This window comes from Macrosteles quadrilineatus, unplaced genomic scaffold, assembly GCF_028750875.1.
Source record: "Macrosteles quadrilineatus isolate MER2022 unplaced genomic scaffold, UCM_ALF_1.0 Scaffold_1__1_contigs__length_201487025, whole genome shotgun sequence".
Lineage (NCBI taxonomy): Eukaryota > Metazoa > Arthropoda > Insecta > Hemiptera > Cicadellidae > Macrosteles > Macrosteles quadrilineatus.
This window is the reverse complement of record NW_026542594.1, coordinates 105,808,636-105,940,007: the sequence shown is the minus strand read 5'-3', so window position 1 is coordinate 105,940,007 and position 131,372 is coordinate 105,808,636. Positions and strand designations below refer to the sequence as shown.

The 131,372-nt window shown below is 35.0% G+C and overlaps 1 protein-coding gene across 3 annotated transcripts; it reads right to left on the bottom strand.

The window, feature by feature from the left end:
• Nucleotides 1-19,500: 19,500 nt before the first annotated feature.
• Nucleotides 19,501-126,998, bottom strand: LOC129005598 (DNA-directed RNA polymerase I subunit RPA49-like). Of its 3 annotated transcripts, none has more exons than XM_054434569.1 (7): nucleotides 126,777-126,998; nucleotides 107,369-107,565; nucleotides 100,058-100,283; nucleotides 68,234-68,432; nucleotides 38,925-39,143; nucleotides 29,544-29,669; nucleotides 19,501-19,667 (listed from the first exon to the last, which is right to left on the bottom strand). In XM_054434569.1, exons 1-7 carry the CDS (start codon nucleotides 126,859-126,861, stop codon nucleotides 19,553-19,555), a joined length of 1,167 nt encoding a protein of 388 aa, XP_054290544.1. In that variant the 5' UTR covers nucleotides 126,862-126,998; the 3' UTR covers nucleotides 19,501-19,552. The 3 variants fall into 3 exon arrangements, with proteins under 3 accessions (XP_054290544.1, XP_054290617.1, XP_054290693.1); XM_054434642.1 differs by lacking the exon at nucleotides 126,777-126,998 and adding an exon at nucleotides 126,487-126,509; XM_054434718.1 differs by lacking the exon at nucleotides 38,925-39,143.
• Nucleotides 126,999-131,372: the final 4,374 nt, after the last annotated feature.

Here is a 131,372-nt window from a genome sequence, read left to right as displayed (position 1 = left end):
GAAAATACTTTTATTTCTTACTAAACTATTATCATTTTATTAAAAAATCTTTTTTACCCTCCCTGTTGCAGCAAACCTAAGTACTCGTTAAACCAATTCTATTTAAATAGGAAATAAATGTGCTATGTTTATGGAGGCATTTTAGTGTAAATCCAATCAGGATAATGGAAATTCGCTCAGTCTGCAGGTTTGCTGCGGCGGGGGTATTTATTACAGTATTTTCTTAAGACAAATTTATTCCCAATTTAAATAACATTAGATTTAACTTGAAAGGGGTCTAAGTCATAGATAGAGGCAATATACTCTAAATGATGATGGGGAGTTAGTTTGACGAATTGACGCTTGGTGGCAGCACCGGATGGACAAATCGCCTGACTCACGTAGTCACACTTGACTTGAGTGTTGGCAAAACAACCAACCAGAGGCCAGTTCCGGGGGTCACATGACTTTGGAACTTTCACCATCCCTTCTTCTTCTTCCGGGGCGAGACGTTACACACGAGATGAACGATACCGAACTGTTTGGAGTCTAGAGACATTTTTATCTTAATTCATCGTGGTAATGTTTTGTGGAAATCCGTCTTCATAGGATACACAGTTGTGATTGATATACTATACATAAATTATCACCGAGGAATTATCAATGAAGTGAATGCAGTGCTGACAATTTAGAGATTCATAGAAATCGTCAAGACCACGAGGCCCTAGTGGACATAGTGTTTCGTATAGCCTATTTTTGGATAAGCTGCATCCCTGTGACTTTCGACAGACATCTTACTGATATGACTACAGGATCAACGATGACGTATCATCTACTTGATAACACCAGCCACACCTACTAAGACTACGATGACTGATGGGAGAATATAGACGACAGGAACACGGACTTAACCAGCTACACCACAGCGAACATACAGTACTACGGAGCTAACCTACACAGCACCCTTCGCCAAGGAAACTCAACTTAAAAGGTATGTATATTAATATTTAAGTTTCATATCTAATCAATCTTTTAATTTATCTCATTAAATATTGTATAAGTTAGGTCTGAATGAGCTCATTTGGTAGGAGGGTAATTTTGTTGTGATAGGGTATTATTTCTAAATTCATTAAATTAAGTAATTTTTTATCTATTCCATTTTATTATTTTACCATACTCTATAACTTTATCTTTATTAAAAGTAATAGTAACAGAATAGGTTCAGGCCAAATATACTAATATCTAAAAGTAATAACAAAATAAGCCGGAACTGTTACAAACTAGTGCTTAGGTTTGCTGCTATGAGGAAGGTAAAAAGTGTTTTTTGACCAAACTTTGATAGCATAGGATAAAATAAATAAATTTGCCAAATTTTATCAACATATGTCCATAAAATAGTAAACTACAACAGTTTTAATATTCTCCATTATAAAAACTTAAAGCTTCTACTTTTTTAATTTTCTCTGTAACCTTTAGGCAACCAACAGAGCTTCAGTATACTAAATTATTTCTTGGTTTGGAAAGAAAGACTTTTAAAAAACCACCTCTTTTTATGATTTTAGTACCAGTGGATCAAGCCTTGCTCGGTTGTGGTTAATTGGGTTTAGTCGTTAAAACAATATCATAAATAGATGCATTTTACAATTTACTATAAATATTTTTGTTTGTTGCACATTTAGCCTACTTCTAAAGAAATTGAGATTGTCTGCTCTTTTATAGGTGTTTAGCATACGGTAATGGTTTTATGCCAATCAAAACCACATATAAAAATGAATTTAGTTTGAATATTGTTATAATTATATGTTCAAATCTCTTTCTGATTCTGTAATATATCCGATGTAAAATTCCAGTGCTAAGTCTTTTAGTTTCGAAATTAGTTATCTTAATAATTCAAAGTTCCCTACGGTACTGATCCACAAAAAAATTTGTTAGCTCCAAAATGGTCCATTCCTAAAATTACAACCATATTCTTCCGTTAGTATTTTTAAATACATTTAGTTAGAGCACCCACAATCAGACATTGCTCATCAAAGCATGAAATAGGATACGGTATAAAATAGGACACCTGGAGATTTATGCTCTCTTCGTGAGTAATCATTAGTGTACTCAAAAATTTGTATTTTCTCAAACCAAAACCAAATCAAATCAAATCACCAAAATTAAAGATTTTATCAAGCATCAGGAATGAATAACAAATTATGTAGTAAATTACGTACTGGCTTAGGAATGAAGCACAGGCATTTGCTACGAATAAAACATCAAAGGAACTCTTTTATATCAATACTAGCTGTAACCCGCGGGCTTTGCCCCGTTTAACTTCTTAATTTTCAAGATTATCTCGTTCGCATGGCTCAATCACGTCCTGGTTGAAGTTTGTTCGCTACGCTCACTCACCTTTAGGTTGGAGCTCGTTCGCTGCGCTCACTTGCCTTCAGGTTAGCTCGTTCGCTACGCTAACTCGCCTCCAGGTTGAAGTTCGTGTACCATATTCTGATAATTTGTACCATAATGTTACCATAGCCTGACACTCATACCATCATGTAACCACAATTTCTGTTTAGGTTGGCAATATGCAAAATCAGGCGATATTTCTAATAAAAGCAGCTCATGGCTATTTCCCGTGACGTCATATCACGCCACCATCACACCACCTTTCCGAACAAGCCTAAATCCCCTCTCCTCACGTCAGTCCACACCATGTAATAGACCCGTCAACATCATACCCTTTGCGGCCCTCTGAGTGTTATTTAAAATGTAACAAGTGTATTTATTACTACACCCCATCCCTGACCCCAAACGTACAGTACGATGACGACGTACTGTACAACTGGCGACGAGGAAAACGGAATATTATCGCGTTTTAAAACTTAAATTCGCGAACAAAGTGACATTGCAAGTGAACAAAGTGACAGTGCAAGTGAACAAAGTGACAGTGCAAGTGAACAAAGTGACAAGTGAACGTGAAGAAACGGCCGACGAACGTCAAACAACCGCGAATATTGACTCAGACTCATATTCTTGGCGGAAACGTTTTCGTGAGTGTAGAAAGGTACACCTAACATAACTTTATTCTTTGTTTTATGGACGTAATATTAGACTACGGACAGTTAAATAAGTGTAAAAAAGGCACTTATGCCGTTGAATGAAAATTATTTCGAGCAATTCGGACAGTTAGCGGAAACATATTTTTCAACAAACATGGCAACAATTGGTAATATCGGTCCTTTTGACAGCGCCGAAGAAACTTGGCAATCGTATACAGAGCGATTTGAACTTTTTGTAGACTGCAACGGGATTAATGCCACAAAGAAAGCGAGCACACTACTAACGGTAATGGGAGTCAGGACGTATAAATTGTTAAAGGACTTAATCACACCGGATAAACCTTTGTCCAAGACGTACGAGGAAATTGTAGACACGGTCGGTAAACATTTACACCCGAAACCGTAATTTATTACAGAACGTTTTAAATTCAGCCGCAGACCAGTTAGAACACGAAACAGTGAGTGATTATATCGTACAACTAAAGCAGCTATCGCAACATTGTGAGTTTGGGGACAAGCTTCCAGACCATCTACGAGACAGACTGGTATCAGGCCTCAAGAACCACCACATCCAGAGACGACTGCTGGGGGAGGAGAACCTGACCTACGACAAGGCAGTACAGCTGGCAACGTCAATGGAGTTCGCCGAGAAAGGAGCAGCCCAGATGACGCTTAATCCAGGAGGACGACTTCAGCGCCTCAGCCAGACGACAAGGACAGCACCGAGCGGAAGCGGGGGAAAATTCGCAGCCAACAGAGGTTCGGCAACGTCACAGCCCCGGGAGTGCAACTGCTGTGGAAAGAACAATCACAATACTCTGCAATGTCGGTATCGTGAGTACAATTGCAATTTCTGTAAGAAGAAAGGACATCTTGAAAAAGCTTGTAGATCTAAGAGTAGAAGTGTAAATAAGCCCCATTTTAGTAAACAGTATAATGATGTATCTAAGACTAATGGACAGTCTAGGGGAGGAAATAAGTCGTATTTTAATTCAAAGTACAGTAATGCTAATGCTAGGCAACATTATGTAACAGAAAATGTCCCTGAACAAAGTGTAGACGAAGACACGGTATATGACATATCTAACTTATTTCAGGTACAGGGAGTAGAAGTTAGGAAAAAAGTAGAACCAATTAGAGTGCAATTAGAGGTAGAGAGCAAAAAGATCCTATTTGAAATTGATACCGGAGCTTGTGTGTCAGTTATATCTGAAAAAGATTACAAAGTAAAGTTAAGTCATGTAAAGTTACTACCAACAAGCTTAGTTCTTAGTTCGTACACACACGAAAAGATCGTACCTATCGGTAAACTATGTGTAAATGTAAAACATGAAGGCATTTGTAAGCAATTAGAGCTGTATGTTGTCCCTAACGGTGCAAACCCATTGTTAGGTAGGGATTGGATGAAATCACTGCAGTTAGTTGTTAGTATCCCAAATAGTAGTAAAGTAAACAATGTTCAATCAGCTGTGGATGACAGCTCAGTTGGTACACCTGTCAGCTGTTCTGCTAGCAGAATGGTCGACACTAGCGCGCCGACTGAGGTGGCCGACACCGCAGTTACCAACAACAAACAAACAAACCAACAAACGTCACAGTACATCAGCAGGGCAAGCAGCTAGTTAAACAGTTGTATGAGGAATTCCCTGATGTTTTCACAGACAAGCTAGGTTGTTTTAAGGGAGAACAAGTCAAACAAACTAAAACCTAATGCAGCCCCTAAATATCATAAGCCAAGGACCTTACCTTTCACACTTAAAAATAAAGTAGAAGCAGAACTAGCACGTTTAGAAGCTGAGAGTATTATTTCACCAGTAAATTCAAGCCAATGGGCTACCCCTGTAGTACCAGTTTTGAAAACAAATGGTCAGTTAAGATTGTGTGGAGACTATAAAGTAACGCTAAATCCTTTCTTAGAAATAGACAGACACCCTTTACCTAAGATTGAAGAATTGTTATCCATTTTGCAAAATGGAGACAGGTTTTCTAAAATAGATTTGTCACAAGCGTATCAACAACTAAGACTAGATTATGAAAGTAAAAAGTGATGTACAATTAGTACCCATAAGGGCTTGTTTGAGTACAATAGATTATGTTATGGCATATCATCTGCTCCTGGTATTTTTCAGCGCACAATGGAGCAAACCTTACAAGGAATACCAGGTGTAGCGGTATTTCTGGATGACATTCTTGTAACAGGACAAAATGACTCTGAACACATTAGTAAATTAAAGTTAGTTTGTAAACGACTACAAGACAATGGTTTCACAGTCAGTAAAAGTAAATGTAAATTTTTCTGTGAAAGTTTAGAGTATCTAGGGTTTGTCATAAGCAAACGAGGGTTGGAAACTTCACAAGACAAGGTCAAAGCCATTGTAAACGCCCCAGAACCAAAAGATGTCACCCAATTAAAAGCATTTTTAGGCTTAGTTAACTACTACGCTCGTTTCATACCTAGAATCTCAACCATACTTACTCCTATGTATATGTTATTGAGGAAAGACACTGAATTTGTATGGAATTTAGCGTGTAAGAAAGCTTTTGAAGAAGTTAAGCAAAAACTAGTATCAGCCCAAGTACTAGCTCATTTTGACCCTAAGTTAAAGTTAACGTTAGCATGTGACGCTAGTGCCTATGGTATAGGTGCAGTTCTAAGTCAAATTCAAACAGACGGTACTGAAAGACCTATTGCATTTACAAGTAGAGTGTTAAATGATACTGAAAAGCAGTATTCACAGATTGACAAAGAAGCTCTTAGTATAGTGTATGGAGTAAAAAAATTCAACCAGTACTTGTATGGTAACCATTTTTTGTTAAAAACAGACCACAAACAGCTTGTAGCTATTTTTGGACCTAAACAAGGTTTACCTGCATTTGCAGCTAGTAGGCTACAACGCAACGCATTGTTTCTATCAGGTTATCAGTACGACATTTCTTATGTTAAATCCGAATGTAACGGAAATGCTGATGGTCTATCACGTTTACCAGTAAGTAATCCTGTAAACGATGAAATCAATGACAATGACTTAAATGTAAATATTGTAGGGACCTATTTACAATGTTTAATTGAGAGTGAACTTCCTCTAAGTTATGTAGAAGTAAAACGAGAGTCAGCACTAGATCCTATACTAAGTAGAGTAATAGGTTATGTTAGATTTGGATGGCCAAATGACGTAAATGAGAGGGATCCTATGTTAAATCCATTTTTTGTGCGACAGTCACAATTAACTTTTGAACAAGGACTCCTAATGTGGGGTTACAGGATCGTCATCCCAAGCAAGTTTAGAACACATATTTTACAAGAATTACACAATGGCCATGTAGGCATAGTAAGAATGAAGGCGTTGGCAAGATCCTATGTTTGGTGGCCAAATATCGATTTAGATATTGAACAAATTGCTGGTAATTGCACATCATGCTTGAAGGAACGTGTAACTCCGCCCAAGTCGATTTTGCACACTTGGAATGTACCGGATAAGGCGTGGTCCCGGATTCATATTGATTTTTTCGGACCTTTTCAATCAAAGTTTTTTTAGTAATTAAAGATGCTTATTCAAAGTGGCCGGAAGTGTTACCCGTTCCATCAACGCAAGCAAAACACACAATATCTCATCTTAGAGAATTGTTTGCTAGATTTGGCTTAGTAGATCACATTGTCAGTGACAATGGACCACCTTTCACAAGTACAGAATTCCAAACATTTTTGCAAAAAAATGGAATCAAACACACATTTTCTCCACCATACAACCCAAAGACTAATGGCTTAGCCGAGAACGCTGTAAGAACAGTAAAACACAAACTTAGAATAGCACTACAAGACACTTCTGATTTGAACTTAGCATTATCAAATTTTTTGTTTACATACAGAAATACAGTACACTCCACAACCAATCAAACACCAGCAGAGTTAATGTTAGGCAGATCTCTGAAATCAAGGTTAGACTTAATTAGACCTAATGTGAAGGATGTCATTAGTAGTAATCAAAACAGACTAGTTTCAGCTTATGGTGGTGTCACAACTCGTAGATTATTTGTTAATCAATCTGTATTAGCTAAAGATTACAGGGGAAGGGAGAGATGGATAGAGGCTACAGTTATTGAAAAACTGGGTCCTACAACTTATTTAGTTGAACTAGAATCAGGCGTTCAGTGGAAGCGTCACATAGACCAGTTGATAGCTTTACAGTCTAAGCTAGGGCAGCAGTCAGATTTAGTAGTAGAATTTCCCAAAAACGATCTGACAACGTCGCTTCCAGACAGACAACCGGCAACATTGCAAAATTCGCCAGACCGCACACTGACAGGGAACAATAGCGAAGGTATGCGAGCTCTTCCGGGCACAGTCGGGCAGAAAACTCCGATACAGTATTGACTAGGTCACCTGACGCAAACCAAAACATTGAAAGTGCGGGGTGCTGAATTTTTATTTCAGGATTAGTGTTGCCTACAGTATTATTTTGAGGCTTCTGATTGGCTGAGGGAACATCATTACCGCGACGATACGGTTGATGCCAACGGCCTCGGTGGTATAGTGGATAGAGTGCTGGGCTGATGATCCGAAGGACCTGGGTTCAAATCCAACTAGTAGCATTATTTTTTTGTATTGGATTTTTTCATTATCAACTAGTTTGGTTGGTTTGGTTAGGTTATGACGGTTTAATTTTATAATTAAAACATTATGAAATTGAATTTGACCCATTTATAGTTTTATTTTATGAACAGAAATATTTTTTTCGGTTAAACCTTCATTTGATTTTTCATTATTAGCAAGTCTGGTTAGACATTTAAAAAAATAAATAAAAAAAATATAAAATAGGATTTGAGGAATTTATAATTTTATTTTATTAACAGAACCATTTTTTCGATTAATAAACCTTCATTAGATTTTTTCATTGTCAGCACGTTTGGTTGGTTAGGTTAGGTTATGACGGTTTAATTTCATAATAAAAAAATATAAAATTGAATTTGAGGCATTTATAATTTTATTCTATGAACAAAAATAATTTTTCAATTACTAAACCTTCGTTATAGCCAATCAGAAGCCTCTAAATGACACCGTTGGCAAAATTAATCCTGAAAAACAAATTGTGCGAGCGGGGTCATTGGCTTCGCCTCCAAATGTAAACAAATCGCCAAATGTAAACAGACAGACGCCTACTAGACGCTTTCCTGTACGGGAGCGCAAACCTGTAATAAGATTAGACCTTTAATTGAATACCCGGACATGACTTGTATATAGATTTATTTATTATATATCCTTATCAATGATTTTCAAATGTGTATTTATTGAATTGTGTGTACCATTATGTGTGTTATTATTATTTAATATCATCAAGGTTCAATGTTTAATGTTATTAAGGTTTATGATTTCAAGTGTGTTTCATTTACTTGTGTTTTTAATGTGTGATATTATCTCAATATTTTGACCATATATACATATATATATTTAGAACTGATTGATTGATTCTCATTCTCATATAATGATTGGCAAACAAAAATAATAATAAATTAATAAGATATTCTGATATTGTTATTTGTGATTGTAAGTTTTCAAGATTATAGTAACCGATAGCATCACAAAACTTAAGAGGGGAGGATTGTACCATATTCTGATAATTTGTACCATAATGTTACCATAGCCTGACACTCATACCATCATGTAACCACAATTTCTGTTTAGGTTGGCAATATGCAAAATCAGGCGATATTTCTAATAAAAGCAGCTCATGGCTATTTCCCGTGACGTCATATCACGCCACCATCACACCACCTTTCCGAACAAGCCTAAATCCCCTCTCCTCACGTCAGTCCACACCATGTAATAGACCCGTCAACATCATACCCTTTGCGGCCCTCTGAGTGTTATTTAAAATGTAACAAGTGTATTTATTACTACACCCCATCCCTGACCCCAAACGTACAGTACGATTACGACGTACTGTACAGTTCGTTCGCTACGCTCACTCACCTTTTAGTTGCAAATTAGCTGTTGTCATAAATGTAAAAGAAATAATAGTGCTGCACCCTGTTGGTAATCCTTGTAACTTTAATGCTATTGAACATCATAGAACAGAACCAACTTTAATTGAAACAGCTGTTAAGATTCAATAATTCCATTTCTCATAAGGTTAACATGGGAAACTCCAGAGCCACTGGGGCGGAGCCCGAAAGGATTTTTGAAATAAGAATATGCCTATATGTTAATCGGGAATGTGAGCTATCATCATGCCAAATTTCAGCCCAATCCGACCAGTATTTTTCGCGTTCACTTGTCACAAACATACATCCATACATCCATCCATACATCCATACATCCAAACTTTCTCATTTATAATATTAGTAGGATAAAACTAACTAAAACTAACTAAAAGAACTAAGGTTCAGCTGTCGATAAAACTATTTTTTCTGAATTCTCAAAATTGGTGGTAATTTAGGCTTAATTTGTTTTGTCATCAGTTTATAACTCATTGAAATGTTTTCATACAAAACCATCCAAACCACTGTTTTGTATTGTATTGGACACGCTTTCTTCAACTCTTTACTGCAAATGTCACTTTCCACCAAATGCCAATAATGTGACGAGATAATACGTCGTCTGAAAACAAATGCCAATCTGTTGATCTGTTTAAAAAAGTGTTCTTCGTATAAACTCTAACTTGTATCTTTAAGTTTTAAGTAATTTACAATCAGCGATGTGTTATGGAATCACTTGCAGTACAATTAATTTAGTGACCAATTTTACACATTTGTCATTGGAACAGGTTTTTAAAAAGATGTATTCTTGGTTCAAGCAGGGCCGCGTTAAGGGTCAGTGGAGCCCTAGGCAAACTCAAAAGCAGCATCCCCTTTTTTCCTAGTGCGGGCACACAGTAGTTCTACGGTTCCCGCCAGGCGCCCCTCAACCACTGGCGTCCCTGGGCATATGCCCAGTCTGCCCGTTTATAAAAGTGGGCCTGGGTTCACGGTACCAGTACAACAATGTGCAAACAAAAATATAATTTTCACCGCACTTTTAATGGGTTTTTCTTTTTATTCAGGCCATTTCAAAAACTTTTTTCTGCGAAGACTTTTCTTGCAAATGCCATTTTTACCCAGAACACCAGATTTGGTATAAAATAGCAAAGTCCCGAAAATGACCGATTTGTGGGTAAACCAAAAAATGTAATCCAACCTAACTTACTCCTAACCTAACCCCATGTAAGCATGGGTCAGCAAATTGCCGAAAATGACCGATTTTGGGTAAACCAAGTTTAGGTTCTAGGTTAGTATTAGTTAGGGTAGGTTTAGTTAGGTTAAGTTAGGCTAGATTAGGTTAGGGTTATTGACACTTACCGTTCAAATGTGTCAATATTATTTAGTGATTTTAAACGCTTTTCATGATTTTCAAACGTGTTTTTCGGGGTGAAATAAGTGTTTGCTGAAAAAGTAAAAGAAGAAACGAAGTTTTAAATGGCCCAAATAATAAGAAAAATACCATTAAAAGAAAAAAAGGTTTTTCGAGCGTCTAAAATCGCCGATTTCTAGCTCTTTTCTCGATTTTCAAACGTGATTTACAGGGTGAAATAGGCGTTTCCCCCCAAAGTGCTAAATGAAAAAAGTGCTTAAAATAGCCTAATTTTGGTAGATAAGGTAAAAAATGCAATATAACATAAGTAATATAAGCTCAGTAGGCCTATTGCTTCCTGAGGCTTTCGCCAATCACATACCAACAGTAACTCGAGGAGTAAATATGATCAAATTTAGTCCTGGTGGAGGGCAGGACTAAGGTGCGGATTAACTTAATTTTTGCTATAAGTACTCAATTTGTGAAGTTGTATCTACATAAATGTCAATTTCTTAATCGGCATAAAATTTACTTGCAATTTCATACCTTTTGATATTTTCATAACTTCAATTTCATATCAAATCAAATCAAATCATTTATTGTCCATAAACATATATATACAATGCATAGACAAAAGTCACCAATGTCAAAATAAAAGAAAAAAGAATACAATTTCAATGTATATAAAACAATATTATCAGAGAGATATTTATATCTCTCACGTCGTTCTACGACTTCCCAGTCGCCCACAATTTTGACGCAAAGAATCGGCTTACGTACGTAATTATAGATTTTGATCAAATTTGGAAAATGCGATAATTTCATACTAAACTATTAACATTAAAAAAAAACTTGTTTACCCTCCCTGTTGCAGCAAACCTAGTTACTCGTTAAACTAATGCTATTTATGTAATTAAATGTGATATTTTTATGGAGCCATTTTAGTGTAGGCCTAAATCCAATCAGGCAAATGGAAATTCGCTTAGTCTACAGGTTTGCTGTGGCGGAGGTATTTTTTTTTCATTGTAGCTATTAATTAATACTACCTATGTGAAACCTGTCGAAATCAACGGTTACTCTTAAGATTCCAAACAAATTCAGCTATAATACAGTAGACAAAGTGAAGTTATTAAAATCTTGAATATTTAAAATTTAATCAGTATAAAAATAACACAGGAAGGAAACTTAAAAGGCCACTGGGACAGAGGCCTGAGGGAATTTACCTTGTTCCTCTTTTGATGGCTCATCTAAAGACCAAGACCTTTCTTAGACCTTTTTAGACACCTCTACCAAGTTTCCATGCCAAGCCGTTTTCTCAAATTAGTGGAGCTATAATCAAACATTATGTACCTAGCGTATTAAATACGTATTTAGATTTTATAGGCCCTGCAATATTATTTTTCCTACAGTTACCTAACAATGTACATGTTCTCTCACTGATTTGAGAAAGCAAAGTGGCCAATTCGCTCATCAGTGAGACAATGTTAACATTGTCTCACTCTAATTACTTTGTCTCACTCACTCCAGATTTGCAACGTGAAGGCACGAAATAGTAAGCGCGTATGCAGTGCAGACAAGGTCGTATGCGCGCGAAATACGTTGGCAGCACTGGCTTTAAATCAGCTGGTCAGCTGTTGTACTGTTGTGTCATTGTAATATATTAAAAGTTCACTTCTGTGTAAAAATATGTCAAGTTTCTTTACAAATTTATTTGTTTTATGGTAACTGTAGGAAAAATATAATGTGCAACTCGAGTGCAAAGTGCAATTGCCTCACTCGAGAAACCATTCCTCACTCACCTACGGCTCGTAAGTGTTTCTCTCGAGTGAGTCAATTGCTCCCTTTGCTCACTAGTTGCACAAATAACTATTTCCATACAGTTAAGTTTTTCATTCTTTTATCGTTATATTATTTAAAATCTACCTTTAGTTGCATTAAAATATTAATTTTAAGGACCGTTTGGCCTATTATATAATCTTCAGCATCAATTGTAAATAAACGGGTTCCATTCAAAGATGATTTTACCTATACTTAAGAGAAAAATTAAATTTTACGAAAAAATATCAATCCCCTGCCGCAGTAAACCTGTAGACTAAACTATATTTATATTGATTATATTGATTATATCTATTGAACTAGATTATATTTAATTGATATTTTGCATTGCTTTTTGGTAATATTTTTAATATATATTTGAATATATCAAACTATTATTAAAGATATATTATTTATATATTTTATTCGAGGTTCTATCAAAATACAACTTTGAATATATAAAATATTTATAAAATACATATTTGTGCTACTAGGGCACGCATAAACTACTAGACGGAATTGGGCTGAAATTTGGCATGATGATAGCTCACATTCCCGATTAACATTTAGGCATATTCTTATCTCAAAAATCCTTTTGGACTTTGCCCCAGTGGCTCTGTAGTTCTCCATGTTAACCTAATGAAGACTTATATTTAAATGGAATTAAAGAATCTTAACAGCTGGTAAAACTAAATAATTTGATTCTGTGATGTTCAATAGCATTAAAAAGTTAATAGGTTTACCAACAGGGTGCAGCACAAATATGTTTTTTTATTTATTTATGAAAACAGCTAATTTGCAACCAAAAGGTGAGTGAGCGTAGCGAACAAACTTCAACCTGAAGGTGAGCATCCTTTACTTAAGGAGCTGAAACAAAAAAGCTGCTATTCCTGGGTATCAAAAATCGGTTTTGTTTTGGTTGCTGCAACCCAAAGAAAACGGAGAAAGAACACATTTGTTATAAAAACTATAATGGCCCGAGTACTAGAATGGTGACCAGCGTATTTGTGGAAGGGTTCAGGAGAAGTCAAGAGGACTACGGGTTAATATATAAGAATTACATAGGAGACGGTGACTCAAGCGTGTATGCAAGGATACAGGAGGGGTGTTCATATGGGCGGTATGTCCAAAAGATAGAATGTGCTAACCACGTCACCAGGGCCTTCAGCGACCACCTTCATAAGCTGGCGGAAAATACACAACTACCTCTGGCATCAAGAAAGCTTTTGAACAATCCTGCTCCGGGTGATTCTATAAGCCTGCTGGAGAGACTTGTTAAAGGAGTAAGAACTGCTACGCACCATAAAGCTTTCTATAGATCTATTTATTAACTTAGGCCTACAAAATTCCTTTGGCTGTTAAGTTAGCCCACATTGAACTCAAAGTCATTTCTTAATAAAGATAATTCCTAACTTGTGTTTATTTCTGTCTAATGAGGTAAGTCTTAATCTATACTTATAAAAGGCAAAGCCCTCACTGACACACTCACTCACTCATCACTAATTCTCCCACTTCCCATTTACCTAGGAGGCTGAAATTCGGTACACCGATTCTTTGGGCATTAAATAGGAAAACTAAGTAGTTTTTATTCTGATCGGGCTTTCGGGCTCCGCCCCAGTGGCTCTGGAGTTTCCCATGTTAACCTTATGATTTTTCATATTTAAAAGGAATTAATGAATCTTAACAGCTGTTTCAATTAAACAAATTGGTTCTGTTCTATGATGTTCAATAGCATTAAAGTTACAAGGATTACCAACAGGGTGCAGCACTATTATTTTTTTTAATTTATGACAACAGCTAATTTGCAACCAAAAGGTGAGTGAGCGTAGCGAACAAACTTCTACCTGGAGGCGAGTTAGCGTAGCGAACGAGCTAACCTGAAGGCAAGAGTGAGCGCAGCGAACGAGCTCCAACCCAAAGGTGAGTGAGCGTAGCGAACGAACTTCAACCAGGATGTGATTGAGCCATGCGAACGAGCTCATCTTGAAAATTAAGAAATTAAACGGGGCAAAGCCCGCGGGTACAGCTAGTCTTATAATATATGAATTATTTTAAGAATAAATAGATTTGGTAAGTTGCAATATGAAATTTATTAATGAAATACAAATATAAGATAATTTATTGGTTGAATTAGCTATAGGGTCTAACAATGGTAAATTTTCAAAATGGTGGGGCTTCCAAAGTGGATGAAAAGATTCTAGGCTTATATTGGGTTGGTTTCTTCTGAAATACTAATTAATATTTAAATATATGAGCTCTTAATCTCAGGGAGGGGTGGTCGTGCCAGTTCGAATGATATATTAGGCTTCTTTAAAATGCAAATAATTTATTTATTGTTCTGAAATAGGCTAGGTTCATGATGCTATAATATGATATGTTAATGTCCAAAGAAAGATTCCAAATGGTTTCACTGAATTTAATGAAATAAAATAAGATTTGAAGATTAAATTTCAAATAAAAGTTCAATTTGAAATATATCTTGATGAGTTAAATTAATTGGGCCTATTAGGCTGCTGATTAAAATGTGCAATGAAGATTTTTCCTTGGTTATTTAAACAAGATGGATGATGGTTACGAAATTTGGAGTGTCTGTCTTCACCTTTGTATCATTATGTAATAAATAAAATAAGGGTTCGTTAAAATTTGGTACTTGTCAAGGCAATTGTCCCGAATACTTTTGGATGATAAGAAATTTAAAATTTAGATTATACTTTGGGATTATGAATTTAAATTAAATCAAACACAATGTCTAATAAAATGATGTTCACACTGTGAAGAGTTGGCAGGATCTGGGGAGAGGCAATGGTAGAAGCTCAGGAAGTCCATGTCCATTGTTGAAATGATGTACAGCTGGTTAATTCACATAAATGACACTTGCCACAGTAATTTTGATTTTCTTTGGATAATTTTGAAAAGTAATACCAAAGATTACATTTTGCGTTAGCATATGTAATCTTTGATATTATATTGTAACATAAAATAGGATGATGTTTCTGTGGGGTGATGGGATATTATATAACATTGAACAAAATTGGATAAAATAACACATATAACAAGGAGAAACATATTAAATAACTGATAACACATTATCAGGGGCATTAACAGACATTATGGGAGAAAATATACAAAATAATAGAGAAATTAATGTTAATGATGAATGAATGACATGTAATATTACAGAACCGCAATAAACAATTCCAACTCCAAAGACATGGAAAAGCTTCGCCAAGAGCTCAGGAATGCTCCAGATCATGTTTTTGGTCGTCATGAGAAATGCAGCGATTTCTGTAAAAGAAAGTCAATTGAAGAAGAGAACGTGCTGGATGAAATGGACAAAGATTTTATTTGCAAGATCAGGGCTCCCGTTGGCAATTTAGAAGGGAAAGTGGCAACATTAATCCATAATGAAACCACAAACATTGCCGAACGATTTATGGGCTGCGTAGCAAAATTTACTGGGGGGAAAAGAATTAACTTCTCCACTGGGGGCTCGTTCAAAAGAAGATGCTTGGGTGCAGGCTTAGCACATGCTGCCGGGCCATCTTGGCACCTCAGTCCTTGGAAAAAATTCAAAAGCCGAAGTCCAGGATTCATTTTTAAAAGAAAAATCCTTCAAAGAGAAAAAAGGAACTATAAAAGAAAGATGAATTTTGCAAACAACCCCCCCAAAAGGAAACGGCGGGTTGGAGGAGGTCTTGACACAGAGTACGGGCCGCTTGCTGTCAAAGCAGATATTGATGAAGAAGAAATAGTTAAAAAATGTGAAGAGTTTATTACGGAGCTAAATAAGGATGTGGAGAATGGAAATTCTGCACTGGAAAGAGCCACAGTAGGCCAACACAACAACCGGTTATGGAAAGAAAAAAGGATGAATCGTCTTACGGCCTCAAAGTTCGGGGCAGTTGCAAAACGCCTTCCTCACACCCCCTGTCACAATTTGATGAAAACGGTTCTTTTCCAAAGACCTTTGTTGAATAATGCCGTAAGTTTTGGAAGGGACAATGAAGACAACGTAATAACAATGTATGAAGAGAAAACTTCCATTAAAGTACAAAAATGTGGTTTATTTATAGATATTCAAAATCCTTTTCTTGGAGCTAGCCCCAATGGCCCTATTGAAAATGAAGGCCTTATAGAAGTGAAATGCTTGTACTCTGTAAAAGAAGGTACACTACATGATCAAGTTAAATCAAGAAAGCAAATGTGCTTATAACACTGTCTTTGTGGTACTTCTAATCATCGTGTTTGCGAACTTAGGTATTGTGATTGTCACTGGCCTCTTTATTGTGATGAGTTTTGTTCCAGGTTGTATAATGTCGTTGCCTTTGATTTGAAACTGACTTGATGAGTTCGGTTTGATTACATGCACTGCAGTAGTTCTATGAGGTTGAGCTGAACTGCAATTAACCTTGGCCAAATAAGGGTTAGAACCAATTTTTGAAAGCAGCACTTTAATGTAGCTGGTGATGTGGATGAATAGTTCACTGATTTGGTCTTCATCTTCAGCTAAAGTTTCAATGTTCAAATCATCTTCACTTGATGTACTTACAATTCCATAAAAATAAGAATCAAAGTCTTCTTTCTTCTTCTGGATTTCTTGCATAAGAGTCTTTAAGGTTTCTTGTTGCACAAATGTTAATGTTTCTTCTTGTTCAACAAGTTAATCTATGATGTTTTTTATTTTGTTCATACGAACTTTAATAAAAGATGCGAGTCGTGTATAAGTCTCAATCTTAAAATCACTATTTGGAGATGCCATTGTACAAAGATGATGAGATAAATGTAAAAAATTCACAAAGTTTAAATGAGTGGGCTAAGAGTTCCAATGTGGAAATAAGAGTTCAAATGGGTAAGAGTTCAGAGACACAGAAAACAATGGGTAAAATGAGGAAATATTGATGTATGAAGAGTTTTAGTGGAAGAAAGTAATTCCAAATCGCTTAAGTAATATCCGGCTCGAAGGACCATTAAATAATGTGGAGTGTTTGTGATTATTAATGAAATATTAAGAGAGAAAAAAATAGTAAACCATGTTTATAAGAAGAACAGAAAGGAAAGTTTATTTTTACAATATTATGAATTTCAGATTTACAATGATCAGCTGTTGTTTTTTAATATTAAATTGAAGGCTAGTAGGAAAAATTATCTAAAAGAACTGAACAGGCTCATTCGAGGAATGCGAATAAGGGACCCTCTACATATACAAGAAGCGCAGCAAAAACTGCAAAAAAAAAAAAAACGCCATGCAGACGCTCAGCTGGGACAGCAAAAATTATTATAACAAGTGTATTGTTTTGCAAAATGTATATAGTTTGTTTAGTGTGTACATATTGGTTAAGTATGTATAATTATTTTTTTTATTGGATTGAATTTTGTTATTGCATTGTACATTATTGTGTTTTGTATTCTATTGAGTTTGATGCCAGACGTCCATTAAATGATGTACACAACTTTGTTTGCCACAATTATATTTGCGATTTAATGTAAATTATATAACATGTAAAATAAATTGTAGTTTCTTGTATATCTCAAAACAAAAAAATGTAAAACGACAAATTATCGGAGTCTATGCATTTTTGTAAATTTCTTCAGTAAATTATTTTAATACTATCATAACGGTCTTCCTCCTTCTTTACCTGGGGTGATCATAACATTATTTATAGATTTAGGTTGATTATTTACAGATAAAAAACTACGACAAAACTCTCTTGCATCTTGTTGGAATTACATTATATGTAGGCCTAACTACTGTTAAAACATGGTAAATTAATAAATTTCTTCTTCTTCTTCTTGGATTGAAAACTAAGGTAAACAAATTTATGAATGGGTGTTAATTATATTACTATATTATTAAAAAACAAAGCTTCATAAGCGCACTAAGGTCGCAGATTTTTAATCTTGTACTCGCAATGGGAACAGTCCCAATGAGCGTAGGAACTATCTCAGCAGGCAAGGAAAGAGAGAGAAAGCGACTCGCTCCCTCTCTGTCTCATCCCGCACGCACCCAAGGAGCCATCGATTCACACACATGCAACGGCGGGCGGGCGATACTGGTGCTGCGGCCTGGCGGATTTCACTTGCCTACAACACGGCCCGCACCACCTTAAGTGATAATGCTGCAGCCACTAGGTCTAGCCTTAAGTAATGTGAAAAACAATCCCGGGCTCGTGCCTGCGTCCTAAGACAAAAAAAAATTTAAATTTTTTTTCTCTAGAATTTAAAAAAAATAAAAAAAACAAAAAAGTTTAATCCGAAATATTCGGTAATCGGAAATGGGCCCGGTCCCAACCATTTCGGACTAACGGGACTCTACTGTATATATATTGATGTATACATATTTTATTACTGAATAAGTATTCTGTATTGAAATCTAATGTAAATTTTAGAAAAAATAATTTCAGGTCTGCCTAAAAGATTGTTATATTTTACTAGCCACTTAAATTCAGTTTTGACAATGTATATTGCAATACTTGTATTACTTTATGGTAAATAAATACTGTATCTTGATTCTTGAATCTCTCAATCACAAAAAAATTAAAAACATAACTCAAGTGAGACCGAGCAGGAAGCAAAATTCTTAACTGACTGAATTGGAGTCTACTACCGCCAATTTGAGAAACCAACAAAATGAAAATACAGGTGAAAAATGTATTTTCAAACTTGACTGAAGGTGAATGTAAAGGTCGATTCACACATATCAGTCCAGTCACAGTTCTGTTACAGCCCAGTTACAGTTGCATCCGCAATTTCTCAGTCAAACTGTCAGTCATTTGGTTTCAGTCACTCTTCCGTCACTTTATTTACAGTCAAAAATGTATAATGAAAACACAAATTCTATCAAATTTTCATCGCCCGTCTTGTTGATTAATAAAAACATTACTTAAAATATAAACTCAATCATTTAAATAAAATAAGTACTATATTTTTACCTCAAATACGTCCATCAGGCGTCCGAACAATCCAAAAATATCGGTGAAAAGGAATCTGAATTTGACTGACCAATGCAGGCAGAGCGACTGACGGGACTGCAACGGATGAGTGTAGATAGCGCAATAGAAAATCCATTAAAGAATATTTTTGTTAACTGCGACGTGACTGAAGTGACTGGGGCTGCAACTTGACTGCAAGTGACTGTAAGTGATGTGTGTTAATCGACCTGAATGGATTTTTTAGTAACTTTATAATCTGGATCTTAAGAAAATCATCATGTACAAACAAAAAGTGGCATAAGTAACCCCTTCCCCAAACATATTCAGACTCTCAGTAGGGGTGATAATGGGTTCGAGGAAGAGGATGTTTAAAGTTTTAAAATAGGATTGTAGCCCAATAAGGTTATTTCTTACAACTTAAAACAACTTTAATTCAACTTTAAAACATAAAGTTTAAAATATTAATTTTTCCTTCTTCTCATAAAGACCGATCTCTGAGGTGGCAAAGGCAGTTTGAGGAACCAAGTTATTTTGTCTTTGGTTGTCAGACTTAAGGCACGAGCAATCTCCCTTATCCTGTAAACAAAAACATTGGTTTTAACAACTGAACACAAAAGATTAGGTTGACATTTCCAATAACTTTTGGGAAACCATAAAGTCTTCAATAAAAAATTTATAAGTACTCCAATAAATTGACGGTTGCAACGCAAAGTGGTCAAAGTCAATTAATGAATTACTCATGTAGAGATTCACCTTATGGCAAAGAGAGCTCCCGCAAGGAGTCAGAATGAAATCTTGAATAGGAGCATAGGTTGGTTTGTTAGGTTGAGTTCAAATTTGTGGCATTGTATTCTGCTATTAACTATGCTCCTATTTAAAAAAAAGTAGTCAGAATGAAATCTTAAATAGGAGCATAGGCTGGTTTGTTAGGTTGATTTCAAATTTGTGGCATTGTATTCTGCTATTAACTATGCACTCCTTGTCCATATGATATAACAGAAAATTGATAGTTCCTTAAAAAAAGTAGATTTTTAGGTGTGGTGTTGATGTACCAAATCTTATTGATTTATCTGTTGTCGTATAGAAAACATTAATCCCGTACAGGACTCAATACAGGGTGATTGATATAAGTGTGCCAGCCGTTTTATTCGAAAACTATAAGAGATATCAAAAAAAGTTAAATGGTATGTGCCTTGGATTTTTTATTAAAAAAATTGTAGTCAAGTCGAAAAAATTATTTTAGCCGCCATTTTTCCAATATGGCCGCCAACTTTGATTTTTCTTATGGAACACCCTGTATTTTATGATGTATTCCGGTATAAAATGTAATTTTAAGACGATTTTATTCTTGTGATTTTTTTCATAAACCTAACCGTTTCAAAGATAATAATGGTTAAAGTTGTGAAATTTCAGCATGAGAAAAATGTTCATTGTAAGCGTGCCAGCTGTTTTATTCGAAAACTATAGGGCCGGGTTTCCCCAACTCATTTAAACTTAGTTTTAAGTTAAACGGCGATTTAAATGTAGTTTAACTTTGATTTGTGTTTCCCCAAATTTAAACTAGGTATTAATCTAAGTTCAAACTAAACCACCTCTCCACTTGGTTTAACTACTGGGGATAAAATAAACTGAGTTTTTTTTTTGTTTTTTTATCTTATTTGCTTGAAAGCAGGCTTATATTATATGCAGCCTCGTTGTGCACTTATTTATTTGACGATTCTGTGGTTTTCATTTAGAGTTTGGTGAGTTTTTGTTAGTATTGACTTGGAATTGTAGAGGATATTATTTTAGTTTGGTGGTCAATTTGATTTTGTTTTGTTTTTTTGTCAGAAAATAGATGGGATTTAGTAGGATTCTAAATAAACTGAGTTCAAAGTAGTAAATTACAACAGTAACATAACCTCAAATCAAAACAAAAAGTAGGTGTTCAAACAATAATAATTGAAGCAACTACAAATTCATTTGGACGAAAATAGGCTTGGTTTCGGACTAGCTTAAACTTATAAGTTAAGTTTTATTTATATTTTAATTTATTGTTTCTATTAAGTTCATTTTTTGTACATTTGATTTTATTTCAAGTTAGGCTACTATTAATTGCAGTATTTGCCCCTTAATTCAAACGGAAGAGTTAATAGACATTTTCGAAGAAGTAGAAAATTAAGATTATGACACTTTAGTACCTAGAACAAGAGGGTCTACTAAATAAGGGACAAAATTGACCATTTCAATAAATGGAATGAATCTGAGTGTGACAATAACTTTGATAACATAACCTAAAACAGTGGTGTTATTCTAGCTGTATTCGCACTTTGCTGTCTGCTTTACTGAGTTGTAGGTAGCGTAGCTTTGTGGAGGTTGTAGGAAACACTAGCCCAAAGCCCACCGAAGGTTCCTTACAAATACACATTCAGGATTGCCAACCACTCCAAATTGCCGTTTATCTTAAACGAAGCCAGTACAATGTTGGAGAAACCGAACACACATTTTAAACGTAGTTTAAAAATAAACTAGTTTATTATAAACGTAGTTTACACCATTTTGGGGAAACCGGGCCTAAGAGATATAAAAAAAGTTAAATGGTAAGTACCTTTAATTTTTTATAAAAAAAATTGTAGTCAAGTCGAAAAAAATATTTTAGCCGCCATTTTTCCAATATGGCCGCCAACTTTGATTTTTCTTATGAAACACCCTGTATTTTATGATGTATTCCGGTAGAAAATGTAATTTTAAGACGATTTTACTCTTGTGTTTCTCTCCATAAACCTAACCGTTTTAGAGATGATAATAGTTTCAATACGTGCAAAAAATAAAAAGACGGTTTCAGCAAAGAAATGTAATTATAGCATAAGTCAACCTTTACATAAACTTTAAACAGATTTTTTACAGATTTATTTACAGATATTTACAATTTAAGTGTCTTCTGTTTAGCCTTAATGCTATTAGATCCTACATCAGGTGTTCAAAATGAAACCCATTTTGTCCCAGACAAATGCGAGCTCTGTTAAAAACACTCTTTGTTGCGTTTCGTATCATATTTCGTGGGATTGTTCTTATGGTGACATCAACTTTCTCCATACAAATTGAAAGTTGAATTGTAACAAGTCCGCCACTTCACCAGTGTTATGAGGAGGGGGCCCCGTCTTGCTGAAAATACAGCATTTGTCTCCGTGCAAGAGAAAAATCCTCTAAGCAATCTGCTAGGGCCTCTGACAGGAACTCAATGTACCGAGCGCCATTTAAAGTCCCGTCATAAAATCGAATCGCTAGAAGTAGGGCACACCAACAGTTAATTGAAAATCTTTGTTGAGGACAAGTTTCCACTAAATTTAATGGATTTTCTTAGGTCCAGTAGTGATTATTTTTCCGGTTGAACATGCCCCTATTGGAGAAGTTGGCTTCGTCTGTCCAAATAATATTAGCATAGAAAGAGTTTAAACCCTCAGCCTTACTTAACAGCCATTCGCAAAACACAAATCTGCGACCCTCATCACCAACTTGCAAGGTTTGAACTGGAGTGTACTTGTAATCGTGGTACTTATGTTTTTTCAAAACCTTTTGCACTCGATAATATAGAATTGCCAACATCAAAGATATTTGTCTTATACTGATTTTTGGATTTGATTCAACATTTGCTAAGATTAAGGTTTCTTCTTCTTCTGTAAAATCAGTAGTCAAACACAACTTACTTTAATATGGCAAAATAGCACAAATAAACTAACGTGTATAATCATGTTGACATTCCCATGACACATAGATTTGAATTAGACAGTGTACATTGTTGAACAGCTGATTTCAGTAATTCCTAAAGATTAGGTGATTTTTATTAGTCATTATTGTTTAGTGTAACAATTATTACTAATAGGTACTATAGTAAAACAGTCAGGTTTTTGGAAAAAAGCACAAGAATAGAAACGTCTTAAAAATAAATTATCTACCGGAATACATCATAAAATACAGGGTGTTTCATAAGAAAAATCAAAGTTGGCGGCCATATTGGAAAAATTCTGAGATATGGCAGTTTTAGTGATACGTGACCGCTTTCAGCATGCGCTGCAACTAATATCCGGCGGTCACGTATCACTAAAACTGCCATATCTCAGTTAATACTCGTCCGATCTTAAAGATTAAGGTGTCGATCGATTTGTAATAAAATTGCCTTAAAAAAGTTATTCTTGTAAAATTTTTGTAAAATCAACGGTTTTCGAGTAATTTAAGAAACAAAATTTTAAACAGCCGCCATTTTGTTTTATGAATTTGAAAAATCGTCATAATTTTTTTGTAGCTTTGTCTAGTTGTCATAAATGTTTGTGCAAAGTTTCAACTTCGTATGTTTAACCAATTTTCAGAAAAAAATTAATAAGTGAAAAAAACAAAATGGCGGCTATCTGAGTAAATAAGGACTTCCGGACAATTTAAATATGATATTTAGATATGTTTCTTACCCAGGAACAATGCCCTAAAATATTGGTAGAGAGTTCCGGGACACCCTGTATATAAAGTAGCCCTAGTCACAAGAATATCCATTATACAGGGTTCCATAAAAAAACGTTTCAGGACTTTGGGAAATGAATCCCCATTTTAAAAGGAAGAAAAAAGTTTACCTTTACCTTTACCGGTTCTTCATCGTTGCCCAGCCATAGCTGGATAGATTGCGTCAAATGAAAAAATTAAAACTCTAAAACTTTGTCTATATACACTATATACACTATATACAAGGCGGTGGATCATGATGTCCAAACTGAGTCAGGGGTTTCAAAAAATTCCCTGATGGAGTAGAGGGGCCTAGTCTTCAACTCCCTAGACATGTGCGCAACAAACGCTTTCACTGGCAGGCCTCTGATCTCAGCACTGAGACTATTGTACAGCTTTATGGCCATAGTGGGGAAACTGTTTGCTGTCTTACTGAGCCGATGGGATGGAAGGTCAAGTTGGCTACGGTTATGTGAAGGTATGTCCGAAAATGCATTTTACCAAGATAACCGCCACCAAAAAATATTTTTATCTGTAAAGTTGTTAAACCGATGATTGTGAAACTTGGAAAGCATGTTAAGGTAACACAATACCTATTATAGAAAAAATAATAAAGTTGTTCCGATTAGAAATTTCAAAATGGCAACCATTTTAGCGAATTTCCCCTATAGGGAATAAGCTATTACCGTAGTACTCATGGTAAGACCTGGACCCGGGACCGATTTACTTTTTCGTTTTGAGCTCCCTAGAGACCAAAAACACCATCCGTTCAAAATCATATATATATATTTTATTTATATATGTGTCCGTTAGCGCGATAACTCGAGCAAAAATCATCCGATTTTGGTGAAATTTGGTACAAACTTGTAAACCTACGTTTATTCGAACGAGTTCGCGAACCAGCATGATCAGACTATGGGAACAGGGGTCTATGGGGGGTTTTATGGGGTAAAAATTGGTTTTTCCCATTTTTGACCTTAAAAACTAAAAATTTAGCAATTTATTTCCATATTTTGTAGAGCTTAAAAAACCAAATAATTTAGTATATTGAAGCGTTATCATGCGCCTAATGGTTACGGAGAAAATTCAAAAAACTGTAAATTTAAAATTCCTATGTTATTCTTATGGAGAATAAATAAACTGTTGTCGTTTGCTTGTTTATGGACATATTTTGATCAAATTTGGAAAATGCAGTAATTTCATACTAAACTATTAACATTTTACAAAAAAACCTTTTACCCTCCCTGTTGCAGCAAATCTAAGTACTCGTTAAACTAACGCTATTTAAATAGGGAATAAATGTGATATTTTTAAGGAGAAATTTTTTTTTAAGTGTAAATCCAATCAGGCAAATGGATCCGCAGGTTTGCTGCGGCGGGGGTATTTATTTTTATTATTTCTAGGACTGACCTGGCCTGTTTAATGCAGAATTGCTCGGTGCCCTATCAATTTTGGCCATTTTGCAGTGGTTTTTTTTAACAGTTTGCAGTGCCCAAAGTGCTGTTGATAACCTAGTCATATTCATACTTGTTTTGTTCAGAAAAGAAAGGAGATTTTGAATAAAATAAAATATTAGGAATCCCTATAGGTTGTTTTTTTGCAAAACGTGAAAAAGATTTTCAAATTTTTGGAATAATTTTCAAAAGCAGAGGCCTAGCATTTTTACACGAAATTTTTTACAGGCAATCTAAGATATATGAAATGTACGCAATTCTCTATGTGGAAATGTGATTGATTTGTTTCTAATGATTTTTTACCAGAATTACAGTTGGAAAATACCGAAATTGGGGAAACCCACAAAATTTGCGCTGAACATTTGAAACATAAAAATATAATCAGAAGTATACAATTTATATACAAAAGTTGTTATATTACTAAAGGTAACAACACATTTATTCAGAATAATGTCATATTGTACAAAATTATAACTTTTTTATAACTTTATATGACTTGATGTACTTTATTATAATATGATAAATATGACATGTGTTTATAGGAAATATATTTCTGAACACGAAAATGTACATACATATATATATATAAAGAAATATAAACAAATAAAGGTTCTAGAAGCATTATTCTGGCGTGAGACACACATTCATACCATTGTAGCCTAGGCTTATTTAGGCCTAGACTAATAGGCATAACTCCTAAACAACCACTACTTCAATAACACAAATTTGGACATAAATAATTTATAAATAAAAAACTTTTTTAAAACAAAATGTTTTTAAACGCACTAAAAAGTAGAAAATAATTTATAAATATGTTGAGAGTATAAATACTTGTAAGATTTAAAACGAAAAACGTGGGGTGTATGCAATAGATCATTTACAATTACCTTCACCTATTGAACTAATGTATTATTATCAATTAATTGCATGCACCCCACGTTTTTCGTTTTAAATCTTACAAGTATTTATACTCTCAACATATTTATAAATTATTTTCTACTTTTTAGTGCGTTTAAAAACGTTTTGTTTTAAAAAAGTTTTTTTATTTATAAATTATTTTCAACTTTTTAGTCTTTAATGTGTAAATATGTTAAATATATTTTATATGGCCTGTTAATATGTATAACCTTTGACTATTAATACAACAAACCAAAACCTTATTATCTCTAATCAGATGTTTTATCTTTACTTTAAAATGCTCGTTTTATATTTTTAGAATATATCTGGAGCAGAACCTGTACCTCTTAACCTCTGCTCTTCGAACTGTCAAATTTAAGTATTTACAGCTGACTTAAATTAATTGATATGTTTACATTCTTTCAAAATGTAAACATGGAAAATGTGGAAGCCCATGGGGCGTATCCCGTGGGAAATATTAAAATTAAATGATATAATATTGCATTGTCATCCATTTGTGAGCTATGTTTCAAGTTTCAAGTCTCTAGCTCATCGGGAAGTATCCAAATTTGCAAGAAAGCGAGTTAATAAAAACAAGCCCATGGGGCGTAGCCCAAGGGAAATATGAAAATTAAATTATATTATATTGCATTGTCATCCATTTGTGAGCTATGTTTCAAGTTTCAAGTCTCTGGCTCATCAGGAACTTAGTATAAAATCGATTGCAAAATCTGTACCGGACAAGAAAGCGAGCTAATAAAAACGTTTTAAAAATAATACTTACCCAGCGTAATATGGATAAATACTACTACTAAAACTCATACACCACCTGACAATACACTTCTTTTACACTAAAACACTAACCTTTGATGAAAATTAGTACAGATAATAATGTAGCCGCACTGTAACCTTATTTAGATTCCGGTGAGCAGAATGCAAACAACTTGTTTTTGCAGTTACAACTAATGTGTCACCTGAATCTCAATACTGAAAGGCACCAAAACATAGAGATAGAACATTTTCTTAGATTCAAATAGGTATGACTCTCATCACTCAAAATCATGGGCAAAATATCCAAATGACAAAACAATATTTTTCAGACTTCCTGACGTCGTATGACAAAGTTCTCTATACGAAAATAAAGAACAACTCAAGTTCTTTCCAATGGTACCAACCACTTCCTGTTTAGGCCAAAATTACGCACAGGCCCTGCCTATGTAGACTTTTTCCTTTGTTATAGAAGGTATTTTTTTTGCACTTTTTCCGCTTTATTTCTACAGAATATAATTTTTGTCTTGGACCATAGCTGTCAGATCGACACATATGCTCTTTTAGATGACGGTTCAACCATATCTCTGCTAGATTCGACTACTGCCGATAAATTAGGCGTCAGTGGTAGCATTGAACCCCTTACCACTTGTTGGTCAAGTGCAACTAAACATTTTGACCCAACGTCCAGACGAGTTGAGCTTAAAATAAAAGGGCTCTATGAAGATGAAGTTTTCACATTGACTAATGTAAGAACTCAATTTCCCTTAGAACTTCCCTTAGATGGTTTACCCCAACAGTCGATTGATTCAGTAAAGCTTCGTGAGACATGGTCTCATTTAAATTCAATCGACCAACCTCTACCAACATCTCATGCCAAACCTACCATCTTGATTTTTTCAAGATAATTGCAACCTAATATTGACAAGGAAAGTTGTGGAAGGGCCTCCTAACTCGCCAGTTTTATCCTGGAGTTACTTAGGCTGGTCGTTGCATGGAAAATGTCCAGAATACAGTGGAGGACGTATCGATGACAACTTTGCTCTGACATGATTTAAATATGATAAATTGTACAAAACAGCAGAGGAATCATTTGAGATTGACAAATATGGTGCAGAAAACATATCCCAAGAGGAAAGGACTCGAAACAAAGATATGAAAATCAAAACAGCACATTTAAACAGGGATCCAATAAAAGAAAAAGCGTTAGAGAAGGAATGCCAACCCCTGGAGGCTAAGAATATGATTCAAGACTCTGAGAAACATTCTGACATTCTCACCAGTGTCCAGAGAGTCCGAGTGGTTGGAGAGAAAACGGAAGAGCCTGATAAAGAAAATGAGATGAGATAGGTCTAGTTGACGATGAGCCGATAGAAAATTCCAAAATACTTGAAGTCTTGAAGGAAGCCATGCTGGAATCTAGTGTCAAAATCAAGAACAAGATCTTTGCGATAACTGACAAAAGGAAGAAAGTGAAAACAAAAGAAAAACAAATTAAAGCCAAACCTCTATGGAATGTGAAGAAAACGGAGAACGACTCAGAGTTGATAATTTGTAACGGATGTGACATACAGTTTGACAATACCCCATTCTACAGACACAAGAAGAAATATGTGAACTGGAAAGAGCACAAGAATAACAATGACCAGCAAACAAACAAGTGTGCTCAGTGTGGCTGTGTGTTCCCATGCCTGATGGCCTTGTTTGAACACAACTGTAGTTGCTTAGAGGAACCTACGATGCCACAATTGTGTCTTGAGAAGCCGGTGGCGGAGCCGCTAGGAGACAGCGTGAAGGACATACCTATCTTGTCACCTGTGGAAATCTCCAGAGACAAGACTTTGAGGAGAATTAACGATGGCAAGCAAACAAACAAGTGTGCTCAGTGTGTTTGCGTGTTCCCATGCCTGATGGCCTTGTTTAAACACGACTGTAGTCGCTCAGAGGAACCTACGACGCCACAATGGTGTCTTGAAGAGCCGATGGCGGAGGTGCTAGGAGACAGCGTGGAGGACAATCCCATCTTGTCACCTGTGGAAACCTCCAGAGACGACACTGTCAGGAGAATGTCACTAGTGGACGATTCAATTAACCTGGTCAGTGACGAGAGCTTTGACATCTCACAGTACCACAACAAGTCCAGCAGTGATAACCAGAGGAATAAGAAGTATTCTGAAATATTCAAAGAAATCAAACAACAAAGAAGAAAACGTATGCTCAAAGTGAAATTCACTAAAGAACTGGTGAGTGCCAAAGTTAGCCTTCGCAAGCCTCGGCCAAAATTTACTATTGCTCCAAAGAAAAAACTAATGAAAAGGAAAAAGAAAATAATTTTCGAATGGTTAGTTCTTGGGGGGGAGAGAATGTAATAATCTATGCCTGCATTCTTTCTTATGTTAAAACTACCTTTTTTGAACTAACATATGTTTTATTTTATTATTATGAATTTTGTAAACAGTATCCAATATAAATACACATCTTTTGTCAAGTCCTATTAATTTTTGTCTTGTCTGTCTTTAATATTTTTAACAATTATCATTGACATTGATATTTCAGTTAGATGAAAATCAATCAAATGACTGTTGTTTTTTTTATATTTCAACTTGTTTTCTTAGTGAAAAATTCACACAACTTGCTTCAGACATGTAGGCCTAATTAAATATATCAAGTTGTCATGCCTAGCCTAATACTAGCAATTTGAACACACATTGTTGGACTAGCAATACATATTGTTTAATATACTTTTCCTATCTTTCTTCATCCTGTAATTAAACTACAAGTAATTTGCTGTACATTAGTTTCCTACCCATTTGTTCATACAAGATGGCAAGCAGTATTATAATCAAAATTATGCACAACTTACTTTTTGACACTGAACCTAGGTAAGTATCTTGATAGCTCTTCTGTATTGCAGGAAAACTCACATGTGATTATTATGAGTACCAAAATGTGAATCACTACTTTGTCATCCATAGTTACATTTCGTAGCCTGGAAAACAAAACATGAAAATGTATAAAACAACGACATTAATTTTCATCAATTGGAACTGTAAGATGATGCTGAAGTATGCATTGCTTATGGTTTAACCCTTGATTTGTGAGTAAAACTTAAAAATACATTACTCACTACATTCACGTTGTAATTATTATAGAGGAGAATGGATTCAGTTTTCAGGGAGCTGAGAATCTTGACCCTAACTTCCCTTTATATATTGGTGACTGTTTGTAATGCTTTAGGGCAATGCTATCCATATGCAAGGGACAATTTTAGCGCTGTACAATACTATACTACACAGCTGCGTTTGTGAAACTCCCTTCTTGTGTAGGTATCGGATTCTTTTAAGATTGTTTAAAGATTTAAAGATTGTTAGAAAGCAATAACGACATTATTATTATTATTACCACTCTGTGTTTAGAAAGCCCTCTGTTTTCACTGTTTATTATCGTGTTGGCCATGGTTGGATAGCTGCTTTTAAATTAATTCTAATCATTCCAACCATGTTAGTTAAGGCTATTTGATGGACTTTTCAACAATTAATTATTGCACGTTAAAACCTGTGTCATTAAAGTAATTTTGAAAAATTATCATTACATTGTTAATACTAAATAATAACTTATTTTCCTCTGTCAAGTTCTTAATAATTTATTATGAAAATAGTCAAGTTTCCTGGTTTGGAGATATTGGTGTAGGCCTACATATGGCATTGATTGAAGAACGGCCATCGGGTGTACAATAACAGTGCAAGTTTAATTATGTGAGTATTATTCATTATTGTTTTCCTCACACAAACTGATAGATATTGCACACAGTATTGAACCATCACAATCACAATGTTGACATATTTATTAAGACTAACAACGACAGGAGGACATCATCTTGACTCTAATTTGACAGGTCCAACAAAACACAGCAACAAGAGGCCATCCTGAAGGCTCCCTTTTCATTAAATGTAACCAGAGAGTAGTGACTCCAGTTATAATCCGTTCATCTTTATGGTGATTATTATCCTATTTTCTAATATGAGCAATGTCTGTTTGTTTGTCTGTCTGTCTGTAATATATATCTCGAATTCCAGCGGAAAGATTTTAACTAAATTTTGGAATTAGGGACTTATAGCCCTAAAAACATGATTGGCGACTGCCACTACCTCAGGAAAATTTGTATTTCACTACATAGCTCATTTTAAAATTTAAAAATTTAACACTGACATTGTGGGTTGCTAAGTAAGTATTTTCGTTGAACAAAATAATAAGGAAAAGACAAGCAAAGGACTTGTAACATGTGTTCATAACAAACCATCCAAAGTATAATAGCAAATTACAAAATACAGTGCAAAGAGAAAAAAAATCAGTTGTAACTATTGAGCAAAGATTACATTGAAGATTACTCTATATGGGGAAAATAGTTCTAATCAAATACTGATTATTTTACTTAGCTGTATCGCTGTATCCCACCAAAACTTAATCCCTTAAGTACTGAGGCAATTTATTGTTAGCATACTTTAATTTAGCAGTGAAATAAATATTAAAAATTTTTATATTTTATTTGAAGTAAATTAGAATTCAAACAAATATTTTCTATCAGCTGTTTTCAATTTACCAAATGTCAACATGACGTTTATCCAAATATAGGCTATAATTGTATAAACGAGTAATTTTAGCATTGATTATTGATTATTTAAGTAATGCAATTATTAAACATCATATATTGTTATAAAATATAAAGGAAGTGCTGATGAATGTTTTATATTGGTGACGTTTGAGTGCAATGGTGTCAACTCAATGTTTTACTCTTATGGTGAAGAGTAGATTGTAAAATTGGTATGCACTTTTTACTTTCTCCCCCTATACCATAGTATATGGAGAAAGTATTGTTTTCGTCAAAATGTTCGAGTTTGAGTTTTGAGTGGATATATTCGTTTTGGGTCCCCCTGGACCCAAAAAAGTGGTTGTGTGTGTGTGTGTCTGTATTCATCAAATAGTGGCATCCTTCACAGGCACACGGCCGTACTGTGGCACCTTCAAAAATTGTGGCACCTTTACAGGGTGCCACAGCTAATTCGATCATTTTTTGGGTTTTCCAGCATTATTACGTCGTTTAAACATCACATGCCACAATTGAGTATTTTTGAACTCGTTGATGTGAGTTTAAGTAGTGCAGGTACATGCCGAATTGTGGAACACGAAACCATACCGGTAGCTAGCGCGCCTCGCGCCGTCCGCTGGAACTATAACTTCCCTAATGCTATGTTGCCAATTCTCGCGCCAGCCTACACTCTAAATAGTGGCACCATGCTGCAATTCAGTATATATCAACAGTGTGTGGCAGGATGCTACCTAATGAGTTGTAGCGCTTGAGCAGTGTGTAGAACAGTGCAACAAGCAACTAATAAACTAATAATACTGTACTGCCACGTACTATAAAACAATTTAAGTACCATAAATAATATACTTTTGCTCCGAGTGGTGAACAATGTTTTACATTACAAATATTTTGAGTAGTAAATAATTATTTAAATTGATTTTATGACACCATTAAAAAAAATATTTTTGTTTACAAACATAAATTGGTAACGTAGTTATTTTGTATCAATTGAATTTTTACATTGAAACAATAACAATGTTTTAGGTTAGAAGACTGAAGACGGAATAAGGTACGTAACCTATTATATTATATTAGGTTAGAACACTATATAAGTTGTCCTATGCTGCAATTTTTTATCTTAAAAACAATTTCGTGCTGATACATCTATTTTATTAACATTCTAGTCATGTCGACAAAATATTTTACAATTACATTTCTGAATCACTCAGTAAAGGTAGATTTCGATGCATCATTGCTGAAAGATATGTTTTGCCTCTCACTCTCAGAGTATTCCAAAGACATCTAATGTTTCAATCCATGTTCAAATGTTATATAAGGTAAACATATAACCGAATCAATTAAAGTACTTAAATTAAAATATATATTATTATCAACAAGCATAAACTAGTTCAGATTATATATCATCTCACAATCATATTTGCAAAACCTACTGTACTGTGGTTTTTTAACCAGTCCCCACTAACAAAAGCATAAAATGAAAGGTCCTAAAGACTTTAACTTTTGAGTCATAACAAGAGTAGTTTAAAAGTTGTAACCGTGATACTGTAAATAATTTGATATTGTTTGATATTACACAATCGTTTTACAATTTTGTCAATCTATCTGTTACTGTAAATACAAATGTATTTTTATTATTCAATGTTTTGTTTTGTATTCTCAACTTTATTAATAATAAACCTATTTCAACATACAATATCAATTTAAGGAAATTCCTAGTATGGTTGGAAATATATTGGCATCCGTGAGGTTTGTGTAATGTTTTTTAAAAACACAATATGTTATATTTAACTTCACTTATTATTTATTTAATATGTTTCTACTTCTTGAAATTCTCAGTTAACTGGGAGGCGGAGCAAACAGTTTGTTCTAAAATGAACTTGGAAATTCTAAACAATCTTTTTTCTGTTGGTTTACTTAAAGTCTATAATGTTCTACTATGAATGCAAATCTATAATATAGTATAAATTTCCAGTCCCACCCTCAAAAACTATGATATTTAATAGTTGAATTTTTATAACGTATCAACACATTATTTTTAATTGGTCACCAAACTGATTTTTGAATTTTTGAATTAGTAGTTGCAAGAGTACGCAAAACTGCAGAGAGTCCTTGAAAATGCTTGTGCAATGATATAGTTTTAAATTATAAAAGAAACCCTTCACAAAATTGTATTAACAGGACCAGAGGACCATATGCACATGGTATTTCATTTGTAGGAGGCAAAAAATTCAAATCATATTAATTTATGATTGCCAATAGATTTTGGATTTCCTTAAAAACAATTATATAGAACTGTCTGCAAATGTCGATAAAACTAATTTTATAAGAAATGGTAGATTCTCCTGTTGCTCTGTAGGCGACTATTTTGGTCACACAAGGAAGTCCAAACTTATCTTAGTCTGAACAACGTCATCTTGATTTTACATTGTACAAGATACATAATCGACACATAGGCTTACTAAAAAAAGTAGTAAATACAGTAACTTGTGATGGACCGCGCAGGCATCTTGCCTCTAAGACTGACGTTTTCCAAACGAATATAGAAGTTAGATCTACATTCTTCATTTTAGGCTTGAAATAAGTTTGTTTGTGGGTAAGAGCGAATGAGTAAGCATGAACAATAATTAATCCCCTTTACCCTTCTCCGCAACACACCACCATACCACGGCATCTTACTAGCAGAGCTCAAGGTCATTGATGTAATTGTAATGAACTAAATTTAGACTTCCACCTCCCCAATGTCACCAATAGGCCCTAAAGGTTGGTATGTAACATTTCATCACGGTTGAACAATGACCTTTAAAATACGCTTTCAATTTTTTTTCTAGCGTTTACCGTATCTTACAAAAAGTTAGTTTACATAATTAATAACAAAAACTTTTTGGGTGAAAGAAAAATTCTCAAAAGCTACAAATTAATTTATAATATATGTATCTATATCGTATTAAAGGTTTGGCGTTTGGTTTACAATGTATTTTCAAAGTCACAGATGGTTTCTGAAACTCTTTACACAACTCTCCTTTATAAAATTTTTAAAAAATATGATCCAAGAAATTGAGCTCTTTAGCCAAAAATCCACTGGTTTTTAACTTACCTGACAAAAAAATTAAAACAGTAGCAGCCGACGAACTTTTTTATTTCATATTTTGAAACTCATTTAAAAGTACCGACTTTATTTCAAGATTTAAAATAGAAAATATAAACTTTTAAGCTTTTAATTAGAACCAATAGTGTCCTAGACTAATTGAAATCTTTCATACAAAGTTTCAACGATTTACATTTAGTCTAAATAGGCTAAATGTCAAGTTATTTTGAAGCTGGACATTTAGTTTTGGTACCGTTTTCATTGGCATCTACCACTTCTAACCTGCACTAAGATGGCGGACCTGGCTTCAACTGCTTGTATGTTAGTTAGATAGGCGAGCTCCATCTATTGGTCTTGTGTGATCGTTGATTTAAACTAACGGAATTCTGATGAAAATTTGAACATGAATTATTAGCAGTTTTGCAGGGATGATAAACAATAGTTTTTTTTTTTTTTTTTTTTTTTTTTATTTGAATTGCTTGTCAGTTGGCAACAAATCTTAGAGATGTGTATACATTTTTTAGGACAAAATTGAATTGGCAGATATCATGGTAAAGAAGCGTACTAGAAAAAGTTACTGTCGCCTCATCCAATTTTTACAGCAGTCAGCTGTTGACATGCTAGGCGAGCAACCGCGACAGTGAGGACGGGGAACAGCTGATTTCATGTTCCTAGTTGGAAAATTGTCTGCTAGCTACTAACGTACACATGCATAAGCCATCAGCGGTAGCACCAGTAGCCTCATTGACTATATTATAAACACTTGTGTTAAGGTTTAAATACTGTAGTCAATGCTATTACTGAATTCGATACTATACATATTGTTACTAATATATGAAATGGAGAAAAACGTTACCTTAAAAATACAAAATTTCCCAATTTATATCCAGACCTTTTTAAATAGCTTAAAAAACAAAAATTTAGTATATCAAAGTGTTTTTGTACGGTTATTGGTAACAGGACAAATTCAAAAATTGTAAATTTAAAATTCCCATGTTATTCTTATAAAGAATATTGTAAAATGTTGTAGTTTGCTTGTTTATGGATATATTTTGATCAAACTTGGCAAATTTATTTAAACAATTACAAAACTATTTGGATCATGAACGGTACTCTAGTTTTCTCAAAGTAGGACACGTGAATTAGAATTTTGGCGTTACAGACACAATGACACAAACAATCAAACAAACGTACAGATATTGACATAAGACTCGTTTCGGCTTTCTTATTATATAACACGTAGAAATAACCAAACACTTCATGAATCTACGCAATGTACAGACAAAACAGTAAAGACTTTATAATCTTATAATTAACTATAGTGTCTCTGCCCGTGCTTCGCAACGGGATGTGAATCTTTGGGTCTCTAAATCCACTGTAAAAAATAGTAAAACTATTTCGTACCTAGGGCCGAAAGCGAGGTTTTGCCGACTCGAGATCGGGTTTTAAGTTCGAGACCAATTCGAGAATGTGAAACGATCGAGAGCTGCAAACCCATTTTGGCTCGTGGTACGAGCGCTATTTTTTACCCAAGTATGTTTTGCAATAAAACGTCCCTCTTATTTATGAGAAATATTTTGAGGAATCAGCAAAATCAAAAATAACACCAAATAGTTGTCTAGGCAGCTGTGACAAAAAAACAAGTCTATTGCAATGCCATGGATACAGCTTGTGCATTTAATATACATTAATCTTTTAAGTAAATAAGCGAACAAGTGATTTTGCGGCCCTAGGGATGTAAACGCCTGCTCGGCCCCTATATGACGATGACAGCTGGCATGGTCAGAAAAACATAACTTTCAGCCACCAATTAATGTATGTAAAACAGCTAAAACATCATAGTGTGGTGAAAAATTCGTTACACATACTTTTACATTACCATGAATTAATTATATGCATACAGAAAAAACGGAGTCACTCTTATTGCGTATTTTAAGGTAAATCTCTTGTATATTCCCATGAAACTGATAATTTACCCAGCACATTAAGGCCTTTAATCCAAGTATCTAAGTTCGTAAACCATACAATGTGACGATAAAATATCAACGACATAGCATGTAGTTTTATGTAATCCTCACGACATTTCATTTGGTCCATTGACTTTAAATTGTCAAAATGATTGGAGCTTGGAAAAAACTGCATGTAAAAAAATCGTTACACTAATAAAAGACGACGTGAGGATCGTGGGCAATGAGCTACAGCGGCTAGGGCATAGCCACATGAATACAGAACGGAATGAAGGAACTAGAACGGAGAACTGGCAACAGCGCACGCGAGAAGTAGGGGGGGGGGGGCGAACACACCGCTCAAGCGCTACAACGCATTAGTGGCATCCTGTCCACACACTGTTGATATATACCGATTTGTGGCAAGGTGCCACAATTAAAAACTGGAATGTTAGATGTTAAAATGGAGTGTTCATTAAAAATATCGATGCACACATGTTTCTACCACCTTCCTTCATCTACTGGTGGCCGCAGTTTGAAAGATGCCACAATTAGGTGTTTGCGAGTATGCGGTAAAACCCCGTATGTGTGTGTGTGTCTGGATGTGTACAGAGCTAGGGACTACACCTGTGGTCCAATTTTAATGAAATTTGGTATGTAGGTTCTAATCCATGGTTTTTTAATCCATGGTCCAGGCGTTTTTTTCATTTTTTTGAAATTTTGATTTTTAATGGGGATTTTCCCATAAAAACTGGAAAAACCGGATTTTCTAAAAAAATGGCCTGAACGATTTTGATAAAAATTTAGTATGTTATAGCCATTTTAATTCTGAACAAAATGGTACAAATCCCATTTCTGTAAAAATTACGGTTCAAAAGTTATTGTAAATTATGTTATTTTCCCATAAAAACCCCATAAAATAACGGAAAAATCAGATTTTCCCAAAAATGGCCCGAACGATTTTGATAAAAATTTTGTATGTTATAGTCCTTTAAATTCTGAACAAAATTGTACAAATCCCATTTCCGTATATTTACTCTCACCGCTTACACATGATAAAGGTTGTTGACAAACTTATGGGAGAAAGTATTTGTCAGAATGCTGATACCGTTTATTTATAGTTTACATTATATGATAATATATGAAAAGCTGTATTCAGTTGAATTAATAATGTTATAGCCAATTGCAATCTTGACAGCAAACAATTAACGCTTGAATCGGTCTTATCTGTCTCAGCTATACAGGAATACATTATACGAGAGTATTTTAGAAAGTATGCTCATGCTGACGTTTTACTTTTATTTAAAGAAAGGTTAGTCTAGTAGCCTACCAAGAAATAAATTCCACTCATTACATACATAAATCACCGTATTTTTCATGATTCTTTCTAAATAATTTGCATTGGAATTTGTCACAAAAGCGTTTAGCTTATTGATGATTTTCATGAAATAAACCCTCTGGTTTCAGCAAACACTACTTTTAAAGTACACTAATGATGGCTCGGATGTTTCTCAATTAAAACTGTATGCATTTTATTTAGTTTATTTTGACCTGAGGAACCAGCCAAACCTCCAACAAAAACTTCATTTTTCACATAATTATTAATTCACATAACTAATCAACTAGTACAGTTTTTTACGCAATAACTATCTTTCTATCTATTTTTCTAGTAACTATCTATTTATTAAACACAATATTCTAAAACAAACTCTGAAAACTGTGAATTTCATTCCATCCATAAAAACCAAACCATGTCTAAGACTCCATGTGGTGCGTGTGACCTTGGAGTTAAGTACTCAGCAATAGTTTGCACAGGTCCTTGCAGAAGTGGTTCCATTCTAAATGTACTGGAATGTCAACCAGTGATTTCAGAAAATTATTAAAGCAGTTTACAAATCATTGAGCTGCAAAGAATGTAAGCTTCAAAGGGACTCAACCCCTTTTCTGCCTACATGCACAACACAGCAGAAAATAACAAAATATTTAGTTTATTTAGTTCCCTTAATTGATCAAAAGACTGAAACAACCTCTGAATGTCAAGTCAAAACCAGCTCAGAAGACCTTCAAGCAAAAATAAAACAATTTCAAGCCCAAGAACAGGAAGACTTAGAAAAATCCCTAACTTTAGCTGCCGAAGTTGGTAATGTCCTACTTTCAGAAAACAATAAATTAAAACAAGACCTACATGATTTGACTATAGAAAATACTAAACTAACCCATCAGGTTTTCAACAAAAATAATTCTCTTGAAGTGAGTTATGAAGTAAAAATTGAAGAACTAGAACATGAGAAGGAATCCTAAAGGGAATAAATGTGATATTTTTAAGGAGACATTTTAATGTAAATCCTATCATGCAAATGGAAATTCGCTTAGTCTGTCCGGCGGTATCACAGCCCTATATCTGCTGGATTACTGAGAGTGCTGTACCTAAAGCCCCTAGTACAAAATCTTCCAAGTAGGCTACAGATAAGAGTAAATAAAGGGGTCGTGCCTACAGGGAGGGTCAGATTACACAGAAGGTTGGATGACTAAAGATCGGATGATTAATACTACACAGTACTTGAAAGACTAAAAGCCCAATAATCACCACACTTTTCATAATCTTACCTTCCACCTTTGTTATCCTCTGTGAATTCTTCAAATATTTTCTTTGCGATGAGGTTAGAAAAGGGACAGATATTTTCTACAATATCTCTTTTCTTAAATCTATTTTGTGGACAGTTGAAAAACTTGATCAAAACATCAATGAACAGCATACACTTTATCTTCTCTAAGGTTACTCTGTTTCCAAGTCGATCAATATAGTCGATGATTAGCTTTGAAAATCTGAAAAATATAATCATCAGTGTAAATAGAAACTAGATTCTCTAAATATTATGTTATTAGAAAGATCCTTTATAATGGTTCTTGTTTTTTTTTTTTTTTTTTTTTAGATAGATTCAATAACAATTTAAATATGCGAAATTGAATGTTTGTATTACAGGTCAGAGAGGGCAGTAGAGAAAGGGGCAGTATTGATCAATACTGCCCCTTTGATTGCAATAAAAACTCAGTTTTTAAGTTTTTTTTTCGTACCACACTAGAGGTCTGAGGTGCAAAAATAAAGTCGGTAGGTACTGTAGTCGGTTCGGTTAAGTATTTTACTCGGTACAGTTTCGGTTCTGTACAGCCTATAACAATTAAAAAGGTTTATCAGATGGTGTTTAGGATTTTTATAATGTATTTCTAGGGTAATGGTGCAATAAAAGCCCCATTAGCAGTCCCAAAACCATTAATAATTTAACACAACAATAATTTTTGTAGGCAAGTCGAGTACTTCCAAGAACTCGGTGAGTCAGTAGTTTAGCTCATTAAAGTTTTATCACTTTTATTCCTTTACGACTTTCATGATTTGTTACTAGCGTAATTTAATGTTTAAAGAAAAAGTCAGAATAGAAACACTAGAAAGGCAAAACAATGGAAGGGTGGGAGGGGTTGGGCAATGACCTCGAAAGGAGCGGGTCAAAGCGAGTGGACTAGGGCAAGGGAGAAAGGGAGGGTGCAACCTTGAGGCTATAGACTTGCACCACTTCCCTAGAGGGCTGGCTTGGCCGGGGATTCTAATAGCAGGGCAGTGATACAAAGTTGTATTTCGGAAATCCTTAGCCCGGTTTGACTTCAGATTTTATTTTTACGTGTAGAAACTTTGAATCATCAAAAATACAATTTGAATTAACCACAAGTATTTTGCATTGATATTCAAATTAATGTCATGATTTGCATTTTGACATCAAAATACAACATTGCGCAATCATGATATTTATGTCATTGATCTTTATTACTGATACATTTTCACATAACAAGTAAATTAGTTCAGTTGAATCAAACTCATACTTTAATGTAAACAGAAAAACTAATACAGACAAAACAAATGCAAAATAACTGGTAATCATTGATTCACATACACATATGGTCTTAAGTCAGTACATCAGTTAAACACATTGTTATGAACATATGAATCAGTTGTTACCATAGCAACCAAAATTTTAATTATCAAATGCTTTTTAGCGAATTTCCCATATAGGGAATAAGCTATTACCGTAGTACTCATGGTAATACCTGGACGCGGGACCGATTTTTTTTTTCGTTTTGAGGTCCCTAGAGGCCAAAAACACCATCCGTTCAAATTCACATATATATATATATATATATGTGTCCGTCAGCACGATAACTCGAGCAAAAATGATCCGATTTGGATGAAATTTGGTACAAACGTGTAAACGTACGTTTATTCGAACGAGTTCGCGATCCAGCATGATCGGACCATGGGAACGGGGGTTTACGGGGGGTTTTATGGGGTAAAAATTGGTTTTTCCTATTTTTGACCCAAAAAACATAAAATTTAGCAATTTCTTTCCAAACCATTTTGTAGAGCTTAAAAAAACAAATAATTTAGTATATTGAAGCCTTATTATGCATCTAATAATTACGGAGAAAATTCCAAAAAATTGTAAATTTAAAATTCCCATGTTATTCTTATGGAGAATAAGTAAACTGTTGTAGTTTGCTTGTTTGTGAACATATTTTGATCAAATTTGGAAAATGTTTTTATTTCTCACTACCTATTCACATTTTACAAAAAAAAAAGTTTTACCCTCCCTGATGCAGCAAACCTAAGTACTTGTTAAACTAATTCTATTTAAATCAAGAATAAATGTTATATTTTTAAGTAGACATTTCAGTGTAAATCCAATCAGTCAAATGGAAATTCGCTTAGTCTGCAGGTTTGCTGCGGCGGGGGTATTACTTTTCTATTTTGATTTTTAATATAACACAGTTACTTTTATTTTCAACACTCTGTCTTTTTATATTCTAATATTTCCACTCGAGTCATCTCAGTTGGCGACGATTTGGTAAAAAACTATTATCAATTCTTGTTTTATTCTATTATTTTCAAGATATTTTATTTTGTTAAACATTTCAACTTAAAATGAATTAAGAACAATTAGAAAGACTCATGAATGTTTTGGCTGCAGCTCTAGGTAATAAAACTTCAACTCCTCAGATCAATCCTTTTGAACATTTTGATCCAAATAATGATAAATTCAAATCATATTTGGAATGTTTTGAAAATTATTGAAATTTGAAGTTTAAACATTAAAGAAGACAAGATGAAAGCTCAACTCCTGTGCTCATCTATTGGTAAGGAGCATTACAATAATCTGACAACTCTTTTAGGCCCAGACAATCCTGTAAAAGACCTTAATTTTTCAAAATTAATCGAACATTTCACAGTGATGTTGTCACCTACAGTATCTCATATTGTTGCACAACACTATTTCCTCAGTGTTTCACAACACTTGCATCAATCTATCTCTGATTTTGTCACAGTCCTGAAAGTTAACCTGAATGGTTATAATATTCCACTCAAGTCATCTGACAACAGAAAGCAATCACCGATTAATACAGTTGATGTTAATTTAGTACCGTCTCTAGAGGATATATTCAAAAAATACTCAGCAATTTTTGAAGAAAGAATCGGATGTGTTCCCAATGTTGAAGTCAAACTCCTCAGAGATAATGCAAAACCAGTATTTACTAGGGAACGTGATGTCCCTTTCGCATTACGAGAGAGAGTAGAAAAGGAACTTACAACCCTCGAATCTCAAGGAATCACAACTCCAGTCGCATCAAGTGATTGGAGGTCACCATTGGTTGTTATCCCAAAGCCAGATGGAGGAGTCAGACTATGCGTAGATTACAAGTGTGGTTATTATTTTATTAAATATTCTATTAAATTCAATTTTTGGGGCCCCTAAATTAGTCAAGTTACCAATTCTAGATGAAGGAGTTATATATATATTTATTGTTACAATTTTATAACTTAATATTCATATTTTCCTGAAGAATAAAAATTGAATTTACTTTAACTGAAATTAGCCTAAATTGAATAATTCAAAATTAATTATTGTAAGTTAGTAGGCCAGATTGGTAACTAAATTATTTAAAAAGTTTATTGAGAGTTTCATGTATTATTGTTGATGTTTTATTGCTGTTTTTTAGCGAATTTGCCATATAGGGAATAAGCTATTACCGTAGGTCTCATGGTAAGATCTGCACCCGGGACCGATTTAGTTTTTCGTTTTGAGGTCCCCAGAGGCCAAAAACACCATCCGTTCAAATTCATATATATATATATATATATATATATACACGGCCGCGCCCGGGAAGCCAGTCACATAAAATACACACTGGAAGTCAGTCAGTTGCACCCCCCAATATATTTCAAGACTATGATATATATATAATATATGTTGGTAAATATCTTAAGCCTAGACATATCTGAACGTATATATCTCTTTTTTTCTTAAAAATACTAAAATATAATTACGTAAAAAATGCTATGCTAATGCAGTCACCACCGCATTTGCATGGGAAAGCCAGTCACGTAAAATTTGTGCTGCTAAGCCAGTCACTATATATTTTACCGCATACCACTGGAATCCAGTCACTGAAAATCCACCCGGGTATCCCGTCACTTCAGTCACTTTCACCCCTGCCCTTCTACTTTGTGATATTTATTTGTTCTACAAGCTTGAAAATCCGCACCTCAAACAAATGGATTATGCTTCAGGCATTGAGCACTCTCATAACCCATCTTTCGCACTTCATTTTAATTAGTTGTCTTCCAGATTACTTAACAATTACTATTCTACAGATTAAATACCTAAATGTCAATGTAATCTTTGGTCGTCTTAATAGTCGTCCTGGCAACTGTGGATACAAATATGTACCGTACTAATTCGCAAGCGTAAGGTGGGAAGTTATTGCTTTATAGTCGCACTATTAGGCCTATTGTTGAGTCCTTGGAGGCAAGCGGCCATCTTGGATGATTTCAAAAAGCTGCAAAATTTATCATCCAAAAATATTTTTCAAACACCAAAGTGTTTATAATTTAAATAGCTAGTATACTGTGGGATTAGAAATGTTCTTTGTAGTTTTGAATTATTCTCCAAGGGAGTCCATAAAATAAGTTAACGGTCACGGTCATCTTGGAAAAAGGCCAACTAATACGAAAACAATATCCTGTGTTGCGCGGGCCGTAGCACACAAATAGTTTTCCCGCCTCAAACAATCAAAGGCGTGTGGAACAAGGCAAAATTCTTGTCTCTTTTGTGGCGAGAGGTAGGGGCGAGCCTAACGGGTTCCATTGATGGGCTACCCGGCTACTGACCGACCTGGGGTAGCGACTAGCGAGCCAGTGGATGGTTAAAGTTTCTGCCGGTTATTTCCATCTTATTGCTGGTTCTCGAGCTTTTTGAGCTCGTTGTACAGTGAAATATTACTTCCCTATTTTATATAGCCACAATCAAAGCGATTTTTACAAGAAAGAATGAAGATATAAACTCAGTGATGTGTGGTTACTTAATTAAATCATGTTCCTTGATTGTTTACCCTTTTGTAAGAGCCAATAATCAATCAACTTATATTTCTTTATTTTTCGATTTATTATCTATATCAATTCAAGAGGTAGCCCTGTACCTGGTTAACAAATATACCGATTACATTTAACGTGTTTTCTTTGAGTTACGCCCCATGGGATTCCAAAGTTTCACAATGTTTACATTTTTGAAGAATATAGATAACAGAATGTTTAACGAAGTCAGCTTTAAATGCTGTCAATAAAGTTCTTTGATTTTGCGGTCCAAAAGGTAGAAACGATTCGATTTGTGAAACTTTTAACTTTTGCTACGGGCCTGTTAATTGGAGATTCTGACATTCTTAATTTAAGGAAGTAAACGTATTAACATGACAGTGGGATTTGAAATATGTGACGTGTATCAAACTTTTTCTCTTCAAAATCCTCTCCGATGTAAAACACAGGTACGGCAGCTAGGTTTATTAGAATTCAAAAGTTTTTTAATTGTCCTCCAATGTTTAGAAATTATTTTCGATCAAGTTGTTTAATGAATAAATAATTGTTTTGCCAAATTATGTTTCGAAAACAGGAACTAAAAATAGATCAGGAAATAGATATTTTAGTTCAGAAAACAAAGCCAATCAAATAGGCCTACGTACTTTTTAAATAAAAACACTGGTCAGATGGTTTTTAACTTTGCTGTTTATTTACTTCAATAAATTTCTAATAAAAATCACCACAGGTACTAATCTATATAAATAAAATTAGAGTTTTGTCCGTACATTGCTCAGAATCATCAACTTTTAGATGTTTTTTACGTTTTAAACATTCAAGAATCCGAAAAAAGTTTCATCTCAATTCCATTATTATCTCAATCATCAATTATTATCTCAATTCCGTTGTTGTCTATCTTCCGTCTGTCACGGTCCAAAGGCCATTTTACGCGGCCTTCTCCTGAAAACGAGAGTACCTATCAAGATCCTCGAATCATTTTAATGTATTCACTGGATTGGCGAAAGTGTCTTTAGCTATTAAAATATGGCCTCGCTACTTTGTAAAAAAAACTTACGGACGTTTAAAACCCAATTTTGTGCGATTTTTGTCAAGTTTTCTCACAATGTTTATCACATAATCATCATATGAAATAGCGAACAGCTGTTCGGATCAAGATTATTTTTCTCTAGCTGTCACTGATATGTTTACATTGAATATTGTTTACAAATACCGCAATCATTTCAGATCAAGTTTCAAAAGCAAATCCAAACCAAGTTGGATTAAAACCGTTTTTCCTTACATACGGATTTAATTAATCGCAAGTGCAATAATGTGTAGAGTAACCGTAAATGAAAATAGAGCTTCTTTGTGTATAGAATTTCTATCGAGTTTTCGGTTTATAACCGGGGAAAAGACTTTGACTCAGTGTTCTATATGCCTGGGAAACTTACATTTTTTACATAAGCGTTACCAATAGCTTACATATAAGGTTTCAACTCGTTGACGGCACTTCAATGGTGGTTGTGTAAAGTGTTTAGAGACAACTGCAGTGGGTGATTGTAACAGAGGTTTACGGATTATGCTCAAATCGTATTTCTAATGTGTCTTCTCAACGCTATGTGCTGCTCGCTGGACCATACGTCCAACAGACCAATTATCCATCTCTTGGGTTCGTAGGCTTAAACAATTATTTATAAGTTGGTAGCGCATATAACTCAGTGTTCCGTACGGACAGGCCAAGAGCACCTTTGATAGTGAAATTTCCAACCTGAATGTTTAATGGCGAGGTTGAGGTATAGTATTATAACTATATATCGTTTGGTTAGTTAGGTAAGGTTAACCTAACCTAACTAACCAAACGATATATGGAATTAAACAATCGAATAATCAATATTACTAATTTAGTTGTTTGTGCCAACAGATATGGAAGTGTACCCCTCATAGATCTATTACGCATTTTTTTTTTTTACTTGAAACTGTCAGATACTGTATTTGTTTGTATATAATAGTTTGGCTAGCATATCTGAAAATATGCAAACCAACTGACCACTAGAGGATCCCCGTGCGTAGAACGGGCACACAGCTAACCCCCCGTTAATTAATATTTAATTAATACATCTTATCTTACTAATATTATAAATGTGAAAGTTTGTGTGTTTGTTTGTTTGAAGTTCAATCACGCATTAACTACTGGCACATAAGATATACTGTTTTTGATTTATAAATAATTTGTCATATTGTGCGAATCTTGGTGATTTGAATTTGGTGATTTGCTTTTTTCTGCTGTTTAGGTGCAGTGGTAGAACATTATTATGGATATGGTAGATGTTTTATACTATATTATACCGTAAATTAAAGAAACGACACGACGAGAGTCGTTGTCAATAATGTCGTCTGATTCTGACTGATGTCAGATGTTACACTGAATCGGTCACAGGGATAATAATTAGTTGTAACCTACCACTAGCTTACCTAACTAAGTTTGAGTGTTACTATTTGCAGTGTGGGATGATTGCACTGGACAGTTTAGCTATCTATTTCAGAAAAATAAAGTTTAAAATAAATCAAATTCTAGGATCTGTTCTTAAGTTGTGGCCGTTTTGAGATTGATGCTTTCAGAGTTCAGTTTAGCCTAGCCTGAACAACCGGATTAGTAGCTTGACTTTGTGGTTCATCCATGTTTAGTTTATAAACACTAATCAATGCCTAATCTAGATTATAGGTGCCTTATTCTACTCCGTTTTAAAACTAATATACATAGGCATAAGCTTTAATTTTTGTATTAAATACTGGGTGCATCATTAAGGTAACTCCGTTAGGTTGCTTTTTATAAATAAATAATTTCATAAATCACTGATACCCTATATCATCTAAGTGTGCTCAGTACATAATGACACTCTCTCAAAAAAGTACTAATCCTAACCCAAAAAATATAGATAGGTCGCTTTAGGCCTACAGAGGATGAGTGTTTATATTTATATCACTTATATTTATATGTCTGTGGTTGGGTTTTGGTTATGTTTGCCTTAAGATGGCTATAAGCTTAGGACTAGATATCAAATAAACTCCCAATTAACTTATAGTGCAGCCTAGCCCTAATTTGTCAGTGTCAATGAAATAGTGCAATATCAAGGACAACCAAACTTGGATATACAACCATGTTTATACCTAAGGTTCCTTTTTGGTACTCACCAACAAGGATCAACCGTAATTATTTTCAGTCAGAAAGTGTCCTGAGTTTCCAGAAAATTGTAACTTATTACATTTTAAAAATTGAGGGTAAATTAAACGTTTCGGTTCTGGTTTTGGAGCGAGTCCAAGTTCTTGCAGTGACTAATACTTCAAAGGAAGGAAGGTGGGAAGATTTTCATACTACTAATAGCCTTCTTTGAATTCAGCGTGAAAAATACTGGGTAATTTCTATAGTTTCGGCCATTTAGGGGAACCAAAAAAATTTTTAAAAACTCTTCTATCTCATCATTTCAGTAAACTATGATATTATTATTTGAATAGAAGTTAAATGTCAAGAAAAAAAATACCGCAAATTATTATTTTTGGGATAGCATTACATTGACCAAAGGAATACTCTCAAAGTGTAAATTTTCCCGAACAAAGCTCGGTCCCCAGCTACTTGTCAAACAACGCAATAATGTACGTTATTTCATAAAATTTGTACCTGAGAAATGTACAAATGGAAAATGCATTTCTCGTAAGTGTAAGCAAATCTTAAAATGATAGGATTTGTAATGATACGATCTTAAAACGAGCAATTCAGTATTCTTATTCAAAACACCCAACACCCGCCACTGGATCAAAATATGCCCGCACGGCGCAATCCGGCACGGTGGGAAGCCCCTCTCGTACAATTTAAATTACGTACATAAGCCAAAAATAAAAAAAATATGATTAAGAACATTTCACTTTTTGTATACAGAATCCACTGTTTTTAAACTAACCTGACCAAAAAATAAAATAAAGTAGTAGCCGACAAAAAAAGTTCCGTGGAAATTTGCTATGTCACGTTTCATAAAACATTAAAAATAATCGACTTTATTTGAATATTTAAAATGAAAAGTACCGGGGGACCGAGCCGTGGCTCAGTATGTATATTTCGATTGTAAAAGCAATATAAAGGAAACTCATGTTTTCTTTATAACTAATTTCGGCTTTTATTGTTTAAGTTTCAGTGGAATTTTAATTTACTATGATGTAACTTTAAATGGACAATGCAACACATTAATTTATTTTAATCTTACACATTTCTGTTATTGTAAATAAATCATAGAAAAAAATAAATAAATAAAAGTAGTATTTTTTTAAATACGTTCCTAATGAATGAATTAATACAGGTAATTAATTAATAATTAATCACAGGTTAATACAGTAGCAATCAACTACACAGCATTAAAACAGCACAGTGTATGTAAGGGGTGTGATTTATTTCTTGGTACTAAATTAAGTCATTCTTAAAGTATAAGTAAAACTTCAGCATGGGCATACTCTCTAACGTACTATCATATGATGGATTAGCTGAAGGCAGATAAGTCCGATTCAAGCTTATATTGCTTACTATAAAGATTGTTGTAATACAATTAACTTTAACTAGTGGTCGTCCAGTGGTCGAAAACTCGACCAAAAATATGTAATGTACAGGTTTCAAATGATTTAGGCCTAAAACTTTTTTCCCCGTGTAAGTAACTAAGGACTTCTGGATAATTTAAATATGATATTTATATGTTTCTTACTCAGGAACAATTCCGTTCCGGGACACTATATAAATGGACGTTAACGTGATTATAAATTTGCATTTTACATAGTCAAAATACAATAGGTATTGCGCAACCGTGATATGTTAAGTCATTAACCTTGGTTTACTAATAAAAACTACACCGTATGCTTACTCAAACAAAACAAAACTTGCTTACTGTACAGCAATAAATCACGTAAAGAACAAAACAAAATGAAAATGCAGACTAGAAGACTACTGATACCGTAGTCATCCTAGGCTACTACTACATGATGTTTCAGAACAGAAGTATGGGGATAAAAATATTAAATAACTCATAAAACACCATAAAATCATAGTACTGTACTTAAGTCTTTCTGGTAATAATAACAATGATAAAAATAAGATAAAGATAAAAATGATGTAAAACACCTCTTATTATTTCTCTTTGTTCTATTCTTTCTTTGGTTTCTCTACATCCACAAGTTGTCATGGTTACTAATCACCCAACGACCCAACCACAAAATATTGTAGTGTTGTGACAGCAGACAGAAGCAGACGATTGTCAGTATGTCAGTGTCAGTGCAAGATTGTCAGTCTGTAGGTGCGAGCGTATAGGTTGACCTTGACGATACTGATCGATATTTCTCCGTTTTGCTTCCATCTTATTTTTGTTAAATGAACTGTAATATTTCAATAATTGGGAACCTACTGCACATAAAAATTACCGTAAATAGTTAAATATATCGTTCATATCGAAATATTAGACTGAAAAACACAGTAAATAAAACATTTTCTTGGGATTTGTGAGGTTATATAATATATAGGCATCATGATGATGCGACTCCAGTTAAGCGAGGTTCTACTGTATTTGCAAGTTAAAGTTACAAATAGAAAACCCATTATGGTTTGTATTCAATGACCGATGTATTATACAAAATAAATTATAACTTATTTAGGTATGGGATTGAACTGAAATAATTGCAGGAAAACTTAAATCGTAGAGTCCACAATCTGTACATTGTTAGAGAGAGAGAGAGAGAGAGAGAGAGAGAGAGAGAGAGAGAGAGATTTGATAAGGAATCTGAAAAGTAAACAAATAATCGTTTCTGGCGTTCGTTATATTGTACCCCCCTCCCCCCCCCCCCCGTATTTGCACTCGTGACCACTTTTTGTTGCTTCTTTATCATTCATCCGTCCCAAAATATAATTCCTGTAATAGTTTGTTTGTAAAATTAAAATTATTATAAAAATATTTTATCTTTCGAGTGTAGTTTCATGGTTATTCTTATCAGATAGAATAATATCGTTGTCATATGTAATAGTTACTCCTTCGCGTTACGCAATTGCGTAAAAAACAGTTCCAGTATCTCGGACAAGATTCACGTATATTTCTCGAGATAAAGAAAATCCGTATAGTTCCCGGTCCGTTGAAACACTGTAAATACTAGGATAAAAAATATTGTATAAAGGAGAAGTTGACTAAAATTTCAACTGAAGGTAAAAAAAATCAAAATAACTTAAAATATGAGATGATGAACGGGTAGGATCAAGATTCAACCAATTATAATTAATTAATATTCGACGATCCTTATTAGAGAGGCATCATATTTATTTGGAGTATGAACATGTTTAAACATTAACACGTAGTTAATCACTATCCCAACACAAATAGTAACAAGGAGTAAACGAAGGTTACAGACCGCTGGGTTTTACCGCTACAAAGTAGGGTAGGGTGCCATACTGGCTACACTACTCCACGATAGAACACACGATGAGACAGTCTCCGCATTGGTATTGCAGTTACGCTTATCGACACAGGCAGCAGCACCGGTTTGCTGTTTTCATACGTATAAAGTGCACGGGAAGCCATACCTGACTGGCTTATGGGAGAGCTGACTGGCTTTCGGGCGGGTGACTGCCACACCGAGTAAATTACCAGCGCACTGACTGCCAAACCGGGTGGGCACAAAAGTATATATATATATATTTATATATATATTTATTTATATATATATATTTATATATATATATTTATATATGTGTCCGTTAGCGCAATAACTCGAGCAAAAATGGTCCGATTTTGAGGAAATTTGGTATAAACGTGTAAACCTACATTTATTTGAACGAGTTCGCGAACCAGCATGATCGGACTATGGGAACAGGGGTTTATGGGGGGTTTTATGGGGTAAAAGTGGGTTTTTCTAATTTTTCATCCTGAAAACTGTACCGCAAGCCTTGAACCAAGTGCTTGCATTTGATGGTAAAATGATTAATTGCATAATTTGCACTTTTTGTTCAAACACTTGATGATATAGGGTAATATACAAGATGTTTTAGATAGCAGCAGTGTTGGTTCCCCATGTATCACTTTGCCCAATTATATGCCAATTTTGGGACAAACAGTACTTTACTATTTGAATTTCCCCTTGTCTAGCCTTTTTAAATATTAAATATTATTTTCTTCTTCAGATATTCATATGCTATACTACAATTGGTTAAATGGTGAGCAATCAACGATCTTCATAGTAATATACATGACATTTAATTAAATCAAATTCTTTCCTTCTAAGTACATTACTTCTTGTAACTAATTACTTCTAATATAAATAAGAACAGTCTTACTTTAGTCAGTAGAGTTGCAAATATAGCACCGGACTGGTACCCCAGGGCTCGGATTCGAGTTGTCAAATTGATAGCCACAGCACACTTGAAACTCGTTATGACAACGAGTGTGTGTTTGCTATGGGGCCCAGACATGAACTAGAACTGAACTAATGACTTTTCCATGAATCTCATCTTTGACCAAGGATGATAACAGCTGATTTGCAGGATAGCCAACAGGTTAGAGTGATTTGCTCTTCTTAACCAAACAACAAATTATATCATATACTGTATTTTATCCTAAGTGCTCATTTAATTTACTTGGTTTTAAAATGATGAAAATTAAAATATTTACATAGTAGTACAAAATATCCCCACGCTTCTCAATTTTCAGCTATTTTAAAACTAAACACTTTCACTTATGAACTATTATAACTTAAAATAATATTTCCTTCTTTTCATTTATCATTTGAATTCGTGCCTTTTTATCAACAATGCTAAGACAACGTACTGCACAGCTGATAACCTGCAATAGTACACATCTTTGCTGTCTGAGCGCAGCACTGACCAGGCGGCGGGTCATTGCATTATTACTGTAATACCAACCTCATGTTTTACATACAACTTATTTAATTGCATCCATTTCACCGATATGAGTTTCATAACTGATACATTTTGCCCTTCAAATTACTAAACGACCTCTATTTACAAGAAAATTCATTATTATAATATAAACCAAACCATGTCTGTGAGTTTAAAATCGTAATACATTTATTTAAATACAACATTTCTGTATTTCTCAAACAAGGAAACAAGTTACGTTGGCAATACTGGTCGCGTGATTTCAGATATTATTTTATTCCTAGCTACACATTCTTCTTTTTCATTATGTATCTGTTTAACGTGTGCGTGTGTCGTGTTGTGTTTGTGTTAAATCGTGTGTTTTTAGTGTTTAATATTCATTTATATACAATCGTTCAGTGTAGTGAAGTGTTATGTACAGCAATTAATGTCTCCTAATACTAATTCTCATTCTCTCTCTACATTTATACACAAATATACAACTTTCGCATCACATTCATCATCTAGCATACAACACATTAACTCAAGTCATGCATCCCTCTTGCGATTTAACCTTTTAATATCCGAAATCTTTCGCGTTGTAAACTCTAATCCAAATCGTTACGTTACATAATTATTGTATTACGACCTTAAATCATCCCTAAATAACATACATAAAATAATTAATTCCCTTCTCAATCTCTGAATCTCATCATGTTATCTCATGTTAACTTTTCCCTACATGACTTAACAAGTTAAAATTCCAAGTATTCCCAGTAATGTTTTGCATCTTAACCTTTTTTCTTATTTACATTTTCTAGTACTGCGATTATAATACAAAGTACAATTCTTAGACTCGTTTCAATTAACCTGGTTCATATAATTTCAAATCTATTATATGTACCTTCCTAACATCAAGTGGGTCACTTGTTCGTTGTATCAAACATGTTACATCAGTTAACCAATGTATTATGCGAAAAATTCCTATGTATCTGGGGGCTAGTTTCTTACAAAACTTGTTAACTTTGCTACTTAAATAATGCGTTCTGACATATACTAAACAATTTAGCTTAAATGGATGTTTAGTTCTTGAAGCGGAGAATCTCTGACGGTTTCGGTTGAATTGGATACTTTTTCTTGCATTAATTATAGCTTTCTTCAGATTTTCTTTTCTTTCTTCTAAGGTTAATTCCGATGAAATTAGGCTCTTGATGTCCCATAGGTTAGTCAAGGCGCAGCTAGGCTCGTGGTTAAACATCAGTTTGAAGCTACTGGATTTTGTTGAAGAGTTTACAGCTGTGTTGAGACTAATCTGAATTAAATCCAGCTCTGTATCCCATTCAGTTTGTTTATCATGATAAAAACTTCTTAATACGGCTCCTAGGTCTCTAAAAATGCGTTCCGTTTTGTTTCCACTACTTTTATATGCAGGAGTACATCTTTGGCTGATAAAATGTTTAAATAAATATGACTTAAATTGGTTTGATACGAAATAACTAGCATTATCTGTAACAATTGTTTTTGGTATAGAAAAGTTGGCAAATGTCCATTTCAATTTTTCAATAATGGATTTTGAGTTGCATTCCTTCAATGTATATAGCCAAGTATATCTCGTGAATGCATCGTGTAATGCTAATATATATTTGTTCCCTTTTTTGGAACGTACTAGAGGTCCTAATACATCCATGTATATTGTATCCATAGCATTTTCAGCAGTAATTGAAATTAATTTTCCCTCATATTTTCTTTGTGTACTTTTTGACATCATGCAAATGTTACAACCTTTTACTTTTTGTGCTATGAAGTTATTTAACTGAGGATGGTAAAAATATTCATTTATTCTGGCAGTAGTTCTTGCAATTCCAAAGTGAGCTCCAAAAATGGTGTTGTGGTAAAATGTAAATATTAGATTAAATAACTTTTCAGGCAAGTAGATCCGTGGTTTATCTTTGCTATTTTTGTACATTAAAATATTGTTCTTCATGAAATAACAGTTACTATGTTCTCCTTTTGTTATACTAGCTTTTATCTTAGTACAGTCCGCGTCATTATTCTGTTGGTATTCCAATTGTGTGAATGCTAAGGGAATTTCATCTACTAAATTGCAAAAATGTTTATCTTCAATGGATGACTTCGGTGATCTGTTATCTCCTTCATTCATAGACTTTGTTCTAGTGTGATTTTGGGTTGCATTCTTCTTATCAGTTTTGCACTTATTTAATATCATATTTATTTCTTGATGTGACTCCGAAGTTATTTGATCATCTTCATTAGGAGTTTCCGCATATAATCTTGATAAACAATCCGCCAGTATATTTTCGGAACCATGACGAAATTCAACACTGTAATCTAGATTTATTAATCGCTCTACCCAACGAGCTAAACGTCCAATCTTGCGTTTTGTGTTTAGGACATAACTTAAAGTTTGATTGTCAGTAATCAGTTTAAATTTTCTCACTTCCAAATATTGGTGAAAATGTTCCATGGCATATATAGCGCTTAAGGCTTCCTTCTCATAGATGGAATATTTTAATTCTGCATCTGTAAATTTTCGGGAAAAATATCCTATCGGTAATAAATCTTCTAAGTCATTGGCTTGTAAGAGTACAGCACCAGCACCTATGCTAGAAGCATCCGTTTGTAGTACAAATGGTTTGTTAAAATCTGCCAGTTGCAATAACGGTGGGTTACTTATGTGTTGCTTTAGTTTTTCAAATGCTTCCTGACATTCATTATCCCATTTAAATTTAACACCCTTTCTCTTTAGTCGATGCAAAGGCGCGCATATATCTGAGTATCTCGGGATATATCGGCTCCAGTATCCGCACATACCTACGAATCTGCGTACCTGTTTTACTGTGTTCGGTACGGGAAAATCTTTAATGGCCACGGTGCGCTCGGGATCAATGCATATAGTGTTATCTTTTATGCGATGGCCAAGAAAATTTATCTCCCTGCAGAAAAATTTGGCTTTTTCTACATTTACGGTAAGGTTGTTTTGAGATAAGCGGTTTATTACTTCCTTTAAATGCTTTAGATGATCTTCTTTGTCCTTGCTATATATTACAATGTCATCCAGGAATTTTATTAAATATACAAAGTTTATGTCGTGAAATAAACCATCAAGATAACTCGATAATACGCTGCTACCTACTTGAAGTCCAAAGCTGACTCGCTTATATTGGTATTTACCAAATGATGTGCAAAAAGCTGTTAAATGGCGGCTGTCCTTTGTTAAAGGGCATTGTAAAAATGCTTTGTTCAGGTCTATTACAGAAAAATATCGGGCTCCTTGTAGATGTTGGTATAGGTTATTTAGGTCACCTATCGGGTAATCCATTTTTACGAGTTTCTTATTTAGTTCTGTATAGTTTATAACTAATCGATCCTTTTTGGTGAGGAATGCGGGTGATGAATATGGACTAGTCGATACTTCAATGATATCTTGAGCTAATAAATCGTCAACTATGGTTTTCATTTTTTGTAAGTTTGGTGGACTTAAATAGTAAGGTCTGGAACTTACTGGAATGTTATCTGTAACTTCAAGTTTCACCTCTAGATTTAATGCAGAACCAATTTTATCTGTGAATACATTTTGATACTTATTTATTAATTCGTTAACTTCCTGTCTCATGTCAGAACAACCAATTAACATTTCATTTAATGATTCATTTTCTTCATTTAATGAATTGTTAAGCTTTATTATTTTTCCAGGCTTATATTTGAAGTAGCAAACATTATTATCTAAATCAATTATCAGTCCTTTGTTTGACATAAATGGCATGCCTAAAATCATGTCATAGTTGTCATGTTTCATGACCAAAAATTCCTCCCTCCAAGTAAATGAACCAATCTTGATTTTAAATTTACATTTACCCAACACGTTTATTTCGCTATTGTTAGCAGCGAACATGGTACCTTTCCAATTTGTTAATGACTTTACAACCTTTAATTTATTAAGTTGCTTATATAGGTCATGTGTTATGAAATTTTGGCTGGCTCCAGTATCCAATAAAGTATTTACAATTAAATTTTTATGTACATTGACTTGAATACAAGGTAGCTTATTATTTACATATACTTTCACTCGGTTATGTTTTACATTCCTGAATTTATTCCAATCCTTTATTATTTTTCTCAACTCAGTTTTATATTCAGGTGATTGATTTTCAGTATTAGATATCTTGGTGTCATCGGGAATACAAGTATTTAAGTTAGTATTACTCAATACTCCCTCATTTATGAGTTTTTTTTCTTCCTATAACATTGGCTAGCAATATGACCTGTTCTATTGCAATTAAAACATGTTTTAATCCTAGCATCATGATTAGAGCTTGAATAATATGGTCTAGCTTGATTTTGGTGAGGTTTAGAATGCTGATTACACTGAGGTGTGAAATTAGGTCTCAAGTTATTGCTGGTGGGTTGACAATATTGCTGAGGTGTGAAGTTGTGGACTTGAGTTTGGTTAGTAAACATGTTATCCCGTAAGTAATCATTGTATCCAATGTTGTTGAGGCTTATACATAATTGCTCTAGGTCACTGAATGTTTTAGGATTACTTTCAAAAATTATTTGATTCCTAATTTCTGGTCTCAATCCGTTCTTGATGAAACAAATAAGCTCAGGTTCAGATAACTTAGTTTTAAGGATCTGATTGCTTATCTTGACCTCGTTTATGTACAAAGATAACGGTTCATTTGGGTATTGGGGTCTGTATATTAATTCTTGCTTAAGTTTTTCTCTCAATGTTATTGGAATGAAAGTGTTGACAATATCTTCATGTACTTTATCCAAAGTTATTCCCTGTATTTTCCCTTGTAATATTTTTGTACTGAGGGGAGGTTGTGAATAGCTTGGCAAAATTTCATAAAGTTGGAAGTCTGTTAAATTGGTTTCAGATCTTATTTTAACCAAATTTCTTAAAAATGCGAGTAATGGGTTTATGTCAAGTCCATTTGTGATTGTTATATTATGTAAATAAGCTTCAGCTGGGTTAGATAATTTATTGAAAATACTTAGATTTGGATTTGAGTTTGGAGCTTGCTGTGAGTTTAACATAGCTACTTGAATTGATGGGTCTTGCACATTTACTGGAATCATTGGGTAAAAGATTGGGTTAGCTTCAAGTGTAGTTTTAGCTTCATTAACTATTACTTGATTTTGTTTAATGGGAGTGGAGCTTTCATTGGATGTTGTCACTACATCTATATATCTAATTCCGTAAGCCCAAAATTTTACAATGAAAATGTGAGCGAACGGGAGGCCGTAGAAAGCTGGGAGAGGTCTCATTTTAAAGGTCTGGGCATGAAATTTTGGGGAAAATTATTTATTTTTCTTAATCGTGCACCAAAAAGTTAATACGGAATAAAATAATTCACATTTAAATAGCATGGGAATCTAGGTCATGTCTGCTTTGTTTACTTTAAAACATGTGGTTTAACTTTATTTAAAGCATATGGTAATATGTAATACCATCACTCTAATATGTGTACTACTTATAAAGCTGAAATAAACTTTTTTCCCAAATCTAAGGGTCTGGATTTAATGAAGTACGATTTGTTGTGTAGGTATGTCTGAAATAAGTGTAAAGATAGAAGTAATTACTGGAGTAGGCAAAGGGAACATATTTTCATGCCAAAAATTAAACTAATATCTACAGATTCTAATATGCCGTTTAAGTTTACAAGGATTCAATGCCCATTGCAAAATACCTTTCACTATTATTATAAATAAAGTGCAAGGCCAAACCTTCACAAAAGTTGGCATTTATTTGAAAAAACCATTGTTAACATACACAATTGTTAAACGATAATTCAAGGTAGGGTAACCCATGAGACTAATACATGTAATTTATACAAAATAGTTACTAGAATATACATATAGGGGCTATTGCCCCTACAAGCCACTAGTTTACATCTAAATCTGATTTAGCATTTATTTCCTCTTCTTCTAATAATGATTTATTTAGATTTTCTTGATAGATTTCTAAATCCTGATCAGATATTTTATTTTTAACTATTACAAATTTTTCTGACAGATCTCTTATCTTTGAATCTAGCTGCTCTAGTGTGATAGCTAAACTTGGGATGACTTGACATTGTTTTAGGTTAGTGATTCTTAACTGTATATGACTTAACTTAGCCTTTATCTTAGCTATTTGTAGGTTAGTAGGATTTTCTTCAGCTTGTTCAATCAATAACCCTAGTAAGTCTATTTTGGCCTGTACTGTGTTAAATTCTTCATTTACACTAAGTTTGCCAGTTAAGTTAGATATATCTGGCAATGTACTTATAATACACCGTAGTTCCTTTCTTAATGCTTCTACATTATCATGTGTAGATTCTTGATTTCTACACAAAATCTCATATTTGAGTTCGTCCTTACTCAAATAATTAATATTGAATTTTTCCATTACGGAAAATTATTATTCAATTTAATTCACCATTTAATTTCCCTGTAATTATTATACTTGAAATATAATCACTTCATATAATATTGACAGTCTGATTTGTATTTAGCTTGAAGTTTGCTTGTTAAATAAATATTTAATTTTTTTAAATTTGGCGAGTTGACAAGTTAGCAGAGTTGCGCACTTTTATGTACCGCAAGCCTTGAACCAAGTGCTTGCATTTGATGGTAAAATGATTAATTGCATAATTTGCACTTTTTGTTCAAACACTTGATGATATAGGGTAATATACAAGATGTTTTAGATAGCAGCAGTGTTGGTTCCCCATGTATCACTTTGCCCAATTATATGCCAATTTTGGGACAAACAGTACTTTACTATTTGAATTTCCCCTTGTCTAGCCTTTTTAAATATTAAATATTATTTTCTTCTTCAGATATTCATATGCTATACTACAATTGGTTAAATGGTGAGCAATCAACGATCTTCATAGTAATATACATGACATTTAATTAAATCAAATTCTTTCCTTCTAAGTACATTACTTCTTGTAACTAATTACTTCTAATATAAATAAGAACAGTCTTACTTTAGTCAGTAGAGTTGCAAATATAGCACCGGACTGGTACCCCAGGGCTCGGATTCGAGTTGTCAAATTGATAGCCACAGCACACTTGAAACTCGTTATGACAACGAGTGTGTGTTTGCTATGGGGCCCAGACATGAACTAGAACTGAACTAATGACTTTTCCATGAATCTCATCTTTGACCAAGGATGATAACAGCTGATTTGCAGGATAGCCAACAGGTTAGAGTGATTTGCTCTTCTTAACCAAACAACAAATTATATCATATACTGTATTTTATCCTAAGTGCTCATTTAATTTACTTTGTTTTAAAATGATGAAAATTAAAATATTTACATAGTAGTACAAAACATAACATTTTGCAATTTCTTTCTAAACCATTTTGTAGAGCTAAAAAAACAAATAATTTAGTATATTGAAGCATTGTTGCATGCCTAACGGTTACGGAAAAATCGCAAAATAATGTAAATTTAAAATTACCATGTTATTCTTATGGAGAATAAATACAGTGTTTGTAGCTTGCTTGTGTATGGACATATATTAATGAAATTTTGAAATTTTGTTTACTTCATACTGAACTATTAATATCTCAATAAAACCCCCTATTTTCTTCCCTGTAGCAGCAAACCTAAGTACTCATTAATATTAATGATGTTTAAATAGGAAATAAATCTGACAATTTTAAGGGAACAATTTAGTGGAATTCCAGCTGTGTATATGGAAATTCGCTTAGTCTGCAGGTTGCTGCGGCGGGGGTATTTTAAATTTGGTTAATTACAGCTCGTTTCTCTCAAATGAGGTGTTGTCCTTGAACCTCCATCCATGGTTCTCACCTTTTTTGTTTGTTTTTTTTTTGGTGGGCCGCTCCTCGGGCCTGCACATGGATTCACGCTTCCAAGTCGTTGGCCTGGGTGCAGGCACGAGGGCGCGGTTCAGGTGGTAGCAGAGCGTGGTTGGCTGGTTGCGTCCTGGGTGCCTTGTCGTGAAACTTCGGTTTCACGACTTGGATACTTAGAGATCCGATCACTGTCCACGTTCTGATTTGTTTTGAAGGACCGTGGATGGATTGGTTTTTTGGAAAGTTCTGGCCTGGCAGTTTTGGGAAAAGTTCTTGTTGTTGTTGTGGTGGGGCGTAAACACATTTTATTCGGAGCTCGCCCTTGGGCCGAGGCACCGGGTGGAATCGGTGGTAATGACTTGCATCCTTCGGGAGCAAGAGTGTCAAAAGCATGGTCATTTCTCAAAAAAAAAGGAAAAAAAAAGGGTTTGTGTGTACACCCCATCACACAAGTGTTAGGTGTTGTCTAGTGTATGTATCGGTGTATGTTTGTGTGTGTGTACGTTCGTGGGTCATTTGTTGTTGTTTTTCTTGCGGTACTTGCGGTATGAATGTGCAGGTTCTTCTTTTGGGCCCCATCAGGTGCGTAGGCATCAACATCCAGAAGCCTTAGTGATTAGATTTTGTGTGTTCAAGTGATGTTTTTTGTTGGATGTGTTGAGTTTGATACTGGCTGGGAGCAAGATGGGTTTGGAAATGTTGTGTCGGGGCGAGATAGGGGCGCGGACTCGAAGTTCGTTTGCGCCACTGCCTCACCCCGTTGCATCTGTTTTAAGTGGGTTTTGTCCAGTCAATGGGTTGGAAGTGTTACCTTTGCTGGGATTTTTAGAGAAGGGATTGTACCTGAGAGAGTTTCCGGGTATGACGGACCCGGTAGTGATGGAATTGCTGGTTCCGTTCAGCCTGAGGCCTCTTAGTGACAGACTGTTAGATTGTTTGAGACGGGGTGTGGATTTTGACACCTTCCACAGTGAGGTGCTTGAACTCTTTGTCCCCCTCAGAGTCAAAGAGAAATTGAAGGTTGAGAAGTTGTTTCGCCCGCAAAACTTTGATGAAGCTCTCAGTCAGTATTTTTGTGACATTCGCATGGTGGAACGCGTCTTGCGACTGGGGATCGGTGAGCTTGAGCTCATTGACATTGTGCTTCAAGGGTTGAAACCTGAGGAACGCTCTCGTTTGGTTTTTGCGCAACGACCATCATATTTTGCGGATCTGGACAGGCTCTCCATCATTTCTAGGTCTGTCCAGGATGCTGATTTCCAAAGAGACCAAGCAGCGGGGCATCATTCCCCAGTTGGTCAACACGCTGTCGTAGCACCCGTGGTCATAGGGACCCGTGTTGGGTCCCGAACCGCTGCAGTGGCAGAGGCAGCCCATTGTTTGTTTTGCTTGTGGTCAACCAGGGCACATAAGGCGGTTTTGTCGCCAGAAGTTGCGTCGTGTGTCTTGGCCCAAAAACTTGAGTTACCCGCAAGGGAAAATTTTGCCTGAAACGCCCTGTGAGGTTGTTGATGTTAAAGTTAAGGGCAATAATTTGAAAGTTTTATTTTGAAGGCACTATCCTGTTAGAGTACGAGATTCGTCTGACAGATACCCGTCCCGTTCGCTCTCACCCATACAAATTAGCTCCACCCAAAATGGAAACACTCAGAAAAATCGTTGACGAACTTCTGGAAAATGGTGTCATTGAACCTTCCCGTTCTAGCTACGCTAGTCCAGCTTTTCTCGTTCCAAAGCCCAATGGCAAGTCCCGAATGGTCCTGGACTATCGCAAGTTGAATGCGCAAATTGAAATAGACTCTGTGCCTCTCCCCGATTTGCATTCTGGGTTTGATTGGTTCGGTAAGACCAAGTATTTTTCTGTTTTTGATCTGAATCAGGCCTATCATCAGATTCCTTTGAAACCTGAGTCTCGACCTCTCACTGCTTTCTGCGTCCCGTGGAATTTGTATCAGTTCACAAGAGTTCCGATGGGTCTTGTTGTGGGGGCCCAGACTCTCACCAGACTCCTTGATTCCATCTTTCATGACGTCAAGTTCAAGTTTGTGTTCAATTACCTCGACGATCTCTTGGTGTACAGTGAGAGTTTCGAAGATCACCTGATTCATCTTGAAGAAGTCTTGAGTAGATTGAATAGGGCTGGCCTTACCGTGAATCCTGACAAGGTTAGTTTTGCGAAGCCGGAAATTTCGTTCCTTGGTCATCTAATCTCCCATAGAGGCGTCTACATCGATCCCGCTAGAACCCAGGCTATCAGGGAGTTTCCTCCTCCCAGAGATGTCAAGGGTATTGCCAGGTTCATCGGCATGGTAGGTTTTTACCGACGTTTCATCCCCAATGTTGCTGAATTGGCGGTTCCTCTCAATGAGCTTCGGAAGAAGGGCGCCAAGTTTGTCTGGGGTGAAGCGCAGCAGACGTCTTTTGACCTTCTCAAGGAGGCTATCATGCAGCCCCCTGTTTTGGCAATGCCGGATTTCAATCAGAACTTTGTCCTGCAAACAGATGCTTCCTCCGTCGCAATTGCGGCTGTGTTGTCTCAAGAGGTGGATGGTGTTAGGCAGCCATTGTTAGGTAGCAATTGCGTACGCCTCACGCACTTTGAGTCCCTGCGAAAAGAAAAGCTCTTCTGTGTATGAACTCGAGTGTTTGGCTGTCGTGTTTGGAGTCAATAAATGCAATTTCCACTCGCTTTTTCTGATTTCATTCCCCATCTTTTTATTCAGATGAAACTCTTGACAATTTATGCAGTTTATATTTTTCAACTGTGCATCTTTGTAAAAAGAAATTATAAGGAATTTATGTTGAAAAATTACACTCATCAATATAACACCCGACACAGGAATGATCTTCAATATCCTGTGCATAGAACAGCTCTGTATGAAGGATCGCCATGGTACATGGGTAGGAAAATTTACAATAACCTCCCAGATCAAATTAAAAATGAAGAAAATACGTCATCCTTTAAAAGAAAACTTAAATCTTATCTCATTCTCTTGTGTCCTTATTCCCTAGATGATTTTATAAAAACTTAGCTTTAGGTTTTATGGATTGATAAAAACAAAGAATTTAGCATAAGGTATTATTAGATTGTAAAGTGGTATTGACATGTCATATGTTTATATGTGAAAATCACAATCTTGTAAACTTATGTGACGAATAAACATTTCATTTTCATTTCATTTCATCAGCTGAAGGACCCTGAGCTAGCAAAGATTATTGGTGAGCTTTAAAATGGGGGAGCCCACCCCCCATATTTTCTGTCCCAGGGTGCCCTTTGCTGTCGTGCTCGGCAGAGAGGTAAACCTAAAGTTGTGCTGCCTAGTCTTCTTATTCCTATGGTCTTTGAGTATTTTCATTCTTCTCCTGTGGGTGGGCATTTAGGTATCCACAAGACCATTGCGAAGGTTAGGGAAATGTTCATCTGGAAGGGTATGGATCGGGACCTTGCTGCTAGGGTGCGTTCTTGTCAAACGTGCTCGCTAAGCAAGCCCGCTCAAAACACTAAGTTTGTTGTCATCTGAGGTGGCGGAAAGACCTTTGGAGAAGGTTTCATTGACTATGTAGGGCCTCTCCCGCGTAGCAAGTCAGGAAATAAGTTCCTACTTGTTTGTGTGGATGCCTTCTCCAAGTTTTGTTGGCTTTTTCCCTTAAGGAATGCCACTGCACAGCTCACCGTGCAGGTACTTCGAACACACCTCTTCCAACATTTTGGAATACCCGCCACCATTGTTTCCGATAACGGAACACAGTTTGTTTCCCATGTGTTCAAAAGAATGTGCTTTGGGCACGGAATCCGCCATGTGACTACTTCCCCTTACTATCCTTCTACTAGCCTTCTCATGCTGAAAGGTTCAATCGCAATCTTCGCTCCGCTCTCATAGCTTTCCATGCTGACAAGCAGACTACCTGGGATCAGGAACTCCCTTGGCTTCAGTTCGCTTTCAATACTGCTCACCATGAGAGTCACAAGGCGGTCCCTTTCGAGCTGTTTCTAGGCTATCCGCCTAACAACCCGTTAGCGAATGTGTGGGGAATTGGTGACCTTCTGCCACCTCCTGTTGCGGCTGATGTCAAGGCAACTTGGCAAGCGGCCAGGAGAATCTTGAAATGATCAGAGCTAGGGAATTGGTCCGGAGGAAGCACAATCGTGGTAGAATAGACAACCCTTTCAAGGTGGGGGATTTGGTGTTTTGTAAAGCTCATCCTGCCAGTTCGGCTGTGGACAAGAGAGCTGCAAAGTTGTGTCATCGGTGGTCAGGTCCCCACCGCATCCTGAGGTTTTTGACGCCTGTCACAGCGGAGCTAAGAGATCCACGGACTGGAAAAGTGTTCCGGAGGGCGCACATTTCTCATCTCAAGCCCTTCCGCGGAACTCTTCTGTAGGCAATTTTCTTTCCTCTTGTGTCTGGGTGGGAAGTGCACTGGGCCAGAGAACCTGATCACTTCTTCTGTCCCCTGTATTCTGCGAAGGAATTTCCCTCACAAAATTTTCCAGCTCTGGCCAGAGCAAACCCTGGGGGTGAGTTTTTTCCCCTCAGTTTGGAAGTCCCTTGGCGTTCCCCACCACAGACACCTGAGTTGTCTTTCAGGTCAATTTCTTTTCAGGAAGTGGGGAGAGGCTTGTTTGTTTGTCCCTTTTGGAGAGGAGTGTCCTCTTTTGGGGGGGGGGGGGTTGAGCCGTGACTAATTCCACCGGCGAATGTCACGACTCATAATCAATGGTCAAAGTGTTTTTTGTATAGTAGGCTAGTTTAGTGTTTCGGTTTGTTACTTCCCACGACCCTCAACAAGGCTGTGCCTTGTTCTTATTACTCCGACCGCCAAGTGTCAGAGGCTCCGAGATTGTTAAGTGTGGTGCATCGGCTTAAATTTTCATCGTTCTACATCTTAATTTGGTGGCATGTTTTACATGTATTATTGTTTTAATTTCATAAAACCTCTTTATCATGACTATGCCTTATCTTAGTAATAGCATAGGTAAAGTTATCTTTTCTATCTTTATCTTTTTTTGTGTTTCTTTCTTGACACAATCCTGTGAGGAGTAAAGGTTTTAATAATGTATGGTACTGTAATTGTTGTTATAACATCATGAATGTACGATACTATCCATTTTTGTATTGACATCAATGTATTAAAATTTTAAATAATGGTTTAAATACAATTCTGAGAATAAAATATAAAAAATAATGGCAGCCCCTTACCGTACCGATTTTGTACGGAGAACCGAGGTACAAAATATTGTACCGTACCGAACCGTACCAACCTTAGATTTTCTGTACCGCAGACCCCTATACCACACAAACAGTATACAGAACAACAACAATCAGTAATTGCAACTCTCAGGCTATTGCAAACATGCGCATGTATTTAGTTCACAAAAGTAATTCTGACAAACTTTGTTATAATTTACCGAAAGCTACCCATGAGCCATGAAGTTGCTGCTGTGTTTCAGTCAGCTAACGGCGCTCCACCTTCTGTGTAAGAAAGAACAATTTCTGTAAAAATGCGGTGAGAAAATTGGTACAATTTTGAAGAACTGCGTGTTGTTAATTCCCTCACTGATGCACTTCTATATCCCATAGTATTTCAATTTGGGGATGGGGATTTTAAGGATAACATAAACCATGTAGGCCCAAACGTAACCAGGATACGTAATAAAATAAGTATAAGAGAGTTTTATAGCACTCGACTTTCTGCTGGAGACGACATAGACTAAGTATCTTCCACGGTTGTCGCAAACTTTTCCAAAAAATTTTTATTTTTTACAAATTGGTATCTGAGGATTGAGGGTGGCCACTTAAAATGGATTGATGATAATCAGGTTAATCTTAGAGCAGATACTTATCGAGGAATTTCCTTGGGCGGAGCCCTCGGGTATCACCTAGTTATTTTAAAAACTAATTGCTGACACCAGCTGGTTATTTTTTGTCCTAGGCTTAACTGAATTTTTGACGACTAGATTTGGTTGCTCATAAAAATGACCTTGTCTGACAAAGGTCATTTATTAAGAATATTTTACTAATACGAGGTTATAATATAAATACAGTAGAACCCCTCATATCCGGCCTACGTGGGACCGAGCCCCTGGCCGGATAGCATTTTGGCCGGATAAACCAACACATTATAAAAATGATAATTTGTACCTAATAAAAACGTCTGAATGCCCAAAAATAGTAGTTAAGTCTGTTTTGGAATTATAAAAAAAATATAGATTTGTGAAACCAACAAAACGTTTATTTAGAAGTCAATTGTTTACATAATTTACATACAGTAGGCCTATGTAGGCTACGAATATTTTGAACCCAGATACGTAACATACATTTATGTAAAATATAGTAAATATAGATGAATAAATTACTCACAAAAATTGGTTCTGATGATTACAGTACAGGACTACGAATATTTTGAACCCAAATACAAAACATAAATTGATGTAAAATATACAGTAAATACTGTATAGAGGAATAAATTATTCACAAGAATTGGCTTTGATGATTACTGTACTACGAATATTTTTAACCCAGATATATAACGTAAATTTATAAAAAATACAATAAATATAGAGGAATAAATTACTCACAACAATTGGCTTTGATGTACTAGAGCTTAAAATAGTCTGTTATTTTCTGTTGAACTTTCTTGTCCATTGTTTTTTTGAAAGCATAGTCCCTCCACTTTTTAAGTAACATCACGTCTACAGCTGTTGAAAGGTCCTGTTGCTCAATGTAGGCCAGCGATGTCTGAAGTGCGTTTCTCCCCTCCTCGTGGCTTATTTTGTCTTGTTCGGAAGTGTCATCATCTGATTTTTCAGCCTCTTCGTTTTCATACTCTTGAACAACATTTTGCACAATTTGTTCATCACTCAAGAACTCGTTTTCCAAATCATCATCGCCGGTTACCCACTCCTGAACATCTTGGTCCAATATTTCCTCACCGCCAGTTGATGCTAACCTTGTCAATTCATTTAGGAGTCCTACATTACAGTTATCATCTGAGCGTTCATCTGCTATCTGGATGAAATCTTCATTCACAGTGCGGTTGACTAATTTCTCAATATCTGGCCAGGCCTTCCGCCAAGACCTGACGAATGTAGAACTGGGAATTTCGTTGTATGCTTCGGCAGTCATGTAGATGACATCCTTTATGTTAATGCCTTTTAGAGCGGAGACAAGATCTAGGCTGTCACTGTCCATTTTCCCTAAAATCTCTGAAAGAAGTTTGCGCCTATATCGCCTCTTGAAACATTCTATAACGCCTTGATCCATAGGTTGGATGAGGCTTGTGACGTTGGCAGGCAGAAAAAGCAATTTTATTCCAGGAGAATCTTCACACTCGAGCTCATGGGGATGCGTTCCAGCATTGTCCAGCACTAAAATAGCTTTTTCCGGCAACTTTTGCTCTCTTAAGAATTTCTTGACTCTAGGTATAAATTCGTTTACGAACCAGTCAATGAAAATGTAGGAGTCCATCCACGCTGACTTCTGGGCACGATAAATCACAGGAAGAGAAGAAACGTTAATGTTCTTAAATGCTCGAGGTTTCTGGGATTTACCGATGACCAAAAGTGGAAGTTTATGTTCCCCAGATGCATTGGAACACAGGGCAACAGTTACACGCTCTTTGTTTAACTTAAAGCCTGGAGCTGAACTAGACTCTTCAACAGAGAATGTCTTTTGTGGCAACCGTTTAAAATTCAGCCCAGTCTCGTCCATATTATTGTATATTTGATCGGGTAGTAGCTTCTCTTCTTGAATTATTTTTTCGAGCTTCACCACAAATTCATCCGCTGATGGTGCGTCTGCTGACATTTTCTCCCCGCAAATATTTACAAATGTGACCCCGTGTCTTTTTTTCCAGCGGTCTAACCAGCCATTACTTGCTACAAACTCGTTGTTTCCTCCCAATTTCGTATGTAAAATCATCGACTTTTCTTTCAAAATTGGTCCTGAAATAGGAGTGCCCCTTCTTCTCTCTTGAAGAAACCACAACCACAAAGCATCATCAACCAACTCATTTGATGGTTTTCGCAAATAACGCCGTTCAGATAAAACTTTTTCAGTTTCGATTTGGGTACAAAAGTCCATCAAAGTTTTTCGATTCCGCCGCCAGTCATTAACCATGCTTTTCCTAACGTTTAATTCATTACATATTTTCGCCACAGATTCACCTTTATCAATACGCTCGATAGCGTTAAGTTTTTGTTCCACTGTCACCACGTTACGTTTACGTTTTGACGCACTCATTGTTTCATTGAAAAAATATTGTACTGTAACTGTACAGTAGTGTCACAAAACAAATCACTTAACTAAAAAACACAATTATTATACAGTACAGTATTGTACTACAGTACTGTACTGTATCCGCACTGAAAATAGTCGACTAACTGTTCACAAGTTGGATGTACAAGCTCAACTGAGTAAAGAGTCCAATATAAATGTATTGCAACAGGAAACAGAAACACATAAACAGGAAACAGATCAACCGTGAGAACGCTCAAACCATGGAGATTACGTGTACAGCCGTGGGAAATATTTTTGATATCAATTCCGGGAAGCGACCGGATAAACCGAGGACCGGAAATACCGCGGCCGGATATGAGGGGTTCTACTGTAATATGTTTTCGGGTATTTTATATGTTTATTTGTACATACTGTATTCCTATAATTTTTAAATCAAAGAGAGGATATAATGCCCAGACCCCCACCCCTTTCCATATCCACCCCACTGATGTGAAAAGCATAGTAAAAGAAGCAGCTAAACACTGCAAAAAGTTACAAATAGTAAATTGTGCTTACCCTGATTCTTCTTGTGTGAAAGGAATGACATTGAAAACCACAGTAGCCTCGTCTTCTAAACTCGCCCATTCAGACTCGGTGAAGAAGTCTTCATATCGGTAAACGCCTTCAAGATTAGTAGCATCTCTATGACATACTGGCAGACAGTGGTCAGTTGACGAGTCGGCCATTTGTATCTCCGATACATCCACGGAAACATCTAGCGACACATACAACTACATGATAACAAATTATCCCTTTATCATCCAACAAACCATTTAAAAATTATATTTTAAAGTGCAGATGATATCCAACCTTTTATTTGGCAAACGATTGTTGACTAGTCGCTATATCTGTTTCATTCACTAGCAAATGACTATTCACTAGTCATTTGAGCATCAGTCTTTTAAACTGCTTTGTTCTAACTGTAAGAGCATCACTTCAGTACCAGCACAACCCACAGTGGCTTTGCTCACAACAATTTAAATTAAAACCCTACATGTTTTATGTGATACAAAACATTAAAAACTTATCAGGGATATAGTCTGAAAATAACTTTTTATTAAATCCATTCATGTACAGTACAATCACCAAAGTCAAACATAGTGACTACTGATGTTATACTAAGGGAGAACTTCTTCATTTACAACATTAACTGTCCTTCCACCACAGTACCGGTGATAATATTTTTTTTTAAGAAGCCTTGATCATGGCAAAATCCAAAAACTCTTTCAAAGGACACATCATCGTCTTCCGCGGTCAAGAAAACTTAATCTTTTTTGCGATTTTGGCAAAATCTTGAATAGCCTATTATCAAAGCCTATGATACTCCCTAATAATGTCTGCTACATTATGAGGGGAAATCATAATTGCCTTCGCAAGAGCGTGAACTGTTTGATGGCTTAATTTTTGTAAATGTGTTCTTTGATTGATAGTGAAAGCTCAGTTAAACTTGGCCTATTTTATGTAAAATACCCTAAATTTAAGGAAAAATCCCACTATATAATTTTTTTACCATCCAAATGTGATACGGTCCCAATTTATTCAGATAGTTGGAGTTTAACTGAATTATGTCTGCAAAGGAGTGTTAAATTCAAATTCTTTAATTACTCATAACGTTGTATTACAATTTAAATAATAACTAGTGTCCCTGTTGCTCGAATTCGAGCAATTACTAAGTATTACAGGCGTTATTTTAAAACGAATAACAGTCATAATTTCTGAACACTTTAAAAGATTCGACTCAAAGATTATGAAAATACTCAAGATGTACATAACAGATCGATATAATAAACATTTCTTGTTAATATCTTTTTAGATATGGGAGATGCCCACTTTTTAGATTTAATGCATTTTATATGGGTAAACATCGTGTTGCTTAGGTACCATTTAAGAAAGAACCCTTTTAGCTATGCATATCAAATTTTAACTACTTATTTGTATTGACATTTAAGACAAACTGTACTAATTTAAATATGTTCTACCAAAAAAATCATATTTTATCAAAATTTTTAAAATATATAATTTTTTTTCACTATTTTACAAATATTAATTAATTTTATTGTTAATGTTTTTTTAAACATAGAAGCAAACTTTTAGTACACTTTGTGGGCCATGATGTCCTAAGTAACAGAAAAAAATTTGAAGTCAGTGGTACTTATAGTAGTCTGGAAAATGGTACCTAAACATTAAAAAACACAGTTACGGAAAAACTCATTTAAAGTCAAGCCTAGGCCTACCCTATGCCACATTATTCCTCATCACAAACAGCACTATTATTATATACACATATGTTATGAAGAAAGAAAAACAAACAGAAAAAGATTTTTGTTGACTATTTAACCTAGCAACAACATTTATTCAGTGCAACCATTCAACAAAATTAAATTTCTAACATAAATTTAATTGACGCTAATTCAGCCCATTGTGACTAAAACCGAGTGTGTAGTACTATTTATATTATTTTTTATGATTGTTAGACTGTAGTAAATATATTAAAATTATATATTTTCTGAATCAGGAAAAGATGAAGAATTTTTCAATGCAATAAACAAAAAATTAATTTTTTGACCGAAAAACTGGGCATCTCCCCTTAATATCTTATCATTTTTCAAAAGCTGATCTTGTTTTTTAGTGCTTTCTACAAATAGCCTTACTCATAGCTGCATTATATTGTCCATATGAATTATAAAAAAAAACATTATTTCTGTTTCTTCTCCTTGGCGGTGTTCTATGACTTTCCTATGTTTCCATAGTTTGCAGATCAGCTCTTTCAATGATTAATAAGAAATGCAGCACAGTGTTAATTCAGTTTTCTTTATAGGTAGTATATCAATTTACCCAGTCTCTCTCGCCTTTTTCCATTGTAATATTTACGCCAACCCAAATTCAAATAGTAAATATTTCATTTTAACCAAATAAGTACATGTTTGTAGCAAACTGTTAAATTAGCAAACTTATTGACGGTTTACAATTAACAAATGTTCTTCTTCTCACTTTTAATTTCTGACAACAGCTGGAGTTTCATAACAATATTTGTTTCCCATGTTAATCTTATGGAGAAATACGAAACTTTAAAGGGCCCCAGGGCCTATTTCTCTAATTATTTCCCTAAAAAGAAAGTTTCCTGCACAACTTCACGCTACGCTCTTTCCAATGACACCAAAAACATGTCAATCGGTTCAGTAGTTTCAGAGGAGTAATTGTCACAAAAAATCGGCTTGCGTATTAAATAAGTACGAGGTGTTAGCCCGTCCTACGAACGGGAGTAGTCAGTTAAAACGGTGTAGGCCTATAATTCAGAAAAGCTAGTTTACACGTATAAAGACAAATTTTATTGCAGCCTACAGTAGAAAGAGTAATAATCAATTGAGAAGTGTATAGGCCTTGTCAATGATATCACCTTCCATCACATACCTCTTCCATAATCAATATCACCACAATACAATTACTCATACTATACACAATTTCCAGTAGGTCTGAATTGAAACTCCCTAAAATAAAACGAAAACATCCAATAAAATTCACAGTACACATAATTATAACGTTGGTGTCCTGACATCATTAAACGAATCGTCCACACACATCCTTTATGCCAATTTCACTGCATCAATTGCTAAATAAATAAGTGTAAACAAAGAAAAGTAAACACAACAACATATTAGTTTGTTTTGTAAGCAGCTGAGTCAAAAATAATATTCATTTGAACAAAAGAACTGGTCACATGTTGAAGGAATTTAAAAAATAAAAACGATTGTAAAGCTAGTGACGTAATTAATTGTCTATGTTTATTATCCATTCCGTTATCAGTTCCAATATCCTTGATAACTAAACCACCCTCATTGAATCAATGTACATCGTAATTCCCCATATTCATTTATTTAAACTATAAAATATTCAGCGCCTCCAAACGTAACCACAACTAAACACACGCCAAACAACTTTTTTAGATTTCATAAAAGGATGGTTAGTCTAATTGCAGTATCCTAGGTCAATGATGACGTTGTGTTCAATCTATGTCATTCATCTTTGGATAACACCCGTCTGAGGTTGTGGTGGTAATTTAAAATCGTATTCCTGAGGATTCTTGATCTCCATCTTTATGTCATCAATATATCCGGGCCTAATCCAAACAAAGTTCAAGCATTCAACAACATTGATTGTAAACAAAAAGCTGCCAAGATGAATTAAAACATGTAAAAATTGTGATTTTTCTACCCTTTCCAAAAAAGTTGAGCAGTAAAATAATTTGCATATCTTTTTTATTTAACTCGTGTACAGAGCCTCGACTTGTACACATCGATGGTGTTACTTATCTCGGTGGTCTACTAATCTTACTTATTTTCTATAATCAATGACAAAATCAGAGTAAATAACCTCATAGTTCTATAGGGCATTTTTATAACTAACCAGCTGTTAGTTAGAACAAATTTTATTGCTCTAAAACAAATCGAAGATTACAAAGATTGCTTTAAGAAATAATTTGAACATCCTAGTATTTTACTATGTATATTAAATTAATCTGTCATCCTCTTACAGAAGAATTGAACGTATCAATGATTGTTATTTTTCTAATCTTTCCTTGAAAAGTGGAGCAGTAAAATAATTAGCATTTATCCTTTTTTATTAAGACTCGTGTACAGAGCCTCGATTTGTACTGTGGTTTAATTAATTTTGGTTAAAACTGTGGTTTAATCTGAGGTCTAATTATCTCTACTAATCTTACTTATTTCCTATAATCAATGACAAAATAAGAGTAAATAAAATAACCTCATACTTCCATAGTTTATATTTAACCAGCTGTTAGTTAAAACAAATTATATTGCTCTAAAACAAATCGAAGATTGCTTTAAAAAACAATTTGAACATCCTAGTATTTTACTATGTTCATTTAATTAATCTGTCATCCTCTTACAGAAGAATTGAACGTATCAATGATTAGCATTACACATAGTATAAATAGTCAACCCTAAGTATGTCTTTACATTTTTATCCAAATGCTGAATTTGTGACACAAAAGCTGAATGTTTACAGCTGTTATGTTAAGCAGATTATTTTATGCCAAAAGCTAGTTTAGAATCTTAGCGTCGGCTGCTAGACTTTAAAAAAATTGAAACTTAATTTCTAAAAAACTGGGACCCTAAACTAAAATTATGGCTTCGACATTCCCTAGTTCTCAAAATTATCTTTCTTTCAACACAAAAATCATGAAAATCCGTCGAGTGGTTGATTCAGAATAGTGAAATAAAAAAAACCCTGTTTCGTTTTAATATTATAGATAATATATAGCAGTTTTGTCAATATTCATTTAATGATAAAACTAATGGTTCAGAAAGTAATAGTAAAGTAGTACAAGTTAAATAATTTTATCCTTCTGACAACTTTTAAAACTAAGCTTAAACTAAATGAAGAAATAACGATCTAGTCTGTATTTATTTGTATATATATATATATATATATTTGTATATACCCTGTACCTATCTGTATATCAGGGCAGGATAAAGGCAACTGTCATGCATATGATTTGACTACAGCAAGAAGGGCTCTCTTTTTTCAATAGTAGCTATGTGATATGCAGAATACCCCCTCACTCTTCATAGGTTATTCTGCATACGCACATGGGAGCGTAGCTTTATAGCAAACCTGAATCTTTAAACTTATTCTACTTTATGCTATGAGCTGGGTAGCTGTTCCATAAGAGAACCGGATCGTGTTCATCAAATAGGATTTTAATTGTCTTTAAGTAATCAAGTTTAATACAGTGACAGTTACTTTCAAGTATAGCCTACTAACAAATGCCTGGTAGGAACCGCTCTGGAGGTAGCTTGAATCTTAGATTTATAATCCCCAAAAACGAAGCGAAACTATTCCCTTGTAATCTAATCAAATCAAAGTATCTATCCCCAAAAGAATTCCTTCAAATCAAATCACCAAACTCCAATTAACTTACAGTCCCCTTAAATCAAAACTTCCCGTACAAAACTCCCGACTACAGGGCCCAACCCCAAGATTGAGAAACCAGTACTCACCCAACTCTCCTGGGCACCTTGCCCCGGGCAACTGACCCCTTTCTCTACCTCAGGTGGCCTATTTATTGACCCGACAGCTACTGAGTGCAAAGCACCCAGTGTTTACCAAAACACCTCCAGCACGCTTCCTAGTTGGCAAGGTCACTTCCTATCTACAATTCAACCTCTACAACCTCTAGTTTACATATATCTACAAATATAAAACCTATATCTCCCTTACATCCCCCCTACCTTACGAGACGATGTCCTCAGCGTCTCCACTATCTAAATCTCATCAAAACATTAATAAAACAAACAAAAAATTAACAATCATAGCCCTATATAGCATGTCATCAGCCAAAAAAAAAATCTATTTTAATTACTCCCCCCCTAAATTCCTATTGATCCTTTCATTTGAATCCAACAGTGTAACTTCAACATTAAAACTGTACAATTTCAGACATATATAAACCAAAAGAACCGATAAAATTCCCAACCATACAAAAATCACAACGTATTTAAATGACGTCACGTCTGTGACATCCCACCATGTTTCTGGCAGAACTACGTTATCCAGCAACGATGGCAGAATGTCCTGGTGGACCACAAAAGACGGAGAAAAAACAGTCCAATTCGTATTTAAAATCTGAGAAAAATTCCTAAAAACCGCACTAGAATTGGACACAAACGGATCTACTGTGAAATTTTCCAAAGAGGTCCTTGCCGCAGGCAGTACATGAATAATGGAAGGTGTTTCTATACCCGGCAAACAAGGGTACTGCCTGGATATCAAAACCACGCCCCCCATCAACCAATTCGCAATCGCAACCCACTTTAACCTCAAAACCCCCTGGCACATTTACGGGTAAAACTGATGAAAAGGTGGGACAGGACAGGGTGATGTTCAATGATGGATTCGTGACCACGAAAGTGTCCTGTGTGATTTAAAAATGTAGCCTACTGAAGTAAAATGTTTCACTTGTTTTAATACCGAAGCAAAGTAAAGAGTGATTTAAAATTTTTGTTTAACTTTTATTTTTATAGTAATACATTTTGGTTGTGTTTTTAAAAATACTATGGGAAATCGAATTTGATTTGGGAGATAATTTTGTTTTGTTAGTTAAGAGATAAATTGCATGACTCCCCAAAAATAACTGTATTGGGAAATAATGTTATTTAAATGTTGCAATAGTATCCTTTAGTAAAATTAATAGTCTCGCAAAATTTTAAGACAAGACGGATTATGTATTAAAAGAATATTTCATTGATATACATTGTTTTTTTAGATTTTGAATTATCAGGGACTTTAGTGTGAGACAAATTGTTTATTTTATTTTTTCAGACTTAAATTGCAAATTACCAGAAATGAGAGACAACTGTTAAACTCATTATTTGTTTAGAATTCTTTAAAAAAGGTCATATTTGAATAGAGAGAGAGAGAGAGAGAGAGAGAAATTCTTTATTTATACACATTATTTTGCAGCAAATACATTAAGAAATAAAAATATCACATGGGTCACAATGACCTGTGCGTGATAGAGTCCTTACTGGCTGCTTCATCAAAATAAAAGTTCTTCACACTTCACTACACATAAAAAAAAAGAATAAAAAAAAACAATAACTTGGTAAAATAAGCATACAATTTAATTTAATATACAATTCTAATTATAACAACCTAACAACCATATACAATGTGCAACTCAATAACTTGGGGAACACATTGCTTGATTACGTCTGATGAACAAATTAACTTTTTTTTTTTCAATTCCCAATTTTACTGAGGCGTAGATTCCGTCAAGTAAGAGTGCTGTAGAAAGTGCAATAGATAGTCCAGTTATCAGTTGGTTAGGTCTAAACGAGATATTCTGGGCTGATAAGCGACTCTGTATTGTCAAGGCCTATCTCCATCAGCCAATTAGCGATAACCCTCTTATATACACTCAGTGACACTCGCAGGTCCCTAATTTCTGGAGGAATATTACGCAACAAGCAATTAGCAATGTAAAAGGAATTTGTTAAATTGATTGATTTGAGAACCTAACAAATCAACCTAGCAAGCAATTAGCAATGTAAAAGGAATTTGTTAAATTGATTGATTTGATAATCTAAAGTAAATCAATCAGAAATTATTAAAGGTTTTTTTATTTAATCATATCGGATGTGTTAAGGTAACACATTCCAAACACTTCTTTTGGTTTCAAAAAATGTTTTTTTCTCGGTTGTTTTGTTTTGTTCTTAATTAGTACAGGTAAAATAGGGTTTTATAAACAACAAAATTTGTACATTCATGGAATTTCACCTGTGAGTTACTAAAAATATAAGAAATGAAGATCCGATGAGTCCCCAAAATTTTAGGCGTCCTAAGGCTCTTTTTGGGGCCCTTTTTGTTCCGAAGGGCCCTTGTTCCTGAATAATTTTGTTTTTACGTTTAAGGTCGAGTGAGGTGTGGTTTTCAATGGTTTTAGCTATTTTAAATCGATTGGGACTAGTTTTAAGTGTATTAAACCACTCCATACAGGGTGTTTCGAAATATTATTACGTTTTACGATATTTAAACATTTATTCATAAAGTGATCAAATTAGTTACCTGCATGCTCTATGTAACAGGGGATTATTGAAAATAACTGTAATTCTTTACTACGTAAGGGGAAAGGATCTCAAGGAGTAAGAGAAAATATTAAATACCCCCGTCACGGCAAACCTGCAGGCCTAGCGAATTTCCGTTTTACTTACTTGATTTTCAATTAAATCTAAAATAGCATTGCGTTTAACGATTACCTAGGTTTGCTGCCACAAGGAGGCTAATAAAGTGTGTTTATAGTAAAATATTAATAGCCTAGTATAAAACTGATAAATTTAACAAGTTTGATCAAAATATACCTATTAACAAACAAACAAAATCATTTTACACTATTCTACATAAGAATAACATGGGAATTTTAAATTAACAATTTTAGTATTTTTATCCGTAACTAATAACCACACAAAACACGTTAATATACTAAATTAGTTGTTTTTAAGCTATTTAAAATGTTCTAGAGAAAAATTGGGAAACTTTGTGTTTTGAGGGTAAAGTAAATAAGAAAACCTAATTTTTACCCCATAAACCTCGTTCCCATTGTTCAGGACAAAAATGCTTGTTCCGACAATGCTGCTCTGGTGTCTTAGTGCTGTCCTAGTCGTCATAACCACGAAAGATAACCGTACTTGTATTGATTGAAAATAAGTTTGAGGAACTTAAGATACAAGTTGCAAACGTCAGTATGTATGAAAGGTGTTTTTGCACCACATTAGTGTTACCTGTTCTGCAATATGCAAGGTTTTAGGTTTGTAAAGGGGAATCCTGCTTGAACACCAACTTGGACAAAATCAGTAAAGATGGACAAGTTGCTAAGAATAATAAAATTGTTAATGAGTCGTCTGAGAATAATTATTATGATGATGAAATTGTAAAGAGAGATACTACGGAAATTGTTGAAAAATAGCGTTAGTTTAAGTACTTCATTATAATATGTGATGTAGGGTTTTATACAAATACAATTGTTTTAATTTTTAATAAATGTAAAAAATAACTTAAATAACTACCTAAGAAAAATACATATCAATTTGAAATTGGTCTTAATAGATTTGCATAAAAAAAACGTTGAAAGATTATTCACACCACCTTAAAAGTTGAAATTTTTGCTTAGTAACCTATGTTATTATGTTATAGTAGTGTAAAACTTAATCCATCCCCTTTTAGCGAACATCCCATATAGGAGATAAGCTATTACCGAAGGTCTTATGGTAAAACATAGGACCGAAACCGATTTACGTTTTCATTTCGCCCCCGGAAGCTTAAAGCACCATCCACTCAAAATATTATATATGTGTTTATATACATATATATAATATAATATATCCATGTTATATACATATCCGTAAACGTGATAACTCGAGTAATTTTGGTTCAATTTTAACGAAACCAGCATAATCGGCCCATGGAACACAGGGTTTTATGTAGTAAAAATTTGTAATCTTTGACCCTTAAAAGACAAAGTTTCCTAATTTTTCTCTAGAGCATTTTAAAGAGCTTAAAGAAAACAAATAATTTAGTATATTAATGTGTTTTGTAAGTGTATTAGTTACGAATAAAATTAAAAAATTGTAAATTTAAAATTTCTTGTTATTCTTAAGGAGAATAGTGTAAAATGATTTTGTTTGTTTGTTAATAGATATGTCTTAATAAAACTTGTCAAATTTATTTATTTTATACTAGGCTATTAATATTTTACTATAAACACACTTTATTAGCCTCATTGTAGCAGCAAACCTAAGTGTTCATTCAACTCAATGCTATTTTAGATTTAATTTAAAATCGGGCAAATGAAAATTCGCTTAGTCTCCAGGTTTGCTGTGACGGGAGTATTTAATATTTTCCCTTACTCCTTGTGATCCTTCCCTCTTATATAGTAAAGAGTTACAGTTATTTTAAATAGTCCCCTTTTATATAGAGCATGGAGGTAACTAATTTTATCACTTTATGAATAAATGTTTAAATATTGTAAAAAGTAATAATATTTCGAAACACCCTGTATGGTGTGGTTTAATACACTTAAAACTAGTCCCAATCGATTTAAAATAGCTAAAACCATCGAAAACCATACCTCACTCGACCTTAAACGTAAAAACAAAATTATTCAGGAACAAGAGCCCTTCGGAACAAAAAGGGCCCCAAAAAGGGCCTTAGGACGCTCAAAATTTTGGGGACTCATCGGATCTTCATTTCTCATATTATTAGTAACTCATAGGTGAAATTTCATGAATGTACAAATTTTGTTGTTTATATGGAGTGTTTTTGTATTATTTTACCTGTACTATAATGTGAATTTGAGAATTTATTTGAGAGTCTAGATCGTTTTATAAATCATATATTGTGTTTGTAAGTTATACATTTTGAGTAGGCTTCCTTTTACCCATCTCTCCACTGACCAACTGTGGACAAGGCTACAAGAACTTCATGATTCGCCATGTTATCTTCAACATCATGGTTGGAGGAGGAGACTTCATCAAACTCAATGAAAACTGGAGAAACGAATCTGGGGGCAAGGGCTTTTAAGAAGAGGAGAACTTCAGCCTGCAGTACACTCAATCAATAGCAAAAGCAGTCCAACATCATCGTCAATCAAAGTCGATTCATCACAATGCTGTCAAGGAACGCTGGGCGGACTACAGACTATAGACACCGAAGTGGGAGACGTCGCAGAAGACATGGCTGTGGTCAAACATCTGAAGACCAACGACTGTTCAAGGAGGCTTTATCGACGCAACTGCTGAGGAAGTCAGCGAACAGTTGGTCAGTTCTTCCCCTCCTAAACCTTATTTTAATTTTGTTTAGGTACAATTTTAAAAGATTTTAATCAGTGTTTGTTATTAATTTTTTTTCTCTCTCTCTCTCTGAGTGGATGTATCTATGTAGTTGAGACGCTGGGGACATCGTCTGGAGGAAATGGGGGGATGTAATACGAGGGTCAAATATTGTAAAGAGGAAGTGTTTGGCAATGTTGTGTGAGTAGGCTGGTAGTGTTGTTAAACAATAACTTGTTGTGCTGACCTACTGAAGGCTGTTGCTTTAAGTAGGCCAGTGCACTTGATCAAGGGGTCAGTTTTGGTGTGTAGGGTTTGTGTGGTGCACCGAAGGACAGGGTCCTGCTGTGGGAGCTGGAGCCCAAGGCCCTCGGCCTTGGGTCCAGGTAAGAAAATGTTAAGGGTTTTCAAAATTGGGGTTTAGAGTCTTTTCCAAATTTGGGTTTCAGTTACAAACTAATTTATTTAGTTCCAGTCTACTCTGCCTTTTTGATTGTTAGTTTAGCTTTGTGTTCTTTGAGTTGTTTTGAGTAATTAATAAAGTTGGGTTTTGTAAGCGAGTGCTGAGTTTCATTCCTGAGCTACATCACCCAAGGTAACAGTAGGTATTCCAAGAGGAAATCCTTACCGTTACAGCTAGAGACGTAAAATATCCAGGTATCTATTACTGCAAGTAAATACCCATTTCTCATAAATAAATACCTGGGTCACACTACACACAATGTTTCAATTTAATGTTTCCCATTAAATACTATTGGAATGTGTTTATTATGTTGATTTTATTTTAGTGGTTCAAATTATTAGAATTTTTTTTTACATATAATGCAAATCGCGTGTACATTTATTATTAAATTTTAATATTTTTAAGTACCCTGTAAGGTACCAAATTTTAAGGGGGGTAAAAACGTACTGTGATTAAATAAATGTTACATTTTTAAATAATAAATAAATTAGTTCAGTTGTTGAATCAAACTCATACTTTAATGTAAACAGAAAAACTAATACAAACAAAACAAATAACAAGTGATCATTAATTCACATACACATATGGTATTAAGTCAGTACATCAGTTAAAAACATCAAGAAACACCATAACTTACCCGACTTTTATCCACAACAACCTACTCCTAGGCCTATGTGTTGGCCATAGCTTGGGCTTTGGGCCAAAGAACGTAGGCCTACTTTTAATAACAGTGAGGTACATACACACACCCGCGAAAACTACATATTTATTCATAATAGCACTCCGTTTCACCAAATAAAGTTAAACCCATATAAACCGGCCGATTTTACAGATATTTAACGCCAACGACGACATAACCCCAAACTGGTGTTTGTTTGTTGACAGACGACAGACGAAACTAGACCGGCTCAACAGTTTAATATTCGATCAGCTGTTGACTAGTAGTACTTAAGTTCGCCGCTTGAGCGCGTAAGGAACGAAGGATTTTACTCAAAGACAGAATTATTCGTTCGCACGCCGTCTACGAAGTATCATCGTCGTTACAAGACTACTTACGCATTCACGTCATCGCCGATATTCAGAAGGTTAGCTGATGGTTAATCACGTTACGTTAGTTTTCATTTATAATACGCATCCACGTTTCCAAATTCGACTTTAGATATCTAATTTTTATTCTATCCTAAATCTTAAATTTATAACGTAGACTTTGCCGACTTGTTTCATACCCGCCAGTTCCTGCCTGCCGGTGACTAGCGGTGGCCGTTTAAGCCATTAAGTGTTGATTTCGTTTGATTTAAATTCGTTATTAAATTTATCGTTTTGTTTCGCCGTTTAGATTTATTCCCGTTATTACGCCGTTTTGATACCCCGAGACTTGTCTTCTGAGTTCTAAACCCCGTCTTTGGTGGGTGAAAGAATCCGAGTCTGGGAGTAGGCCAATTTAACAATCAGCTACAAAAATTTGTAAATTTATCTTAAATCATCTCACGATCAATCCTCCGTTTAGTTAATTAATTAGGCCCCGACAACTCTGTAGGAATTGTGTTTTACCTTAAATATATTCAATATTATATTATTTACAAACATTTTAAAGTTTAATACGAGTAGTTTTATCAAATTGGCTAAGATAGAATACTTGTCAGTCCTACAGAGTCAATCTAAAAGTTAGGCAAAATTTACCAAAACACTTTAACAAGGGTGAGGATGATGTAGCTCCTACTGAGCGTCTGCAGGATTTCCTGAGCGCTTCTAGAGCTCTGAGCCTTCGATTAAATTTAAATAAATTGATCAGTCAAAGCTGTGACAACTTTGTATCGACCCCTGGATTTTTCTCGGCTCCTTCTGAGCACTCCGGGGAAGAAATTTGAGTGTGGCCGGTTCTGGGGGTAGGCCTAGCCTGACTTTGGTAGATACTAGTTTATTCCCCCCCTAGAATTTTGGATCACAACCCAAATTCTTAAAATGCATACAGTAAACTGACAGAACCATATCCGTATATGTCAATTTATAGGGTTTATTGAATAATCTTATTTTTAACTCAACATGTTTAATATTCTTTTGGAACTTCCATATTTGAAACTAAAAGCCCAAGTAACAATTTGAATATTAGTTAAGTAAAAAACTGTTTAGTAAAATTGTTGATTGATAGTAATTCTGAACAAATTGTCTAAACTTAAAAGAAATACTTCTGGATTAGAGTACAAAAATACACTAAGTGTACTAATAAGTGTTGCCTAAATTATATTCTTGTATTTGACTATTTATTATCCAACTTCATAATATACAATTCAAGTAAATTCACTTATTAAAAAAATGTATCACATGTGAATAAGGTGATACAAATTTTTTTATTAAGAGAGTATGGATAGCCTATAATGGATTGGGAAATAGAAAAATCTATATATTAATTTGAAACTGTTTTTCTTTGTCATAGCTAAATTGAGAGAACGGCTGGGCGTAGAAACTCGGTAGAGGTGTCTAAAGAAAGATCTTGGTCTGTAGATGAGCCATCAAAAGAGAAACGTGGTAAATTCCCTTGGGGCTCTGCCCCAGTGGCCTTTGAATTCACATCCCATGTTATTCTTATGGAGGAAAAACTGGGTTTTTGTCCCAGCTAATTTGAGAGAACGGCTGGGCGTAGAAACTTGGTAGGGGTCTCTAAAGAAAGGTCTTGGTCTATAGATGAGCCATCAAAAGAGGAACGAGGTAAATTCCCTTGGGGCTCTGCCCCAGAAGCCTTTAAAGTTGCCTCTTCACATTTGTTTACCATATGCATAATTCTACACTACTTTTTAATGAAACATCTGTTAATATTTAAATTGTGATTTATTGAATTTGTCAAAATTAAGTACAGTATTTGCAATGGGTTTTTCTGATTTTAAAATCGATTTTATTCTGCATCGTGTCATGTTTTGCAATATAATGTTATATTACCAAATCAGTGGAAAATCCTAATATCACAGTAAGTTGACTCTTAAAATTATTTCTTAAGGAGTTAACTTATATCTATTGTATGGCTTGGTTTCTGACTTTTTTTACCACTTCTTGGAGATTGTACGTAGGTGATATTCTTTGGCGTATTGCATCTGTAGACGAATCTTGGGTTGGTGAAATTATTACAATGGAAAAAAGCGAGAAATCCTGGACAATTTGATATAGGCTCAAAATAAAACTGAATTAACAATATGCTACATTTCTTGAGCAATCATTGAAATAACCGATTTGCAAACAATGGAAACATAGAAAAAGTCATAGAACACAACCAAGTAGAAGAAAAGAAATAATTTTTTTTTTTCATTTATAATCGTTATTGTTATTATAGACAACCTAATGCGGCTATGAGAGGGAAAAATTTGTAGAAACACTAAAAAACAAGATCAGCTTTTTGAGAAAAGATAAGATATTTACAAAAGATTTTGATTATATCTAACTGTTGTGTAGATCGTGAGTATTTCCATAATCTTCGTGAGTCGCCTGTAATGCTTCGCAATTGCTCGAATTCGAGCAACAGGTACACTAGTTAAAATTATTAAAAAGAAACCATGTTAACTTGAGCAATAAAAACAATGTAATGAAAAAGTAAACATAAAAATAGCATTTGACAAATAACTGCACACACACATGACAGAGACAGTTCAAGGGAAAAAAGTCTTCAACATACTGCCCGCCTTAAAGCAATGAAGGGCTTTAACAAAGAATCCACGGTAGTCGATTCCTGTAGAGAGAAATGGTCAAGCAGGAGTGATTGGAGAGAAGGGTAGATCACCCATTAGCAGGGTGTTGTTGCGTGGTTTATTTTGGAAACATGTAACGCACTTGAATATACGTGAGCGAACAACGCTACGTGCACAAAGAATCCAGACGGATTGAACGATCAGAGCTTGAGTGAGTTGAGATCCAGAGTCGATTAAGGTTGTAAGTGAAGCAGTCAGAGTGGGAATACCAATGTAGGCCAAGTATTGTGAAGTGTGGCTGTTCAGAATCTCGGAGAAAGACAGGAGACTCAAGATGTTCCTTGGAAAAAGCTTGTAGAAGACGATCTTAGTTGCAGACCCATTTACGTTATTCGAATCCTCCTCGTTGTAACAGGTTGACCAGTTGATCTTGAAGTTTCAAGGCAGTTTCCTCAGTATTTGCACCAGTGATATCGTCAACGTAGTTCTGCGCTCCTCATTGTAACAAGTTGACCAGTTGATCTTGAAGTTTCAAGGCAGTTTCCTCAGTATCTGCACCAGTGATATCGTCAACGTAGGTCTGCGTTCTTAGTATTTGCGCTGCCTCGGGAAAGTAGTCAGCTTCGTCGTCAGCGAGTTGGTGAAGAGTCTATATTGCCAGGTAAGGAGAGCTATTCATACCATACGTCACGGTGTTCAGCTAGTAAGTAGAGAGAGGTTGAGAGGAAGTTTCACACCAATGGATGAGTTGAAATTTTCTATCGTCAGGATGTATTTGGATCTGTCGATACATTTGACGAATATCACATGAAAAACAATATTGTGTCTTCTAAAATGCATAAGTATGTCACAAATATTGGATTGAAGCTTGCGTCCAGTAAGCAGAATGTCATTGAGAGAAACCCCTGTGCTTGTTTTTGCACTAGCATCAAATACTGTTCGGAGTTTGGTTATACTACTACTCTCTTTAAGAACTCCATGGTGAGGGAGAAAGTAGTGTGAAGAGGGAAGAAGGGAATCTCAGCATATGGTCATATGGTCCAGAGAAATGTAATCCTCTATGAAGTCGTGGTAAAGCTGAGAGAAGCGGGGTTGGACAGCGAATTTTTGCTCCAGAGAGTGGAATCTGCGTTCGGTAAGAAATTGAGACGCTCCAAGAGGGGGGTCAGCTTCCTTGAAGGGAAGATGAACGATGAATCGTCCTTCAGAGTCTCTTGTGTGCGTAGACTGGAAGTTCGCGTCACAAAGTTCTTCTTCTTCAGTTTTCTTTTGACAATTTGGAAGTTCTTCCTGAGTGCAGAATCGCTGAAGTGAGGAATGAAGGTCAACATCATTGGATGAATGGAGGGAGACGGTGTGACTGATGAAGTTTAATTGTAGATTGCGGTGTGGAGTTTGTTGGTATTTCACAGGGTGCAGAACCCATCACGATGTATCCAAAATGAGTTCCTATTACGTGGGGTATATGTTGGCCAAGAGAGTAATGTTCATGAGTTAGTAACTTTGGGAAGAGAGAGCAACCTAGCACGATATCAATGTGTCCTGGCAGGTGAAATGTTGGATCAGCTGGACAAAAACGTTTAGTGAGCAATAACACTTCCGGAGAGACTGAACACGAGGCAAGTCGACAGTCTAAAATGAGCATTGGATGTTGCGGAGATATGAGAAATCCAGAAAGAGTTTCAAGATTGAGGTAAGTTTGCCCGTTACTCTTAGCAGCATTTTGGCCAAGTCCAGAAAGTTGAACATTTGACTTGTATTATTGGTGCTTTTTTAGACATGTCTAAAGCCTCAGTGTTCACCATCCTACCTTTAAATAAGCTTAAAAATTAAGGTATTTATGGTAAAGAACTGAACTGGATAAGGTCTTATTTTGAAGAAAGGCAACAGTATGTCAGTGTTGGATTTGTTGAGGAGCAAAATTTGTACAATATAAAATCTAAGTTAAGGTAGGTACAATATTTGGTTCCTCAAGGATCGGTTCTTGGACCGTTCCTATTCTTATGTTATCTGGGAGGTATGCAGGAACACCTAACTAATAAAATTCAGAATACCAAACTATGTTTATATGCAGACGACATCAGTATGTCAATACATGACAGAAATACAAACAGTATAGAATCCAAAATAGAAAATGCCATTTCAATTGTAAACACTTTCCTCAATGATAAAAATCTTTTACTAAAAAAGAACAAAATTACCCTTTGGTTAAATATTCTTGTAAAAATTCAAAAAACAATTCCAAACATGTTGATCATGTTTGTAAGGAAATAAGTTCTGGAATCTTTATAATTAATAGACTTCAACATTTTTGCAATGTACAAACCCTTAAAACAGTTTACTATGCCCACATTCACTCCCATATATCTTATGGCATTGAAATTTATGGGGGTACGAGTAATCAAAATTTAAAAAGAATTTTATTATTACAAATGGAAGCTATCAGACACATCCTAAATTTAGAAAGAACCTCTAGCAAAAATTCTTTAAGAAAATATTTCAAAGATTTGGAAATTTTAACAGTTCCGTGTTTATATATCTATAAAACAATTCTTTATGTAAAAAATAATGAATCAAAATTAGAGCGACAACAGGATATCCACAATTACAATCTATATCTATACTTCTATACTATTATATAAAAATCTAATGGTGTCTGTCTGTATGTGTATTACTAATAGGTGCAAAAACTAATGAACCAACTGGGCTTAAATTTTACAAAAATATAGCTACCATACCAAGGACCATTATAGGACTATTCACATTTCGATGGCTTTAACCCTCCAAGTGTCTCTAATTTTGGTCTTAATGTTCGCCCATTTATTGCGCAATCGCAGGGTTTTATTAAAATGTATCTTAGAAACTTAAAAACAATGTAAAGTATACTGTTTTATATATAATTTTGTTTGGAAAATTATGGGCTTCAATGTAACATTTAAAACATTAAAAAAAAAATGTTCAACAATTTTTGTGGGGTTAACATTTCACAAGAATTATAAAATAAATGAAAAAAATTTATATTTGCGCTCAATAAATTGTTATAATTTATAGGTCTACCAATATTTTAAAATAGCCACTTGTTGCCACTATTAAGAATTTTATGAGGATTCCAAAAATATAATAATATAAGGAAGTGGTTTGCAAATAAATAAGTTACGGGCAAAAAACAGATTTCGGTACATAGCGTTGAGCTAAGAATGCATAGCCTAACCATAGCTAGGAATCTGGCTGATAATTTACTTCAATATCACTACCTACTTCTTCAGGATCATCAACCAGGCCTTCAAAATCACTTAAATCTTCTTATAATGCACCTTGTATATCACTACTTTTGATTTTTAACACTAAAACAATGATAAACGTAATAAAACACATCAGTCATCGGTGCGAGGTTAACCAATCTGTTTACAAATACGCACGTCAGCTGTCTGCTACAATATTTTCGGAACTAAAATGAAAAGCGTATAGAAACATACATCAGGAGAAAGCTCTGAATCTGCTGAAAAAAACTATACATAACTCGATCCAGTTCAATCCGATTCAGTCAGTCCCAGAGCCGTCGCCGTAAACAGTGTTTGTGAGTCGCAAAAGCGACACATAACACTACAGCGGATGTTTTATGAGTCGCTTTTACGACACATAACACTCGGAGGGTTAAAAGTTCTGAGATGAACATTTTAAAAGTAAATATTGATTGGTCTCCATGGCTGTGATGAGAACACTAACAATGTTTGTTTACATTTGCTTTGACATTTGCAAACAAATTATTACTATACAAAGTAATCCTGAAGCCAATTTGGACTTATGGAATCCAACTGTGGGGAACATCCAGTATGTCGAACATAAACATCATCCAACGATTTCAGTCAAAAGTTTTAAGGTTCATTCTTCAAGCCCCGTGGTATGTTAATAACAATATCCTTCACAAGGACAGTGGAATTCCTACGGTTGAAGAGGAAATAACCAAATTTAGTGCAAAATATCTAAAGAAACTTGAAAATCACCCTAATCACCTGGCTCTAAACCTCTTGGACAACAGTACCAGTATATAAAGACTAAAAAGGATTAATGTTTTGGATCTAAGCACACGTTTTGTTTGAACAATTTAATTTTCCCTTGTTTATTTACATATTTATCTTTTCATTGAAATATTTTTAAGTTAGCTCTGTCAATGGACAGAGATTAACTAACGTTTTATTAAAAGTTGTTATTGTATTTGCTAAATGTTCTAAAAATGAACAGATTGTAAATAAAATTGTGAAAAAAAAATTGCTTTGACATTTAAATGTAAACAAGAAGAACTGCTAAACTGCATATTTCACAATTTCAGACAGCTGATGCAAAGAAATTAAATATAATATTTTCCATAACTATGAGGTAGGTTTATTTTAATCTAACCTTTTATCATGGATTATTTATTCTAAAACTATGTCAATGATTATAGAAAAAAAAGATTCTATAACCATTGCTGTATCAACTCCGCTTTGGATTTTTTAAAGCGTCTAAGTTATGAAAATAATGTTATTGATATGTTTTTTTTTATGGAAACAGTATTAAAATTACAAAGTATAGGTTTTTTATATGAATTTGGAGGCTACTTTAAATCAATTCTAACTGCTTAACATGTGTTCGATTAACTTAACATAACTAGCATATCACATTGTTTTTTATATGTATTTTATATGGAGTGGTTCTTTTCAAAGAATGTAACAAGATCAATAAAAATTTGGCTAGAGGTTGTGGCCTCACAGAAGCTGAGTTCAAACAATACTTGAAAATGGTCGGAGACGTTATTCCTCTTAGAAGTCTTCATGGGAGATCCAGGGACGGGAACCAGTGCAGGCATTGTCCTGTATCTGAGAAATTTACTCTTGAAACTCTTGCCCACGTCCTTGGAAAGTGCCCATTTAGTAGTCTTCTACGAAATACCCGCCACCATACCATCAGAAAAATCATAGCTGATCAATTCAGAAAGAAAAGTTACGAGGTCTATGAAGAGGTCACGGCTATAGAAGAAGAGGGCTCTGTGAGGCGGAGTGACATCATTGTTATAGACAAGGAGAAAGATTTCGGTCTCATTATAGACCCAACAGTTCGTCTTGAGACAAATGAAAATCAGCCACAGGAAGTCCATGAAGAAAAAGTAAATATTTACAAGAAAACTATCCCATATTATTCAGAGAAATATAAAATATCAAAATTCGAAGTATATGGACTACTCATTGGATCAAGAGGAACAATTCCTCAACAAGTTGAGAAATTTTGGAAGAAATTCAAGTTGGAAAATCAAGTGCTATATTTAATATCTTTAACAGCCATAAAATTTTCTATTAATATTATAAGAAACCACCTATATAACAACTATCATAATTAGGTTTAATCAAACTTGCAAAATTTAATGTAATATTATTCTTTGTTCTACAGCAGACTACAATGTGTAGTAAGATTTCAATTTTTTAAATAAATTTGAATTTATATATAGGTAAATTAAGTTATTGTGTTTTGCTAAACCTATGCTTAAATTAAACTAAAGGCAACAACTAAATTTAAAATCTAATCAGTTAAATTGGCTCATCGGAAGAAAATCAAAACTTAGTCTAGAAAATAAATTATTGCTATATAAAACTATATTGAAACCAATCTGGACATATGGAGTGCAACTATGGGACTCAGCGAGTACTTCTAATATAGAAATTCTCCAAAGATACCAATCGACAATGCTGAGGAAGATAACAAATGCACCATGGTATGTCAGCAATAGGACACTACATCAAGACCTTAAGATGCCTACAGTTAAGGACGAAATCATGACCATAAGTGAACGATATATTACGAAATTGGAATCTCATCAAAATCATTTAGCTCTTAACTTATTAAACAACATGGATACAATTTACAGACTTAAGAGGCCATCAATTCTCGACCTACCCTACAGATTTTTGTAAAGTGTTTTTATTGTAAAATTTGTTGTTGAGAGTGCTTAACAGCTATTTTTAATGTTCCAAAGTCAATTTTTCGTATTACGTAGTATTTACTTATTGTTCAATATATAATAGAACAGATTGTAAAGTAAATAAAAAAAAAATTAAATAAAAAAAAATTAAACTAAAGAATATCATCAATAACTAAATTTGTACGTCGATTTTTGTTTTCTAGAATCTGTTGTATATATGTAACTATATTTAAGTATCAAATGCTAATACAAAATACTCTTATTTTATCTTAACTTAACATAGCTTTCAGTTCACATTTACTTTATTTGATACATTTATTATTTGTGTTTTGCCACACCACTGATTAAATTAAACCCAGGAAAATATCATAAAACTAAGCAGTACAGCTCGTGACACCTAAGCTGGCACTTGGCCTAGCGCGGGCAGTGTCGGCGGGAGGAGGGTGGAGGTAGGGAAAAGACCGGACTGCAAACATTTCCGCTGCCTCACGGGGTTGACTCCCCTTGCATTGTACTTGAGCGCCCTCATATGGGTCCCGAGGACAGTTGATGCAACCCGCATGACGGGACATAATGTTTTTTAAATAGGTTCTAGTAGCGATAGGCCAAGTGCCAGCTTAGATGTCACGAGCTGTACACAGTGTTCTTTTGTTTCTAAAATCAATGAAATATCTGTTACTATGTTTACTTAATGGTAAGTGTGAAAATGTAAAGGCAATGGACGATGGAACTGATTAAAATAACGAGTTTGTATATTAAGTTGTTTGTTGATATTTTTCAGTTTTTTAGTAGAATCAGAGATGCAATGAAACATAAACAGTAGAACCTCTTTAATCCGCACCCCCGTAATCCGAACGTCCACTAATTTGAACCCCTCATTGCTGTACTCTATACACAGTACAGCAGTTCTTTATTGTATACTGTATTTAATGTACAGTACTGTTTATTCACCATGTTTACTACTGTATTAAATAAACGCTGTATATTAATTTATAGAACATGTTTTCATTTTTCCCAAAATAATTTCGATCAATTTTAGCCATGTTTTAGCTAGTCCCAACTACCCCTGGTCCAAATTAGTTTGGATTAAAGAGGTTCTACTGTACTGTATTTGCTATTACATTTTTTAGTCCTTGATGCTTTGATAATCATATTATATTCCAGTAAAATTAAACATTGTGGTATGCAAAAGGTCGGGTAGTTCTGATTTTTGGATATGTTGTTAGTGTTGGGCCCACAACGTAATATCCAAGTTATCCATCTCGAAATACTACCGCGTGCTGCGGGGCGCGCCACTTGTTAACGAAAAAGCAAAAATCTGACCATTCCTGTGGGTTTTCACTCTATCTCGCGAACAGTTGATTTTACTGAAAGTATTCCTTTATATAATTACTAAACGAGGATAAATTTGTGACAGTTTAAGCCCAACAGCAAGTACGTAGCATAAATAACGGTCAAAATATAGACTTTCAAAATAAATGAATTTTCCAAAGATGTATAAAAATTATGTTTTTTTCTATATTTCCACAATGTAGTTGTTTGAAACAAACACCATATTGATTTAAAGAGTATGCCAGTTTATTTGCTATTAATAGAAAATAAATGAAAGATTCATACTTTCATTTATTTTTTTCCTTCCACCATGTGAAATTATGAATAAAAATACCCCCACCTCAGCAAACCTGCAGACTAAGCGAATTTTATATTTGCTTGATTTGATTTTCACAAACCTATTAAATAACATTAGGTTTAACTTGTACCTAGGTTTGCTGCTACAGGGAGGGTAATATAGTATAAAATAATAATAGTATGATAAGAAACAAATAAATTTACTCAATTTTATAAAAATGTATCTATAAATAAGGAAAAAACAATAATAAAAAATCTTCTCTATTAGAATAACATGGGGATTTTTAATTTGCATTGTTTTAATTTTCTCCGTAACCAATAACTGTAAAACACATTTTTATGTACTAAATTATTTGTTTTTCAGCTCTACAAAATTGTTTAAAGATAAATTGTAAAATTGTATCTTTTGAGGGTCAAAAATAAAAAAAAAACTGTTCTTAAAAAAAACCCCATAAAGGAACCGTTCCCATGGCCTGATCATGCTTCACGAACTCGTTTTAATAAATGTAGGTTTACATGCCGAAAAACAGACCTTCAAAATATACCTTCAACAGCAAAACTACTCTTCCCAAAGCTGTCAAAAGTTTATACATAAACATTTAAGCTTAGCTTTGGGTACAGTACTTTCACATGAAAACAAAAAAAAACAGTTTATTATAGTTAACAGTTTATTGAGGTTGAAAGATCAGGCAAATGAGATCTTCCAATTACAATCACTCTACATCTTCCAAATCTTCCATTCAGTGGGTAATTTTTCCATGCCAAGTGCGCCCATCTATACAGGACATGCTGAATATGAATTGAAATACAGGATTGATATAGAAGAACACAAAAAATTCACAAAGAACGGAAATTTCACTACAAGACGTACAGACAAGTTCTGGTCTGATTAGGCCATCGAACAGGCCCTCATAAAGACAATGAAAAGCTCTGGTGGATTGACTCGAGGACGGGGGATAACAGACAAAATGCTGTAACTCGATGGGCGCTTGGGATGATCCGTCCTCATCAAATCTGTAGGAAGTTGAGAAGTATTATAAACAATGACGTCAGTGACTAGTGAGCAACATGTTGACGTGCGCCATTCTCGTATTGCTCGAGACAACGAAATTGATGAAAAGATTATATAGTGGTTTCCTCAATACACACCATTCAACATAAATGATGTGCTGATTATTAGCAAATTTCCCTTATAGGGAATACGCTATTACCGTAGGTCTCATGGTAAGACCTAGACCCGGGACCGATTTACTTTTTCATTTTGATATTCCTAGAGGTAATATTAAATATATACTGGTATAAATTCCAGTATATATAAAAATATATATGTATATATACCGGGTGTCCGAAAAAGACTCCCTAGTTTTAAAAATACCCCACGATACTATTTGTTCAAATGGATGAGTAATAATCCTTTCGTGCTGTGTAGAGTATACTTCAAAGTTTTAGTTTCGTACGTTGGAAATAAGTTGCGTACACCTATTTGACCTTGAGCGTAGTTTTGGTAATAAATTATAATACAAATAATAAAATATTAATGATAAAAATTTGTAAAAATAGCTTGCATGTCTGCAGGGCTACAAATGGTTCGCATATTGAGGTGTGATAGTGTTAAATAAACTTTTATTTTATTATATTTCATATAATGTATCAGCATAGCCACTTCTATGATATCAGTTGTTGTAATTTGTATTTAGTACAATAAATAAATAAATTTTCAAACTAGGTGAGTTTTTCTGGAGACCCTGTATTTATGTCCGTTAGCACGATAATAACTCTAGCAGAAATCATCCGATTTAGTGGAATTTGGTACAAACGTAAAGGTAAATTTATTTATTAAAACGAGTTCACGAATCATGATCGGTATGATAAGGCCATGGGAACGGTTGCTTTATAAATATTTGGAAGAATAGTTTTTTTTTCATTTTTAACCCTCAAAACATACAATTTTACAATTGTATCATTAAACCATTTTGTAGAGCTTAAAACAAATAATTTAGTACATAAAAAAATGTTTTTTACAGTTATTGGTTACGGAAAAAAAAATGAAAATTAAAAATCCCCAAGATATTCTAATGGAGAATATTTTTAACTATGGTTTTTTCCTTATTATAGATACATTTTTATAAAATTGCGTAAATTTATTTGTTTCTTATCATACTATTATTATTTTATTAAAAGATATACTAAATTACCCTCCCTGTAGCAGCAAACCTAGGTACCAGTTAAACCTAATATTATTTAAATAGGTTTGTAAAAATCAAATCAAGCAAATGGAAATTCGCTTAGGCTGCAGGTTTGCTGAGGTGGGGGTATTTTTATTCATAATTTCACATGGTGGAAGGAAAAAACATAGGTGTGCCCGTCATATTCTGACGTCACTCGGATTGCAAACAGAAGATCACCTGATTGTAACTGTCAAATTAGTACATGTATTTGTTTTGATTTGGTTGTTATTGTTTTTATAATGTGTGTTTTTAAAAAAAAAAAAACAATAACAATCAAATGAAAACAAATACATACTAATTTTGACAGTTCTACAATCAGGTGATCTTTTGTTTGCAATTCGAGTGACGTCAGAATATGACGGGAGTAGCACACCTATGTCTTTTCCTTCCACCATGATAATTTCATTTATTTTCTATTAATAGCAAATTAACTGGCATACTCTCTAAATCAATACGGCATTTGCTTCAAACACCTATATTGTGGAAATATTGAAAAAAAACCACAATTTTTATACATCTTTGGAAAATTTATTTATTTTGATGGTAGGTCTGTATTTTGACCGTTATTTACGGTAACAAGTGGCGCACCCCGCGGTGTGCGGTAGTATCTCAAAATGGATAACTTGGATTTTATGTTGTAGACCCAACACTAACAACATATAAAAAAAATGAACTACCCGACCTTTTGCACAGTAACCCCCTATTTTGTTGACATATTTACTGGACTATTAGTTTTGTCTGCTGTCTTTAATGCTAAATTATTTGTTTAACATTTTGTATAGTACCTATAGATATAGTTTCTTTAATATTTCAAAAAACTATTGATAAGGCACAGCAATATTTCTAAAGTTTATAACAGCTGACTTAGTTTTTCTAATGATTTATTGTGAGTGAAATTTTGCAACTTCAAAATTGAAATTTAAAATGTCAATAATAAATTTAAAGATATGCAAGATGAAGGTAAATTATGTATGTCAATGTTTTAATCGAAGATTTGGTAAGTTTTTCTCATATCAGCCTACACAAGATTTAAAATTAATCAAAACCAAAATGGTGGTATCCACTACTTACCAGATTTAAAAGTCATATAACTTAAACGTTTCTATTAAGGCTATAAAAGTTGAATTTTGTTTCTAAAAGCGTTGGCGGATGTGTAACTATTATATGCAACAGATGTAAAGATTAAAATGTTTCTATTTTGTGTCCTCTTCCCGTTGCAAAGCACGGGTACAACAGCTATAGGTCTGCCGCTTAGAAAGCGTCCTCCTCGTAGCATTGGTGCGAGAGAGAGATACCGAGCTGTGGGAGTGAGACAGAATATGGCTCTTCCCCCACTCCACTGCCACACCACCACCACCCTTTATTTTATTTTACATTTTATTTGACCAAATCATATGTTTTCTTATAATTTTCCAAAGACTTTTGAATGACTTTCATTAGGAATCAGCATTGAATATATAACACTACTATTTAGTTTTATATATCCAAAATAGCGTTGTATTAAACACTGAATGAATATACTGTAGTAGTGTTATACAATATAACACTACTATTTAACCGAAAAACAGCAAAACAGTAAATACTTGATTGGCTGATTGGAGGAGTGGGGGATGTGCGTGCACACACCTTCTTTTATACGCCTTGCCATCCCGGGTCCAGAGGTATTACCATGAGTACTACGGTAATAGCTTATACCCTATATAGGAAATTCACTAAAAGGCCGTCACTAATATGTGTGATCGTTACTTGCGATGGTGGCAACACCATTCATTATAGGCTAATTGCAGTCGCGTTATTTGCGTCTTACACAATCGTGGCAACATCCGCGATAATCTCCTGCGATTATCTCAGCTTCCATGACTCTTTGTGATTGCGGCTATATCTTAATCGCGGCGAGATTCGTGATGATTGTCCGTTTATGGGCTGTTTTATGGGGTAAAAATAGGGTTTTCCCATTTTTGACCCTAAAAACGCAAAATTTCACAATTTCTTTCTAAACCATTCTGTAGAGCTTAAAAAACAAATAATTTAGTATATTGAAGCGTTATTATGCGCCTAATAGTTACGAGAAAAATTTTATAAAGTTGTAATTTTAAAATTCACATGTTATTCTTATTGAGAATAAATCAACTGTTGTAGTTTACTTGTTTATGAACTAATTTTGATCAAATTTGGAAAAAAACATTAATTTCTTACTAAACTACAGTACCTTTTAACATTTTACATAAAAAACACAATTTTTTACCCTTCCTTGTTTCAGCAAACCTACTCGTTAAACTAATTCTATTTAAATAGGGAATAAATGTGATATTGTTAAGGAGACATTTTAGTGTAAGTTCAATCGGGCAAATGGAAATTCGCTAAGTCTGCAGGCTTGCCGTGGCGGGGGTATTTTATTGTTAGTTCTGTACGTCCAACTGTAGAGGTTATGTTTTGTTTACATTTTGTTTCTTGTTATTTCAGTAATTTAAACCTCAGTAATTTGTTACCTCATTTAACCAAATAAAACGATTTAATCATAAACAATAACTGGTCTTCTAGTTATATTCAGTGTTGGGGAAGCTACTTTTAAAATGTAGCTAGCTACAACTACTGCTACATTTCCAAAAAAGTAGCTTAGCTACAGCTACAGCTACAGTTCCGAAAAAGTAGCTAGCTACAACTACAACTACAATGAAATGTAGCTACAGCTACAATTTTAGCTACTTTTCCAAAGACGTTAATTTTTATTCCACGCACATTAGGTAAATGTAAAATTAATTGCAACTACATTTTAATTGAACAAACATTAAAAAAAGTCAGTATTGTATCTAACATTACTTGGAAAACAAATTATTCCTCGATTGTATTTAATTTGTTGGCATTATAAACCTAACATTACAAGAACAGAACCAAATAGTTGGGTGTCCCATCATATTTAGTAATTATTTTTAAATATTGCATTATTTTTAAGCATCTTAAAATGTAATTTTCATTAAGTTCAAAGGACATACAACCAAACTATATTTTAAAAGCTAATTTTATTAATTTAATATAGATTCATTTAAAGATGTTTTATATCAACAATTAAGACCAATAAAACTGCAAAAAGATTATTTAAAAATACTTTTTGTGTTACAGAGCCTAGCCTACTGAAATTGGAGTTTATTGCCTTTCTTTACTTTTAATGTTAAAAACAACATTGCTATAGATTTTAAAGTGATAAATTACTTATTCTACGAATAACACTTTTCAATGTCAAGAAATCGTCCTTTATTGTCATTATGCATAGGGCAAATTGTGCTTCAACCTAGTTGGTAGAGAAAACAGTATTCAGCAACTTATCCTGAAATCGGCTTTTAATTTAAACATGATGAAATTTGTAAAGTAAAAATAACATGTAGGCCTACTTGGCTATGTAACAAGTTGGCTTATCTTTTCAAGATCTTTTCAAGATATATTCATAATAATTGAACTTGGTATTCGTCTTAAACCATAGCCTCAGTCCTATACAAGAGCTGTTAGCAGGAGCAAACTATGCTATTTTTTCAATGTAAGTTTCATGTTATACGGAGATTTTTTCATTACAATTATCATGTAGTCTAGGCATATCTTATATCTCATAAGGTAATTTCCTCTTTGCTAATTTAGTAAACCTTTGAAAAATCTTCGTAATCTAAACAAGGAAGGGCTTGTGATGATAAACCACAATCAACAGCTGAAGCAAAGGTTGATAGACCAGCTTTCTCATTATTTCAAGGTGTGTTGGTTTCCATTAAACCCCAAGTTGAAGCATTATCGATATAATAAAGAAACTAAATTGATTACTAATTCCCCTGTCCTGTCAATCACTTGCAAGCATTCAATTCAATAGCTTCTCTTGTCACAGGTACCGTTTAAACGTCGTCTGCATCTAGCGATTTTATTTTATCTGACAGTAATCATAGAGTAGTAAATTAAGGAAATGAGAGCCAAAAATGTGGATAACACTCATTTAATGGCCTCTATGTCCACACAACGTTGCAATAGGGAATGAAATGGCTGCAACTAGCTGTTTGAAGTCAAGAAAGGGAATTTTTTTGAAAATCTCAGTTTGAAAGAGGTTGTTTCACGCAAGGTTGAGGTTATGATAAAAATCACTATCTCAAACAAATGTTAATGTAGCGAGAAAAGTAGCTAAAAATCCGCTACAACTACTTTAAAAATGTAGCTAGCTACAGCTAAAGCTACAAAATCTTAAAAGTAGCGTAGCTACAGCTAACGCTACAAAAAAAGTAGCGCGCTACTGTAGCGTCGCTACTTGTAGCGCGCTACTTCCCAACACTGGTTATATTACCATATAGTAAAGCACAAATCATGAAAATAACCCTAAAATAATAGAAACACAATGTTGTCTACCCCAGCGATCAGTGTGGACGTACATGAACTAGACACGAAAACAAAGCTACAATATTTACAATGGGATGAGGAGTCTACTTGTTTTGCTTAGTCTATGTTGCAACTCAGTGGCAGTTCCGTGCTTTTATTTATTAATTCTGCATGGAGAGGTTCCGTCGTGATTATCTGTATGGATAAACACCATTAAACAGATAATTATTCTAACTAATCTGTAGGGATGAAAATTAACCTCAAAATTCGTGTAACTGAGCAGTCAGACATGTTCTTGTTCGGCAAGCCGCTTGTTTTCGGGTGGGCCTGCGAGGACTGTTTTCCACAGCAGTACGAACTCTGTCGAATGTTCGTTGTCTGGCATCCGATCTGACTTTGGTCGGCCTTTCAGCTTCCTTTTCAACGCAGAAGCCGTTGTTCTAAAGTTAGTAACACACCGCATTATTGTTATACGCAACGGAACATCTCCATGTCGCCTTAATTGAAAGAATGCACGAAACTGCTTATGCTGCTGAGTTGCAATGAATGAATTCAATACTTTTTAAAAACGACTCCCTAACAACCGCACGTAGCTCAGGCGACCACTGCTCTATGACTAGAAAAAATGGCATTGTGTAGGCTTTCCAACGAGCATACTCACACCACTTTCAGACAAACTGTCGCTGAACAGTGCTCTGCAGAAAATGGTTCGGTTTTTTGCCGCACCCTGTACTGTATAACACTATGACTATATTCAATATTGAATACAACACTATATTGGATATAAAACGCTTAATAGTGTTGTATATTCAATGCTAACTCGTAATGATTGTCATTCGAAAGTCTTTGGGAAATTACAAGAAAACATATGATTTGGTTAAATAAAACACGTTCAGCTTGCACGTGACGTCACTATCCACACACCTTGTGAAAAAGGCCATTGGTGGAGAGGGGGAACGTACCCTCCCTCTCCGTTACCTCCCCTACATGCGCTAAAAATTTCGCGCAGGTCGTTTTCTAAACGGCTGACCTATAGTACAGTACTAGATATGAACAAAATTAGTTTGTGGCCTTATTTTGGTAATTTTTATTATAAATTACCAATCTAAATCGTCTATAGTACTTCATTTCATATAGCAAGCCGATTCATATAGAATTTCGACAGCATTTCGGGTCATCTTCGGTCCAAGCAAATATAAATTGTTATGATAAAATTTTATAACATTAACAAAGATTTCAAATACTAATTTTATATGTAGGCCTACTTTGTTATGCTTAAAGCGTAGCAAAGCCCCTAATTAAGTTCTGTATTTTTGTGTGTATGTCTGTTGGTAATGCATTAAATAGGAAATAAATGTTATATTTTTAAGTAGATATTTTAGTGTAAATCCAATCAGGCAAATGGAAATTCGCTTAGTCTGCAGGTTTGCTGCGGCGGGGGTATTATAGTAAATGCATTAATGGTAGGAAGGTCCAAAATGTGATTGAAGTGCAAAGACTGTAAGCGGTGTTCATTGTGATATCTATCACGGAGGAGATTATATGCAACCAAATAATTAGCTTCAGTAAGATTCAAACTCTTGACTAAGTCGAGGGGTTCTCCGCTAAGTACACTTAAGAGGTACTGAAATTTCATGGCACTGGAAAGCGACGCGTTGTGGTGTATTGCAGTATCAAACAAATTTATAAAACTTTTCCAAGTTAGTAGGTCACCGGAGGATTTTTTGTAAATCTAATTTTGGTAGGCGTACTGCTTGTGAAACAGGAGTTTGGAGAAGAGAAATGGAAGAAGAGTCGCTTAAGATAGCAGAATTTGAAGGTTTAGGAGGGGGCATTAAAAACTCAATAATAGCCTCAATATGAGAAAATAAACTTTCAATTTCATCCAGGTCTTGAGACAATGTCTCGTCAGAGATATGATCCTCTTCCAAGGCTAAAACCCGTTGCAGATTATTGTTGAATTCTTCTTTTCTTTTATGAATTTCATTTAAGTGAGCATTAAGTTGTTTAATTTGAATATGGGCCTAACGGTTATGGAGAAAATTCAAAAACACTACAAATTTAAAATTTCCCAGTTATTTTTTGTGAGAATTATTAAACAGTTGTAGTTTGATTATTTATGGATGAATTTTGATCCAATTTAATGTGTTAATACTAAGCTGTCGACATTTCAATAAAAAAACACTCCTCATTACCTTCCCTGTAGCAGCAAACCTACGTACTCATTAAAATTAAAGTTATTTTAGAAAAGGAAATAAAACTGACAATTTTAAGGGAAATCGCAGCCAGGTAAACGGAAATTCGCTTAGTCTGCGGCAGGGGTATTTTAGTGTAATAAGTACAGAGTGTATAAGGTAAGCCCATCCCAGAGAAGGAGTCTTCAATATCTGGTAAATCAGTGAACAGTAAAGAGGCAAACCACCAAAAACTTACTCATTATTAACAATGAAGGAATTAGATTGACCGGCTGTTTGAGCATATGCTGATTTAGCTATTAAGATATCAAGAAATTAAAAGATCAATGTTTAGTGGGATTCCTGTATTGGTGTTTGGTGATTTTAGACAATTGTAGCCTACTGTACATATTTTATAGACACAATATTTTAATGCAAAAATGCATCAAATTCATGGTATTTAGTGAAACAACAGCAAACGTGAGAGCTAATAAGTTTTATTTTTAGTTTCAAATTTATGTTACCTGCTGCTGTATGTTTTATCTGAGTAGTCATCATTTCAGAATTTATTCGCATCTTAGATCCAATGTCAGATGCTCTATTGGCTCTTTTTGACCCAAATTGCTTTAACAGTTTATTCCTATTGTCCTCATATGTTGTTTCTATTTCATCGTTGTCATAATTTGATTGTAAAGTTGGCTTGCTCAGAGCTTTCTGTAACTGGCACTCAATCAGATCCACCAACTGTACCTAAAACATCACCTTGTTGTATTATCTGTATGTTAGCGAATTTCCTATAGGCTATAGGGAATAAGCTATTACCGTCTAGGTCTCATGGTAAGACCTGGATCCGAGACCGATTTACTTTTTTGTTTTGAGGTGCCCAGAGGCCAAAAACACCATCCGTTCAAATTCATATATATATATTATATATGTATTATATATATATACATATACAAATGCATTATTAAAAACTAAGTACCCTTTTTGAAACTCATTTTATTAAACAACGACTAGTTTCGACAATAATGCCATAGTCATGTTGTTTTTATCTAACAAATACAATAAATATTTTATCTAAATAAATAAATAAAATCATATGATTTCATAGGTTTTGATGGCTTTAGATTTCTTCTGTTTTAAATGGTTTTTATACTACAGTTGGCTCTCGATAGTCCGACACTTAACAGTCCGACACGCTTGGTAGTCCGACGCTGCTGCAAACTACAGTACAGCTGTACATGAGTCATCGGGGTCATAGGTCTAGACTGACATCGGTCTAGGCGTCTCACGTGTTTCCGGTAGCTGGTTGCAGTGTTCAGTAGCGAAGTGACTCGTGCATACGTACTGTACTTTTGGTGATCAAGTGACAGTTTACCTTCAGTGTTTTAGTGTTAGAGTTTTGTTAAGTGTTGTGTGATGGCAAGCACAAGTGAAACCAATAAACGTAAGCATAAAACATTAACTCTTCCCGAAAAATGGGAAATTATTAAGAGGTATGACCGTGGTGAAACTCCCACGGCTATTTCTAAGGTTTATGACATCGGGCGACCTACCGTTTATGACATTGTGAAAAATAGAGAAAAAATAGAACATTTTATAAAATGTGTTGAAGACGATTCTAAGAGAAAAACACTTAAAATGAGCAAATATCCCCAAGTTGAGGAAGCTCTTTATGCGCGGTTTAAACAGCAAAGAAACAGACATGCCCCGATTTCTGGGGATATTTTAAAAGAGAAAGCACGGTTTTTTTATCGTGATATCAACAAAAAAGATGATTTTCGTGCCAGCGATGGCTGGTTTGAAAATTTCAAAAAGCGACACGGTATTTGTTTCTTACAGATGAGTGGAGAGAAACTATCTGCCGATGAGACAGAAATTTCTAACTTTATTGAGACCCTTCAAGCTAAAATCACTGAACTAGGCCTTACGCCTGAACAAGTTTGCAATGCCGAGGAAACCGGCCTAAATTGGCGGCAACTTCCAACAAAAACATTTGTAACAGGGGATGAAAAAAAGGTTTCTGGAAGAAAACTTCAAAAAGAAAGAATTACATTAATGGTGTGTTTGAATGGCGCTGGGAATCATATGTTAAAACTGCTAGCTGTGGGTAAAAGTAAGAACCCCTGGGCATTTAAGAACATCAATATGGATTCCCTTCCAGTTGTTTATATGAATCAAAGCCGAGCCTGGGTAACTCAAGACGTTTTCAATGACTGGTTTTTCAACCATTTTGTCCCAGAGGTAAAACAACACTTAAAGAGTAAAAAAGTCTGCCTATAAAGGCTCTTTTACTGTTAGATAATGCTCCCGGACATCCGGACATGGAGGGATTGAAAGTGAAGACAACTGGTGGTTACATAGAGGCCATGTATTTGCCAAAAAATACAACTGCTCTGATTCAACCCATGGATCAAAATGTTATCAAGACAATGAAGGCACATTATAAGAATCGCCTACTTATGGATATCGTCTGCCAACCTGACGCAGACATCACATCACTTTTGAAAAAATGTTACATCAAGGATGCCATTTTAAATGCAGCATTTGCATGGCAACAAGTCAAACCTGAAACTCTAATTAAGTCATGGAAAAATGTTTGGCCAGAAAACCCACTCCTCCAAAAGAAAGACGATGGAAATGACAAAGGTCAAGATGACAACGGAGTTGTGGAGGATACACTAACACTTTGCGATGATATTAACGTTTCACAAGAATCTTCAGAAGACCTAAGAAGATGGGTATTAGACGACAACCTGTGTGCTGACCTAACAGATGAAGATATAATACAGGAAGTCACATCTAATGAACAAGACGACACAATTGAGGAGGCCGTGGAGGCAAAATACACGATCAGCTATGACGAAGCTATGTTGGCTGCAAACACTTTGATTCGCTGGTGTGAAGAGCGTGGACTTGATTTGAACAACGTGTTAATGTTGAGACACATTCAAGAAAATACAATGACAGACTGTTTGCGTAAAAAGAAACAAAAGACTATCACAGATTTTTTCAACCCGTAAATGTGTAGGCCTACACCATAGTTACAGTACAGTAATTACTGTACAGTATTGTACTGTATTTAGAAAAAACGGAGCACTACATTGTATTTTAGTTTTGATTTACTGTATACTGTTCTGTTTTTTGTATTTTTATATGCAATAAATCTTTCTTTTTTGTAATATTTAATGCCTAAATTGATTATTTTATACCCATAACAGTAAAATAGCACGTGATATGTATTAAAAACTGGTTTTTCTTAACGTATGCAGTTAAATTCAGTGAAATAAAGCTAACCGTTGGTAATCCGACGTTTTTGGTAATCCGACACCCCCCCGGTCCCGTAACTGTCGGATTATCGAGAGCCAACTGTATTTACAAGTTGTTACCCAGGGGCTTCACCCCGTTTGATTTTGGAAAAAAGAAAGGCTATAATTTTTTTCATAAATTGGATTGGATTTGTTGATGTTCATTGTGTTCAGTAAATTATCTGGGTGTTAGTAAAATGTAGTGTTAGATATAAAAACCTTAGTATTAACATGACTATGGTATAATTGTTGAAACTAGTCGTTGTTTCATAAAATGAGTTACAAGCTACACGCCCGGCTTTTTTACACGCAGCTAGTAAAATAGCTCAGTGTGAACGACGTACTCGCTCAAAAGCTGCTTGTAAAAAAGCTATGGAAAAAGTTGACGCTGCCGCTACTTTACACGCCAACTTTTGAGCGAGTAGGCGTGTAAAGTAGCCCAGTGTGAACACAGTTGCTTGTGCTTGTGCGCTTGTTACTCAAAGATGTTGGAGGATTTGGTTCAAGCCAGCTACTGAGCGTGTGGAAAAAGCATCGTGTGAACGACTACAAGCGCACTCGCCGACTCGCCGGCGTCTTTCTACACGTCTGCGAGTTGGCGAGTGGACAAGCTCCGTGTGAACGAATACAAGCACACTCGCCAACTCGCCGGCTTCTTACAGGCCGGCGAGTAGCGTGTAAACTTTCCCCGTGTGAACGAGGCTAAAGGGAACTTAGTTTTAGCGAATTTCCCCAATAATATAAGCTATTACTGCAGTACTCATGGTAAGACCTGGACCCGGGACTGATTTACTTTTTCGTTTTGAGGTCCCTAGAGGCCAAAAACACCATCCGTTCAAATTCATATACATATATATGTATATATATACTCGCCTTTGGCTCGCTGGGGGCAGGGTAGTAGATAATTAGCAGTAGGGTAGTTAGTAAGTAACGTTAGCAGATTGAGTCTTTTGTGCAAGGAAATTAGTAAAAAGAAGGGGAATTACGATGCTATAGAAGAAAAATATAGTTTTGTATATTAAAATTTTTTGTATAGAACAATAAATTGTAGTAAACATTCACATATATTAATTAAAAAGTATAAAGTAATATTTGTTTCCCTGCCAGTTAGCCATAAATTGTATGACACATCCAGTTCCGCCACGGGGAGGCCGGGAAACGTAGGAACCATATGTACAAATGTAATATGCCAATCTAGAGAAGGATTTTGATGCCAGCAAGCACATAGCAAAAGCACATAGTAAAGTGGTGAGTCAACAGGCTGGATTACTTTTGAATGTACAATAAACCTGAATCGTCCTGATATGACAGTAAAATCCACTAAGTTTTTTTAAAGCGGCCGATTAAATGAAAGAGAAACTAAGGGTGAAAATAATAAAATACAACAAAGAGGATTCATCATGCAACTGCAGTGGCGGTTCTAAAGAATAGCCCCCCCCCCCCCCAATTGGACCCTGGAATATTAAATTCAGACATATATTTTGTCCTAAAAACGTAAAGGAAATTTTGGGATACAGTTCTAGACATCAAGAATACCTTTCCATAGTCACCAAACGGCTTTAAGCATATTAAATCTTCAAGGGAGGGACCCCTGGACCCCCTCCTTTTGTTATAAGCTGCCCAGTAGCCCTCCCCCTCCTCTAGGTCCTATAAATAATCAGTTCAGTATATAAATAATTCAGTTTCTCAGCTGTTATCCATTAGACCACCAAGGCCGATGGCTACAAACCATATTGTTGCGGTAATAGTGTTCCCTCAGCCAATAGAATGCTCTCATTTTGCCTGTATTAAAAAACTGCAGCTGAAATAAAAATTGTGCTTCCCCCACTCCGCAGTGCCAGGGGACAACATCGTGATGATATAAAAAGCTTTAGACTCCAATGTTTTTAGTAGGCCTAGACACTCATTTTAATTTATAGTCATGTGTTGAATTGTTTGAAATGCAATCAAGTTAGTTTGTTGTTTTGTTTATGTTAAAAACACAAGCTCATTACTTCTGCTAAAATAAATCTCAGATTTTCTCATTAAACTTCATTACCGAAATCGTCTGTGATATTACCAAGAGTAAATCGTGCATTCTAACGATGACGCCGTAAACAAAAACTATTAAAAATATAAAATTAATATTCAATATTCCACTTAACCCTGTCAGTGCTATGCAACGATAGATCATTGTTTTTTTAAATATCTAAGGGATATAGAGAGGAAGATTATTTTAACAAAAAGTCGCATAAAGACCATTGGTGACCAGCATGTTCACAGTAACAATCACTTAGCTAAAAGATTCGCCCAATTCGATGATTCGATGTGTATGTCTAAACCAAGGAATATGAACACCTTACTATGCCCCAGAGGTTATAGTATATTGCTGCAAACACACAGGTCACCATAATTATTTGCCACACAGGACGGGAATCGAACCAGAGCAGACGAATGCTACTGGCTAAGTGACACACGCCCTAGCCTTCTCGGCTATCTGTGCTTGAAGGATGAGGAATCAGAAACCGGTATTTAAGCTGAGCCAACGATTGCAAGCAGATAGCGCTACAGCAGGTTGTTCAATGCGTTAAAGTACGTCCACAATGCACGCTGGTATAAGCAGGAAGTCAGATTCAGATTTTCGGTGACGAGTGTCTGACTCAGATGAGGTAGCCATAATGCAAGCAGGTTGTCAGCCGGACCTGTCTGTGTTGAGACCTATTTAAGGGATACTGTACATTGATACATACATGTTATATACATATTTTATACAGGTTTTATACATATTATTATTTCTTGCAGACGACAACAGGTTTTTTTAATATTTAAGAATGAGCTTGAACACCTTTTTAAAAATGAGCACAAGCTTGCCAAAACTGGGGAAAATATCACAAAACCTTGAAATAGCATGTCCCGTTGAAGTAACTAAATTTATTTCTGTAAGTTAAATTGCTTATTTTGTAAAAATTCAATATTACAAACAATTTTATTCAATCAGCAGATAAATTTAAGGTACAATGTTACAATATTTGTTAAAAATTATGCACTTTGATGCGCTTATTGTTGAACGTTTGATAGCAATTTGTCGATATCTATGGTTAATGTAATGAAAAACTTATACACTCAATACAAAAACAAAAATCAACAGTCCGATATAAGCAGGTTGTCTGAAACCAGAATGAACAATTAATTCCGGTAAAAATCTGAGTCAGACTACCTGCGCGCAGAAAATCGGCGCGCAGATGCACTATGGCCACTTACGTTTACTAGCATGGGATGATAAGCGCGCCGAGTCTGACTTAATCGGCACCGACAGTCTGACTCGGAAAACCAGCGTGCATTGTGGACGTACCCTTACTAGGTAGCAGCACTAGTTCGTCACAGACTATTTAGACGATATTTTTCAGTTGAACAACAATAGTGATCATAAATTGTGTTACTGAGGCTTTGCTGCAAAACATTATTTTCCCTAAAATGGCTATATTACGACACCCTTATCCAACTAAATCAAGGTTAAATTCAATATTAGATTGTAAACTAGATTTCTTTTAATTTTATGAGATTTTGGTTTCAAACAATGCTATCACAACATTACAATTTATAAACAAACTTAGTATACTATAAAACCATAGTGCAACCTGTATTACTATACGACAGAGACTTGGTCTTTCACAAAGAAATCCCAAAAAAAACTTAATACTTTTGAAAATAAAGTATGAAAAGGATTTTTGGACCAATAAAAGATGGAGAGTTGTTGAGAATAAGAAAAAATCAGGGAATTAAGGGGAATTACTAAGGGTATTATTAAGGGAAGTAAGTAAGTTGTAGTTCAACTGAAAAATATCATCTTAATAGTCCAAGACTAACTAGTGCTACCTAGTAATGTATGAAACAACCTGCTGTAGCGCTATCTGTTAGCAATCGTTGGCGTCAGCTTAAATACCCGTTTTTGACTCCTCAGTCTCCAAGCACAGAAAGCCGAGGAGGGTGTGTGTCACTTGGCCAGTGGCATTCGTTTGCTCGGGTTTGATTCCCGTCCTGTGTGGCAAATAATTGGTGACCTGTGTGTTTGTAGCAATATACTACAACCACTGGGGCATAGTGAGGTGTTCATAATCCTTGGTTTAGACATACACCTCGAATCATCAGATTGGGCAAATCTTTTAGCTAAGTGGTTGTTAGTATATCCTGTGAACATGCAGGTCACCAATGGCCGTTTTGCTACGTTTTGTTAAAATAATTTTCATCTCTATATCCCTTAGAGATTTTAGTAAACAACGATATATCATTGCATAGCACTCAAAGGGTTAAGGAAAGGCTGCCCCTATTTGGTCAGATGCTCACATGTAATTTTTCATATATTACAATAGAAAATGTGCGCAGAGAGGTTAGTGTATCGGCGTGAATACCAGCATTGCTCTCAGCTCCACTGTGTTTTGGCACAGCTACCAGTATATTTTTATTTTTAACCAGCTCAGCATCGATCTAGCCTTGCCTATTAATGTTTGTAATATGTATGACACAAATAAGCTATCACTTAAGACTTACTTTATTCTTCTTTTTATTATGAAGCACTAACATTGTTCTGCAAATCTTTGAGTTTAAATTTACTGAGCCTTCAAAAGTGTTTTCATTGCTATTTTCAAGAACAACTTTAAGTTTGGAGTGATCTGATTCATCTTCATACCACAAACATTCACTCTTCTTCAACTCTTCTTCTGGTAATGGCCCACTGTCAAGATTGACTAAGGAACAGAAAAAAAACAGTCAACAAAGTCACACTCACCAATTATATAACTAATTGTAGGATCATGCCAAAATGTAGGAGGTGACAGTCTGGAGGACAACTATTGAATTCACTTTGTTAGCTACATGCGTTGATAACGCCAATCAAAGGTATTTATGTACTTATTTTACTGTACCTTTTTTACTTTCTACTTACTTACTTCTACCTTTTTTACTCTTTCAGCCACAAGAACAATTGAAATCTGTCAAAAATATCATATAACATGGCATTTTATCACTAATAAAACAAACGACCATTTAACAAAGAGATGGAATAAATTTACAGAAACGTACAGTAACCCTGATCTTACTTTATTACAAAACTTATACCTCCAAGGACAAGAACTTACAGGCTTAAGTACAGAGTAAAAACAAATTTTTATTTTAGCCATGAATCTATAGGATAGGTAGTTTTGGATTTTTCTTCCAGGAATTGTTACTGAGGAAGGGGGTAGTTCATAAAATAATTGTATACTAAGATATTTGTAGCTTTTATGTGTCCTTGTACCTGTTGAGGGCCTTAAATGAATCACAGTTAACATTTGGAGTTTTCTGTGATTCGTCCAAGGCTGTGTCAGTCCTTTTGACTATGTCAGTCATGAACTGCTGCTGACCAAATTGAATTTCTGTGGATTTAGGGGCATAGCAGTATGGCACATGAACTATTTGAATCTTATTTCACAAAACGATTCCAAAGAGATAAAGTGTTCGATGAAGACAGAATTGCTCACTTCTCAATTTGGAGGGATGTTCTCTGTGGGTTGCCGCAGGTCTATTTTAGGGCCAGTATTGTTTCCGTTGTTCATTAATGATTTGCCAATCAACATTAACATTCCACTTTATCTTTTTGCAGACAACACAACAGCAATAGTTAAGGGTCAAAACAAACAAATAACAAAAGTAAAGCTTTTAAATACTCTCCACGTAATATCTGATTGGCTTTCCAAAAATTGTCTTTGAATTGCTACAAAACAAAAATCTTAGCTTTCACTTCTAACAATAGAAACACACAAATAAATGAGGAATTCCTCATCCCAAATGTAAAGCTTTGTAAAAATACCCTAGTGGGAACTTTTTAAGAATTAAAGCTAACATCTCAGATATAAAGACAGGTCTTCATGTTTATCATGGTTATTTTTTATCAATTGTTAGGTGGAACATCATCCTTTGGGGTGGAACATCAGTAATTGACAAGATATTTAAATTACAAAAAGAGGCCAGTCCAGCAATATTTAAACTAAAATTAAGAAAATCATGTAAATAACATTTCAAAAATTCTAAATTATTAACTGTACCACCACATTACCTCTTTTATTAATACGTGAGGGGTGTTTTTTGTGAACAAACTAATACGTTATTTCTGGACCGATTTTAACGTTTGAGGTGTTAAATAATTTGTCTCAATTCGTAGTTTTGTATAAAGGTTTTAGAATTTAAAAACTCTTACCCTTAAGGGCACGAGACGCTCTCAAAGGTACCATTTTCCCCATAAGAATTACAGTGAAAACAAATTTTAAAACAAATTTTAAAACAAAAACAGCTGTATATAAAATATTGATGTTTGTAATATTTAGGAGGTTATAGACAAATCTAAACAGTCAATCAATTTTGTTGGAAGAACAGACAATTTCTTGAGTTTAAAAGAGAATATTGAAAACAGGAGGAGGAGACAATTAATAGGAAATCTTATATGTATGAGAAGAGTAGAGGAGAGGCCTGGTCTCATAGTAAGGAATGCAGGTACACAATCACTTGGGGAGATAATTCATTTTTGCCAGTTATGCTAAACAACTTATTAAAAAACCATGAAGAATATACACATCATGTTGTCACAGTGGTAAAGTAAACCTGCCTAAAGTCAGATCAAATAAATACATGCAAGAAATGTTTACTGGTAACAGCTTTAAGTCGGGAAACATTGTAGAAAACATTAAGAAAATAAGGCCGAGTCCAAAATATGCTAAAATATTTTTACAAGAAGCATTTATTATTTCAAAGCGCTATTAAATAGCATGAGTATTTCAATTAGTTACATAAGAATTTAGTCAGGCCTTTTAAACTCATTGAAAATTATGACTGTTACTAGCAGAGTACCCGTCCTTCGTACGGGATTGGCATATAAGTATAAAATGCTTAGGCCTATTGCATTTATAGTCGAAAGCATTGCGTTTGCAATGGGGGAGGACACAGTTTGATAAAATTTCCTTCTTTAAATTTATGGTATACTATAGTATTACACATCTACCTAAGCCATAATATTCTACCACTTCAGCTAAACAATTAGAGAAAAATTAATTATTAAAGATTCGCAAAATATCACAAATTATTCATGAAATAAAAAAAAAATAAATATAAGTGTAAACAATCCAACTTTGACAGTTCTCATTACGTATCACGGTTTTTTGTTGCTGCTTGGTTCAAATTAGCTGTTTTCATAAATAAAAAAATTATAGTGCTGCACCCTGTTGATAAATCTTATAACTTTTACTTTCAATGCTTTTGCATATCATAGAACCAACTTTTTTTAGTTGAAACAGGTGACTAAATTCCTTAATTCCCTTTAAATATGAATACTCATAAGGTTAACATGGGAAACTACAGAGCCACTGGGGTGGAGCACGAAAGGATTTTTGAGATAAGAATATGCCTATATGTTAATCGGGAATGTGAACTATCATCATGCCAAATTTCAGCCCAATCCGTCCAGTAGTTAATGCGTGATTGAACTTCAAACAAACACACAAACTTTCACATTTATAATATTAGTAAGATTTCTGTAGTTTTAAAATAATTTATGTATAATACCGGTACTTGACAATTGCTCGATTTCGAGCAACAGGTACGGTATACTAGAGTCGGGACCACGTAAGTTTGCAGTTAGTGGCAGCCAATCACAAGAAAAGGCTAATGCGACGTTGCCACATCGCCCGTTGACAACACTAATTAAAGTATACTAAGCAGTATTTTCAAATCAGCTGGTATTATCAGATTTGGCAGCGCCGCACGGTTCTCATTGGTTCATTCAAAACCATGTGGTAAATAGGCTCCTCCCTGAACTGCAAACTTACGTGGTCCCGACTGTAGTCTCTTATAATAATACGTGAGGGCCGTTTTTTGTGAACACAACTCCTCCCTTATTTGTGGACCAATTTCAACGTTTTAAGGTGTCAAATAATTTGTCTCAATTCGTAGTTTTGCATAAAGTTTTCAGAATTTAAAAACTCTTTCCCTTAAGGGCACGAGACGCTCTCAAAGGTACCATTTTCCCCATAAGAATTACAGTGAAAACAAATTTAAAAACAAAAACAGCTGTATATAAAAAGAAACTCACCAGCTTTTTGAGAGTAAATATTGATGTTTGTAATATTTAGGAGGTTATAGACAAATCTAAACAGTCAATCAATTTTGTTGGAAGAATAGACAATTTCTTGAGTTTAAAGGAGAATATTGAAAACAGGAGGAGGAGACAATTAATTGGAAATCTTATACGTATGAGAAGCGTAGAGGAGAGGCCTGGTCTCATAGTAAGGAATCCATGTACACAATCACTTGGGGAGATGAATCATTTTTGCCAGTTATGTTAAGCAACTTATTTTGGAAGTAAAAAAAAACATGAAGAATATACACATCATGTTGTCACAGTGGTAAAGTAAACCTACCTAAAGTCAGATCAAATAAATACATGCAAGAAATGTTTACTGGTAACAGCTTTAAGTCGGGAAACATTTGTAGAAAACACTAAAAAAATAAGGCCGGGTCCAAAATACGCTAAAATATTTTTACAAGAAGTGTTTATTATTTAAAAGCGCTATTAAATAGCATGAGTATCTCAATTAGTTACATAAGCATTTAGTCGGGCATTTTAAATTCATCGAAAATTATGACTGTTATTTCTGTAGTTTTAAAATTATTTATGTACAATACCGGTATTTGACAATTAGGGTTAGCACCCCAGCATCTGCTGGTGAGCTTCCTGATGATATTATTCCTTGAAGAGGTAAAGTCTCAGCGAGGAATAATATCATCAGGAAGCTCACCAGCAGATGCTGGGGGCCATTCCATATCAAATCATTAAGGGTCACAACCCGACCATCTCAGATTTTTATAAAATTTTCCACGTTTGTTACCCTGACAAATACAAACACAGAACATTTTTTTGTTTATTTTTATCTCTCCCCGTTTATTTATAATTAATTTTTATAATCTTCCAAAATCTGCATTTTTTTACTTGCGGGGTGATTTTGAAAAATTTACAGATTGAGTTCTATTCATGCTAGAGAAGGTAGAAAGGTCTCATTTTATTCCTGATGTTCAGGGCTTTAATTTGATATGCAACATGACTATATTCTAAAAGATTCCATTTTCCAAGAAAGTTTTAAAAAATGTTCCGTACCGTATTTAAAAAATGTTATTTTTAAAATTCTGAAAAAAATGTATGATGCACTTTACACTATTGACCATAAATGCTGTAAGTTTCATTATGGGACGGACATGGGATCACACCTAAACACTACATCTTCAAAGTAATGTTTCTGATTGAGCATTTATTGCGCATTGGCTGCATAATGCCTAGTTCAGAGAAACGTTTGTATCAAGTGGCCCTACTTATAAACAACTAATACTGTTAATACTGTTCAATGAAATGGCGACCATACATAGTAGGTATTTTAAGCCAAGTATGAATGGAGATAATAATAGGCTCTTATTTACCATATGCTGTAAGTTTCATCATAGAATGGCTTTAAGATTACTATGACATAATCTATATCTATAAAAGAGGAACTATGTATGTGTGTGTGTATATATATATGTATATATGTTATGGACTCCAAAACCGGATATTACTTAAATGGAGCTGTCAAACCATAATATGCTAATGTAATTTCATAAGTATATGATTCTTTCAGTTACTTCATTTGTTTATGTTTATGATCTATTATACTGAGTCTGTTCTAATATTTGTGAAATGCTGTAATAATGTTTTACTGGGAAAAATTTGTTGTAAAAAAATCATTTATAGGTACCGGTATAGGAACTAATTAATCTATATATATAAAATCCAATGTATGTTTGTTTGTATGTTTGTCCTTTATGGACTCCGAAACCGCTTGATAGATTGTAATGAAACTTTCAGGCATTATTAAGCATCTTTCAAGGATGGTTCGAGTGAAGTTTGGTGCGGATCTGTCAAAAGGGCTCTGCCCCGGAGGGTTTTAAGTGGGCCAATGTCAGACTTTTTGATCTACAATGTTTACAAATAAATATAATTTAAAAGCAGATGTTTACTTTCACCAACTGTTTTGTAGGTTTGAATAATTACAACATTCTGTATTAGCATTAGTCATGATTTGAAATAGTGCCACAGTGTTTCTACAGAGTGCAGCACAGAAAACTATTTTACTTTTGAATAAGTCCAAATGTATTAAACCCCAATTGCAGCACACCTGTCCACTTAACAACGTTTAAATTCTCCAATGTTAAATATTAAAACATAAAAACCTTTATCAAAAGTATTATAAACAATAAAAGGGATGACTTTTTAAAATTTATGACAGCAGCTAATTTGAAACCAAAAGGTGAGTGAGCGTAGCGAACGAACATCAACCTGGAGGCGAGTTAGCGTAGCGAACGAGCTAACCTGAAAACAAGTGAGCACAGCGAACGAGCTCCAACCTAAAGGTGAGTGAGCGTAGCGAACGAACTTCAACCGGGACGTGATTGAGCCATGCGAATACTTATGAAGTTAAACGGGGCAAAGCCCGTGGGTACAGCTAGTAATTATTAAAAATAAAACAATGTTTGTTCCTATAAGCCTAAAAGTGCGTTGATGTGTCTCCATTTTTATAAGGTGTCTAGTGAAAATGCTTTGAAATTACTGTATATATATATATATTATTATCTATAATATATATATATATTATTATCTATAATAGGCTGAAATTGTGTACTTATGTTTCATTAAACAGGTAAGAAGACACTGTAGGAATGCAGGGCTACTAACATAAGCATCCTATACATAAACTATTATTTCTTAGCTGTATTAAATATCAAATTTACACTATTTACAAAGAAATATTGGGATGTGAACCCTGCACTTTATTTTCTTAACACATTCACTGCGAGGGGCGGTAATTCCCGCCCCGCTGTACCGGCGCCACTGGGGCGTGGCGGGAAATGTTGTCCTTCACTAATGCAAACAACCTTGTTGCAATGTGAGCCCAGCCATTATCGGGGAACGTTGTAATCGTTACCAGCCTGTAGCTTAGAATTTGAGCTTTTTTCTGATGTAGGTTGGTACTAAAATTGCCCGTAAAATCCCGTCTGGCAATGCTTTTGTCCCGTTTTCGGAGATTTTCTCTATTCGAGCCATATTACAAAGACTCCTTTTGGTTATTGATCCAGGCAGTGCTGCTACCTTTGGGTGTTTCAGTGAACTACGTCCACTATCGGGGTAACGCGGAACAATCGCCACTGCTCTTTTGTGATTAGTCTTACTGAGATATTTCAATACCAATAGCGATCGCTGATTCAGTTAGCACACTGATTGGCAAGCGCCTGTTTAAAAGTTTTCAGCAGCAAACGTGTTAATAAGACTGGAGGAACACAATAGCATTTCACTTGGGGTCAGTGTGTAGGTTCTTCCAGGTGCTGTCTTTGGGTTCAGTATTGCTCTCACGTCACTTTCCATGATCTCTAAGACGTCTAGATGACGTGGGAATGAAAAAGATGCTGCTGGTCCATGTGGGTGCAAAAAGCTGACCTTAACTGAATCTATCACACCATTGGTCATCATATTCACATGCAATGTAGCCCCCACATTTAAACTCACTGAAGGGTACAGCATCTGAATATAAATCTGTTACTCACTCTATTTGGCTATCATTTGAGTTAGAGTATTGTTTTGTGGTAATTTTGTTTCTGGTAAGGGGAAGAAAAGCATTCAATGTTTGAGTGCCAGTGATGGTCCAACACTTATCAAATCTTTCCTTTAGTTGGCATCAAAAGTGTCTCTGAAAAGATATGCCAATGTTTCAGATTTTGGACAAAAGTCACAATCGCTGAAAAAGCAGCTGGGCAAAGGAGGATTACACATCACTCTAGCAATACAGTGGTTATATGTTATTTCTTCTTCAGCCAATTTTTATATCCTGCAACCATCGATCATTAACTTGAAGTTTTGGTGTTTTGTACAGACACAAACACTATTCATAGAGTGCCACTATCCTTATGGAAGCAGTTTTTGACAAATATTCAAAGACATATGATCAGCTGTTGGCTTTTAAATGCAGTAGATAAAGAAATAGCTGATAGCATTATTCCACAGATATTAGAACAGAAACGGTATGGATCATAAACATAATCAAATGACGAAACTAGCTTGAGGTCCGTGACGTAGAAAGTGGTGAAGGAAGTAGTAAAGGTGAGCAGTCTGGAGTGTGGAAACTGTTTATGACGATTAGATTAAGGTATCTGCAATCCTAAAATGCTATGGGAAGGGAGGAAAACAGGTCCGGGACGTAGGAAGTGGTGAAGGAAGTAGTCAAGGCGATCTATCCGTAGTGTGGAAATTGTTTATGACGATTAGATTAAGGAATCTGCAATTCTAAAATGCTATGGAAAGGGAGGGAAACAGGTCCGTGACGTAGGAAGTGGTGAAGGAAGTAATAAAGGCGAGCAGTCCGGAGAGTGGGAACTGTTTATGACGATTAGATTAAGGTATCTACAATTCTAAAATGCTATGGAAAGGGAGGGAAACAGGTCCGTGACGTAGGAAGTGGTAAAGGGAGTAGTAAAGGCGAGTTGTCCGGAGTGTGGAAACTGTTTATGACGATTAGATTAAGGTATCTGCAATCCTAAAATGCTATTGGAAGGGAAGGAAACAGGTCCACGACGTAGGAAGTGCCGAAGTGGTGAAGTAAGTAGTAAAGGTGAGCTGTTCGGGGTGTGGGATCTGTTTATGACCATTATATTAAGGTATTTGCAATCCTATGATGCAAGGGGGATCCTATGATGGGAAGGGAGGGAACCCGGTCCGTGACGTAGGAAGTGGTGAAGGAAGTAGTAAAGGCAAGCATTCCGGACTGTGGGAACTGTTTGTGACGATTAGATTAAGGTATCTGCAATCGTATGATGCTATGGGAAGGGAGGAAAACACGTCCGCGACACCGTAGGAAGTAGTGAAGGAAGTAGTCAAGGCGATTTGTCCGTAGTGTGGAAATTGTTTATGACGATTAGATTAAGGTATCTGGAATTCTAAAATGCTATGGAAAGGGAGGGAAACAGGTCCGTGACGTAGGAAGTGGTGAAGGAAGTAATAAAGGCGAGCAGTCCGGAGTGTGGGGACTGTTTATGACGATTAGATTAAGGTATCTACAATTCTAAAATGCTATGGAAAGGGAGGGAAACAGGTCCGTGACGTAGGAAGTGGTAAAGGAAGTAGTAAAGGCGAGTTGTTCGGAGTGTGGGATCTGTTTATGACCAATAGATGAAGGAATTTGCAATCCAATAATGCTAAGGGAAGGGATGGAAACAGGTCCATGACGTAGGAAGTGGTGAAGGAGGTAGTAAAGGTGAGCAGTCCGGAGTGTGAGAACTTTTTATGACGATAGATTAAGGAATCTGCAATCCTGAAATGCTATAGGAAGGGAGGTAAACAGTTCCGTGACGTAGGAAGTGGTAAAGGAAGTAGTAAAGGCGAGCAGTCCGGAGGGTGGGAACTGTTTATGACGATTAGATTAAGGGATCTGCAATCATAAAATGCTATGGGAAGGGAGGGAAACAGGTCCGGGACGTAGGAAGTGGTGAAGGAAGTAGTCAAGGCGATAGAGCTGTCCGGAGTGTGGGAACTGTGTATGACGATTAGATTAAGATTAAATTATTATGATTAGATTAGATTAAGGTCTCTACAATCTTACAATGCTATGGGAAGAGAGGGAAACAGGTCCGCGATGTAGGAAGAGGTGAAGGAAGTAGTAAGGTGAGCAGTGTGGAGTGTGGGAACTGGAAATCGTTTGTAACAGTTAGATTAATGTATCTGCAATGCTGAAATGCTATGAGAAGGGATCATGGAAGCATGCTCACGACATAGGAAATGGTGAAAGAAGTAGTAAAGGCTAGCAGTGCAAAGTGTGGGGAATGTTTGAGGTAATTAGATTAACGTATCTAAAATACTAAAATCAAATTAATCAGCCTTGACACCTTTAATATGTTTACTATAGATAATAATCTAGTTACGTATGCCAGTAGGTGTCAATTGTAGATAATTATGCTGTACATGTTTTGAGCCTAATACGGCTCATCTTCAGCAGCATTTTTGTATGTAAAAATTTTCACATTGAGATATGATTGTCGACTATTTACAGAAACCACGTATATACACAAACACAGAACCTTTTAGCATGCCATTTACACGTATTTTGTAGCGTACGCTCGTTTAGGTAAAACGTTTACCTTAACGTGCGATAACGTGTTTGTGTATATATGTGGTTCCTGTAAATAGTCGACAACCATCTCTCGATGTAAAAATTTCTACATACAAAAATGCTGCTGAAGATGAGCCGTATTAGGCTCGAAACATGTACAGCATAATTATCTACAATTGACACCTACTGGCATACGTAAGTAGATTATTATCTATAGTAAAAATACTAAAATGCTATGGAAAGTGATAAAAACAGGTCCACGAAATAGGTAGGTAGTGGCTTAGGAAGTAGTAAAGTATTAGCATAGTGTGGGAACCGTCTGTGGCAGTTAGATTAATGTATCTTCAATCCTAAATTGCTATGAGAAGGTAAGGAAACAGGTCTATGACGTAGGAAATGGTGAAGGAAGTCGTAAGGCTAGCAGTGCAGAGTGTGGGAACTGTCTTTAGCAAATACATTAACGTATCTGCAATCCTAAAAAGCTATGGGAAGAGAGGGAAACAGGTCCACGACGTAGGGGGTGGTGATGGAAGTAGTAAAGGTGAGCAGTGTTGAGTGTGGGAATGGATTAATGTATCTGCAATGCTAAAATGCTATGGGAAGAGGCTGTAGACTGTAGGTTAAAATGAATATACTAATAATAATAAAAATAATCTCTTTATTGCTTTTTGACAATAATTGTACTATTGTATAGCAAACGTCAGTCAATACAAAAAATGCAACAAATGAGATAAAATATAATATGTAGCTGTGTAAACTAAGGTCGGAAATTGGGTAGGTATTTATTTATAAAATCTATATATATATTTACTATGTAAAAACAGTAAATGAATAAACTATTAATTAATAACAATAAATAAACTCCTATCAAAAGAAATAACAGTAATTATTTTAATAAACATTGACTAAAATCAGACTAAACCCCTGGGGAAGAAAAATTTTGTAATCAATTCAACTCCAACGGTATTTAGTGAACTCATCCACCCCGTAGAACACAAGATTCATCAACTCTCTCTTCAGTCTTGTTTTGAACAAATGTTAAATATGAAGCACGAATCGATACATGTTTTCGATACATTCAATCGTTTACAATCGAAATTTCCAACTGAGTTGACAACAGCTGATGTTTACTCCATAGAGGCTAAAAACGATTTTTACTCCCTAAAGAGTAAACATGCTACTTTAGACCCGCAACTCATACATTAAAACGACTGTTTTTACTGCAGTATGACAAAAACAATATAATATGAACCCTTGATGACTCCGCTCAATTTTGTGGATGCTTTTGCGAACGCCACCTAGTAAATACCTGAATTGCCTTTAATTCACATACATTGCCAAAACTTTAGATTAAACATACTCCGTGGTTAGTCTATGCCAAAACTTGAACACAGCTCACATCCTCAACTCAACATATTCCTCTACACTTGCATGGCTTTTATTGTATGACACAATTTCCTAACCGATTATCGAAAACTTTTATGCTAATAATCTCACAATCCTCTGTCGTTCTTTCTTGAATGTAATAATAAACGATTATTGAAAGTAGACCATAAAAGGCAAGCGCCAAACCCTACAAAAAATATAAGCTCAGGGCCGGTTTAACCCATACGCGAACTACGCGGCCGCATATGGCGCCACGAAAAAGTGGCGCCGTGGCGCCAACGGAACAATTTTTTTTACGTGAACAACGTAATTTTGTTTATTTTCGCTCAGAGTTCAAGTATACCACAATAAAGGCATTTATTCGGTTTGTACCAACAGCACTTGAAAAATATATTTGTATAGCCTATTTGTACAGCACTACAACTCAAGGACTCAATGCCATTTGCAGTTTCGATTTTGTAGTGAGCTGACGCTCGGCAGCGTACGGCGCGGCGCCTGTGGGTTTCATTTCACGACTCACTCATGCTCGAGATGAGATAAGCAAGCGCGCAGCGCCAATTGTCACAACAAGAAACTTCCCCCTCCCTTCCCTCCCTTCTGACTCTTATCCTAGAGCAGAGCACTACGTTGTATTGCACTCTTTTAGTGTATTAGCGTATTAGCGTGTATCGGTATCGTAATGGCGTTGTTTTGATGATTCATGATTGTTGATAAGTGAATGATTACGAGTGTTTTAAGTTTAATTTATAATTAGCGCATTAAATAAGAAGAAAGTATAAACTGAATAAATGAGTAAAACATCTAGCGAGCCGATACTAAGAAAACAATGGCAGAAAAAAAACGTCTGGCCAAATCAATGAGTAGATTTTTGTTTAAATAATCTGGTGGCGAGTCCAGTCAACCCAAAGAAGTCACGATAGAAGACAGCAATGACGTAGGTATTTATTTATTTATTTTCCAAGGAAAGATTAAGACAAACGGTAAACATTACGTCATTACAGCATTACGGCAAGGCCACACTAAAAAAAAACAGGCCGTAATGCTCGTCTAGCATGACGTCACGATAGAAGACGGCAATGACGTAATGTTTACCGTTTGTGATCAGCTGCTTGTTTTAATCTTTTCATGGAAAACAAAAATATAACCTTAATTACGTCATTGCCGTCTTCTATCGTGACGTCATGATTGATGAGCATTACGGCCTGTTTTTTTAGTGTGGCCTTGATTACGGCCTTTTTTTAGTGTGGCCTTGGTTTTGTAAAGTTTATATGATGAGTAAAAGTGTAAAAATGTTAAATTTATGCAAATAATAAACAGTCTTTTATTGCAAGTATTCTTCTAACCTAAACTTATAAAAAAGTTCTTCCCAAAATTATTGGGGAAAAATTCACAAATACGGTTATGTTATGTTATTGGTTTGGGGGGGGGGGAATCCTAAGTGGCGCTGATTCGAGTGTTCTCTTAGCTCTGAAAAATTCCTAGAACCGGCCCTGTATAAGCTAACCCGATAAGGAATAGTTATCTGTTCCTTTGAAATAGATATATCCCACTGATTTCATAACACAATATTTTCTACAACAGAGCATTAAAACATAGATTTTTGAACAAAAAAATAAAAACGTATCATAAATACCTCATTTTATTCAAACTATAAAAAACTTGCTATGCAGTGGAAAATCTATTTTAAAATCATAAATAATAATGTAAACATTTCATTTTGACAGATTCAGTAAATGCTCATAACACTTTTCCTTTGTAATACAATTTTAATATTAATAGCTGGTTCTTTAAAAGTAGTGTAAAATTACCATATGGTCATACTGTAAACAAATCTGCGTAGTTAACTTTAAAAGCCTCTGGGGCAGAGCCTCAAGGGAATTTACCTAGTTTCTCTTTTGATGGCTCATCTACAGACCAAGACCTTTCCTTAGACACCCCTACCAAGCTTCTACGCCCAGCCAATCTCTCAAATTAGCTGTTACAAATTTTTGTTTTTTTTTAATCAATATTTTTAATATTCTGTGTTTCCTATACTAATTCATTTAGCCCTTTTCCTGTTGAATTTTCTTACTTGTTATGAAATTAGCTTTACTTTGATATGCAACAAGTAAAGGTTTTTTTTATATTAAAAATTCAAAAAAAGTTTTTTTGGAAAATTTGCAAATGCTCATTGTTCTAAATTTTCAAATAGCAACATATGTCAAGTGGCACAACATTTTAGGTTTTTTATTTCCTAACCACTTTGTAATTTACACTTACCGGTAGCCTACTTCGTATCTCTTTTAGTTTTTGTGTAAACAACAAAAAACCTAATTTCCCTATATCAAATGCATGTTATTTGGATTTAACACTAAAGGCCCCATTTCATTTAGTGTTAAACCACTTCAAACCCAAATAACATGCATTTGATATAGAAAAAATTGGATTTTTGTTATTTACACAAAAACTAAAAGAGATACGAAGTAAGTGTAAATTACAAAGTTGTTAGGAATTTAAAAAACCTATAACATGATATGCCACTATGTTATATATTATATGCTACTAAAGTACCCGTGCGGCTCAATGAGCCGCATAGTATGAAACATAACTCCGAGGAAAACGTTATGCCTAAATTAGAGTAATTCTAGTTACATCTTAATTTGGGGAAAGCGACCCTTAGAGTAGTTTAAACACTTGTTAGAAACTAATTTTAAACGCCTCTATTTGCGTTGTAAAAGGTTCACCTACCTACATTATTTCTGCGCTCAGTTTTAACTGATAACTCCTAATGAATGCTAAACGATCTGCTTCAATTCGATTTAACATGTTACAACAAAGTTTTTCCAGAATTGAGAATTAAAGAAAACTGTTGCCTTGCTGATAGCCTGTGTTAAGTAATTTAAGTTTGGGTCATTTTATTTCTTTGATTTGAGACTTCACTCTAAACAAAAGAATTTTCTCCGTAGAGAATTCTGAAAAGGTGGGTGATATCATTTCATGTGGTCCATTTTTTACCCACAAACTCTGGGTTACCAACTGGACAGCCATAATCTGCGTTGAATAATAGGCTAAAACAGCAACACCATTGAAAGATGGTTAACGTATTTTAACGTGTTGTCCGTCAGTCACAGTATATGCCCCGCATCATAACGTTCTCGTTCTCACGTTGTTCAGTGGAATTCCTCTTTTAAAACCTGTACCAAAGTTTTGAAAGTATGGATTCATTTGTCGAAATAGGTTGGATAACTCTTGTAGCTATAACATTTGGATATCAATTTTCATTTTCTCTTTTTGAAAAGCGTATATTATTTGCCTCTCCTGAATCATTAAAATAAACTTGACCGTAACTATTCGATCGTTAAATACATAAACACTAATTCCTTCACTTATGTTTGATCTAATATTGCCACTAAGTTTTTGAAACTTCTGATTTTTGACCTGAAATGTCTGGATTGTGTTGGTGAATTCAGTCCAAAAATAATTTGGTATATAAGTCTGTCAGAGATACGGGCAACACACCTAGAAGTAAACCATCCATTTGCGTTATTCTCAATTGAAGTAGACTTGAGTAATACAGAAAGTTTACAATAAAAACATAAGGTCCGCAAAGATTTGGTATAATCTTACTCCTTGAACTTATCATAGTCAATTCATTATTATAGTTTCTACTAAATGTTTTGAAATTTCTCGATCTGTAAGTGTCAGAAGTAAACAATTCTTGCATGCATTCATTTGATCTGTGATTAGCCAAGTTTACTTTACCAACGTGAAAACACTATGTGCTTCGTATATTTTTCCACTTCCAAAGTAAGTTGCATAGCATAACTGTCAAATATTGTTCATCTCACCAAGTGAATTTGTATCTGGATGGGTATCTGTTAGACCAGGCCTCTCTTTTTCTACTCTCCTCATACACATAAGATATCTTATTATTAATTGTCTCCTCCTCCCGTTTTCAATGTTTCTTCTTTGAACATGAGGCATTTTCTGTTCTTCCAACAAAACTGATAAACTGTTTAACTTGGCCTTAACCTACTGAATATTACAAACAATAATATTTACTCCCAAAAAGCTAATGAGTTTCTTTTCATTAACAGCTGTTTTTTGTTTTTAAATTTGTTCTGTGAATTTCTTATGGGGAAAACCCGACCTTTGAGAGGGTCTCACGCCCTTAAGAGTAGGAATTTTAAAATTGTAAAACCTTATTGCAAAACTACATATTGAGACGAATCTTTTGACACCTTAAACGTTGAAATTGGTCCACAAATAAGGGAGGAGTTGCCTTAACAAAAAACGGCTTCACGTATTATATATCTAATATATAAAATTCTCGTGTCACAGTGTTTGTCTGCAAACTGCTCCGGAACGACTTCACCGATCGTTATGAAATTTGGTGTGTAAATTCTGTAGGTATGCGAATCGGACGTAAACTATTTCCCGTTTCGAAATTCTTAAAAGGGCTCCGCCCCAGTGGCTCTGGAGTTTCCCATGTTAACCTTATGAGAAATGGAATTAATGAATCTTAACAGCTGTTTCAATTAAACAAGTTGGTTCTGTTCTATGATGTTCAATAGAATTAAAGTTACAAGGATTACCAACAGGGTGCAGCACTACTATTTCTTTTACATTTATGACAACAGCTAATTTGCAACCAAAAGGTGAGTGAGCGTAGCGAACGAACTTCAACCTGGAGGCGAGTTAGCGTAGCGGACGAGCTAACCTGAAGGCAAGTGAGCGCAGCGAACGAGCTCCAACCTAAAGGTGAGTGAGCGTAGCGAACGAGCTCCAACCCAAAGGTGAGTGAGCGTAGCGAACGAACTTCAACCAGGACGTGATTGAGCGATGCGAAGTAGCAAACGAGCTAACCTGAAGGCAAGTGAGCGCAGCGAACGAGCTCCAACCTAAAGCCAACCTAAAGGTGAGTGAGCGTAGCGAACGAGCTCCAACCCAAAGGTGAGTGAGCGTAGCGAACGAACTTCAACCAGGACGTGATTGAGCGATGCGAACGAGATCATCTTGGAAATTAAACGTAACGGTACTTTCTTTCCATCGGTCTGTCTTAGGGGAAACCTATAACGGTACTTCAGTATTAAACGGAGGCCACATTTTGTCAGCGCGCTGCGGCGGTTATGTTAGGTTGGGTTATCGTAAATATTATGTGTGTAGGACTTTCCTCGCTTCGTTATGAATCGAACGATACTTTCTATTATGATAACCCAACCTAACATAACCGCCGCAGCGCGCTGACAAAATGTGGCCTCCGTTTAATACTGAAGTACCCCTATAACTTAGGCGATACGAAGTTCGCCGGGTCAGCTAGTATATATATATATATGTTGCTACAGTATTTGAAATTTTTTAACAATGAGCATTTGAAAATTTTTAAAAATAAATTTTTTTGGAATTTTTATTATTTCAAAAAACCGTTACTTGTTGCAATTCACAGTAAAGCTAATTTCATAACGAGTAAGAAAATTCAACCGGAGAAGGGCCAAATGCATTGGTATAGGAAACAAAGAGTATTAAAAAATGTAGATTTTTTTCATAAAACTGCCGCCATTTTGAAACAGGAAAAGATAATTAATTTCTGTTTTCGCCAAAATGTTTGTCTATTAAATACCTTTAAAATGTTGTATAACATGATATAAAAGTGTTAAATTTGAAAATTCCGATATTCGAACTAGTGACCCTCAGTTTTTGGCACACCCTATATTGGAAAAAAGTTTAAAATATTTTTATGTTATTCCTTGGGGTCGATTTAGCGGGAAAATATTTTTTTTTTCATCCTTATACGTTAAGCCGTTTTTTCGTAATTAAATTGAGACACCTCTCGTGGGACACCCTGTATCTTACTAATATTATAAATGTGAAAGTTTGTGTATTTGTTTGTTTGTGTGTTTGAAGTTCAATCACGTATAAACCACTGGACGGATTGGGCTGAAATTTGGCATGATGATAGCTTACATTCCCGATTAACATGTAGGCATATTCTTATCTCAAAAATCCTTTCGGGCTCCGCCCCAGTGGCTCTGTAATTCCCCATGTTAACCTTATGAGTAAACTTATTCATATTTAAAGGGAATTAAAGAATTTAGTCAGCTGTTTCAACTAAAAAAGTTGGTTCTATGATATGGAAAAGTATTAAAAAGTTATAAGATTTACCAACAGGGTGCAGCCCTATATTTTTTTTGCATTTATGAAAACAGCTAATTTGAACTAAGCGCAACAAAAAACTGTGATTTGCAATGAGAACTGTCAAAGTAGGATTGTTTACAGTTATGTTTATGTTTTACATTTCATGAATAATTTGTGATATTTTGCGAATTGTGGATTATTTATTTTTCTCTATTGTTTAAGTGAAGTGGTCGAACATTATGGCTATGGTAGATGTGTAAGGGATCACATCATTTGTCCGAGTTTTCATTTGTCCGAGTTTATTAAATTATTTTAAAAAATATCAAAATATCAAGTGTCCGAGTTTTCAACTGTCCGAGTATGGTTTAAATAATAATAATATTTGGTTAAATCAACTGTCCGAGTTTTCATTTGTCCGAGTTTTTAAATTATTTAAAAAAATATCGAAATATCAACTGTCCGAGTTTTCAACTGTCCGAGTAGGGTCAACATCGAATGTGACACTGCGCACCGAGACTAGCGTGTCTAAGGCGCCTCGTCAGAAGCCGATGTAAACCTCTTCTGCGAAGGAGTCAGGCATTGTGCGAGCCGCAAGAGCCCCTCACGTTGACTTTTTATATTATTTTTATTATAAGACTAATTTTACAATTTTTTATTGTAAAATTAAACTGTCATCACTTATCAGCTAGTTTGGTTGGTTGTGTTAGGTGATAACAGTTTAATTTTATAATTAAAATTGTAAAATTAGTCTTATAATAAAAGTAATATAATTTTCCTTAAGTCGACGTGAGGGGCTCTCGCGGCTCGCACAATGCCTGACTCCTTCGCAGAAGAGGTTTACATCGGCTTCTGACGAGGCGCCTTAGACACGCTAGTCTCGGCGCGCAGTGTCACATTTGATGTTGACCCTACTCGGACAGTTGAAAACTCGGACAGTTGATATTTCGATATTTTTTTAAATAATTTAAAAACTCGGACAAATGAAAACTCGGACAGTTGATTTAACCAAATATTATTATTATTTTTAAACCGTACTCGGACAGTTGAAAACTTGGACACTTGATATTTCGATATTTTTTAAAATAATTTAATAAACTCGGACAAATGAAAACTCGGACAGTTGATTTATCTAATTATTATTAGTTATTTATCAAAACTCGGACAACTGATTTTTCAAATATTTTGTAATTTTTAACAAACTCGGACAGTTGATAACTCGGACAAATGAACCTCACCCATGTGTAATACTATAGAATACTGTAAATTTAAAAAAGCGAATTTTATCAAACTGTGTCCTCCCTTATTGCAAACGCAAAGCTTGAGTATAACTGCAATAAGTATTTTTTACTTGATGTTGATACTGTCGTGTCCGTTGAAGCGTCCTCTATCTTTTGGCATCATCGTTATTATTGCTCGCGGACGTATTTTTCCGCAATACGGCCAGCAATAGGTTTTATCGGGCGCGTGCACTACTTATTGCTGGTTTTACCCCCCCTAAATTACTCCCCAGGTACATAATGTTGATACTGTCGTGTCCGTTGAAGTGTCCTCTATCTGTTGGCATCGTCGTTATTATTGCTCGCGGACGTATTTTTCCGCAATACGGCCGGCAATAGATTTTATCGGGCGCGCACACTACTTATTGTTGAGCTTACCCCCCTTAACTTACTCCCCAGTTACATGATGTTGATACTGTCGTGTCCGTTAAAGTGTCTTCTATCTGTTGACATTATCAGTAATATGTTTCGTGGCCGTATTTTTCCGCAAAACGGCCAGCAATAGATTTTAGCGGGCGCGTGCACTAGTTATTGCCAGGTTCACACCAATAAAGCATTTTAACCTCATCCCACCAGAAAAATGCCCAATCGTATTAACTTACTGTCACATTGCTAGGTTTGAAAATAAAGATTTGTTTTGTGAAATATATAATTTTTTAAATCTAACCTAGGCTAAACTTACCTAACATAGGCTGTATATAAAAAAAATAAAATATGCTAATAAGTTACTTCATTGAAAATGGGTCTGTTTACTCATATACAGGGTTGATAATCATAGCCTTCAGTTTTGAAGATGTAGCCTCTAACCTGAAAGGCAATTATAACATAGGCGAGATAGGCCGTTGCCACCCCCTTACTTACATGATAAAGTAAAATAACAACTGAGTTATAATATAACTTAGCATAGGAATCTTCACAATTGCTATATAAGAGCAAAACATTGTTCAAAGAAAAAAAAACAATCTCTCTTACCTATAAGAGGTTTCATCCCACTATTTTTAGCGATAACTGATTTTATTTTAGGCCTAAATAAAGTGCTGTTATCATTAGGTTCCATCGTACTTCATTCATTCAAAAGAGTGTTGGGTTTTGGGTTGGGTTGGTTTATGTATAATGTAAAAAAAAAATGTAAAATGTAAAATGTAAAAAATGTAATGGTCTGGTCTAGGTCTGGTGTCTGGTCATCATGGAAAACATAACCTCTAACCTCTAGTACCTATTTTTTGTCTTATTGCCGATGCGGTGGCTTGAGACTTTTTTACCCATGAGACCACAATGATCTTTGTGATTGTCAATAGGCAATCATTTTCTTTTCTAACCCATTTTCATCGTCTTACAGTATACAAATTTTGTTTGCCAAAAGTTAACGTTTGCAGGATATATAAACTGGGGAAAGTTAAACTGTTTATTAGTTTATACTTCTTAACAAAAGTTATACTTCTTGAAGTAATCTCTGCAAGATTGGTGCTGGGGCAGTGAAAAAATAGTTCGAGAGTGAAAATAGTTTTGGTTTGGAGTTTGAATATAAATTTTGTGTAAAAAAAATTAAACACATATCTTGTTGTAAATAAAAGTCAATTTATTTTAAGTATTTATTTTCTGCTAAGGCTTTGATTAAATCAGAGCGTTTTAATGATATCAAACATAAAATGTAAGAGCTGCAAAAAAGGTACAGTATTATAGTAAAAACTATTTATAAATGGTTACCAAAAAAATGTATTGTCTGTTAGACCGGGGCCACACTTGTACAGTTCGGCCAAAACTTCTGTGCGCGCGGACAGGTCGCTAGCCCAACTAAAACTTACGGATACCGGTTATTTGCAGCGTTGGGGTAGGGGTGAGTGAGTGAGTAGTTATAGACACAAATGTTTTCACAAAAGTACTCCCTCTCGCCAAAAACCCTACCAGATCTGGTCGCGCGCACAGAAACTTTGGCCGAACTGTAACCAGCGAGTTTGGGTTTTCCGTTTTCACGTGCGACGCCCATGGAACAGTTTGACAGTGACCACACTCGTCTAGCCTCGTTCCCACGACGCGAGTTAGGACGAACCCACGGATGGATTTAAGCAAGGGCTCGTATCAAGTATTTACTGCTTTACTGTTTTTCGATTAAATGGTACTTACTATCAAATGTTTTAGACTACTGCCACACTGTATAACACTACTACATTATATTCAATGTTGAATAAAACGCAATATTATATATATATATTTATTATATAAATTATATATATATAAATTATATATATATATATATATATCGCTAAATATTGTCATACACGAATACTAGAAAAAAAAAACATTTGTCTAGTATTCGTGGTGTTATATATTCAATGCTAATTCGTAATGATTGTCGAAGGTGTGTGCATAGTGACGTCAGTGCGAGTGGAGTAAAACGTGTTTTATTTTACCAAATCATATGTTTTCTTGTAATTTTCCAAAGACTTTCGAATGACAATCATTACGAATTAGCATTAAATATATAACACTATTTTAGAGTTTTATATCCAATATAGTGTTGTATTCAATATTGAATACAGTCATAGTCTTATACAGTGTATTCAATGGTGGTAGTATTAGTATATAGCATTTTGATAGTGAGTACCTTTTAATCGAAAAACAGTAAAGCAGTATATATTGTAACTATGGCTGCCTTAACAGGCAACGTTTTTTTAGGTGACAATATACAAATAGTTTCAAATATAATACCTTTTTTCAGCTCCTACTTATGTTTTATATAATTGAATATCTCTCATTTAAGTAGCCTTAGTGAAAAATAAATAGTTACAAATAAATTTACAAGATTGTATTTACATATATTTAACAAAAACAGCACAAAATGACATATAGCTTAAGTTGTAAAGATTTTATAGCACTTTAATAACATACACTAAACCCAAGCACTAAACTACTAAACCCGTAGGAGAACCCCTCGGACTATGGTTTTTCTTAATAACTTCAAAAATTTACTAGATGCTTTACCGAACGGCCTCTCTCGTTTTGCGAAGTGGGAGATCGCGACCGCAGCAAACCATCACGAATACAGGACGTCACCGCAATCACAAGAAATGAATCATCACGGCTGTTGCCACGATACGGAAGTCATCACGAATCTCGCCACGATTGAGATATGGCCACAATTACAAATAGGCCTACAGTCGGTAAAGCGACAACAGGACTGAATTTGACCTGGGCCAGCCTGAGCCCTCTGGGGCAGTCATGTGGCATAATGCGAGGGTGCGACATTAGGACTGAATGGAATCTCCCCGTTCTCCCTGCCTAATTCCCATCACCCTACCCCAGGACGGCTCCGTGTTTAGCCCGGACGTGTTTGACGCGGACACCCTCAAAATGGTGTTTCACCCGGACGGACGCTTCAGAAATCCCCGCGCCTCGGCTGGGTGGGTAATTCGTCGCTTTTCGCCCCCATTATATCGAGTAAGGACGCTCGGTGGCGTTTCCCTCCCAACACAGGGAATTATTATTATCGTAACCAGAACTGGTGGCCCGTAGCTACAAGTGGTAGAAAATACTGTTATTTTTATTTATTATTAATTCTATTCGGATTTCAAAAACTAAACGTTATTACTACCTGTATAATTGCAAGCACGGAATCTATAATGTTATAAATTACAATTACAAATATTAGGCCTAGTTTTAGCAATAACTTTTAAATATAACAATAAAATAAAGGACATTGAAAGTAAGCCTTCAAATTTTAGTATTATATCAAATATTGCACATACTTATTAACAATGAACCTGAGCATATTCCATAACAATTAGAGAATGATTACTTAGGTGGCTATTTTAAAATCAAAATTTAAACTTCAATTTTAGTCCTGCCCCACGGACGGGGAACAAGACTGTTTCATGATTCTTAGCCTGAATTTTTTATACTGCTTTACTGCTGTACCGGATTTTTTAAATTATGACACAACTATATATTAATGACGTAAGCCGATTCTTTGCGTCAAAATTGTGGGCAACTGGGAAGTTGTAGAACGACCGGAGAGGGCTCAAATTAAAGGTCTCGATCCCGTAACGGCGGAAAAAATAACGGTAGTGAAATTCCAAAACTTTTTTGGTCGTGATTTATCTTCAAGCCAGTATGCAAAATGACATTTGGATCACTCCATTTGCCAGTCAATTCTGCAACATACTGTATACTATATAAAACCAGGGTTAAGGTTACCTATATTAACTAAGACTTTTTAGGGTTATAGAATGTTGAAGTAAATTATTTTACTGTGAAACTTTTCAAATTTGTGTATTTTTAACGTTTAACATGAAATAACCACGTTGACTAAATAATTAACGATTCAAGATGGAAAACTTCTGCTTTGTTTATATTTCAAAACACATGTTCTAGATTTATTCAATTTACACCTTCTTTGTAAATTAACTAACATTTTAAATTTCGAGATTTATTTTATATAACAATTTTTGTATATAATTGTATATAATATAATTTTTATTTATTGTATATAATCAATATTTGGTATGAAGTGAAATAACCTCAACGGCTACTCTTACAAAATAACCTGGGAATAAAGATGAAATAGGTTTGATCAGGAAATAAATTTCTTAACTAAGTGAGTACTATGACAAGTTCCAATCATGGGCGGAAAAACAATATTGTTTGGAGATTTGAAACAGGTACTGTCTTTACGTTCCAAGCAAAAAAGGTTAAAATAATATAGCCTAGCAAGTATGGTATAGTATATAACATCCATATATAACAGTAAAACCTAGATGTAGTTTCTGTTTCTTTACGTTTTTTAAACAAACAAAAAAATGCATGTAAATGCTGATGAAAAGTATTTTCGTAATTGGTTTCGATAACTGGGTAATGAAACCAGTCCAATCGCAAATGAGTTAGGAATCAGCTGATGATTAGACTTATTTTATGGTGGTGTCAAACTTTATTTGGTGGTGTCAAGTCAGTCGCACCTTTACGAGGAATACCACCTAATAATCTTACACTAGGCTAATAATTGTAGTTTTTTATGTTGATCAGGTTAGGTTTGGCCAATGGGATACCTTTACTTCACACTAATTTTGTTAAATCTTTTACAAAAGGAGTATAAACTATTATTTTGATTTAGCTGTTTTGGCCAAGAACTAAGCATACCTCAACACACCTTCTTTGCCTTTATTTGCCTTTTTATATTTCACGAAGGCAATGTCTAACATTCAAATCAGGGAATCCTTTTTTATGCAAGTTAATCACGAAACTAAATCTACCTTGACAGTACCGTATTTATTCACAAACAAGTATATGTTTGCTGCCTTTATAGCCCAGTCAATAAAGGGATTGTGTCGGAAGTAATTAGTGAAAGGCTGATTTTTTTGCCCATCGACTATTACCATTTAGACAAGTGTTCAGCCAAAAGTCCCCGCCCCCACCCCTCTTGCTTTCCCCCCTGTGCCCCCCTAAACATATAAAGTGTAAGGGTTTCGTAAATCACGTTTTTTTTCGATTGTTAAACGACAAATATTGAATTGCAATTAGTTTTATTGTCTTTGTTATCAAATTTCCTACAATCCTGTTCAGTTGACTTTCGTC

Bases quoted from the DNA above. Each gene is read 5' to 3' on its own strand.
- LOC129005598 (XM_054434569.1), bottom strand. From the start codon at position 126,861: ATGGAACCTAATGATAACAGCACTTTATTTAGGCCTAAAATAAAATCA. The intron at 100,284-107,368 runs GTAAGTCTTAAG...GTGATGTTTTAG, and splicing joins ATAATAAAAAGAAGAATAAA to GTACAGTTGGTGGATCTGAT. The intron at 68,433-100,057 runs GTAACATAAATT...ATGTGTCGCTAG, and splicing joins GATAAAACATACAGCAGCAG to ATGTTTCCGTGGATGTATCG.